General features: G+C 44.6%; 1 protein-coding gene across 1 annotated transcript; it reads left to right on the forward strand.

Moving 5' to 3' along the window:
• Nucleotides 1-10,602: 10,602 nt before the first annotated feature.
• CACHD1 (cache domain containing 1) lies at nucleotides 10,603-103,475 on the forward strand. Its single transcript, XM_057409383.1, has 16 exons — nucleotides 10,603-11,048; nucleotides 47,326-47,388; nucleotides 57,177-57,325; nucleotides 70,047-70,153; nucleotides 81,582-81,708; nucleotides 83,868-84,012; nucleotides 85,642-85,858; nucleotides 90,767-90,916; nucleotides 92,168-92,401; nucleotides 95,098-95,247; nucleotides 95,783-95,906; nucleotides 96,405-96,522; nucleotides 98,202-98,370; nucleotides 100,571-100,713; nucleotides 101,278-101,459; nucleotides 103,328-103,475. Exons 1-16 carry the CDS (start codon nucleotides 10,845-10,847, stop codon nucleotides 103,440-103,442), a joined length of 2,397 nt encoding a protein of 798 aa, XP_057265366.1. The 5' UTR covers nucleotides 10,603-10,844; the 3' UTR covers nucleotides 103,443-103,475.
• Nucleotides 103,476-104,682: the final 1,207 nt, after the last annotated feature.

The raw sequence follows: 104,682 nt of genomic DNA on the forward strand, positions 1-104,682 counted from the left end.
ACAGTTTGTACATAATTTCAATCTATTCCTAGATGTTTTCTCTTAAAAGCCTATCTTTAATAGCATAACGAAGGCTTCAAGCCTATAATGACTTCTGTATGCGTCTAACCAGGTTAGAAGAGAATTTCAGATGTGTATCTGTGCACTCTAAATATAGTAAAGTAGCAGCAGGATTGGAGTTTTCTGTTGGTACTCGACATAACAAAGAAGAAATAGCAATGGACAAAGAGCCAAAATAAAGCCTGTGGAGGCATGGAGTAATATATCATGTTAATTGGATAGTGTGAAGAGTCCCTGCCCATGACAGGGGCTTGGAACTGAGTTATCTTAAGATTCTTTCCAACCCAAACCATTCTATGATTCCGTGATATGCAGAGATCGCTCCTCTCTGCTTCTCTGTTAGCTGCAGTACTTAAATCAACACCTCATCTAATCAGAAGTCACATTTTGGAGGAGCGTGTCTGTAGGTACGGTCGGTCTTCATCAACTGACAGTGACATTTACTGGTTTGTTTATTCCAGAAAAGTCTTTTAAGAGCAGGTATGTGGCTGGATCCTCTCATTCATACCAGAGCTGCATGTTTTGACTGCTCTTTAACTAGCCTATAAATGAGCTGTTTAATTAGCAGGTAGACTTGAGTAGCTTAGAACATACAGTTATATTCCAAATGCAGACTTAAAACCCACTCCTTATGTGGCTTTAAAATATGTTAAATCTAAAATGAGCGTGTGTCATAATCTGCTATTTTCCATCAAACTGGAAAATCTCTCCAAGACTCTTTTTTTTCTCTTTGTTTTAATCTTGTAGCATTACAAAAACTATAGATTCTGGTGCATCCCAACCTTTCTATTGGCAGACTTGTATGTATGTCACTGTTACTGGCAGCAAAATTAATTACTACGCTTAAATGGGATGCTGACTCTGCAGTTTACAATCCTGTCCGCAGGAAACCTGCAGTTTGCAGTGATCAAGCAAGGCTAACATTTTGGAGGAATAAATCCTACTAGGAAAAGTAGATGTCATACATAGCCACAGTGATGAGATGAGATTGGAGGGGGTTAAAGAAAAAGGATAGATCACAACAATGTAGGAAATCTGTAACCAAACAAAAGATGGCAATGTACTCTGAAAAAATACTGGCCAAAAAAAAGACAGCTATATCAATTTTCTTACCTTTGGTGCTTCTTTTACAGTCTGACACTGATTCACTCTGCTGGCATTCCTCAGAAGAAAGCAAATTCTACCTTTACATTCATATCTCCCAAGATAGCAACATTCAAGTCAGTATTTTTTGGCTATTAGAATACACATTTCCTTTACTTCCATACGACCTAATGAGTGGCCAAATTCCAAACCACTGAGCTGGATACCCTGAAAACATAACTACCTGCAGATGGTGTCATTTAAGCATTTATTTAGGTGCACATTAGGTATTCCTAAAATGTAATAAAAGAAAATTCCACTTATTGACTGCCTAATTTCAGAGACCATAACCAGCTCAAGGTGTTCCCAGAGCACAGGCTATGGTGGGGATCCCATTGCAGCCTGGCTGCTAAAGGCTAAAGAATTCCAGATGCGCTGGGGCAGAGGAGGGGGACAGGGAGTGTGTGACTCCAGACACAGAGGAGGGTGTTCATTAGGCAGGAAAGAGCCCTGGATTTTGGCCTTAGTTCTTGGGATTATATCTTAATCAATGGTTGTTGAATGTGAAATGCAGAAGAGAGGAGCAGAGCCCGGTGGCCAGGCTCGGAAACTTGGCTGCTGAGTGATGTATGCAGCGCGGTAGGCAAGCTGTTGATCCAGGTGGACACCATTGGGCTGTCTCCTGAGAAGGTGGTGACACACCGTGGAGATGACTATCACCCAGCATGGTGGGTGGAGATCCACCCTGCCATAGCTTCAGAAAGGACTTCCCAGAACAGCAGGAGATGGAGAAAGAGGGACCTGGGTCCTTCTGAATACACAAGCCCAAATCACTGATGTGCTCCTTAGCGACCTCCTCCATGACTGGCTGCATCCCTCACCCAGATGGTCTGGTGAAACCTGTTGGACAGCACGTTCTCCTTACCCCGCTCTCCTCCTGCTCGCTCACAACCCTTCTCAAGCCTTGTTTGTGTGCTGGAAGTGGGAGATTTGAATTCCATGTGCTTTGGAATGGCCGTGTTTGCAGGAGCACCCTGCATCTTTTGCCTAATTAGAGAGCATCCTCTCGGAGGCAAAGATCTTGTCAGCCTGTTTACCAAGTGATCCACAAGCCATAGCAGGAGATCTAGAAGTTATTACTTCACCCTGCAAGCCTTGCCTTGCTCACGGCCGGGCCCTAGGTGACAGTGATATTAATAGCAGTGCAATACTGTGTTTAAAGTGTCTGCTCAGCATTTAGAGGGAGATTCAGATCAGGGACCTCAAGGAATCCCCATGACAGGGACAGCTGAGATATATACTGTTTCCCAAGAAGCAGGAGAAAGACGGGCGGCTGTCACCACTGCAAATACTTCCATCCAATCGATCTCACTGTGACAAAGTGACACACTTTTGCTTTGGGTGATCATCCTCTTATGCCCTTAAAAAGTGCTTGCTGCTATTTTTATGTTCAATCCTGTGGCAAGACATGGTCCCCCAGCCGAGATAACCGCCCCTTGTCACAAGATGGGATTCCAGGAGTGCATGGAAGGTACACCAGAACCTTTTCTGTTTTCAAATGCTAGAAATGAGGCTATTTTAATTTTAAGAGTGAAGCCAAAAGGAAAAGGAAAGGGCAACAAAACTATGGTGCCATGAATTCCATGGCATCAACATGAAGATAAAGGAAGAGATGCAGAAGGAAGATAAAGAGATTAGAGTATCAGAATTATTACAAGCAGTGCCTCTAGCAGTGCCTGTTCCCAAGGCTGCCTGCCATTTCTCAGTGATAAGATCCAGGTTTTCAGGTTGTTTTTTGCCCTCTTCTATTTGTGCTGGGAAGCTCCTAGCTATTTTTTGCTTTAGACTCCAAGGTATTCATGCTGAAGGGCTCAGCCATTTCTACAAATAGGGTTATAGGAAACTATAAACAAAGCTGTTTTGTTGAGGAAAGAGAAAAGCTGAAGTTGGTTGAGTTTTGCCACACTGGCCTAGCGTGTGCCCTTTGATACACCTAGGAAAATCCAGCCAAATTTAGCCAAATTATAAGTCTCAGAACAAACTATGGCTTGCATATAATCAGTGAGTCTTTGCTATGTTCTGGCAGCTCCAAGGGTGGAACATAGTGTAAAAAGGCAGTGATTCTCATAACTGAGGTAGAGGTATGTGGTTTTTATGTGATCTGTAAAAGTTTGATACCGAATGTAATGGGGGGGTCAAAACCTGGAGAGGGGCTTTGGACAAGGGCCTGTAGGGACAGGCCAAGGGGAATGGCTTTAAGCTGCCAGAGGGGAGACTGAGATGAGCTCTTAGGCAGAAGCTCTTCCCTGGGAGGGTGCTGAGGCGCTGGCACAGGGTGCCCAGAGAAGCTGTGGCTGCCCCATCCCTGGCAGTGTTCAAGGGCAGGCTGGACACAGGGGCTTGGAGCAAGCTGCTCTAGTAGAAGGTGTCCCTGCCCGTGGAAGGGGTTGGAACTGGATGAGCTTTAAGCTCCTTTCCAACCCAAACCAGTCTGGGATTCTATGGATCTGGTGGGCCTAATCTGTTATCTGCTGCTGAAGCAAATATGTGGACTCACTCCAATGCAGGGTACTGCTGATGAAAGATGATACTGAAACTGGAAACAAGTTTAACAAAAATACAAGAGCAGACATCTGATGTTATTTTTAGAAACATTTTCCAGATTACTTTAAAATTATAGGAAAAATGCAAGGAACACATTCAGATTTTAGCAGTAATCTCACAAATAGTGTCTTCTAATCATGTTTGCTCTTCCTATTTGCTCTGTGTATTTAAAATATAACACAGATGAGAAGAATCATAGAATAATTAAGAGATCAAGAAATGTGAATTGGAATCCTTTGTTTCACAGCATGGACATGTCCTTTTATCCTTACGTATGAAAAATGCTTAATAATCCATATGTCTGCCCTTGATTCAAGAGAGAACCATGGGTATTCAAAGAATTCCTTAAACATGTTTCAAACGTAGGTTGTGTCTCATTCATGATTTTCTTGGGTTACCATCTGGAGAACCAGGTCAGTCCTTAATGGGGGCCCCCCTGAAGTGGGTACCAAAAGAGGTTATCCAAGGTATCACAGAGCTAAAGGAGACCTCCTGAAGGCATCAGATTGCTGGAGTAAGGAAAGCCTAGAGCTAGGATGAGGTTGTGAGCCTGTGGGACCTCAGGTTTTAGAAGAGGCTCCAGCACACTTGCCTGATGCTCAGGATCAGTCAGTATGGGAAAGCACACCAGAAACCTTGGGAATGTTCAGGTGTGGTACAGTAAGGACAGGATGAACAATCTGATGTCTGCTGTGGCTGGTGAACTACTAACTCCCTAACAGGCTGGTCCTCTCACAGGTATGTGATTCTATAAAGGTCATGATTCATCAATTACCATGGACTGTTGGACAAGTATTAACACACACACACCCCCCAAACATGCCATTTTCTTTTATGGTTATATGAATCTCCAACTTTTTGACTGCAGCTTTCCCCCACTGTCTAATCATCAGTCTCTTCTATGTTGCGATAAGTTGTGTCTGTCATTTTTCCCATATCATGAACTTCTGTTGTAACATCACGCTCCCCCAGTGCTTTTGTTTCAGGAGAAAGAAGATGCTCTGAGGTGTCTTATACCCAGAGCCCAATTATCTCTGTCTAGTGAAGGGTAAGAAACTGCTGGAGTCCCAGATAGCTCTGCAGGGGGGATTTCTGGCTTTGTCTCCCATTTTCTCTCCTTGGGGCCCCTCCACCAGCTTGCAGTGCTCAACCCACCCCTTCCTATGGCTGTCCCTTCCAGTGTCTGGGCCTCTCCGCCTGTTTAGCAATGCAGTGATGACAGCTTGAAGCCTACGGGTTTGGTTTTTATCTCACATCATCTTTTATTTAGAATGTAGTATGGAATTAGCTGACCTGAAAGGAGACCACACCAATAGTGCTGTGATTTAGCTACGCTGCTAGCATCAGGCTTTTTGAAGGCCGAGCTGTACAGCTGGGCACAATGCTCACTTTGAAATCCCACACCACGCACGTGATGGCTTTCATTAAGAATATTGTCTGGTGATGATGGTGCTATGGAAAGAACGTTCTCATAGGCACACTTGGACCCGGGCTGGGGAGGGAGGAGACTGAGGCATTTTTTCCATTTTCATTACTGATGGTAATCTATAGGGGATGGCTGATTAAATGGGCAGATGTTGTGCTGACTGTGAGATAAAGGTTGGAATTTAGAGTTCTACAGGCCCTCCATGTGACACATGTCAAAATGGGCACATAGTAGGAGTACAGACTTAAAGACAGGGTTATATAAATGCCTTCCCAATCGGGAATTAATGGAGAATGTTCAAAGAACAAGTATTTGCAGTGTATGACATGATTTGTTATCTGCATACAAAGAAACGAGGGTTAGAGAAGCAGTTTCCAGATGCATTAATCAATTGCTACTTGAAATGTTCCATACCAAATTAAATCGTAAGAGATGTAACCCTTGGCTTAGTCCGAACATGTCAGGGTGTTCAACATTTGACTCTCAAGAGTGAGCAATGATGAAACTGATGGAGAAAGCAAGAACTGTAGCCAAAACTGAGACAAAGTTGCAACTTCCAGAGAAAACATTTAAAGGTATAATGAGAGCGATGGGAAACTGAAGGTGAAAATGAGCATGGGGAAAGGAAGCCCCTCGGATTTAGCCTGTGAACACCTTACTGATGATCATGATCAAAACGAAGGCAAAATGAAAAGGAATCAGATGAGAAAGTAAAACAAGGCACATAAACTGGGAGATGCAAGAGGGAGACTGCAGCAAAGCAAAAAGTAGCAGCCTTGTGCAAACTTTCATTTTCCCTATTTCAAATCTGGATTTATACCAAAGAGAGTAAATTTAGGTTTTGCTTTGAGGTTAGAAACGAGAGCCACAAAGTTTCTCAGTTCCTTTCTTGGTGAGTGGCTGACTGTCACTCTGCCTCTATGGGGTTACTGGATGTACGCTTTGCACGCAACCGGTTAGCAACAGGGCTACAGACAGGTAGAGAGGATCAGGCAGAAAGTATGAGGCTGCCAAACAAGCATTCTGTCTACCCTATGATTTTTCAGAGCATATATTGTGTTGCTTGCAGGCATGAAGATCAGTGTCATGAAAGTAGTGCCACTTTCAAGGAGATTTTCCATAGGCCAGACCAGGTCTTTTCAGCATATGGTGTTCCTGGTTCGCTAGCAGAGTGCTACAAAGCGAAGCAAGCACAACAGCAATGGGTGCACTAAAAGGACCCCTATATTCATATGGCTCTGTGCCATATGAATACAGTTAGATCCCAGTTTTTAAGGTATAAGTTAGTTATTTATCTGTAAAGGAACTTTAGAAGATGTATCAATAACGTCATGATCTCTACACAGTGTTATACACCCTGGGGTGAATTGGATGACTTGGTGTAACCCGTGGTTAATAAACCACATTGAATCATGTGCTACAGAAATAAATAGTGCTTTTCTTCAGCGTTGTCACATGAAGCAGCTCTTCTGGAGACATCTCACTTGTTCTGATTCCCAGCGTTGCCATATACTGACCTATTCGGCATCTGCGTGTGCTGCTGTCAAAAGCATATTTACTCCCACCATGGGGCTGGGATTTATATCTGACATATGTTCCTTTTCTTCCCGTGCTCCAGCACTTAAATTCCAGATTGATTCTTTTCATGCTCTTTAAAAAAAAGAAGGGACATATTTCTAGTGTGGCCTCATTTTTGCAAATCTGCTGCATTATTGATGCCTGAAGGCTGTTAGCACAGCAGAGGCTTTATCTCTTCTTTGCGTCTTGCTGGTCCTTTCCCTCTCCAGCCTGCAGCACATATATACACTTCTGGGGATGCCACCACCCTAAAGCATCAAGCAAGGGCAGCCCACCTCTTCTGCAAGGCTTATTCTAACACAAGAGGAGCCAGATTTAATCCACAGCTTGTCAGCCTGACTGTCTAAGCCTAAGAAAGCCCAGCCCGGTTTGAAAGCGCAATAAACATCAGGTTGCCTGAATTGGCAGGTTTGACTGGTGTCCTGTGATGTCAAACATCATATAGCGTGACCAGCAGGCCAAAGGAGGTGATCTTGCCCCTCTGCTCTGCTCTCGTGAGACCTCACCTGGAGCATTGTGTGCAGTTCTGGGGTCCTCAACATAAAAAGGACATGGAACTGTTGGAACAAGTCCAGAGGAGGCCACAAGGATGATCAGGGCTGGAGCACCTCCTGTATGAAGACAGGCTGAGGAAGTTGGAGCTGTTCAGCCTGGAGAAGAGAAGCTGCGGGGAGACCTCATAGCAGCTTCTGGTATCTGAAGGGGGCCTATAGGAATGCTGGGGAGGGACTCTTCATTAGGGACTGTAGTGACAGGACAAGGGGTAACGGGTTCAAACTGAAACAGGGGAAGTTAAGATTGGATCTAAGGAAGAAGTTCTTTCCTGTGAGGGTGGTGAGGCACTGGAATGGGTTGCCCAGGGAGGTTGTGAATGCTCCATCCCCGGAAGTGTTCAAGGCCAGGTTGGACGAGGCCTTGGGTGACGTGGTTTAGTGTGAGGTGTCCCTGTCCATGGCAGGGGGGTTGGAATTGGATGATATTAACGTCCTTTCCAACCCTAATGATTCTATAATCTGAATTTGGGTTTTTTTTTAAGATATCCTATTCTTTTTTTTTTTTTTTTTCCTTTCATGGCATTTTGGAGGAGGTGTTTCCTATTTTTCTGTAAATATTCTCACACGTTAAAGCACGCATGTGTACAACCGATTTAGAAACGCAACCACTGGTGGTTAACTCAGTGGCAATTCTGCACCAGGTCCCCTTTCTGCAACCATGGACCAGCTCCACCACAAATACAGGGGCACTGGGGCTGCGGGGTCCAAGGAGGGGTTGCTAACGGCTGCTGTGCTAGAGGGTGGAAGCACAAAGTGTATGGGAACTCCAGGAGGAGTCTGGATTTGCCTCCAGGGCTATAGAGTGCATGAATTGAGATTGTACAGGAAAATGTTAAACCTGTTCAGTGGGTTCCCTCACCATGAGCAGGATCCCAGGGCTTTGGAACCAGAAGGACAATTGCTTCATTCATTTCCTGAAGCTAGCTTGTTAAAAAAGAAAGAAGACAGACTATTTGTAGCATTAACCTTGTGATTTCATGATCGGGTGCATAAATTGCATGACTTGGATAGCTGGGAATTCAGTGGTGGTGCTAATGCAGCTGGCTACTGACTTAGCTCCAGCTGTGGCCTTGGTTTGATGGTATTTTATATGACAGAGTTTACAGAAGTGGAGTTTTCTTGTCAAACATGCAGTTAAGGTCAGAAATAAAGTAAAAACCCCGAGCAGTTTAGCCAGGATGTTTGAAAACCACTCAGCTTTTCACTATAATTTAAAACCCTTGCGTCCTACACTGGTGACTCTAATAAGAAATACATACAATGTAATAGGAAAATGACTAGTGCTAAGAGCAAATTTGGCTCAGTTTTGCTTCTCTGTCTCTTGGGCCCAGGGAAAATATTCCAACAGAAGTCCAAGGGCTTGAGCATGATGGAAAGAAAATTCCTTGCCTTTCAGGTAGCAAATGCTGCTTCAGCAGTGGAAATACAGGAAACCAATCACGGCAGCTTTGAGAGGCACTGGGTTTGGTTTAGATTGCTTGTGCTAAACCTGCAAAGTTTAGTGCTGCTGAGGAAAAGCTGAAGAAGTATATTATGTTAGAACCATAAATCACCTAAAGAACAAAAGCCAAGGATAGGCTGATACAGCTTTTGCATTGGAAGTATTAAATTGCATTTATTAAAACCAAATTAAATAGAGTTGGAAAGAATGTCCCTTACAACAAGAGAGGTGGGTAAAGCCTGACCCTGAGCAGTGCCAGCAGATGCTGCCCGGCAGCAGCCCTCTCTGTCTGCAGAAGGGATTTGGGTCTGACCCAGTTCCCACTTCTTTGCAGAGAAGGATGGGGAATGGCTGCTGGCACCCAGCACCTGGGAGAAGTCAAGAAATCAGCCATTAAAACAGATAGAAACCACATTTTAAGCCAGAAGAATATTGCCATACAATTATATGTGTTATGTTGTTGTTATGTTGCATTAGTTCTTGGATGAATCATTAACTCATGGAGTTAATGACACCAGTTGAGGACACCAGTGGCTCTGGCAGGATGTAATTAACCAATGAAGTGGGGATCAAAGCTATCTTTTGTCATTACAGGTAGGATTTCTTTAAGAATTATATACCCCTGCAGGGTCATGACGTATCTGAAAGTGCTAATTAGTGAAGAGCAAATCTAGAGGGTATGTGTTTTGTATGGGCCAAGTGTTTGGCTTCTTGGGCTGGCTGATTGCTGGGCAGACCTCTGCCAGGTGCAGCACAAAGGGACCCCTGCTTTCATGCAGCAAATTTTATTCCCCTGGACCTGTTTTCCTAATACAACCCAGTGGTCATGCAAGGCTTTCGGTGTGTTCCTAATGAGGAGCATGATGAGGAGGGAAGGTGTAAAGTGTGAGGAAGACGATGGGTTGAGGAAAATGGGTGGCACAGGGTGCCCAGAGAAGCTGTGGCTGCCCCATCCCTGGCGGTGCTCAAAGCCGGGCTGGACACAGGGGCTTGGAGCAAGCTGCTCTAGGGGAAGGTGTCCCTGCCCGTGGCAGGGGTTGGAGCTGGATGAGCTTTAAGGTCCCTTTCAATCCAAACCATTCTGTGGTTCTAAGGTGCCGCTACATATCACTGGATGCAGGAGCTGGCATGTGCTTGTCCCTACCCCAGTGCTCCCTCACTCAGAGGGGGTGTTTCTCCAGGGGTCTCAGCTTGTTCTATTACCCTGTTACACCATCATATTATCCTGCTCTTCCTGGGAGGACAGCTGTGGTTTGTGTACCGTCGAGCAGATTAGGCTCTGCGTCCCTTCTCTCCGTGTTATCTGTTTCCCACCTCTGTTGCGCCGTGAACGCTTTGTTGCTTGACTCCAGCCTGCACAAGGACCCTCAGGGCTGGGTGGCTTCGTGAATGGTTGGCCTCCATGGTCTTAAAGGTCTTTTCCAACCTAGCTGATTCTATGATTCTATGCTCTGGGTTGAGGGAGGGGACAGGGATTTAAAAGAAAAGAAAAGAGGATTTTAAAAAGTAATAATAAAAAGATTTAAAAAAAAAGAAGTTAAAATAAGTTAAAAGTCAGAATAAGAGGTTAAAATAAACCGACAAGAGGCACATTTTAGGAACGTTTTGCTGACTTTTCAGGGGCACTCTTAGGGCTGTTCGCACCCCACTTGCGGCTCCCGCAGCCTCCGCTCCGCGCCCGGGGCCGGTGCGGGCTCCCCTCCGGCAGCGGCCGGGGCGGGGCGGTAGCGGAGGGAGGGGGGTAACTCCCGTCCCGTCCCGTCTCGGAGCTGCCCCCGCCCGCAGCGCGGCGGCACCAGACGCCTCCCTCTCCCCGCGGCGCCTCCGCTCCCGATCCCGGCCCCGCCGCTCCCGCTCCTCCTCCGCTCCGCAGTTTGCGTCTCTCCGGTCGCCTCCGCTCTTCAGTGAGCGGCGGGGCCGCGGCGCGCAGTGTGCCCCGGAGCCGGGCTCCCAGCCCGCCGAGCCGTCGTCGTCCCCCTGCATGGCGGCCGCGCCGCAGCCCTGAACCGGGGCCCGGGGGGGAGGCGGTGCGGGAGTCGCCGGGGGCGGGTTGGAAGTGGCCCGGAGGCGGTGCCCGCGGCTCTCCCGCCGCGGCAGCATGGCGCGGGGCGGTGGGCGGCTGGAGGCCGCTGCCCGGGGCCGCCGCCCGCGGGGTCGGGGTGCGCTCGGCCTGCTCTGCCTGGCGCTGCTCTGCGCGCTGGGGGCCGCCGAGGCCGAGTTCTCCATCCTGGACGAGGCGCAAGTTCTGGCCGCGCAGATGAGGACGCTCGCCACCGAGGAGCTGGGGGTCGTCACCATGCAGGTACGGCCTCGCCTGGTTTTCCCTCCTCCCCTCCCTCCTCCACACGCTCTTCCCGGTTCCTGTTTTGCCCTTTCTTCCCTCATTCCTCTCCTTTTCCCCCCTTACAACTCGCCCTCTCTCCCGGTTCTTTTCTTCTTTGCGAACTTTCCCTCCCCCTGGTGAGGGGTCGCCGCTCCCCGGCCCCGCTCCCCTCAGCACCCCGCGGCTCCGCTGAGGAGAAGGAGTCTGGCGGGAGGGAAGCCGCCGGACTCCCGTTTTGTTTGTAATTTACACAATAGAAACGGGCAGAAAACGCCTCCCCCCGAAGTCCTGAGGGTTGGTTTTTAGCGAAGGGGTCCGATCCCGGCCTTGGGGGTGACTGCGGCGTCGTGGCTTGGTGCTAAACCTGCCCCCAGCCCGAGCATCCATCCCTGTGCCTGCTGGCCAGGAGCTGCGATGAGTCCAGTCTTGTCCCAGACCGCTCCGATCGGGATGAAGAAACGCTTCCCGGCCCGAGAGTGCGTTAGAACAAGTATAGTCAGATGCTGTAGTGCGTTTCGGTGTTGGGGTGAAGGTGGGGATGGGGAATTGTTTGCCTCTCAGCCTTAGAAGTGCGATCTTAATGGGGTGTTCGTGTGTGGACTGGTGCTTCTTGCAGAGTGAGCTGGTACCTGCGTTACAGCCATCGGCTCTCTTGGAGGGGGGGGGAAGTGAAATCAGATCCCAAGCGGCTTCCCGGGGAAGGTACGGTCAGTAGCAAATGCAGTTTTAAAAGCTGCCACAACTGAAAAGGAGACACTTTCATAGGAGCAGCAGGGGTCTCTACCCAAATGGCCTTTTATCTTCTCTAAACTGGCTTCATTCTCTCACCTCTGAAGCATCATTGTGTTAGCCGGCCTCCTAGGGCTGCGTTTTGTCCGGGGAAACACTGAGCTGTCTCTTGTCCCTCATGCTAAGAAGACGTGGATTTAAATGACTTCACTTAACAAGGTAGATTATTGATGTACCGAATTCAGGGAAGTCACTTTTTTTCCCTGGCGCTGTGCATATGCATGCATGTATTTCCCTCAAAAAGATATGAGCATAATCCTGTAACTGGTGGAGTCCCTGGTTAATGCAAATTAAGTCAGTCTAATTGCCTTGCTAAATCTGTTGCTGTTGTTAAAAAAGCCCTAATTCGATCAGCTCAGCGCATACTGTCTTTAAAATAGCAACTCAGAAATACACGTTACCTTGCTGTGTTACACTAGCTAACCATGGGGTGAGCCAGGCTTTCTGCCCCAGAATTGCATCAGTGACACAAACTCGTGCACAGTCTGGATGCCAGTGCTCAGGGATGCAGATAATGTTCAAACTGAGTTTACTATTACCTGGATATTTAAGGCCCCAAAGTAATTTCATGCGGCGAAACCAGTAGTTAAACTCTGAAAACCCTTTTCATAACCGAGCTCTATTTTTATATGCTTAATATTTTGGCTGTCTTAACTCCCATCAAGCTAATGCACAGCCTGTCCTTTGCTCCCCCCTGTAACATTATTACAGCTGTTTAAGATTAAAACCCGGTGGGAACAAACCTCCCCTGATTTTAGAAGCTTCTTTGCCGACTTCCTACAGTAGAACAAAAAAATGTTATGACATATGTCACTGCAGCCCGTGATTCTCGTTTGATTTTAGGGTAAGAATTCCCCAACCCTGCTCAGGCAGGGCCGGGTGTAGCTGGCACAGAATTAAATGCCCTTTTCTCTGTGCATGAGGCTGTTGGTGCTGTGTGGTGGGTTGCTTGTGCTGCAGGACTATTGGTGCAGTGGGGATATTTGGGCTGATGCGGGCAGATGCCATGGTGGGGCTGTGCCTGGGCAGAAAGGATGAGAAAGAAGAAGAGCGAGAATGATTTGGGGGTTTAATTGGGTTTAAATCAAGGGGTGTTGGGTTTACTGTAGTGACAGGCCCCAAATCAGGACCTGGTGAGAGGAAGTTGCGGTAGCAAGAGGAAGGATTAATACCCGACCATTTGGGAGCTGCGGTTTTATTTAGCTTCATAAACTGTAGAGGAGGAAGAGGCAGGATTTAACACTTCCCTTGCATGCTCTCTTCATGCTTTGGTCCTTGCCAATTGTCTGCACATCCTGGTAATAGGCAGGAGGAGGTGTCACCAGCCACCGGAGCGGGACGCGTCTGTGGGAGAGGGCTTTGGAGGAAGGGTAGGTCTGGGCTGGAGGAAGCATCCAATGAGTGAACGAGCAGGTGGAAACACTTCAGTAGAGTGAAGGTAAGAGGTTGGTTTGGGTGTGTTTCCAGTCTGGAAAAAGAGGGAATTGTAGACAGAGCCTCCATAAATGCAGGAAGGGAGGATGAAGTGGAGCCTCCAGAGCGGGCACTAGAGGAGCAAGTGGAAGAGGTAAGAGGAGAACCATGGTGTTTGTGAGCCTTAAATGCTTGTGGAAAAGGGCAGACAGTAACACATATGGAAGCTGGGAGATAGAAAAGGCATTAGATTTCTGTTGGAGCAGCCATCAGTGCTATCAATGAGATTTGTCTCCTCCGCTCGGCATCTGCTTCCTGCGATACATTCTTCCACCAGTGTTTCATGTCGTTAGTCCAACAGCAAGAAGGACTTTGTGGTTTTAATCAAATCATGTTGTTTTGCATTCTTGAGAGGAATGAGGTGCGTGTTAATCCACTTTGTAATATGTAGGCTGAAGGTACAAGAAGAGCAAGGATGAGAGATTTGTGATGCCAGCATCAGCCTGACAGTTGTTTTTGGCACTCGCACCACAGCTTTCTGTTTAAAGGCACTTGCATGAGCGCATTATCTGACTATTACCTGAAGTAATGCTTTTTCTCGCCTAAGTGCTCTGATTTCATACATACTTTTATTCCTTGAATGGTACTGCACAGAGCAGCTGGGGATAGTGTAATGTACGTGACAACACCATTTGCAGAACGCATTGGACTGTGGTTTAACAGTTTCTTATTTAAGTTTCAAATTAGAATATCCACGTTTGTATCATAAGAAGTATTCACTCCATGAGAACATGTTTTGGGTGCTGCAGGCAGAAGGTTCCTGTGTGTTACTGTCCTCAGTGTCATTTGCTCCTGTGGGTTACTGTTACCTGTGTGTCTGTGTGTTACTATCCTGGGTGTTACGTCTCCAGGAGTGGTGACATATAGAAAGTTCATTGATTGTTTGACTTCTTCTATTGCACCAATCAATTATTGTTCCCACCTCCAAGGAGAAGCTGCTGTTTTGTGGTGGGTGCTGGTCCTGTAGTAGGACACAGGTACAGTACCTACAGGCACTCATCACCGTTACTTTCCCTTTTTGTTTGCTAGAGCACGTGTTGACAGCACTCGTATCATTACAGGGAGCAGCTTTTGGCAGCAGGCTGCATCCTTGGAAGACCGAGTGCAATCACATCTCCACTTGCCAGTCTGAGCAGCTGTAATACTTGTCGTTGCTCAGTAGACTGTACCTTAAATAGCCTGATATCATTTGCAGAGGAGCTGGAGCTTGGTCAGTGAGTAGCTTGTGTGACAGTCCTGCAATATATTCTCCTGTGCAGAGCTGGTACTCAGCAGCAATTAAAAGCTTATCATCCGTTTTTACTAAAATCAAAACTAAATTGGTGGTTGTGGCATGACCTGCTAGTTTCACCATCCCTGTTACCTGGCTCTTCTGATCCTGGCTTCTGTGACCTGGTTGAAATTACAGAGTAGGTTGTTGGTTCAGACAACTGAAGTTCTTGGTTTTGACCAGCTTTAACCTTTTAAAGCTGCAGGGGGTATCCATGGTGAGGGCTATTTTTTGATAGTGTGGGGCAAGGTAACATTTCCACCTCCAAAACAGAGGGATAACGCATCCAGAGTTGAAAGGATTAAGCAGTGCTTTGAAGATGAAAAGCATTAAGTGCTTCTATAACTTTCAAAATGCATGTTGATGTTTCTAGCCAGATAGTAACAAAAGTTACAGGCCCAGAGGGCCTTGGATGTTTTCGAAGGCAGCTCTGCCATCTTAATCCTTTACACTGACTCCATGAAGGAAGCACAGTCCTTTGTCATTTTCTGCTACTGCTCTTGAAGCTTGGAAGGAAAAAATCAGGCATGTTGGATCTGAAAACAGGAGTTTGCTGGTTGTTTTTTTTCCTGTTTGGGTTGGTGGTTGTGTTTTTTAATTATATTAATACTTGTTCAGGTGATGTTCTGATGTGTAAAATAGCAAACAGCACAGTACAAGCTTCTCCAGGTTGATTGCAAAGCATACTATTTACTTATTTTACTAGTAGCTTCTTTGGCCGTATGTTTCTGAAGAAGCACAGATTGTGCACAGACCACAGTGACACAGAGATGGGGAGATGTCCAGGGAGGAATAGGGGATAGGGAGGAATCCCTGATGCCATTGTTCTGGAAAATCCACATTGCTTGAAGATTTCTGGGTGATGGCAGAGAGTTGCAGTCATCAGAACTGTCCATTTATTTAATCTCTTTGAAAATAGACACTGATAGACTGCAGTATTTTTTCCCTAATGGGATGGTCTTTTGGCTAATGGCTGGAATTAGGTCTTAGAAGAGAGAAATCCCATTTTGAGCTGCTCTGCACACCATTTGAGATGCCGGAACTGGGGGTTTCCCACATTTCCCTGCTGCTTTCCGTGGGTATTTACAAACAGACCTGTTGGTGACTGTACGGTGCTTTCTCGATGTACAGCGCGGGGTCTGAAGCCTGGACCTCTGTTTATCCTCAACTACAGGGCAGCAGAGAAAACTGCTTCCTTTTTCTTGTTTTTCCTTTTATTTTCAGGTTGCTTCCAGCTTGTGAAGCTGAAATACAATAGAGAACTGTAAGTAAGGAAGGCTGATAAATATTTGACTCTATCTTTTTTTTCTTTTAATTATTATTTGGCAGTAGTGTGCACTTCAGTGATAATTACAGAGCAGAAACCAGTGGAGTAAACCCTCATCTGTTTTACATGATTAAATCTTGGTTTGAATCCAGCTGCAGCAGCCTTGTTCAAGGCGCTCTGAAAGCCCAACTCTGCAGCAATTTCTCATCCTGTTCCACTTGGATTCTTAGGGCTTTTTTTTTTCTCCTGGCATGAAACACTTCAGAAAGACAGGAGAGATCCTGGTGGAAGGGCAGGGAAATGGCTGCACGTAGGAGACAGAATGTGAATTTTTAATTAGGCTTTGAGTTGTTTCTTCAAAGCACGAGGACATCGTTAGGATGTAAGTCATGTTGCATTAGCACAGACTGACATTTCACTTCAAACAGGAGGAAGGCAGCTGTCCTGTGCAGATAAAAGTTGCTGAGCGTGGTGCAGCAAGGTGGAATGGCAGATAATTACTTGTCCCCTGCACTGCTGTGACCAAGGACCCTGCCAGTCATGGCGGGGACAGGAAGGGTTATTAGCAGCAAGAAATCCAGGTACGCTGTGAAGCGATTGGGAATCTCTTGGCTGTGGCAGGGCTGATAACACATGTGTTAAGAAGGTGCAAAAGTAAATGTAGCGTGTGTTAGCCCTCCTTTTTCTTGGCTTAATTCAGCTGAGGAGGAATGGTTCAGTGCCTGACAGCTGAACGTAGCAGAGAGGCTGCTCTGCTGCCTGCAGCTTGGCCAGGGAGCAGAGAGGGAAAAAGGGAGTGCTTATTGCCAACTAACATCGAGTGCTTCGCCTTCCTTCAGACAGAAAGGCACGGTGTGTTTGAGAATGGAAGGAAATGTGAAGTATTAAAAGGAACTGGATGATCTTAAGGTGCTTTCCAACCCTATCTATTCTATGATTCGTGTGTGTGTGTGTGTTTACCAGTTATTCTTTTATGTCTGTGGATAAAAGGAAGGGTTAGCAGATTAGTCTGTGTTTGTCAGAGAGGTTTGGGTTGGGAGGGACCTTAAAGCTCATCCGGTTCCGAGCCCGTGCCACAGGCAGGGACACCTTCCACTAGAGCAGCTTGCTCCAAGCCCCATCCAAACTTACTGTTAAACAGCATTAGTATTTGTGCTTGTTTAACTGATTGTTTTCAGTTCATCAGTTATTGGTGAAAAACTGGCAAAGAAACTATTGGAGCCTTGTCAGCTCAGTACCCTCATGTGTGGAAGTGCCCAGCAATGAGGAGGTACCCAGACTGCTCCATGGTTCGAATTGCTCACGGTTGGGATATAGGGCTGCTCAAGTGTGAATCTGGCTGTTGGTGAAGCCAAGCCTGGGAATGGCAATGCTTTGTGGATCAGAGCTTATGGGAGCTTTGTTGGGGACTTAAAGGATTGGCTAATGTCCCAGGAGTGATATTTTTTGTATGTAGTTGAATAGGAAAATACCAACTTCTGGTCTTTTTTCCTGTTTTCTTGTACATGGATAATTACTTACACTTAATTTTTGAAGCTGTACTTGTTTGATTGTATCAGCCTTTGTTTTGTATATCAGAAATTCTGCTAGGTTTTGGCTAACAGCTCTACTACCTCTCGTGTCACAGGCTTAATGCAGAATAAAGTGTAAAATGATAAAGTATGAGGGACTGCATTCTGCAGTCATTGTTTTCCTGTAGTATATTGTTGCTCAATAACATGCAATGTTAATGAAATCTGGACAGATTTCCTTGTGCTCTCTTTCCCATGGAAAACAGAGTTTAACACCATCGATACTGACCCAGCGTCTGTTGTGAAGACATGCCTTTTCTGATATAAACCAGAGTACATATGAAGTCATGGCTTGAGTCTTGCATTATGTGTACTCTTCCCCAGTACAGACTTCTGTATGTGTGTAATTTAGCAGAGAAAATCTGAGTTGAGTTTGAAATGATGATGGTGCCCCAAGTCAATGCTACCTATTTCCAACCCCATGAAAAGTTTTAGCGGACCCACTTTGTCAACTGCCTGTAAAACCTCTGTAGTCTCCCATGTGATTGGGCAAAAGTATATTTGCACAACTACAATCATTAGTAAAACCAACCTGTTACATCTCCCTTTACCAGCTCCTCGGCCACAAGCTGATAAACCCAGCTTCTCACTAGTGCTGCTTCCCTTCAGGCACACGGTTTTACTCAACTTTGACAACGTGATTTGAAGCTGCAACCACTCCATTAGAACAGAAAAGCCCTGACACCTCTGAGGAAAGCTGTAATTTCACTTCCAGCATTTCTGTGGAGCTGTCTGGCCAGTGCTCTCCGTCTGGTTTTGGCCATCTTTTGCACGTACTTCTGCGATGCAGAAGGAGTTTTTGGCTATGCTTCTGATCGTCGCAGGTGGGAATGAGGCCAGGGGGAAAGGCTTCAAAATAGACACATCTGGCAGTTGCCATAAAGTTTCTAGAAGCTGGGATGACTTAAGCAGAAGTCCCTGTGCAGGATTATGTGAGTAGTTTTGTGCTGCTTTCTGTGCATTTCAGACCAGATTGCACGTGAAAGTAAGTTCTGCTTAATGGTGATAATATGATGGTACCACACCAAAGGGATTAGGTACCCCCATGACCACGTTGTCTCTGGTTCAGTCCCTGCTTCTCTTGCTTTCAGCACAGGAAGTATTAGAAGTATTTCCTCTTGGGCCGTACTTTCACCTCAGGAGTAATAGCAAACAAAACCTGGGAGGTGTTTGTGGTGATGGGGTGGAGGGGAGAAGGGACAGACCCAAAAATAGCTATATTGGGAGCCTGCTTGCCTGGAGCAAGTGCAGGCTCTGAGCCAAGGCTGAAAAGAGCTTCCCAGCCCTTGGGAACTTGTTGGAAAATAAAGGACCCCCAAATTGTGCAGTTCAGGAGCATAAGATTTTATCACAGCAAACCCTCTTTTGGTGTGATGCTAGCGTTTGATACTGAAATGAATGGCACGTTAGCAAAGCCTCTTGGTTTTAACCAAATAAGCAGCAATCTTCACCACTTCTTCCCTAGAAGCCACATTAGCACAAGGAAGATCAGCTATGGGATCCCTGCAGGCTTGTGGTCGTTTTCCCGTACCACATGACAGTGGATGGGGATGAAAACTGGTGGAATAGTGCTACACCTGCAGGGAGAGGTGTTCAGCAGCATCCAGATGACAGCGTGGCCAGTGCCGACAGCAGAGCTGTTCCTGGCTGAGGACCATTCTGTGTCTGCTGTGTATCAGGTAATGTGTGACAGGGTGGGATGATTCAGCTCATCAATGCATCCCAAACCTGGCTGCTGCTTCGGGAATGGGAGAAAGCCCAAGTCCTTGGCAGAGACCAGTCATGTTTGACTTGCACTGGTACTGTTTTACCTCCAAGCAGTAAGGAAGAGGAACAACAAATTGTGTGCTGCTTTTTGGGCTGCAGTGGATGCTGAGATGTTGTATGTGTTGGCAAGCATCAGGTGAGGAATGATTTTTGGGAATCTTTTACAACAGGCACCTTGGTTTGGCTACAGAGGTGTGCACTGTGGGAGCAATTTGAAGTTTGCCTGAAGTGTTTGTTTTCAGTGGTAGCCTAACCAGTGCAAATCAACCCATGGGCAAATGCTGATGGAAGATTGGTACAGAAGAAGATCATTTTTGGGATATTTTTCAGGTTTTGTTCATGGTCAGTGAACTGGCGGGTTCTTTTCCCTTGCTTTTCCCAATATGGAATTAATTTGGGGTTTGTGACTTGGATTTTGGAGATCTAAACACCATTTGTGGAGGAAAAGAAAGCAGCAGGGTCTCTCATCATTGCAAGGAGTGTAAAACAGAGGAGGAAGGACCGCCACAACTCAGTGGATCCTAAATTGCAGCTCAGTGTTTTGTTAGGAAGCGGGTGCACTGGCTGCAGGTGCTACTTCAGCTGACAGCAGCTAGCACGGTCAAGCAGGAGACACAAAGAATTGTGTGCAATGGGAATTTCTTCCTTGTCTTTCATTTCTTTTGTCAGTGGCTATTCAGGACTGCCAGGTGTCATGTGGGATTTATTCCCTTGGTCTGGCTTGGTGGAGGAAACAGTTTACAGGGAAAACTGCACTTTGGTGCAGGTAGGAGGACAGGAATAAGGACTGGGGAGGGCTCGTGTGTCACCATATCCAGCAGTGCTCAGGAGGCTGTTTTAAACTGTGTATTTCAGAGATCCTTGCTCTGTTAGATTAAACTTAGAAGTGTTATTCCTGGATGCTCAGTCTCTGGTGCCTGCTTGTCATGACTTAAAAAAAGACAAAGGTTAATATTCAAATACATTGCAGGAAAGTTGCATTGCATTGAAACTTCAGTCCTTTTTAGGTTTAGCATCCCCCCCCCCCCATGGCAGAAGGTTGGAACTGGATGATCTCAAGGTCCTTTCCAACTCAAACCATTCTATGATTCTATGCTTATGTTGAAAATACAAAGCTAACATCACTTATGTAGCCTGCCTTATCCTGTGAGTTCCTGCCCAGTAGTGTGATTTGGGGAAAAATGAAGTCTAGTTTTCATTTTGGGTTGAAATGAAGCTATAATTTAAGATGATACCGTTCTGTCTCTTTTGAATCCTCCTGGTGTTGTGTTTTCAGTAGCTGCTCTGAGGGACATGCTTGATAGGAATGACTAACTGTTTATATCTGTTTGGTAAGAAACTGAATCTAATGATTTTCAAAGTCCTGATCCACCATGATGTCAGATAAAAGTGAATTTGCCTCTCCCTTCATATTTATGCATTTATTCAGGAAGTTGTTGACTGTAAGGCTAGAAATACATTTAAAAAAGTAGGTGCTGGTAATTGCCAGCTCAGTCTTTGAAACGCTGCTTTTTCATAGGAATCCAAGAATAGAAAACCTCCAAAAATAAATGAAACCCAACAAACATTGCCATGGGTTTTGGTGCTTGGAATGGAGGATTTCTCTTTGAGGAGCAGAGGTGCAGTGGCTATTTTGAGAAGGAAAGACTTGGAGTCAGGATGAAAAGAGTGCAGACCTGCTATGTGAAGACTCATTTGAAAAGCAAGACCTGCTGTGTGTGCTCTCTGCTTTGAGTGTGTCTTCTGGATGCTTTAATAGGGCCTGAAAATTCTTGCTAAAGGAGAAAAAGAAGCAGCTGGAAAAGGATGATATATTTATAATTAAAAATGACTGTAGAGAAATGCAATTTTTTTTGATTTTGAGCAAGCTGCTCTAGTAGAAGGTGTTCCTGCCCGTGGCAGGGGGTTGGAACTGGATGAGCTTTAAGGTCCCTCCAACCCAAACCAGTCTGGGATTCTATGAGTCTTTGGAAAGCCAACCGTATCCTGGGCTGCATCCAAAGGAGTGTGACCAGCAGGTCGAAGGAGGTGATCCTGCCCCTCTACTCTGCTCTCGTGAGGCCTCACCTGGAGCATTGTGTGCAGTTCTGGTGTCCTCAACGTAAAAAGGACATGGAACTGTTGGAACAAGTCCAGAGGAGGCCACAAGGATGATCAGGGGCTGGAGCACCTCCTGTATGAAGACAGGCTGAGGAAGTTGGGGCTGTTCAGCCTGGAGAAGAGAAGGCTGCGTGGAGACCTCAGAGCAGCTTCCAGTATCTGAAGGGGGCCTATAGGGATGCTGGGGAGGGACTCTTCATTAGGGACTGTAGTGACAGGACAAGGGGTAACGGGTTCAAACTGAAACAGGGGAAGTTTAGATTGGATCTAAGGAGGAAGTTCTTTCCTGTGAGGGTGGTGAGGCACTGGAATGGGTTGCCCAGGGAGGTTGTGAATGCTCCATCCCTGGCAGTGCTCAAGGCCAGGTTGGACAAAGCCTTGGGTGACGTGGTTTAGTGTGAGGTGTCCCTGCCCATGGCAGGGGGGCTGGAACTGGATGATCTTAAGGTTCTTTCCAGCCCTGACTATTCCATGAGTCTATGAAAAAGTAATGTAGGCTATTGCCCCCTTTGAGCCAAGTCAGATAAGAACTGCTTTGCTAGATGTATGTACAGGTCAGGATTATTCCAGGCTTTTACCTGTTTTTTATGAATCCACATCTTGGTGCAGCTGCTTGCATACAAAATAATGTTATTGTGTGTTCAAGGCCTTTGACACTGAACCTTGACTCATTGGGAAGTGCAGGGGGTTCCCATGAAGTTGTACTTTGGGCTCTCTTGTGCAGACCAGAGGTGGAGCAGAGCTGGCTTCCAGCATCTCTCCACCGCTTCCTGAGCTCTATTTTGCTTGTTCTGTGTTGGTTTTGCTGTTCTGTCTCGTGTTTTCCAGCACTATCAGTGTCAGCATCAGGAGAGCACTTTGCCCTCCTCTGCGTGATGTATGTGGTGCTGAGGTGGTTGGTTCTCAGCTCTGGTGTGGCAGATGGATCAGCACAAGAAATAAGACGATTGTAACAGGCCCCAGATATTTTGTGCTTGGTGGAAGGTATCCCTGTGGGACTGGCAGTGAGCTTGATGGATGCCTAAGGGCTGCGAATGGGGAGAGCTGATGTCCAGAGCACTGTCTGCATGACAAAACCCAGTGGTGTTGCAACCACCCGCTCTTCCTCTGGGTCTGCAGTGAGGAGCTGGATGGGGGTTTGCCGCTGCTGCCAGGGGATGACATTTCCTTTCCATACTGACATCAGATTCACAGCCTTTTTGGGATTCTTGCTCTGCATGAAGGTTAGAACTAACGTTAGCATCAGGCCCTAAGTCTGATCATCTGCTTGCCCAGAAATGTGTTTAAACTGTTAAAACCTCGCTGTGGAAGCTGGGCTGGCAGCGTGGCTTGCTGCAGGTCCTGCAAATGCTGGTATGTGAAGCTGGCTTTTAGCCATACCCATGCTGGTGAAGATTGTCAACTTGTGGCCTTGCTTTGATGCAGAAAGGAAAAAAGGTTCTTTTTTTCCCCTTACCTCTCGATGGACAGAGGCTAACTTGCTTTCTCCCAAGGCTGTCAGGAATGTATATCTACCTGACTTAGTCATTCAAAATCTTGGTTGATGCTGAGCCTCATGGCAAAGGGAAGGGAAGAAAAAGATGTAGAAAAGGGTGTAATGGAGAAAGTGGATGAAGTGGCTGTTTACCGCTTTGGTTTTGATGACAGCAGGAGCAAATGCTCAGGGGTTGCCCCCCCAGTTCCTCCTGATGCCATGAGGAAAGAGCACGTTCCAGTCAAATTTTATCTTATTTATTCTTTTTAACTACCTGTTTGTCCTCATGCAGGTCAGGGCTTGGACCATCCTTTCTGTTTTACCCCTGAGCAGTACCAAAGGCAGAGTGGTCATAGTCTGAGGTCCCTCTGTGTCACCAAATAGAGAAATGAAAGCACTGAAACATATTAAATAGAGCTTTGGCTGGCATTGCGGCTACCAGACCTGTTTGAGTGTTACTGCAGAGGAGCTGTGAAGCATTCCCAGCTACTCATTTTAAACCCCTTGCCCAGTAATAGACTTGAAAATCTTATTGTGCAGTTGAGTAAGTGACTGAGTCTTCACTTTATAATCTCTTTCTAAAAATGTATGCACATTAACAGGACGTATTTAATAGACACAGTGCCTAGATGAAAGGGCGCTTTGTGGAAGGAGGCTTTTGTGTCCTTTCTGGATCTCTCAGCAATTCCTGCCGAGCTTCCCAAGTCTGGCTGACACCGAGCGGCACAGGAAAAGACCTTCTCGCTTTCAGCTTGAATGGAGAATAATGGGGAGTGGGGTGGGGTGGGGGAGGGAACCCCCTTCCTGACGCAGGGGGATTGGTACAGGCACTCACCAGCCAAGCATTTAACACGTTCACTTCTTCCTACCCCCAGCTGGGGCTTTGCATTTGCAATGAGCTCTGTGCTACCCTGGCAGCACAAGTGGGGCTGCGTCAAACAATAGCTGCTTCCCAGCCTGGTGACATTGAGACGGCTTTTCTCAGCCCAGGTAGTCCCTTTAGTTCTGGTTTGGGCCACAGATGGGGTTTGTCTGTAATGGCCACTTACCACAACAGCGTTTGATTACTTATTATTTTTAAATTGAGATCTGATGTTCGTTTTCATTGTCTGTTCAACTTCTCAGCTGGATTTTGGGTATTACTTTTTTGTATGTGGTTCGCCACAGATTCTTGGCGAGGAAGTGATTTTCTTTCTCAAAAGATAAGCTGCAGGGTCGTGTGTGTGTTTGGTTTGACCTGGCAAATGTCTTCGTGAGAACAAGAATCTCGTGAATCTTTATTCTCCTGGGCATCTCATTCTCATTCCTGTGGGCTTCGAATTAAGTTTCCACTAGCAAAAAGACCTAAACTTTAACAAAACAATTCTGAAGTTCTCTAAATGAAGTCATCTCCTTTTGCAGTCGCTGCTGATCCACGTGCTCTGTGTGGGTACATGCAGAGGTTGTGTCACCCTTAGGCCTGTTGCAAGGACCGCAGAAAGTGTGTTGCAGTTTGGAAACGTCCGAGTGTGGATTCACAGAGAACATTAATAACAAATAAAAGGGGAGGCAAAGCAAGCCACATGCTTTTCATTAGGATGGTAGAGCTGGAGGGATGTGATTGGTGTACTTTGGAGTAGGGCTTCTAATTTGCTTGGATGGTCTGTCCCTGGTGGGAAAGGTAGATGTGCTCTGTGGGTTTAGTTCTTGCTGGTTGCTGTGCAATTGCTGCTCATGTATTTCTAAGATGAGGAGCTGGGGCTGCTGGGTGCCTCCAAACGGAGGTGTGTTGATAGCAGTAGCTCTTGCAGGGTACTTCACCTCTGCTTCTTGCCTTGGAGCCCAGCTGCCCATCTTCACCCTATTCCTTCTGTTTGCTGTGGTCACAGCTGGAGACTCCATCACTTCATGAAAGAGCATAAGTTGGTCTGTGTCTGGTTTGAGTTGAATGTCTGCAGGTTCCCCCAAAGGGTAAAGCACTGGCTTGTGCTGTGGCTGAGAGCGAAAGCTGAGGTTTACACCCAAGTACCTTCAAAGAGGATTGAAGGTATTAAACTGGAGGATGTTGCAAGAGGAACATGCATTGCCAAAGTGAATCAGGGGTGAAAGGCAGTGGGCTGGGCTCTCCCTGTGTTCCTGCGAGACTTGAAGACACTTCTTGCCTTAGGAGAAACCAAGATATTACGCATTGATGTCTTTGTTCTAATTGAGAACTGAAAAAGCTTTTAGAGACAAATCACTCAACACCTTTTTGCCAGCAGCCCCAGCAGGAGCACGTAGGATTTCTCTGTATCAAACCAAATAAAGAGCCAACCTGCTTATTTTTGAATAAAGGCTTAATCCCTTTCTAGGTGTGCTTGTAAATGGGTGCGTTCCAGGTACTGTGCACTTTGCTCAACCTCCTCTTGCCGAAGAAAAGCTCTCACATAGGCGATCCCCTTGATTTACTTCCTTCCCTAGGAGAACTGTCTTTCCCTGTTAGTCTCTACATTTAACTCTGTGTTTAATGAAGTGCATTATGTGAGGTATATGTGCAATCTTATGGTATCTTTCCCTCTGGCAAAGGACTAAGTTGTTCTTAAGTCTTTATCTTTATTTACCACCCATCTTAAAGATAAAAGCTCCCTGCTTTGTGAGCTTTCCCTTACTATTTCTTTTTTAGCTTTGAGTACGACCCTTGCTTCCTTAGAGAGAATGAACCTGGAATTTCTAAGAGCCTGTGGTTGTGGTGTGTTAATTTACAGAAGAAACAGAGTTGTGTCTGCAGGGTTCAGAAACTGTTGATGGCAACACTGGCTGCTGGAATCAGAAACTGGTAGTTTCCCCCATAATGTGGATATGCATATATTGACGGTTTTCTAACCCAGAGTGTTCCTGCTCCAAATTTCCTCTGCTTAGAGTTCCTCAAAAACATGCCACTATCAAAATGCTCACTTGGATTGTGACTTGTGTAGTAAATAACTGTGTGTTGGAAGGTGGAGCTGAGGGTTTACATTCAGAACTTGTGGGAAAAATCCTTCCCTGTGAGGGTGCTCAGGTGCTGGCACAGGGTGCCCAGAGAAGCTGTGGCTGCCCCATCCCTGGCAGTGTTCAAGGGGCTTGGAGCAAGCTGCTCTAGTGGAAGATGTCCCTGCCTGTGGCAGGGGTTGGAGCTGGATGAGCTTTAAGGTCCCTTCCAACACAAACCAGGCTGGGATTCTGTGAATTAAGTAATTTCAGATTAAGATTAGCAGGAACTTCATCAGAAGCATGGAGCAGGGACTTCTCAGACATCACCTTGCATGTGGCATCATGATAAACGTTCATGTGGGTAACATTGTGCTAGTTTCAGCTGAATATTATACGAACACGTCCCCTTGCACTGGCCCTTCCATATGCATGGGCTTCTTACACAGATGTGATGTTACCTGTAGCCTGAAGGAGCTGGTTGAAATTCATCACGTTTGTGAATTTGGGGTCTTTTGTAAGGCTTTTTCACCAGTCAAGTGCATCTCTTTTCTAATACCGATATTCAGCGAGCTTGAGCTGCTTCTGCATAAGTTAGAGGTATTTGAGGTTATTAGTTTCTAAAAGGAGGTAAAGTGCCTGAAACTTCTGTGGGTTGATTGCAATCCCCTATGCAATTACCTCACACTTTCTACCCTACTTGATAGTGAAGTATGTGGAGAAACTCAGTGTCTGCTGTGCAGCAGTTCTGTGAACTATAAAAAGCCTCCATGTTCTGAAAGCTAGATGGATTCTCTTAAATTTTTCATTATTTCATTGCATATTTGCTGCAGGTTTTGTGTTCTTCACGTTTGATCTCTGCTTTCTTTAGGGGAGAGTTGCACGTTGAATTGAAAATCAGGTTTTGGGTTTGTCAGATGAAGGTTTCTCATGAAGAATGGTATTTGTTCCTTCTGTAATAGCCCCCGCGTGCTTTGCAGCCTGGGATAACAAGTCTTTTATTTTGTTTTCATCACAAACCCCCCACTATTGTTGTTATTACTATTTTATTTTTGGTGACTAAAACCCGAAACAGGAAATGACCCGAGACACAGTTTCCATGACACCCTCTCGCTTGAATCCAGTTTTCCAGAAGATGAAAGGCCCCAGCAGCCTTTTGATAGTGAGCAGCTAATTGGGTGGCTGATAGAGGCAGGTTTTTCTGTGTGGAAAAAAGAAAGGAGGAAAGAAGTGGAACAGCTGTGTTTGGTACATATGGATAATCCCAGATAAAACTCTCCAAGGACAAGGCAATACAGCAATGCCTCGGTGAAAGGGAAATTAGGAATCTCTGAAAGCATAAATCTGGCTTTTTTTTGGGGGGGGGGGAGGAGCTTGTATTTAAAATCTAAATCTACTGGAATGAATGTGTTGCTAAACAATGGATTTGTCAAATCGGACCAGAACCTCTTGCTGTGTGTGAAATGGGGTGGTGGGGTTTGTTTCCAGGCAAATCCCAAGGCAAAGGCAACGTGCTCAGGTTTCTTTGCCGTTTCCTTTGCTCAGGATGTCAGAGACATTTGTCGTTTTGGAATACACATTTAAATCAGAGAAGTCTCTCCTGCTGATACTGGGATGCTGATGAGTGCGTTAACATGTGTAATCTCTGCCTTCCAAAATGTAAATATTTGAAATAGATGAAACGCTGAACACAAGGACTCTTCTGATAAATGGTTTGCATCCTAGGTACTATAGCAGATTAAACACTGGGTATTCAGACAGTTTTAAATGAAGTTTATTTTACTTTCTGAGACTTGACATGATACAAAGTGCAGGTTCCCTATATGCATATAGCTGGATACAAAAATTGAGTGCAGAGCATGCAGTTCTCCCTTGTTCATTTTGCCCTTTGCCATCCCACTTAGTTTGGGATCTCCAGATGCCTGAACAAATTGTTTCTCCTCCCAGTGGGTGTTTCAAGTTGCTAAACCTGTGAGGCTGTTACTGATTGGTGTCTGGCATCTAGTTTTGATGTGAGAGGCAAGTTCTGAAGGAATCCAAATGAGTTGGGCTGTCGAACAAGATGTGCCCGATGATGGTGCAGTTTCTATGTGATAGCGTTGGCTTCTCCTACAACATACAGTAGGTGTTTCAGTGCTGCTGTATTTTATATCTCATAAAACAATTGCTACAATTGATGGCTTTTTGCTCATTAACTGTCAGTAACATTGTCCCATCCAGATACTGAAGCTCTTCCCTGTGAGGGCGCTGAGGCACTGGCACAGGGTGCCCAGAGAAGCTGTGGCTGCCCCATCCCTGGCAGTGTTCAAGGCCAGGTTGGACACAGGGGCTTGGAGCAAGCTGCTCTAGTGGAAGGTGTCCGTGCCCGTGGCAGGGGTTGGAGCTGGAGGAGCTTTAAGGTCCCTTCCAATCCAAGCCATTCCATCAAACTAGGTTTTAAAAGTTCTTGGTTTAATTTCCTGACAACAGGAGGTATGGACAGGTTCACTTGCAATCCTATTGAGCACAGTTTCAGATTTACTCCTGTGGCGTTGGAGGAAGTGGCTTTGAGCTGTGAATTCAGATTGTGGTTATATGTGTTGGCAGATGATGGCACATCCAACCCTGCAGCTGGGTACTGCGCACAGAGGAGGTTGTTCTCTGGGCATATCCTCCTGCTCTGTCAGGCCTGGGGTTGCAGAACAAGCTCAGGAGAGCCTGCTTTGTTTTCAGCCAGGATCTATCAAACTGACTCATCCTACAGCCTTGTGGGTTAGTCCTGATAGCAAACCAGGTCAGGTATTCAGGAGGGTTACAAAAGTTGTTGTGCTGATCCTGCCTTCTATGAGGGTCTTGCTTGCCCATCCAGTGCCACCAGGCCTTTGATCCATGCCTTGGGCTCTCTGAGCTGGCTGCACCCACCTGTGCAATAAAACCTGACTCCTTTCCCCCACCCTGAGATTATCCTGGGCTTTCAGGAGCGGTTGGATGGATTTTCAGAGTTTCCTCCTTCTTCAGTAGGTGTTTTTCTGTCCAGATGGAGAAGATAATTGCTTTATCCAATGTGTTTCTTGCCACTGTGTTGGGAACACGTGTTTTCCTGTGAAGTTTTGAATACCTGGAAGGGAAAGCTGTTGTAGGAATGGTTTCAGGTCACTGTTGGCTAGGGACCTTGTATGCTCTCCGTGGCCATTTGGTACCCTGTTGGTCCTGGAAGCTTGTTTTCTCCTTCTGAACTTTTAATGCAGAATATGCCACCTAGGTTGGCATACTTCAAATTAAGTGAAATAGTAATGGTAATAGTAATGGTTTTATCTTCTGAATATCAAAGCAATCCTTTCTTCTGAATGCAGGAGACTATCTTCTCCCCACTGAAAGCTATCTAAGCCAACAGTTGTTAGTCGTTCACAAAGACTTCAGTGCCTCCTGAACCTAAAAATCCACTGCAAGCAACCAACAGGAGATGGGTCTGGAGGAATTTAGCCCAGCGCTGGCTGATTCATGCAAGACCTTTCCACACCATCATGCACTACTAACTTTTGCAGTTGTAAGGAAGCAGTTCACTGTCTGAAAGGGCTGCTTCAACGTGATTGAAGGAACCCCTCTAAACCAGCTTGAGTGCTTGTGTCGGGCACTCCTTCTGTCTTCTCCAATGAAGATCCTGTTAGGCCACATCTGCAGTCGCACTGCCGGTTTCCCTCTGCAGCCCAAGCCTGAGGACTGCTCATTAGCTCCCTGCCTGCCTGTGAGAGAGGAGCATGTAAAATGAATCCAGGAAGAAAGGGCCCTGGTGACACTGTGGGAATGCAGGTGGGCTGGAATGACACTAATGTGCTAATGGTGCTCCTCGCAGGAGGCCGGCTGCTCTCTGCAATTCCAGGGCTTGTTGCTGTCATAATCCCAGGGGGGTTTCACCAGCTCTTCCCAGCTCTCTCTAATAATATTAGAGTCTCTAATACTGGGGTGTATGTGAGGATTTGGTGAGTGTTTTGTGAGGATTTTGAGAAATAGGTGCTCCCTGCTTCAGGAATTGGGAAGTACTTCTTTATTGATGAGCAAAGCGTGGTGTTTTTACATGGGAGGCAGAGGGTTGTGTGTTCCTGTGCAGCTCTGACAGTCCTGCCACCCCACGGATCATCCTTCTTTTCCTGTCCCTGTCTTGTAACAAACCTGCTCTGAGATTAAATAAAATCAACCTGCAAATAATTGTGAAATTCAATGCTAAAGAAAACAAGTACTTCATAGAGATGCTGGTGCCAGAGCGCTGCTAAAACAGATTTATTCTCAGGAGGACTTTATATGTTTAGCAGGCAGGAAATATGTACCTTTTTTAGCATTTATCTTCAGACCAAGTGGAACAGTAACTGCTTAATAAAGGTGTTTGTCTTAAATGCGGCTATTCAGGGCCCTGTAGAACAAATAAATTGGAGACTAAGCAAAATGCAGTTTAGCTACAGGAAAGATAAAGTTGAGGAGGAAAAAGGGGAACCGAGGGCTCATTTTTCACTAGTACTGGTCTACATCACTGTAATGGTTTAAGTGCCTCGAGGGGGTTGCAAATGTGATTTATTTACATTGGAAGGGTCTTGTATACTTCCAGCAAAGCACAAAGCAATGAGTAAATGAGTGTTAGGCTTAAAAACTGCCTGATGGACTTTATATTTCATCAGCGGTACCACTTGGTGAGTATTGTTGTAGCAGTCATCTCCCTTGCAGTATTGCTGTGTGATGATTTTGGAGTCTCTGCACGTCCAGCTGCATTATGCTGGTTTCTGGAAGTCGGGTTGCAGTGTGCGACCCCTGTTGCATACCAGCTCATCTCTTTGTGTAGTGAGTTTGGGTAGAACCCACCACTTTCCACACTGCTGTCAGCTCAGTGATAGTGACTTAGAGATTCCTACTGAATATTCGAGGTCCATCAGGCACTGGACATCCCTCAGGCACTAGCAGTGTTGGTACATACAGCGTGGGCTTGGTGGTGCAGCTGTAGAACTTCAGAGGTTCCTCCCTTGGCTTACTATTTGAGGTAAGGAATAATTGGGGTTTAAGCTTGCCAGTTTTAAATTAAGTGATGATTCTCTGCCAGTCTTCAAGAACTTGTCCTTCAGAGGCTTGTTCTCATTTGTTTTGGTATGAAAAGTGCATTGTGGTGGGTAGTGATGGCCAAAGAAGAGGCAGGTTCCTTCAGAAGAGAGAGCTTCCACACATCCGATATTTCTGTAGCTGAAAGCTGTGTTTCAAGCAGCTGGAAGATCCTCCTCAAACTCGTGTTTGTTGCGAAACCCTGCCGTGCCTGAGGTTAGTGCAGGCCTTCTCGGGGAGATGGAATAAAGCTCAGAACACTTTGGCCTCGTTTTTAACCAAGACATATGCTTACATTAGGGCTTTGTCAGCCGTTGAATCTTGCATGGTGGGGTTTTTTGGTGGCTGGTTTGGCTTGCTTTCCACCATACACGTTTCAGGTCTGTTTTGGTGCTGGGATGGGACATGCCAAACTCTTAAAGCAACCTTAAGTTTGCAAACTGTAAACTCAAGAGAAGCAGTTTCTATGGTTTAAATGCCATTTTACTTTGTGCACTCTTTCAGCAAGGAACATGTCACAAACTAGTTCATGAGCCTCCTTTCCCACAGTTACTTCTACACTTTATGCATTTGATGGTTTTATTGTGCTGGTCTCCTACTCTTTTTGGTTATCTATTTTAATTGAGAGGAGCACTGATATTTCCCCTATAAAATAACAGATCAGACTAGGAGGTGTTACAGCTGAAATTACGTTTTGATTACCCATATTAAAGACACTGTGAGGGCTGGAGCAGCTCTGCTCTGGAGCCAGGCTGAGAGAGCTGGGCTGGGTCAGCCTGGAGAAGAGAAGGCTCCTGAAGGGGAGACCTGAGAGCAGCTCCAGTGCCTGAAGGGGCTGCAGGAAAGCTGGAGAGGGGCTTGGGACAAGGGCCTGTAGGGACAGGCCAAGGGGAATGGCTTTAAGCTGCCAGAGGGGAGACTGAGATGAGCTCTTAGGCAGAAGCTCTTCCCTGGGAGGGTGCTGAGGCGCTGGCACCGGGTGCCCAGAGAAGCTGTGGCTGCCCCATCCCTGGCAGTGTTCAAGGCCAGGTTGGACACAGGGGCTTGGAGCAAGCTGCTCTAGTGGAAGGTGTCCCTGCCCGTGGCAGGGGTTGGAGCTGGATGGGCTGTAAGGTCCCTTCCAACACAAACCAGGCTGGGATTCAAGGACTGTTTGCAAATAAAACCCAAGGACACAACAGGTCATTTGTTTTATGGCTGCTTTTTTGTTGTTTGCAGGGAGCTGCATGTTGTACGTGAAAAACTAAACCAGAAAGGTTCCTGATAACTTTTGGGGGGTTGAGCAAGGAGGGGTGCTTAGAGTGACGTGGTACCAAGGTTAGGGAGGGTATGAGGAAGGTACTTAATTTTGGTTTGGAAAAGAGAGTCTCTGAATTGTCAGCACTCCAGGATCAAGCAACTAAACCTTCCAAAACCCTGTAGAGCTGCCACACCAAACCAACGCAAACCAGGACACCATCTGCAAATGATTCCTGCTTCATTCTCTGTATGGGTCGTGTAATGAAATAAGAAAAATTCCAACTTCTTCTAATTGTAGATTTTATCATGCAGAAGTGTTCTAGGCTTTAAAGCACTGTGGAGGCTTTGCTGTGACTTTCATCCTTTGAAGAAAACCTTTGTGTCCTCCCTGCTTTGTTTGAACGGAGACATCAGCTTTTCTAATCACTTTTATGTGAATAATAGCTCATGGTTGTGAATAGGTGGAAGTTGAATGCAAATACATGAAGAAATCTTGGATTAACATAAGCAGCTAGTGATTGCTGTGTTTATCCCATGGAATACCTTCCTAAACTGTTTTAAGGTTGTGTAATTCTTCATCTTGAGCTGATAGACTTGGATATTTCCTGGCTGGCTGCTGCACGCTCGGGGAGGATTGTGTTAGCATTCCACTTTCCTGTAGCTTGATGCAAAGGTCACCGCCTCGTAATTCCTACCATGTGGAACAGAGCACATACAGCACTGTGTATTCTGTCTGGATTATTTATGTTTTTATTAGATAACGCTCGTACTGGAAACTTCCCTTTGTGGATGGGAGTGGAAGCGCAGTGGAGAAGGGGGCAGGTGGGAGCCAAGTGTGGCACATGGGGAAGAGGGACACTGTAAAGGCAGGGATGTTGCCTTGAGGTGCGGAATACACAGGTGGGAATTGGTGGCCTTTACTTCGTATTTAGTATGAAGTAAGCACACTTCAATGCTGATAATTGTTATAATTGTCTTATCATGATTTTTACTTATAAAATACATATATAGTATGGAAGTGTAAATCCTCCACCATAAGATACAGCTGCTTTATGTTGCTACTTACTATTCCATCATTTGCAGTGTAGGAAGAAGCAGGAGCGCACCATAGAATCACAGAGTGGCTTTGGCTGGGAGGAACCTTAAAGCTCATCCAGCTCCAACCCCTGCTACGGGCAGGGACACCTTCCACTAGAGCAGCTTGCTCCAAGCCCCTGTGTCCAACCTGGCCTTGAACACTGCCAGGGATGGGGCAGCCACAGCTTCTCTGGGCACCCTGTGCCAGCGTCTTAGCACCCTCACAGGGAAGAGCTTCTGCCTTCTATAAGCACCATATTGTTTAAACCCCTGATTTAATGTGTCATGGGACACTAGAGAAAGGTCTTTGCCTTGCATGCAGATGGGGCTTTCAGAATCTTCAGAAGATTTGATTTTTCTTTATATGAAATACATTATTCTCTGACTTCTTCCTGACCCTGAAATTCGTGACGTTACTGCATCTTTATCATATCTATTTTAGGATGGACATTCCCTTTTGGAATCTTTTGAATATTGCCTGCTGCTTTTGATTTTGTAACGTTAGTCTTCTGTTTGTATCCTTGTTGTATTTAAGAATGAAAAGACATATAAAGAATTAAAGTCAAGCTGGGGAGGTGAGACAAGCGCTAGGGTGCATTCAGTTTAAGTCTATTGGTTTCCAGTGTCTTTGCGCAGTAAAAACTGTGTTGTGAAAACAGACATTTAAATTGTGCCATGGAGATGATCTGATTCCATGCTGAAACAGGGAGGTGAAGCTAATTTGTAGGTATTAGCAAGTTTTTGGTTTATTACAGTTAAAATTTATTAAGTCATTTAAGATAAAGCACCATAGCAGCGTGATGAAAAATCTCCTATCCAATCCATCCCCTCCCCCCCCCCCCCCCCCGACAGTTACACACTGACATCAGTGTAGCATTAACTGTGTTTGACAACAGGAATATCTATTCCGAGAGCACCATTAATGTACTTCAATTCTGTCTACATCCAAAGTAGATGTAGCCAAAGTAGCATTAATGCCTTTATTTCTCCTCAGTGTCTGAACTCGCTAATCCCAGTACCAAAGTGGATTCCAGTGTCACTTCCACATGTTCAGACAGATGTGCAACACACAGATAATTGCACTTAAAAGCAAAGGGAAGGAATTTATATAGGTTGCTGAGCTGGAGGTGGTCTATGTACAGCCTTAAATCCTTAATTCAGTTTCAGGTTTGCAGGCAGTCCTGTTGGGCTTGTGCGGCCTCGCTTCATGCACAGTTTAACATTGGATGCTCTGCTTCCACCAGAGTAGTATTTTTCTGCCTATTCAGCACAAGTCATCATGTATTCATCAAGATAGTAACTATTATCCTTAAATGCTTTAAAAGAATTCCATGTTTTACTAGGTTACTGTTTGCTGTAATGCAGCAGCATGGAGCAAGTATCTGCTTTCCATTGACATCTCGTATTGCTGAACTTGATGAAATTCAACAAATGAAAGCTTGGCTGAGTTACTGAAAATGAAATGAAAGCTATTTTGAGGAAGAAGATGATATTAAACATTCTAATTTGAACCCCCCTTTGACTGATACATATTATATGTGCGCTAAGCATCCTCAAAAATGTAATATGAATGAACAGTAGGAAACCTTGCAGTACTATGAATCATTGAGATTTTATAATATCAAGTCCAAATGTCTGCCAAGGGATTCTTGATTAATGGAGATGGCACTATGCACACGATCAGCATGAGTGCTTCTTAAAGAAGAGAGTTCATATAAGTAGTATCTTCTATAGGAAACCACAGCAGAGATGCATTTTGAATGAAGGAGCAGCTTTTTCTCCAGAGGTTCCAAAATCTGTTAGTTAGACAAAGCTAAACATGAATTGAAATGAAAGGAAAAGGTCCAATAGTTCTCTGCTGGTTTGAAACAGAAATGGTTTTAATTGTGTTTATTTACCAGGAGCAGTGGTGATTGCTTCATACTTTGTAGATGTTTAATGAAAAAGCAGCTTGTAATAATATTTAGAGAAAGAATGAAAAATAGCAGTTGCTTCTGCCATTGTTTCAACGTTCACAACGTGCGTGTGCACGAGTCCTCTTTGACCTTTTTGGTAGGTACAACCCACCTGGCAATGGCATCGTGTCAGGAAAGGAATTAATACTCCCATTATAAATTTCCCGGCTTGTTGTTTTCTGGAAGGCTGGTTCCCTCCAGTTCAAGTTCCTTTTTCCCAGTGGAAACCTACTCCCAAATTCTGTTGTCGGCTCTGTTTCTCCTGTCCTCATGTTGTGCTGTGCTGACTATAAATCACAAGGTTGTGTGGACGTGCAGGGTCCAGAAAGGTGCATGTAGGTGTGTAGCACCTATCTTGTGTGGTTTAGGTGGCAAAACATGAATCTGATGTCAGTCAATTGGAGATTTTCATTCTGTCCTCTATAGCTGGGCTCAGTCATAGAACCATAGAATGGTTTGGGTTGGAAGGGACCTTAGAGCTCATCTAGTTCCAAGCCCCTGTATGGGCAAGAACACCTTCCACTAAAGCAGGTAAGCGCCATCAAACCTGGCCTTGCAAAGGCTTCTTAAACACGTGCTCCTGCCTACGGCAGGAGGGTTGAGCTAGATGATCTTGAGGCCCTTTCTGACACTAACTGTTCCATAACTATTCTATAGCAGCTTACAGAAGCTCATGGTAGTGCAGGTCTGCTGGAGCTGGAGTAGTGTGTATTGAATATTCCAGGGCAAACAGTGGCAGATCTGGGACAGCCCCAGCTGAAAACACCTCCTGCTGTGACTCTGAGGATGTTGGGCTTTCATGTGAAACCACAGGAATCTGACCACATGGGCAAGAGTAGCCCATACACTGAAATAGCTGCAAAAAGCCTTTCCACTGACTAAGGGAAAGGTGCCTATGCGGGACTAACAAAATCCTGCATTGTAATCTGATGTGTCATCTTCAGACAGGTGAAAATGCCTTGAGAGATGGTTTTGGGGTGGAATTCTTACAAACTTCAACTTGTAATTCCTAGCATCCATTTTCAAACACAGGAATCATTCAGATGTTGCTCATCTCAGTCCTGTTAATCAGCATCTCATCCAAAGAGTGTCTACTCTGATTTTTAAGCTGAGATTCAGCCTCATTTCTTTCTGCTAACTGTTTGTATGTTAGTTATGAGAATTTCAGCAAACCTAACTTTTAGAAGGCTGAAACCATTATTCTTAGTTAGGAAATACTCTAGGCTGGTCATTCAGCAATAGTGAATGACACTTGTTTGCATGGTGTGTGTTTATTATATCTAAGATGATAAAAGCTGGTTTGCTAATATTCAAATAATTGGTCAAATTCTGGTCTGGGTTCTGATTTCTTTTTTTCATCAGCTTTTTATGTTACTTTTTGCAATATGATTTATGTTAAAGTTGCTGTTGTGGCAAGGGAAGCAAGCAGAGCTGAGGCTGGTTTTATGTTATAAAGCCATGGTTGAATGACTCCCTGAATAATGACAGTGTCAGGGGGTCTTGGAGACCAACATTGTCTCTACAAAAACTTGTATTTACACATCAAATCATAATCAGCCAGGTTGGAAAAGCCCTTTAAGCTCATCCAGTCCAACCATTGACCACCACTGCCAAGGCCACCCCTAACCCATGACACTGAGGCCTCATCTCCACAGTGTGTGAACACTTGCAGGGACAGTGACTGCAGCCCTGCCCTGGGCAGCCTGTTCCAATACCTGAGCACCCTCTGGGGCAGGAATTGTTCCTCAGCTCCATCTAAACCTGCCCTGGGGCAGCTTGAGGCCGTTTCCTCTTGTTCTATCAAGACTTCTTGATACCTCTTGTCCTGTTTAGCTTGAACAGTTGTACTTACCCGAATAGCCCCCACCTGACCACTGCTGATTGTAAGTGAATTTGAAGTGTGTGGTGTTCTTCATGTGGAGAAACGAACATGGTAGTTGAACTGTGGGCTGTCTATGTTGGGGATACCCAGTTTAGACATGGAAAAGAGAGGTATGCCAAAGAGCCACCTCTCTCCTTTTTGATGGGGATGACTTTCTTTGTAAAGAGAAAGTGAGACCGCTAGAAAGTGAAATATGAAAAAGCTCTTTTGCTTGGTGTCCTGCACAGCTTGGTCTTCTGCAGCGGGTCCCTCTGGCCTGAGCCCTCTCCATCTCAGCAGCTGCTTCCATGGAACCATCCCATCCTCTGGGACCCACAGGCAGCACCTTGGAGGCCCACCCTTGTCTTGCAGCCTCCTCAGTTTGTAGAACAATGAGGGGCAAAACGAAGGGCTCTTTGCAAAAAAGCTGATAATTCATTGCTCCCAAAGGCTGGATGTAGAAATCCTCATGGGATGGATGGATCGCTTGGCAGGAGTGCTACAGAAAACTGAGGCCAGCTTTGCTTTTCTTCAGCGCCTTCCCTCATTAAATCTGGAGCTTTCTTTCCACTTTCTGGGTTGGAATCCACTCTGCTCTTGATTAACACTGGAGGTTTTGTTTGAGTTTAGTTGTTGGTTGGGTTTTGTTTTTTCTTTCCTCCCCTCACTTTCATGTAAATGATGTCTTGCTATTTTGCTTGCTTTTTTTCTTTTTTAATTAGAAGAATAAATGCTTGCATTCATGCACAAATTGCTTTGATGTGCTGCAGGAATTCGATTCATGAGCTTCCCCTTAGTCTCAATCTTTAATTTACTCTTTTTTTGTGCATGATAACATCTAATGGCTCTGCTCTTTCCAGAAGATTCCATTGGTTTTCCGCGGGTTGCTCTACCTCCTTCTGTGTCCAGAGATAACAAGTTAAACATGAGGAAGAATGATCAGCCAGCTCCCATTGAGCCTTGCTGGAGGGTTTGTGTCACTAGGGGTGACTCGTGCTGGACCACAGCTCTCTGAAACAGGAGGGGAAAAATAGTCCTTGGGACTAACTGACCTCTGTTGAGCAAGAGGTGGGATGCTGGATGCCATGGGCCAGCCCTGCTCCTCTGGCTGTTGTCCTGCAGAGCATGGGGGCTATCACTGACCCTGGATGAGCACTAACAATGCACTTGGAAAAGTGGTTTAGCAGTTTCTCATGGATATTACCTTGTTTTCTTTACTGACCTAGCAGTTATTTGCTACTTTGCATCTGTACGTTGTTTTGGGGGGTTCAGGATGCAGTTTACTTCTGTTGTAGGTGTGTTTATGCTGGTTGGAAGTGTCAGGTGGTCGTTTGGCTTTTGAAACAGTGGGGAAAAGTTGTCAGATAATTAGAATCATAGAATCCCAGCCTGGTTTGTGTTGGAAGAGACCTTAAAGCTCATCCAGCTCCAACCCCTGCCACTAGAGCATCTTGCTCCAAGCCCCTGTGTCCAACCTGGCCTTGAACACTGCCAGGGATGGGGCAGCCACAGCTTCTCTGGGCACCCTGTGCCAGCGCCTCAGCACCCTCACAGGAAGAGCTTCTGCCTAAGAGCTCATCTCAGTCTCCCCTCTGGCAGGTTAAAGCCATTCCCCTTGGCCTGTCCCTACAGGCCCTTGTCCCAAGCCCCTCTCCAGGTTTCCTGCAGCCCCTTCAGGCACTGGAGCTGCTCTGACTTCTGGAAGACTCTGGGTGCAGACTAAATGAGTTACTATTAGGAAGCACCGCAGCAGCACTGGTAGGGGAAGGCTGTGATGGTATTTATCATGTGTATGTTGATGGTTCCTGCTGAGAGATCCTGAAAAATGATACTCTTGGACATTTAAAGAAAACAATTCTGTAATTACATTAACATCAGCCCATTCATTGAATGCACAGAAGTTTCGTGTTGTGATTTATGATCCATAAATTCCTGTGTTTAAGCTTGTCATTCTTGGATATCTTTTGCTCTGATTCAAGTCGATCTCTTTAATAGTTCAACTCCAGTGTTCTTTGGCTGCAGCATTTCTCCAAGCAAAACTCAACAGCTTCTGCCTTGACTGTGTTAAATAGATCAGGAAACAATATTGTGTCCTCTCGGTGCGTGTGTGTCTGTATGTCCCTTTGGCTTTTTGTGTTGTTTGTTTTTGCTCTAGAATTACATGGCCCTAGCTGGAATGTTACATAAATTGATCCATGTTTCTTCTGCATACTTGCTCTATATTAAATCCACGATCAAATTGGACAAGCACAGTAATTACGCTAAAATGATACCAAGCTCTCCTGGCTATAGGATTGCATCTATTTACATGGATTGTTCTGCTGCTTAAATGTTTCCTTATTTATAGTAAGTCATTTTGACTTGAAATGAGCATGAAAACGAACCGGAAAAGTGAAACCCAGGGTTGTCCCAATAGAATTAAGTTGATTTTTCTCCTGATAAATGCTCAGGACCAGCAAAATGCAGCAAGTTGAAAAGTAATCAAAAAGTTCTCAACCTGAAAAAAACCTCCATGTAAATATTTGAGGTTTCACATCCTAGAGGCTGGAATGAGGAATAAATGTAGGGGGGAAAAATGCAATCCTCTGGAGAGGACCATCTGCTTTGTATTTTAAGGTTTAAGGGTAGCATGACTTTTCTCTTACTGAAAAACTGCCATATACGTTGTCATGAGTATAACCTTAGTCAAGTTACATTGGCCAAATGAATAATCGTGTTAACATGTGGAACTAATTTTCTAAGGGTATTTTTCCCCTCTCTTTTTTTCCTCTCTCTTCTCTGGTCCCTTGAAAAAGAAGACAAAAAATTCTGCCAGTCCTTGATTGCATTTTTGGCAGTTACTCAGTTTTCCATAGTTTTCTCTCCTTGCAAATGCCTGAAGTTTTCCAAGGAAACACAGTTATAAGAATTGTGCTCCACTCTGACTCTTTCCAAGCAATGTCGTGCCTACTTCACCATCTCCCCTTCCCACTCTTGAAACGATCCCAAAGGCCTATCACAGTCTAAGGGTAGTAGGTAAACTATAAAAACTGACTGTGATGCTTTCTACCTTCAAAGTTAAGGTCAAACTTGAATTCCAGTTCTTCTGTTGTCCACTGTGTTGCACAAAACACTTTGCCTCAGTGCTGGCTGCAGAGTGGGGAGCAGAGGTGCGATGAGCCGCTAAACACATGGCAAATGGTGATGGTGGCTTGGTTTGTAAATGGTGAATTCATGGAGATAAAAATTGGGAAGAGAAGTGATGCTTTCCTGCATGAAACCCTCTCAATATTGAGGAATGCAGGCACCCATGGAGGTGTGTGTAGGAGCATGTGGAGATCCACATCTCCAAATACACTCCTGGTGTGAGTGCCAGGAGGTTTACGGTTCACTTTGCTTATGGAAAAGCTATATCTGACAGTCTCAGCTTTGTCTCACAATTGATGCTTTTTTCCCCCACAAATGCCTCCTAATTGCAAGTAATCTTATGTAAATTTTGTATGGAGAATAAGCAAAATGATTTAAATGAAGCTGCCAAAGGAGTCTTGCAAATGGTGATGTGGTTTAAGAGCACTCCAGCACAGAGCAGCTTTACCCACTAGTAACAGAGAGCTTCTCTGAGCGAAATGCTGATGGTAGGAGGTGAGCTGGGCCAGGACAGCGGAACCAGGAGCTGTATGAGTCTTTACTTTAGCTCATTTCTTAATTGAAAATGCAGGATTTGCTGCCTGCTCTCAAAGGAGAGGCTGCCTTTGCTCTGACCCCCATGAAGACACTGATCTGAGCTCAGTGTGTGAGCCCTGCATCACGTTTCTCTTTGTCTACCTGTCTGATAAAGATACCTCCTGCTGCTTGACGAATAATATAATGAAAAAAAGCATTAATTAGTTAAATCCTTACTGAAAACTTGCTGTTTTCTGTAACCCACAGCACAAGAAAGGTGTTTGCAGTGCGATGTTGAGATATTCCTTTTAGTCCATAGCTGTGGTGTCTGTCCCTGAACTGAGCAGGGTCTGTAACGCCGAGCTGCTGCCGTCATTCATCTCATCTGACCAAGTTTGCCTTGCACTGTGTTTTCATCCAGTTTCCTTTAGCTTCTTATATGTATATTGTAAGTTCTTAGAGGAAAAACACAAATCATGTCCTTGATCTTATGGGAACCCACTATTTAATGTTTCTTGGGCTTAGAAAATGGTAACAAAACATAATGTGATATGGCTTCAGACACTGCAAAAATAAACCCCAGACAGAAGCCACAGGTTTTCCTCCAAACAATCTCACTTGGAAAGTTTCATCCCCAAAAGGATTTGTTCTCTATTTTTTGCTCACCACTCTTTAAAACATTAACCTTTACAATAAGAAACAGACCCTGCTTGGTAGCTACTTGAAGTTTAAGAGCTATTACAGCCCCGCTGAGCTAATGTGGCATATATTCGACACATGTACATTGTGCTACTGCTGTTTTGTATACGTCTTTAATAGCGTTGGGGTTTTTCCTCCTGTCATTACTCAAATATGATGGGTAACAGCACTATGTACCCTCAATCCGCTGAAAGGTTATTTATTTGGGGGTTGGGGGGTTCCTAAGCCTGTGTTTGTTTTTCCCTAGTCTCTTTTGCCTCTGAAAATGTTATTTTTATCGGTAGGGAGATAGATTTGTATCTCCTCTGGCGAATAAAGTGATGTGCAAATGGTTGAGTGCTCTGCAGAGCAGTTGGCGCTTGTGTTTGGCTGGGGACTTTGGAGGTTTGGGGGTGGTGGCTCTTTCTGTTTATCTTGATGCAGTGCTGACAGTCAGACCGGGCTTTTGAAGTGTTGGCTCACTGCAGTGCATTGTTGCGGGGTTTCTTTCCATCTCAAGGAACTGAAGGAACAAGCCGGTTAATATCTCACTTTTTATGCTGAGCTCGGGCTACAGTCAGTGCCCAGATTTAAAACTGAGTTGCCTTTGGCTTTGCATTATGAAGAAAAGTCTCCTAAGCTTTGTTCTGGCACATAACAGAGCTAAATCTGAGCTGCCCCTTATCTCTGACTTGCTGGGAAACCTGACTCCATCCTACCCGGAGGTGCTGTGCCCATCCATCACTGTCAGACCCCACCGGTGGGAGGCATTAGATGGTGGTGGCCTCAATCTTCCCCATCCCAACCCCAAGGACCTCTTGGATCCTCTCATTGCTTCCTAACTTATCTCACACACCAAATATTTGTCCTGTCACTCGAAGCTAAGAGTGAGGCAGGCTGGTGGCACCAGGAAGCACTTGGTTGTTAACCAAAGTCAGTAAAGGAGGTATCTAGATCCATGGAAGAATATTTTCTAGGAAGTTGCAAGTGCTTTGACCCAGACACGTAATTAAAGAGCTTAGGAAAACAAGAGTTTAATGTGTTGAAAGTGTGTATTTGTAAAGCAAACCCCAGCTTTCTCAGGAATCCTTCCATGCGGTCATCCTCTGGAAGCTCATAGGGACACATCACTGCTCTCCTGAAGCCTGTGTGTCTCAGAGCTGTCACAGACCACCAGAAATCCTGTAGTGATCCCTGCAAACACCATGATTTTCTCGCTCTGGACTTCTGTTTGTATAGCTAAAGGCAAGCGCTGTGTTGGAGAGGGGAAGGGGAGGATTAAGAATGCGGGTGATGTGCCAAGCAGAGTGCTGCAGGATTCAGGGGTTTCCAGAGACTCAGGGACCCCAGGGATGGTGCAGGGCTTTGTGCTCAGCCCCTGCCTGCCCCAGAGTTTAATGGGAATATGAAGCATCAGGTGGTGGATACAGCCAGCCAGACAAGTGTTAGTTCTTTCTCAGCATCTCCAATGTTGGAGTGATTTGTAGGAAAATTACACTTTCACACTGACTTTCTAAGTTAGACCTGCCTAAAACTGGAATTAATGTCATTTCTGAAGTTTGCTTTTGGAAGTATGGACATCAGATATGCTTCAAGACTCACGAGTTTTGATGAAGTCTTCCACTGTGCTTACTTCTGAATTTTGTGTTTTGTGGTGGAACTGCCTGACCTGAATGAAGCAAAGTCCTCTTGCTGAGCTGGGTAAGCCATGGCAGCACAAAATGCTGTTTTCTACCCCAAATCTTGACATTTAATTCAGAGTTTGGATTGAAAAACAAAGTTGCTTTTATTTCTGATAATTTTTTAAAGTCAGAAACCTTGGTAGAAATCTGCTTGATGAAACCAAGGCATTGCAGTAGTTGTGTGCTCTGTGTGCGGGTATATCGGAACACGACTGTGAGCAACTGTTGTCAGCCCAGCACCTAAGGTAGGTAGTGGGTAGTGTAGAGGGTGGAGCTGTCCTCTGCCGTGTGCCACAAGAACAAAGATGTTGACTTGGAAAGATGTCAGGTTTAAAGGAATTAGAGAATTCCTGAGAAAACGAATCTCTTTTGCATACTTGACTGATGTTCAGCAGGAGCCTGGATATTTATAAGCATTATTATACACTTAAAAGAAGGTGGCCAAATGGAGAAAGCCACAATAAAATGCTGTTTTAGGGCTTGAGGTGGTGTTGGGAGGGGTGATGGGGATGCAGATAGCAGTGTCTGGTACAGCACCAGCTCGGCAGGGAAAGGCTGGATGCTGAACCAGTGCAGTGGTTGCAGCCTTCGTGCATTGTGCTTATGGGCTCTGGCAAATGATCCCAGGAGAGCATCTCATTAAGCACGTGTGTAATTGCTCCTGTTGGAGTGAACTTTGCCTGCTGCCATCTGCTCAGCAGATTCAAATGAACATAAAGGGGTGGGAAGAATAAAGTACAGATGCTAATGTGCTGTGTAAACCAGGAGGGGCAAGTGCCCCTAAATGTTTGGGCTATTATTGTGAGTTTGAGGAGCTGACTTACTCTTGGGTCTGTGAAGTTCCCTGAGCTTCATTTCATAGAATCCCAGACTGGCTTTGATTGGAAAGGACCTTAAAGCTCCTCCAGCTCCAACCCCTGCCACGGGCAGGGACACCTTCCACTAGAGCAGCTTGCTCCAAGCCCCTGTGTCCAACCTGGCCTTGAACACTGCCAGGGATGGGGCAGCCACAGCTTCTCTGGGCACCCTGTGCCAGCGCCTCAGCACCCTCACAGGGAAGAGCTTCTGCCTAAGAGCTCATCTCAGTCTCCCCTCTGGCAGCTTAAAGCCATTCCCCTTGGCCTGTCCCTACATCCCTTGTCCCAAGCCCCTCTCCAGCTTTCCTGCAGCCCCTTCAGGCACTGGGGCTGCTCTCAGGTCTCCCCTTCAGGAGCCTTCTCTTCTCCAGGCTGCCCCAGCCCAGCTCTCTCAGCCTGGCTCCAGAGCAGAGCTGCTCCAGCCCCTCTGGTTTGGAGGTTGCCACTTAGCTCTGGTTTTCTACTCAAAGTTAAATCACTTTTTAAGTTAATGAAATTAGCTTAAATACAACAGGGAGATGTTTCTGTCTGCAGTGTAATTCCATATAGGAGTCCTTGAACAGGGAGCAGGTACCCATAGTATCTCCTGCTACCTCCTCACTGACATGCACGGTGCTTTTTGTTAAGATAGCAATGTTCTATGGACCTTGGTTAAATTATCAATCATTAAAAATAGGTTCAAAACCCAGCCCAGTGCCAAAGAAACCCCTGCTGCACGGTGACTCTCCCATAGCCGTGTGTGATGTTCCCTGGCATCAGTTTGGTAGTCCCTAAACACGGCTCCGTGTTAAAGGGGGAGGAAGGGGTCAGCTTTGTGCTGAGGACAGAAAGCTGCAGTCTCGGTAGCTGACAGTTTGTTTCCTTCTTGTTCCTTTTGATGTCTGAAGACTAAATGCTGCAGAGAGAAAAACTCAATTCACTTAAGACATTTTGCATCAAAATGACGTGCTTTAATGTAGGTTCTTCTGATGTTTAAATTATCTTTTCATCTCATGGGGTTGGGGAGGGGGAAAGCCAACGTGTTTGTAGTTAGTGCCCAAGCAGAACTTTAAACAAAGGTCTGGAAGGAGAGGAAGTCGCAATGTATGGGCGCCTTTTAAGAGTAGATGCTTTCCCTTCCCCCCTCTTCTTGTCTCTCTGAGACTTGTAAACTGAGGAGATTTATTGCTGCCCTTCCAAATGCTGCTTTAGAATGAAGAGTTCAAATTTTTGACATTCCTGAAGTCCTCAGGAGGGAGAGGGATGAGGGAAAGTGTTGATCCTAAATGGAGCAGAGCACACCAAAGGGGTTTCCAGGCTGGTTTGGCCAGTTGTAGCTGTGTGTAGCCTTACTAGGAGGAAATCGGCTAAACCTGCATCAAGAAAACTCTTGGAGTCACGGATGGATGATTAAACTGGATTTGGATGAAATTTAAACCTATTTAATAATTGCAGTTGTTAATAATTTAGAGAGCTGATTCCAGCTTGTCCTAGCGCTGTATTCATGAGTCTTGCTAATTTCACAACTCTCGCATCAAGGGAGGGACTCAACAGGGTCTTCATTAATCACTGCCCTTCACCAGATGTGGCTGTGCCTACAGATGTGTTGTCATGGGTTTGGCTTACCACTGGTACAGAATCCACTCCATCAGTGACATTCCAGCTCCCCCTGAGGCTGGCAGAGAAAAATCGTGTTGACTTCTTAAGTTTTATATCTCCTCCACAACCTCGGAAGGATTTCACCATCTGTGTTCTTTCTGCTTGTATTACTTAAGATTGTATTTTGGTATATGTGAGGCTGTAGGATGTATTTCCCAGTAGTGCAGTTGTTTTTCTCTGTCACTTCAGGTTTGGGCTGCGTGCAGGGTGCTGCAAACCCCTGTGTTTGCAAGGAAGGGTCAGCATTTTAATATGGATCTGCCTGGAAAATTATTTCAGCTTTTATACTGGATATCTTGCTTATGGAGAAGGTGTTTGATATACAGATGGAGCTGTCTTATTTTCATGTGGAACCTGCGAACACTCCCTGCCCTTTGGTTACCCCAAAGAGTGCACCTGAGCAGAAGGATGGGAGGAATTTAGAAGATCCTCCATAACATAATGGGCTTGCTTTTTTTGTTTTGTTTTTCAATGTATAATGACATAAATAACCTCAACATATTAATATTATGTTTCTTGATAATGAATAACCAGCACTATTCTTGTTCTGGCTGATACTATTGTCTCAAATCTCCGTGTGCTATGCAGCCACTGTTGCTGTTAAGACAGCAAAAGAATGGAAAGGAATTGAAAACCCTTGTGTGATTCTATGAATATTTTGGGACACCTGTATATTTTCTAGTGGGGATGGCCCCACTGTTCTGGAACCCCAGCCTGGTTTGTGTTGGAAGGGACCTTAAAGCTCCTCCAGCTCCAACCCCTGCCACGGGCAGGGACCCCTTCCACTAGAGCAGCTTGCTCCAAGCCCCTGTGTCCAACCTGGCCTTGAGCACTGCCAGGGATGGGGCAGCCACAGCTTCTCTGGGCACCCTGTGCCAGCGCCTCAGCACCCTCACAGGGAAGAGCTTCTGCCTAAGAGCTCATCTCAGTCTCCCCTCTGGCAGCTTAAAGCCATTCCCCTTGGCCTGTCCCTACAGGCCCTTGTCCCAAGCCCCTCTCCAGCTTTCCTGCAGCCCCTTCAGGCACTGGAGCTGCTCTCAGGTCTCCCCTTCAGGAGCCTTCTCTTCTCCAGGCTGCCCCAGCCCAGCTCTCTCAGCCTGGCTCCAGAGCAGAGCTGCTCCAGCCCTCACAGCATCTCCATGGCCTCCTCTGTCCCAGAGGGGAAAGCTGCCCTTGGAAATGAGAAATCCTGAAAGCGAAACTTTGGTGTATCAGGCAAACTTTTCAGGAATGCCATCAGTGTAAGCCCAAATCCTTCCAATCTTATCTTTCAGTCTGGAAGCAGAATATTAACAAGTGTTGAGTGGTTTTCCCCTCCATGTAACCACTGTAAATAAGCAGTGCTGGCAGTGTGGCTGTCACCTGTGGAGGCACTCCTGTCCCTCTGGGAACAGATGGGAAGCTCTCCCAGGGGAGGACACAGCTCCTACTTCCACCTTCTGATACAGCCTTTTTCTGCCAGTAGTGAGCTCAGTCTGGTTGTGTTCAAAAGCGGCTCTCATTTTTCTCTTTCCCAGGTACCAAATATGTCTACATTTGGCTCACAGCCTCTCGTGTGTTGGCTGGAAACAAGCACTCTTATAGTGATGCTGGGTTTAGCGCTAGAACAGTCTCGGTTTGCACAGCAGTAGATTTCTAATGTGAAACACTTCTCTTAGCACCTTATGTCAGTTTGGTAACTAACAGATGTTTTGAGAAAAAACCCTTCTTATGTCTTCGCCTTCAAATCCCAAAGCAGCCTCTTCATGCAGATCCACACACAGTATAGAGGAATGCGATTCCCCTGGGGTAACCGTGGCATTAGAGACTCCCAGGTGAAATGGTCCTTTTCTGACACCAATTTCCTTGTCGTGGGGCCATTTGGGGTTGTTTTAATGGGACATTTTCTGGCAAAACCCCTCTTACACATCCTTTCTGGTTTGTCTTGCAGAGGATATTCAACTCCTTTGTGTACACAGAGAAGATATCCAATGGAGAAAGTGAAGTTCAACAGGTGAGTCCAAAAGCCCATTCCCATCTCCTGCTGCTCACCAGCAATGCAACAGAGTCAGCTTAGAAATGACAGTTCTGTCTGGATTTATTGTGGCCACTTTCCTCGTGTCCAGCACATCAGAGAACAATAAATGGGATAGGATATAAATAGAGATGGCGTATATGGGCTGATTCTGTATCTGAGAGTTCTGCATTGCTATGAAAAGGCTTTCCATCTGCTTTGTGTGGGTCTGTCCCTCAGAAACAAAAGAACAGAGGCAGAGCTGGGGCCCTCATGTAGTATCTTACATTAATTGCCTGGTTTTCATGTTGGAAGTGGCTCTTTTAAAATGGATTTAATTCAAAGCAAACCCGCTAATACTGTTTATGAATGTGGAAATGGTATCAATTGCTTTGTGTAAATATGAGACAGGCTCATGCATAACAGTTGTGGTTGAGGGTTCTTTGTAATTTTGTGGGGGCTTTTCTTATGGCAACACATTTGAACATTTAACTCTTCAGTTTAACACTGAGATAATAGATCTCAGTATGAGGGCTGTTTGCATTTAATACATGCATACATTTGGAAAATCCATTCTGGATCAGTTTTAAAACGGATCAAATCAGCCATGTTTTCTTCTTTAAGATATTAAGGTACCAATTCTGTATGCTCACAACAGCACCTTCATGCTACAAACATGATGGGTTCTGGGTAGAAGAGTCAGCCACTGCCCTGCATGGGCAGCACAGGCATCTGGACAAAGAACCAGCTTTTCCTTCCAGTTTAAGCCTGGGCTCCTTTGGCACAACCTTCAGCAGGTAACCTGGCCTTCCTAGACCCCTATCAAACCAGGTTTAATGTGCACGAGAAACAAAAGTGCCTCAGAGCAGGGCTGTCCCTAGGGAAAAGGGAATTGCTCTTCAGCATTGCAGGTAGCCTGCTTTGTGCATGAGCTGTCGCTGCTGGTTTCCAAGAGTGTATCAGTATATAGCATGCCTGTGTGCATTAAAAACTGGTCATGTAACAGAAACAAAGAATACCCTGAGTTGTGTTTACTGTAAATGCTTAAATTTCCCCATGGAAAAAGTCAAAGCAGAGCTGGATCAAATGCAGTTGTGAATCATAGAGTCATGGAATCATTTAGGTTGGAAAAGACCCTTAAGATCATCAAGTCCAACCATTTTATGATTCCCCCAGCACTGCCAAATCCACCACTGGCCCTTGTCTCAAAGTGCCATGTCTCCATGCCTTTTGAATCCCAGCAGGGACGGTGACTGCAGCCCTGCCCTGGGCAGCCTGTTCCAATGCCTGAGCACCCTCTGGGGCAGGAATTGTTCCTCAGCTCCATCTAAACCTGCCCTGGGGCAGCTTGAGGCCGTTTCCTCTTGTCCCATCCCTTGTTCTTGGGAGCAGAGCCCAGCCCCTCCTGGCTCCATCCTCCTGTCAGGCACTTGTAGGGAGCCATCAGGTCCCCCCTGAGCCTTCTCTTCTCCACAGTGAACCCCCCAGCTCCCTCAGCCCTTCCCCATCACCCTTGTGCTCCAGGCCCTGCTCCAGCTCCGCTGCCCTTCTCTGGCCCCGCTCCAGCACCTCAATGTCTCTCTTGCAGTGAGGGGCCCAGAGCTGAACACAGGATCCGAGGTGCAGCCTCCCCAGTGCAGGGGCACAATCCCTGCCCTGGTCCTTCTGGAGAGTTTGCATTAGAAAGCAGCAGTCACCTCCTCTAATATTTCAGAAGAAATACGGTGGCTTTTGATGGAATTATGGTCAATGTAAGAGCTAAATTAATTTGCAGAAAGTGGAATAGTTCAGGAAAAGTTCCACTAATGCTGGGTTTCTGTAAAAGTGAAACCAAGTTTTTGGTGTAGAAACCTTGTCCCATACTAGCATTAAATTGAAGTGTGCAATGTTAACAGAAAAATTGGGTAAATATAAGAGAATATATTAATGGTATAGGACTTATATGAGACTCAGATTGACATCATACATTTAACATTCACAATTTAACATTGACGTGACATTTTAAGGTGAATCTCTTATGTGTGTTACTGTAAAAATGATAAGGTTGGTGTTTAGATAAAGCCAGCAAAGTTCACCTTTGTCTGTGCTAGGTGTCTGTTTGGTCAGGTTCAGATGCATGTGGCAAACATTAGAAGGAACTGGAGCAATGCATTAATCCTGATAAATTACCCTAATTTTGGTATTAACAATTGACCCTGTGGGTAATAATAGATGTGATAGATGTTAGGTTTTACAGGAGGTTCTCTCTAGCTCTGCTTAGTTGGAAGTTATCTGATGCAGGTTTCGGATAAAACTGGAATGTCTTATGGATGTCTGTCCTACACACTCCATTTAGCTGTAGAAACATTTCTGATCTTCAGTCATCACAGTTGAGATCATCACCTGTAATACAATAGTAAAAAGAATATTTGGAGGGCTAAATAAGCCAGGAGGACATTTCCTCTTCTTTTTTCAGTTTCACTGCCTGTCTTTGTTATGCCACATTTCCCACTTGGCTTCTCAAATGAATTGTGCAGAAGCAGCTCTGCTCTGGAACCAGGCTGAGAGAGCTGGGCTCCAGGGAGACCTGAGAGCAGCTCCAGTGCCTAAAGGGGCTCCAGGAAACCTGGAGAGGGGCTTGGGACAAGGGATGTAGGGACAGGCCAAGGGGAATGGCTTTAACCTGCCAGAGGGGAGACTGAGATGAGCTCTTAGGCAGAAGCTCTTCCCTGTGAGGGTGCTGAGGCGCTGGCACAGGGTGCCCAGAGAAGCTGTGGCTGCCCCATCCCTGGCAGTGTTCAAGGCCAGGTTGGACACAGGGGCTTGGAGCAAGCTGCTCTAGTGGAAGGTGTCCCTGCCTGTGGCAGGGGTTGGAGCTGGAGGAGCTTTATGGTCCCTTCCAACCCAAACCAGTCTGGGATTCTAAGAAGACTTCCCATGCCTTTAATAATTATTCTTATGGTTTCCTGGGTTTGTTTGGCTTCCCCTTTTTCCTGTTTCTGTATCACCACTATGAATGTCATATAGGGACAGCAGATGTGTCGTTAATGTTGCATTAGAACCCTTTTGTTGCTGTTTAAATCTCCTTTCTTCCAAAAACTTTCCCAAATTATTTTGTGTTTGGACAACCTCTAAATGGAGAACACATAATGAAGAAGGGCTTATATGGAACTGAGTCTAACAACATCCTGTTTTCTTCACTTAAGTGGTACGTTTTTCCCCTGGAGGTCCACATACTATGGTTGTGTATTTGAGTGGTTCATTTATATCATTGTTACTGAGTTACACAATTCTGATGTGTGTTCTGCTACTATTTTGGGTCTGTGTTGGGTTTTGAGGTTTTTTTTTGATGTATCAGTGAAATATTGTAAATAAAATAAAACCCCTAATATGGGATGCCCAAATTATGGTTCCTTAGAAAAAACTTCCTGCTTGGAAAGGTATCATGCAATTGGTGATCCTGGGTGATTGATTTATGTGGTGCCCAAGGTTGGATCTGCATGAGTGGAAGTGAAGGAGATGGGTGCTGGAGCCCACCATGCACCCTTGGGTGGCTTCTGCTTCCCTGTAAGCATGCACAGGTGGGTGCTGGCTTGCAAAGGGACCATGAAGGGGTCATTGTCACCCAGCGTCTAAAGGTTTAAATCTGAAACCGTCCCAACATCTTAGAAACAGGGTTTGTTGGCTTTGACATTGCACCAGGGTAGCGTTTTCCTCCAGTGTTTCTGGGTGGTCTGCACACCGTGAAAGGGCCATGTGGGCTACATTATACGTATCAGATGGCCTTTGGAAAGGCAAAAGTGTTTTGGGGAAACAAGAAACTGGATTAAAACGTCTTTGAAGTCTTAACTATTGATTCTCCACTTAGGAAAAGACTCTGCTTGTTCCCCAGATGTACCTATTCACTCTGAGTAGGTCTAAATAACTGTCTAAACACTGTAGGTAGTGTGATGAATTCGGAGCTGTCAGAGGAGAAAAACGAGGCCCCGGTGAAGCATAATTGCTGTGGTTAAAAGCTCAACAGTGAAGTGGATAGAAGAATAATTGAGTACTTCTGTTTCATTAATAACCAGCTCTTTTAGCCCTAATGAATCACAAGCAATATAACCAGAGTTTTATGAGTAAGAGTAGTGCCTCCAACAGCATCGTCGTGAGCAAATGCAAACAAATGTAAGCAAATTAAATCCCCTGTCGCTCCTGGCTTTGTCATTCATTAACATTTTCTTAGCAACTGATACCCAAAGGCAATTAATTCCCATTCTGTGTCAGGTGGGATTTTGTTCTGGCAGACCACTGGGTTGTTGGAGGGGTGCTTTTTATGTATCCCAAACTGTGTAAATAGGGACTTTCAGTTTGTTGAGAAAGTGGAAAAACTACAGCTGTTGGCCTTCAGGCCCATTTAATAGACTTGGCTCCCTTTATGCCACACAAAGAGTGGTTTGCCTTTTGACATTAAACTGCTTACACTTTAAGGTCTCTAGTTATAGAATTGCTATTGTACGCAGCAGATAAAACCTTTTCTCGCACTGAATAGGTTATTAAAGATTGGAAGGTGTTTGCCAAAAAGAACTTGGATTCCTTTCCTGGAAGTGATTTCAATATCAGAGAGCTCACAATATGAAAATGCAGTGGTGTGAACTAGGGATGTAAATAAAGGGGAAGGTGCTTAGTTTTATTAGGGGGAAATCTAGATTAGCTGTTTTCAAGGAAGCCAGTGTGTGTTCAGCATCCTGCCAGACATCTGGTGTCTGCAGCACAGAGAATGTGAAACTGGGCTCCAAGGAGGAGACAGGACGGTGGTAAAGACTCAAGCAGGAGCAGACTGACCAGAATAGTTTTGATATATTGAACTCTGGCAGAGAAGCTGGAGCACAGCAACCACAACATCTCTAAGCTAAGAGAGCTGGGCTGGTTCAGCCTGGAGAAGAGAAGACTCCTTAAGGGGAGACCTTAGAGCAGCTCCAGTGCCTAAAGGGGCTGCAGGAAAGCTGGAGAGGGCCTTTGGACAAGGGCCTGTAGGGCCAGGCCAAGGGGAATGGCTTTAACCTGCCCGAGGGGAGACTGAGATGAGCTCTTAGGCAGAAGCTCTTCCCTGTGAGGGTGCTGAGGCACTGGCACAGGGTGCCCAGAGAAGCTGTGGCTGCCCCATCCCTGGCAGTGTTCAAGGCCAGGTTGGACACAGGGGCTTGGAGCAAGCTGCTCTAGTGGAAGGGGTCCCTGCCCGTGGCAGGGGTTGGAGCTGGATGAGCTTTAAGGTCCCTTCCAACCCAAACCTTTCTATGATTCTACTAACTGAACTCTTCAGTGAGTAAGCCGTACTTTTGGAGGAGCTTGGCAGTGTTAAATCCCTGTCTGTGAGTCCATTATGACATCCATGCCTGTCAGCCTCACTGATGCATAATTTATATCCAGTCTTGAAAGCATTAAAAGTACCTTGGCTTTCCAGCTGCAACCAGAAAGAAAACCTAACCTTGGAGCTCTGCTTTCTCTCAGTGCTCCCTGGAAAGGGAAGACTTTAGAGGTGTGGAGCTTTGAGGGGAATGAAGCTTTATAAGAAGAAAAAGCTCAAGGGAACTATGCAAACGAGGAAAAGCTCTGGGAAAATTAGAGCAAGTCACTGATGTTGTGATGAAAGGTTGTCAATGGAGATGGTGACAACTGAAGTGCATTACCCATGGGTGCTGCTGTAGTAGAAACAGGTGTTGCCGTCCAACCTGTCTGCAGACTGGAACGCTCTGGCTGCAGTCCAGCTGCCGCAGAAATACATTAGGATTGGAGCTCAGGGCTGCATTGTTTGCTCCAAACACTCATTTCTTGTTATTCAGGTCCTGAAAGTTAAGGAGAAAGCTGAAAAAGGACAAGAGGAATGCTGGGCAAGGCTTCCCCCTCTCCCTTGGTTTGAAAATGGGGTCAAGAGCGTCTTGAGAAGTGACCTGAGGATAGCAACATTTGATGTCAATCTCAAGCTATCCGGATGTATTTTAGTCTCCATTAAAATGGGTGAATTTCTGTGGGAGCAGGAGATGTCTGTCACACCTGGTACCTACCCAAGGGTATACCTGAGTGTGGGATGTGGCTGCCTTTTATGTGCCCAATTTGGGACACAACTTTCCATTTTGCCTTAACAATGTTTTAAACAATGACACTGGGATGGTTTCACAGTCAATGCTCTGTCCTTTCATTATTTGTTGTCTCTTTCTTTCTGAACCTTTGAGGTTTTATAACCACTGTGGTGCAGGTCTTATATCCGTCAGTATGCAACGGCTGCTCATCTCTGGGCAGGTGAGGAAAAGCAGGATAGATTCTGGGAACAAATAGGAATCTTTTGGGCAGAGGGTTTAGGTTTTAGTTTAGAAAGATGAGGAGCTGCTTTAAGCCTGCAGCTTTTACTCTGGCAACTGAGTGCATCACTTTGCAAACTGAGCAACGTTTCTGAGCTAATGGTGTGAGTGTGCATGCATGCATGGGCACACGGGCATTGAAGAGGAGCTAGGAAGCATGTAGTGTTTTCTGCCTGTTGTTTTAATCGCTGAGAGTTGGAATGCCTGCTCGCTGTCATGGATTTTTGTGCTCCAGTGAAGCCCAACTATGGAAGAAAAATTAAGTTAAGGGTTTTATTTAGGCTTCATCTGGATTCTACTTCTCAATTTGGTGAATTAGAACCAGTTGTTTTTATTAACTTTGAACTGGATGGTGTGTTACCCTTTGGTTCATAACATGGTTTAGTCATTGTAATCAATTTTCAATGGAAAATGGCTTTTGAATCATCTTGCCATCCAGCTTTTCTGAGTTAGCTGTTTTTAAAGTGGTTTTGATTGTTAGAAGTGTTCTGTTGCTATCAGAAGGCAGTATTTTTGGGGTTCTTCAGATTAGGTACTTCTAGCCATGGCAGGGAGTAGGTGTCTGTGTGGCTTTGGGAGGCTTCAAGTGCCTTGTTGCTGGCATGCATTTGACTAACTGCCCCAGCTGAGGTGTTGGATCCCATTTACTCAGAGTAATGTAGTGGCTTTGAGCTGTTCAGAGGTTTTTCAATGGGAGATGCAGTTTTGGTACTGAACATTTGCTTTTCATCAGTTTTGTCAGATCTTCAGGCTCTGCACAGTAGGATAAAATTCAAAGGCTGTGGGGTGCTTTTGTTGGTGAACCTGGAAGGGGAAAACTCTTTAACACCAAAACATCATCATTATCAAATCATGGAATGGTTTGAATTGGAAGGGAGCTTAAAGCTCATCCAGTTCCAACCCCTGCCACGGGCAGGGACACCTTCCACTAGAGCAGCTTGCTCCAAGCCCCTGTGTCCAACCTGGCCTTGAACACTGCCAGGGATGGGGCAGCCACAGCTTCCTGTACAGCATTCATTTATCAGGAAAAAGTGTGATTCCAAATGTATGTTCTTTTGCTCTGATGCTCCATGTTAGTTCTGTTACTGCGTGTTTGTTTGTGTGGTCCTTCTTTCAGCAAACTCCAGTTCCCATTTTTGTGATTTCAGGTAGTGAAACCACAAAAGAAGTGAATAGGCTCAAGTATCTGGTTTACATAGTGCTTAAGCACAGGTATTTCATTTGCCCTCGCTGAAAGGGGAACTTGGTAACCATGCAACTTAAATGCTTTGATTTAGGAAATTTGGCTTGAAACCCTCCAGAAGAATCCACTTCTCAAGGACACCTTTGAGCAGTACAATCAGACAAAGAGAAAGTTTACCGGGAAATAGAAAAGGAACAACCCAGCAGCTTATGATCTAACAACTGGGAGTAATTTAATTGTGTTGGATGCCTAACATGGAGGAGACCATTAGTAGTCCTCTGGTGCCTTGGCAATAAATCATTCTGCAAAACTAATTAGGTATAATTCTGCAAGTCATTTGAGCAAGGTCCTATTAAAACCTGTGCTCCTAGGAGACCTGTTGTTAAGCTGCAGCATTTGTGGGAACAATGGAGGCAAAGGCAGTGCTGTTATCAGCGTGGGCCTTGTTATTCGCATAACAAAGTAAATCATGATGAAATGTCCTGTTAATAATAGTTAGGAAAGACATTTGTCAGTGCAGGGGATCTGGAACAACCGAGTGCGCTTCTCAGTGCACAAATGTAGCGGTGCCGTTAAATCATCCCCATAGAGCCTGGGGTGTCCAGGGAGCAGGAGAGATGAGTGCTGTGAATTAATGAGCTGACTTCAGCCCTGGAGAAGGTCTGCAGAAATGCAAAATGCCTATTTCTGTGTATTCAACGCCAGGCTATATTGTTTAGAGATCGTTCTGTTTCATTTAGGAGGCATCTGGCCAACGATTAATTATAACAAATATGTTGGTGTGAACAGGGCACTGAATGTGCCAGAGCAAATTTCTTATGTACCTGATTTGTTTTGTTAATTTCTAACTTTGAATAAAAGACCAGGAGCAAAAGTCTTAGTAAATGGCTCTTGTAAAATCTGATGCTTCTACCCTTGATAACACCGTGTGCCTTCAGACTGCTTCCAATCTGCCTGGTACCGAGAAACATTTAAAGGGCTGAAATGCCCAATTTGCCCTTTCTAGTTAGGCACTCTTAATTGTTTTCAAGGCCTGAGAATTGCTAGGGAGGGATAACAGTCTGTTAGGTTTCACTTTCTGAAAGGAGAGAAATACGATCATCTGCTTTTAATAATGTAACTTGTAAACCTAGTCCTGATTTATAAGTGGCTGCCTTCATCATAGAGTCATAGAATCCCAGCCTGGTTTGTGTTTGAATGGACCTTAAAGCTCATCCAGCTCGAACCCCTGCCACGGGCAGGGACACCTTACATTAGAGCAGCTTGCTCCAAGCCCCTGTGTCCAACCTGGCCTTGAGCACTGCCAGGGATGGGGCAGCCACAGCTTCTCTGGGCAACCTATTCATCAGGCCTCTGGCAACAAAAGGCTTGTGGAAGAATTTCACCTGTGCAAGACAGTTGCCATTATTTCTTTTTGTTACAACGTAATATCAATTACATGTTTTTCATATTGCTCTTGAAGTCTGTAATTACAACTGCTGTAGCTTATAACTAGCCACAGAAAGCTGCTAGGCTGGGGAAGAAAATCACTTGAAAGATGCTCAGTTAAGAGCTTGTGGTGACCCTAGAAAAGTAGCAGAGGATACACAGAAAAAAGCAAGGGAGGGGAAGGCTTTTTTTGTCCAAATCACAATCAGAACTACATGAAAGGAGACATGAAATGCTTCTGCACAGATCTACCTGGCTGAGGAGGCTGTTGATGACCAGAGAACATTCATGGTGGTAATTGGGGCTGTCTGGATCCTGAGCTTATTCTCTTGAATACATTCAGCGCACTGCACATGTGCTGTTAGTTGATTGCTCCTGAAGCAGTAAAAAGATTGCTCTCTAGGTGAGGTCTTTTGTAATACTATTATTTGGGCTTCTTATAGAGCTTTTTTAAATTGACTTTTTATTTTAGTCTCCATCACGCCCTTGCCAGGCCTTGCAAGAGCATCATATCAAAACGTTTCAGTTGTAAGCCAGTAGCATAGGGAGAGTCACATCCAGGTCTCAATGCTTAATTATAAGAAAGCCTGATGTAATGGAAATTTCACTTTTCATACATGCAAAATTCTGTGTTCAGGTTGTGAGATGGTAAATGTATTTTATCTCTTTGTATAGACTGCTTTCTGTGGTTGATATCATTAACTACTTGACTTCATCAAAATAGAAGCACAATGAGCAAAGCATTTAACTGTTATCTTTAACATATGCAGTTTTTACTTTCCATTTAAGTTGGTTAATAAGGAATGGGGGATGCAGACAAACGGCTTGATTTTAATCAATCTTCTAATTTTTTTCAGTTGGCCAAAAAAATCCGGGAGAAATTTAACCGTTACTTGGATGTTGTGAATCGGAACAAGCAAGTGGTGGAAGCATCATACACTGCTCACCTCACGTCGCCCTTGACTGCAATCCAGGACTGCTGTACTATTCCCCCATCTATGATGGAGTAAGTATTGAATTCTGGAATTGTTAATATGTGAAGAAAACAGACTATTTCTTTGCAGAATAGCCTGTATTTTCTGACCAATCTTGGTAACTCTGAAAGGGGTAAGACAGTAGTCCAAAGATGCTTCTTATCTTGTCCTTGTGTTCTTTCCCATTTTTACTATGTACATGTTTAATGACGAGCTCTAAACCAGAACGGGGTTTCTGCTGTGATGGGTTGTAAAATGAAACAAAAAGGATAAAAGTTTGTTCAACCCTTAATTGCATGGAATACAAAATGAGTCTGTCCAAGATACTGTCTTTGCACTGAGAGACTGAATAACTGAATAACTCTTCTGAAGCTAGTCATGGGACTCCTTTTCTACCCCCTCCCTTTGAAGTGCATTAACCAAAATCACAAGCTGGTCAGTACATCACATGCTGAAACTATTGCATTGCAGTTTAATCAAGTTGACCTGGTGCTGTTTGATGCCGAAGTTAACCCAAATTGAGTACATTGCTTAGGAACAGAATTTGTCCATTTAAAGTTTGTTTTGCTTTAAATACAGGAGTTTTCAATAGCCTAAATCTAGGCAGTTGGTTGTCTTTAATCATGTTTTATTATGCTGAATATTTGCAGAGGCTTCTTTGGGCTTCCTAATTGTAGGAAAGTGTGATGGACGGTCTGATTTTTGCAATAATTTCTTCTAAATGCTCAACATTTTAAACATTTACTTCCATATGTGCTAGAAAAGTAACTTTCACTTGATGCAAACCTTGATTACAGAGTGTGTTTTCATGGTTCATATCTGCCTGATTTAAAAGCATTTTGGGGAGAGGAAGGTAAATTGGGTAATAAATATTAAAAGCACTTTCTGCAACGTGGCTCTATGGGACAGCTTTTCTGCTAGTGACACTGTGCTTTCATCGTTCCTGAAGTATAGCATTAACCTTTTTTTCTATAAGGATTTAAAATATTCACTGCATTCAAATATGTGGTGTGAATCTGTGCCTGGAGAGGAAGGCCACTCGCTTGTTTTGTGTGCAGGTTGACTGACACAGAGGCAAGATATCTCAATAGGATTAAGCCTCAGGTGACTCCAAAGAAACGAGTACCTTGCCGTTGTGTTGTGTGTAGATGTCGTGGTCTTTGTGCAGTTCCTACTCACAAATGGCCTACATAAAATGCTGGCACATCTGGTGATCAACGGCCAGATATTTGGCAGTGTTAGTAGAAAGGTCAAGATTTAGTTGAGAATGAAAACCTTCCTGCCCTCTGATCTCTGCATGCAGGAACAGCAAGCTTCCCGCATAGGCTTCCAAGCAAGGGCTGAAGAGAAGGAGGAATGAGGAGATTTATCACCCCCCTGTCAGTATTGCATAATTCTTCATTAAAAAGTAAAAAGAAAGGTTTGCTCTGGAAACATTCCTGAGTTTCCTTTTGCTTTGTGCTCCAAAATTACTTAGTTTCAAGGTCCTGTAGAAATTCTCTTTCCCCAGGATGGACTTGCATAAGGGTCCTTCACAGGAAGTGGCTTAAAAAACAAACTGGGGTCACAGCTGGCTAAGTAAAGAGGTGAATTTTCTATTTGCAGAGCTCCTCGTTGAGGCATTACAATATAGAATCATAGAATAGTTTGGGTTGGAAGGGACCTTAAGATCATCAAGTTCCAACCCCCCTGCCATGGGCAGGGACACCTCGCACTAAACCATGGCACCCAAGGCTCTGTCCAACCTGGCCTTGCATACCACCAGGGATGAAGCATTCACAACCTCCCTGGGCAACCCATTCCAGTGCCTCACCACCCTCACAGGAAAGAATTTCTTCCTTAGATCCAATCTAAACTTCCCCTGTTTAAGTTTGAACCCGTTACCCCTTGTCCTGTCACTGCAGTCCCTGATGAAGAGAATATAAATAATATTAACATAATATAATAATACAATATATTATTATATATTATATCATACTATATCATCCATTATTAGAATATAATATGGTATTATTATATATGGATATAATATAGTAATATATATTAATATGATATGATAATGTAAATACTGAGAATTTTATTCTTATTATTTAGTTGCTTGGATTGATAATACTAAATCTGGTTAAGTGGTTACCAGACCAGTCTGTCAGTCTGCAGGATCTTTTGGGCAGCACTTTGGCAATGCCTGGTTGAGTACCTGTGCTTGAGAAAGGTGGCTTATCTGACCACTGGGAATATATCCACTCCTGTCTTCAGGAAATTGTCTGCAAGTCATGCAAAGAATGTAAAACCATGTTTTCCTTTAGAAACTTCACTTCCAGGGTTCTAGCACCATGTTTTGTTAATTGCCTGATTTGTCTAAGTGCTTCTGCCATCATTTGTTGTTTCTTCCCCTTCTGCTGTTCTTCCTTTTATTTTCCTTCTCTGTAGCATCTCCCTTCTGGGAGAATCTCCATTTTGGTTAAAATGTCAGGGGTAAAAAGCCAGTGTTGATACCCAACGTGGTGTTGTTGGGTCTTATGTCTGATACAGGCCTGCTAAAGGGGAAAGTAAAGTAAAACAGTTCACACTGGCAGAAAGTGGCTGCTCCTGAAAAGCCAGTTCTGCTGTTAGGGCTACCTCAAAACCTGTCCTTGTCTCCCTGTCTCTCCAGAAGAGGGATTAGTTTTTAATAGAAATCTCAAAATGCCATAACCTTCTTCTTAAGCAGAAGCTTTCCATTGACATTAAAAGCTTACATGCTCCTCAGGATCCCCCTTGGGCACCTCAAAACCTGATTGAAAGGGAAAGATATGGCCAGCAGTCAGATTTTGGAGACTGGAATACACATGTGAGTGTTCGAACATGGATTGAGGAATCATTTTGGAAACAACAACTGTCTCCCACCTGCATATTTTGAAGGCTACTGATTTATTTGAACTCTTCCACCTTTAATTTTTGGCCTCACTTGATCTGGCTTTGAGGAGTCCTGCACTGGTGAGAAGTTGAGTTAAATGTGCTGCTGTTGGTGACAGCTTATCTTTGGTGCTTAAAAGATGTGTGTTAGTGCTGGGCAGGAGAGTACTGGTGTTAGAGCAACAATAATTATAATAGTTTGGTTTAGAGCCTGTGTTAGCTGCTGCTATAAAACAGGGCACATTAAAAAGGCATGGATTTGTCTGTGCTATTTGCCATATCCAGGAGATACTTTGCTTTAGGTTGTACCTTAAAAATGCACGTGTCCTTAGGGCTCTGGCTTTTCTTTCAGGAGGCTTGTGAAATATCTGTGTTACAGCTCCTTCATTCTGTGTATTCTCTTTGTGCAGGGAGGTGTTTCGTCATGGGGCCTCTTTACTTGAGTAAACATTTGGTGCAAGAACAGTATCAGATGCATCTTATCTTCAGGGTATATTTTTAACGTAGATACGAAGGCCAGTCCCACAACATTTAAGGCTGCTTATGGTGATCGGCATCTAAATGCATGGTGATGTTTGAAAATCTGAGGGCATTTCATACTCTGAGGTGATTCTTCCATCAGCCTTTTACATTGTGTTGGGAATGCAGCAAGTTTGGATTGGCTTTGGAAAAATGACTTTGGAAGGAGATGATGAACTATTGTGTAGAGAAAGGTTTATTGAGGGTTGGTTTAGTGGTTTGGTATCTTTAGATTACATTTGTTGTTGCTGTTAAAATTACCCATATGTTGCCTTGTGTTTGCTTGCATTTACCTTGAAAATCTGAGCATTGGCTTTGAAGATACTTTGCCATGTTGCTTGAGATAAACCACACCGGGGCACTATAAATCAATGATACAAAATAAAACAAAGCACAAACTGGGATATAAAGTAAACCTGGCACTTGAATTGCTCGTTTAGTTGAGTAGTGAGACATGACAGGGAAAGCAGTGTTTATTGCATTGCCTTTATGTGGTGAAGAGCCCAAATGAGTGAGATTCCCTGTGACTGGGAAAAAACCTTCCCTGTGAGAGGAGCTGTGGCTGCCCCATCCCTGGCAGTGTTCAAGGCCAGGGGCTTGGAGCAAGCTGCTCTAGTGGAAGGTGTCCCTGCCCGTGGCAGGGCTCGGAGCTGGATGAGCTCTAAGATCCCTTCCAACCCAGACCGTTCTAGGATTCTATGACTGTGGTTCCAGTCTGTAGTGACTAGTTCTGAATTAAAATTAACAGCCTGTGCTTTTGGTTCTTTGTTGTACCCAGCATATACTGACCTAAGCTGGTTGAAGTACTAACAGTCATGTATTTGTTCTCCCCACTGAGGTAGGTTTGTGCAACGGAACTCCCTTGGTTTGGAAAGTAGTGAGAATAACTAAATCGGAGCATGCAAACACAACTTGAGGAGGCAGTGCAGTTGGTGGCTGTTGAGTGGTTTTGGCAAGGGACTTTTCCATAGGCCTTAATTCAACAAGCACGTCATCATATGCTTCTGCTCATCTGGTTTGCCAAAGCATTCAAATATGTGCTCGTGTGAATGGAAATTAATCATATGCATAAGTATACATGCAAGTACTGCTAAGTAGAGGTGGACTGCTAAAGTGGAGCAGGGCTATGTGGTTTTCTTTAGTTTTTTCTGTTCCTTTCTTCAAATACAGCATTTTGCATTTTCAGTTCTGCTTAGCCAAGGGTTGGGAATGGAAAAACCATGATGGTAATGAAGAGGCAACAGTTGATAAGAGTCATCAGAGAGGATAGCTCTCAGGCAAGCTCGGAAGTGGATGGTACAAGGATCTGGTATCTGTCCTATGATCCAGGCTTTATTTGTGTCCATGGGGTCAGAGCCTGAAGACTTGCTCCTTTCCTCAGGGCTGTGTGCTGCATTGAGGAAGTGCCCACAGCAGTTGAGAAGATGGATTGCTCCAATGTGACAGAGTTAATATGGATAAAGTGCTCTGGGCTCTTAGCAAAATGGATGGATAAACTGATGGGAGATAAGGAAAATGGATGTCAAGTGATTCTAATCCTTAAAGAAATCCCTGCTGGAAAAATAAGGCTTTGTGTTTTCCTCACTAATAATGGCTGATGAAGAAGCCATGAGAAACAGATCTCATGCTGTCTCCAGACATTCCCTATCAGGAGTGAATTGTGTGGTTATTTACAGGACAATGTTTTAATTAATGTATCTTCCTTCTTAAGAGGATAAGTACCTTTGTGCACAGGAGGGTGTCTCCTGCTTGTCATGCCTGAGATGCTTCATTCCCAGAAAGTAGGTCTTTAGGAAGTCTTGGAACTGAAATGGCCTGATGTGTGTGGGGTGGAAATGGGGCTATAGAAGAGTGTCAGCAAGAGGGTAGGGAAAGCATAATCGGTGTTTAGTTATCAGAAGTACTGAGCACCTGCAGCTTCCCTGCATCTCCAGCAGGAATTTATGGAATACCTGTTAGTTGTCAGAAGTGTCTAAAGACTAAAGGCATGAGTTTTGGGACAGATTTGGAAGCATTAGCTTTGGTGGGGTTGTAACTTTGCAGGCCTGTGTGGTCTGACTTGTGAATGACAGCTGAGATAGCTTTCTCGACAAAGATGATGTTGAACTAGATGGCAACATGTTGATCAAATAGATAGCTTATACTGAGTATTTGCAGATGAAAGAAAATCACAAAAATCAAACTCTGCACAAAAAAGAGTTTATAACCTCTTACTGAGGTGCATTTATGAGGAAACGCACAGCTGCCTGTGCAGCTTTTCCAGCAAAAAACCCGGAGATGATGCTTTTAAGGGAAGATAAAAAATTCTTCCCTAACCCATTCTTGATTCTTTTCCATTTCTGTCCAGTTTTAAAACCCATCATGCTCTGATGTGCTACAGCATTTCACGTCCTTGGGTGTCTCTAAAAGAAGGTAGGAAATGGTTTCCTTGAGTTGCCAGCTACTGGGACCTAGGCAGGGAGAGAAAGGGCAGAGCTGGAAGCTGCCCTATGTGCCTTGCTGCTGCAAGGAGTAGCATGGTGTGACCAACCATGGTCCCCTGATAATGCTGTACCTGCACATGGGGCATGGATACACGTGTGTGCTGGTGGAAGCATCCCCTTCTCTTTGCCTCGACCCTGGAGAATGGAAATGAATTTCACTGCTGGTTTTCATGAGAAGTTGACACGGGTCTCCAAAAAACCACGCGTATTGCCATTCATCAGTGCTATTGCTTCTGCTGCTGACACGTATGTTTGAGAGGAAAATCATAACATCTCCAGAATGCAGGAAATCATAGAATCCTAGAATTGGAAGGGAGCTTAAAGCTCCTCCAGCTCCAACCCCTGCCACGGGCAGGACATCTTCCACTAGAGCAGCTTGCTCCAAGCCCCTGTGTCCAACCTGGCCTTGAACACTGCCAGGGATGGGGCAGCCACAGCTTCTCTGGGCACCCTGGGCCAGCGCCTCAGCACCCTCCCAGGGAAGAGCTTCTGCCTAAGAGCTCATCTCAGTCTCCCCTCTGGCAGCTTAAAGCCATTCCCCTTGGCCTGTCCCTACAGGCCCTTGTCCAAAGCCCCTCTCCAGGTTTCTTGCTCCCCATTCAGGTGCTGGAGCTGCTTGAAGGTCTCCCCTTCAGGAGCCTTCTCTTCTCCAGACTGAAATCTATTCTTGTTCTTTATTTAACAGTGCTGATAAGAGCTTAGGGAATGCATTTATCTAAATTTGTGAAAGGAGATGGAATGGAGAAATATTTGTTGGTAAAACATACTTCTTGGCAGTGTTGTGTTACAAACATTAATAGAGCTGTTTGACTAAGTGAGTTTACAAACCTATATTTGAAAATCATTTACTCCCTGCCTGCAATATCGCCTTCAGAAGTCCTCTGCTTTTCCCCTTTTTTAAACAGATGGTTAAATATTTGCTAATGCAGTTTCAGTTTTATCGCTGCTCTTTCTGTGTTTATCTTTCCTCTCTGGAGCAGTTAAGTGGGAGATAACGGGAATCCCATTCAGTCCCTTCAGTTGCCGCAATATCTGAAGAGCTGCACTTCCAAAGGAGAAGTGGGTGGGCTGCACTAGGTGAAATTTAAGATGTATTTGCTGTTCTTGCAGAGTATCAGGCTACAGTAATGCATGTGGGTCGCTAGAAAATGTGTGTGTAAGTGCTGGTCTTGGCATGACCTTCTTCTGTCCATAAACTGCAGCAGGTATGTAGGAAATTGCTCTCTTGGACTGTTGCTTTTACATCGTAAATGTGTCCAAATTCCTCATGAAATAGTGGGGTTTGGAACAGTTTGTGTTACTGGGTTGCAGCCCTCCTTCCAATAATACACTTTCTTTATGTCTAAGTATACTTGGACTGTTTCAAGCAGTAGTTGAAATAATTGGAGCAACTTCTATGCCTTGCCAGAAGAAACCGGTGAGCTGAATCACCAGTGGCTTTTTGATTGTTGAATCTATGCCTAAAAGCATTGCTTTCCCGCATTCTGTTTAGATGCAGTGGGAATATTTCAGTGTTTATGTAAAATAGGAGTGGAAGTCTTGGATTTCAAAGGAAATCCTGAATTTCCAATGAACTTACGTAATTTCATTTGCATATTAAATCAGCTTTAAATTTGTATGGACGGAAAGGGAGTGAAAGGAATGAACGTTAAAACGACGAGAGCCCCTCAGTAGCTGCTCAAGTGTCATTTTTATATGCAACTCCTTCATTTTTCCCCCTAACTAAAACTGTGCAAAAGAGGTTGATTTACACTGTAAATTCAGGCCGAACAAAATCCAATTGGAGCTCACTTGAGCCCTGTTTTGATGTCAGATTCAAAGCTTCTGCAAATGTATTTTATCTTCTACGCTCGCTGATCTCCTGCTTGTAAATCCCGTTGAAGGAGAATAAAAATGAGTGCAGCCTGATGGGAATTTAATGTCTGAAGTTCAAAGCAGTTTGCACATCAGAGCAAACGTCAATCAAATGAACATCTTGCGAGCTAGGCAGGGAGCGCGTTTCTCCATGGGGAAGAGATCAAAGTGGGAGTCGCAGCTCTGTTTGCTCCCTCGGGATGCAGTTTCGATCGGTTCTTCATTAAAGTGAATCCAGAAGGAAGGGCGTTTTAGAGAGAGGCAGGGAAATGGGGATGGGGCGAGGGGGCCTGTCTTGACACTGAATTTCAGCCAATGTTGGTTTTTTCCTCCCATTTAAGTAAGTACCAAACCTAATTAATATCAAAATACGGGGTTTGGTGTGATTTTGTGGTCAGGATTCTGGAGGACTTCCTAAGGGTTGGCTGTGGTGTTACCACGTAAAACATTTTGGGCCTAATCCCCGTGGAGATCTCAGTCAGCCACTGCTGTTATCATCTGCCTCATAGTCTTGCTGCTGGCAAAAGTGGGAGCTCTAGTAAAAAATCCGTCTCCTTTGTGCAGAGGAAGGATGGTGATCAATGGTTGTCTGCTAAATCTTTATATATTGAAGTTTTGGGCTTTTTAACCTCTTCCAACGAAAGCCATGGGGAGATCTGTGTGGGTAAAACTTGTGTGGAAAGCAGGCAAGGTATAAATACATCATAGGGAAGGTAAAACCAGTAGTCACAGCCAGGGATGTGAGCGTTGACTGGTAACGCCGCATGGCACTGTTGAGACTTTAGTTCCAGGTGTTTTAATGGTGAAGATTGCCAAACAGGTTAATAGCACATTGTTAACTGGAACAACTCGGGGGCACCCAAAAGAAGCACATGGAAAATTCTACAGTGTGATTAAAAGGATGCAAATATTGCAATGTTAGTTTGCCACAGTGCTGCCTTTGCCCAGTTTCTGGTCTTGGTTTTCTGAGGACATACAGTTGCAATGGGAGCTGGTCTCTTCCCAAAGTCCTTGTGCCATGGAACCAGTCACACTTTAAAAATACACCCCACTGCAAGGTGTAAAAGTCAGCTTTAAGCAAACTGCGCCCAAAAAGAGATTCGATGTGGAGGTCCCCCCTAGCTCAGCCTGGAGCAGTCCTTGCTCTAGGCTGACAGGTCTGTCTGAGGGATGTTCTTTAATCTATGGGGTTTAGAAGAATTCTTCTGCATATTTTATTTAGATCATTTTCCCTTTCACTGTATTCTCCCTTTGCTACTTGTGTGCTATAGGAAGAGAAAGGAAGGCTGGGCTGGGCTGCTGTAATTTTTTGCTTTCCTTCTCCAGCTCTGCTGCAAATTATTTGGGCATCAATGTCTTCATTTACCTGCTGGGTAATGTAATATTTGCTTAGGGAGAAAGACTGGCGGACTTCGTGGAGTTTTGTATTAAAATACTTTGATATGCTCCAGTAAAACCTGCATTGTAAACAGGGAGTTTATAGCTGGAACACAGATGCCCTTGGCCTGTGGCAATCAGTTTGGGACTGCACGAGTGCCCGTAGTGGGGTAGTTGAGGGTGTCAGCTTTATTTTTGCCTTTCTAGAAGGCATGCCAGAGTTGGACCTGGTATTCATCTGCTTGAAACCCCAGGTTAGTATCGGTCATGGCTGAGAGACCTGAAATTCCATTTGGCAGCTTAGGAAGAAGTGGTGTAGCAATGCACTCATCGTTTTAAATCAAGATACATACAACTCCTCTGCCAGGTAAGGGAAAGCAAGTAGTTTTGGCGGTGTGGGAACTGCATGTCAGGATGTGCATGTCACTGACTGAGTGTGAGCAGCAACTCTTGGCACAAGATAAAATCAAAGGAGAGGAAGATTCCAGATGATTTTGAATTAAATCTCATCATTTACTGCCTGTGTTCTGAGACACGAATAACGTTAGTGGCTAGCAAGGTATGTTGTTGGCATCACTAATAGATTTGGATGGGAGTACTGGGATGGTTAGCTAACATCCTGAAAAGTCATTATTTTTCCCGAAGAGTTAGTTCTTTAGCATTGCTTGGAATCTTTCTTTAGCATGGAGATGTTTAATTTGCAGACTATAGCTCTTCTCCATCTGGTTTCGCCCAAGGATAAACATGGTTTTGGTGAAACCCATCCTTTATCAATCAGTCTTAGTCTGGAGATTCCTTAGCCAACAAAAACTCAACAACATTTTTGCTTGCTTGGTAGGAGCTGTAAGTTTTTGAAGTGGTTGCATTTTAATGGGGACAGGAAAAGCCATAGCCTTGATCCGAGAACTGTGTGCAAGTGAAAAGTTAAGGCTTTTCCTCAATGGAGACAACTTCGGGGAGGTCTCAGAGAGCAGGTTGCCAATGATTTCATTAAGCAACTCCTGACAGACTGGATGAGCCCACAACACCAGGGTTTGGCTGCTTTTGGTGTCTGACACAGCATCCCTTCCTCATCATACAACCTGATGGTGGTAGAGTCTGATCAAGAGGACGGGAGACCTTTATAGCTGTCTGTCCACCCATTTTCTCCCTTTTCCTTGCCATGAAGAGTGATGATAATGCACAGGGTGCCCAGAGAAGCTGTGGCTGCCCCATCCCTGGCAGTGCTCAAGGCCAGGTTGGACACAGGGGCTTGGAGCAAGCTGCTCTAGTGGAAGGTGTCCCTGCCCGTGGCAGGGGGTTGGAATTGGATGAGCTTTAAGGTCCCTTCTAAACCATTCGATGACTCTATGAAATGACTTGCATCCTTAAAGGGCATATTCCTAAACCTGTGAGCAGGCTGTGCTGTGTTCTTCACTTTATAGTAGAAGTTAAACCTCTGCTTTCAGCAGAATTAACATCAGCCCAACCTAGAATATGGTTATATTGGCAGGAATCATGAACAAAAGGTGAACTTGTGGCCTATGGATGTGCCAGCAGTGCTGCTCACTGTGAACTCCAGTGTTCCTCTCAGGAGCATGCGTGGTACCAGAATGCTAGTATTTCTGGAAGTGGGTGCAGTCACTTACAGAGGTGGTGATCTTAAGCCTACTTAACAAAGAGGTTTTCCTACATCCCATGTGAGGGGACCCCATGAACCGAGAGATGGAGGCCCTCGGCAAGTCCTGCATCTGGGCTGGGGCTGCTGCAGCTATGTCCCTATAGAAGGAAATTGTTTTGTATTTGGCTTAGGAAAATAAACTGGATTAGGAGCACTTCAGTTTGCTTAAAAAGGCTTGTTTCCTGTGGTCATAACTTGAAATTTCCCTGTGTAACCCGTTCCATCTGTCTGTGGTTTTTGTTTCTGCTAATTGTTGTTATAAGGGGATGATTTAGAAGTGCTTTGTTTTATTGTCCGCTCATGTCTACAAACCCCAGCCCTTACAGCAAGCACTCTGTATGGAAGAAACCAAACCAGTCAGTGTTTTTCCATCCTTATTGGGCACCATATTTGTTGCAGTGATTGCAGTTTACTGGTTTCTGTTTCTTAATCAAAATCTTCATCCAAAGGAACGGTTCTTGTTTTTCATATGCTTTTGCTTGCAATATTTTGGGGCTTCACTATGTGATAGCCTATATATGTGGGTGAGGGTCAACTTAGATCAGCTCTTAGGCAGAAGCTCTCCCCTGTGAGGGTGCTGAGGCACTGGCACAGGGTGCCCAGAGAAGCTGTGGCTGCCCCATCCCTGGCAGTGCTCAAGGCCAGGTTGGACACAGGGGCTTGGAGCAAGCTGCTCTAGTGGAAGGTGTCCCTGCCCGTGGCAGGGGTTGGAGCTGGAGGAGCTTTAAGCTCCCTTCTAACCCAAACCAGTCTGGGATTCTATGAAATAAAGAACCTTAGGCACAAATATAATGTACATGGAGCAAAATAGCATTGGAATGGCACTGGGTGAGTGGCACATTAAGCTTGTGATGGATGTGCTGTCATTTTGAAGTAATTTTGTCGATATCTTTTGATGCAGCTGGGTTTTTTTTTTGTGTAATTTATTGTTTTAGTGCTGACAGTATTAAACAAACCCGTACTCCTCTCAGTTTCTTTCCAACAGTCATTTCCTATCAGCTTTCATGCCAGAAAGGTTCCTCATCCAGAATGGGATGTTATGCAGACCTCGCTTGTGGTTTGTTGTCATTGCTGAGGAGTAGGTTGATAGCAGAAAGTTTCTTTGATAGGAAGTAAGTAGTTTTTCTAAGTACTAGAATACTCATGCCAGAAGTCAAATATCAAAATGTTCAAGGTCAGAAAAATATTAACAATTAAAATTGGCCTAAATAATACAAAACTGCATTTGAGTCCTTGAAAGCTTCAGAAGTGTTTCCAGTTATTTATAACTCTTTAAACCTCTTTTTATTTCTGTTCTGCTAAGGCATTGGTTTAATTATATTTTATTGTCAGCAGAACCATTGTGCTGTAATAATTTTTTCATTGGAGTTATGAAAGTATTTGAATTATTTAACCAAACCAAAATGTAACAACACTTCAGGCTGTCAAGTTCTTTCTGCTGTTTGGAATGTAAACCCTCAAGTTTTGGGCTAGAAAACAGGTTAAAAATTGCTCTGTTAGATCTTTGTTGTAAAGACACAAAGAGGAAATCCTCTTCATGCAAGACACTGGGAATACAGCTTTTAAAAGTGGAAGATGAAATGATGGTGCTTGTGAGAGGGTCTCTATCAAGCAGTTTGGTTCAACAGCAGGAGGAAACACTCCTTCATGGCAGGCCTGGGTGCTGTGCACATTTCCCAAGCTGGAACCTAAATCCAGATGAAAGACCACCACTCCCTTATGATCCTGGCTTTCAGAGAATATGGTGGAGGAAAATGCAACATTACCATTGTATAGAGCAAATACAGCCAAGATGAGCTTATCCCCCATAGTTTTGGTCTTCACAGTTTTTCCTGGACCCTTTAAATATATATAATGTTGGAGTTTCCAAAGTCACTGTTTGTCATTGAAGTTCCAGATGATGCATTTCTATCTGTAGGTTGACTAGATAATGTTAGATTGCTAATCCTGGCATTGTCATTTCAGATTTGATGGGAATTTTAACACCAACGTTTCTCGAACTATCAGCTGTGATAGACTGTCTACCACTGTCAACAGCAGGGCCTTCAATCCTGGACGTGACTTAAATTCTGGTAAGTTGTAGAGCTCTGCTTTTTTCCTCTGGTGTAGGGGTCTTTTTTTCCAGCACACTTGAACATTTCCTTGGCATAGGGAATTAGCATTGGTTGCCATGGCAACAAGCTTTTCTTTCTCCTTCAAACTGTCACACTGCTCTTAATTTGAGATTTCATGATGGAAAGATGATACCTAAAGTACTGCCCTTAGTCTAAGTACTTTATGAAAATGTCACGAAGATTTTATTCCAGCCTACCATGGATAATTTTGTTGTGGTTTATGCACTTTTTATTTCTTCTCCTTTCTTTTATTCCAAGGCGCTTTCTTTCCTCGGCCTGTCTGCTTTGGCAACTGTAGTGTCAGCTGCTGAAGGGGCTGTGCAGAGAAGTTGCTCTGATCTTCTTAGCTCAGTTCAGCTAATGTGAGGCTGTGTTTGCAGCGATATGCAAAAGCTACAAAATATAAGGACATCCTGAAATACTTCCTTTGTTTGTCTTGTCAGGGCATTTCCATCTTGACACTCAGTGCATTTGCATAACACGCTTAAAGAGCTAGAAATATGGAGCAAAATACATGACTTGTCCCTGAAGAACTCAGCTTTTGGTCCTCCGGTGCAGCCAGGTTTTGTTTTTGTTTGAATTAATACATGGATTGAGAATTTAGATTCATGGAATGGTTTGGGTTGAAGGGACCTTAAAACTCACCCAGTTCCAGCCCCTGCCATGGGCAGGGACACCTTCCACTGGAGCAGCTTGCTCAATTATTTTAATTATTGCTTTAATTTTGGTGCATCTTTTGGAATAGAATCCTGATTTATTGTTTTGAACATACCCAATGAAGGGGCAGAGCTGCCATTCCACCTGCACCCTGCACACAGCATTTGCGTACCTTGCAACAGATAAGATGGAAGAAGCCCAGGTTCCTCTCAAGCCTCCCTTTCTGTGTCCCTTCTTGCAGCTTTGCTTTCTGGATATTTATGAAATCTAAAAAATTACAAACAAAAAGCAAAATGAACAGTCCCTGGAGGTTCCTTTCCATCCCATCCACTGTATACCACATCTTGAATGCAGGTGCTGGCCAGACAAGCTGACTTCCTGACATACACCTCATCGCTATAACTTGTGTAGTTTTTCCATCCTAAAGCTAGGCAGACTTTGTTCACTTCCTCGGGTTTGCTGGGCTTTGTTTTACTCATAAGCTACATTTCTATTAAAAAACCTCAAGAAAACAACTTCTTTTTGTTAAAATAATGCTTAAAATCACATCCAGCTGTTGTTTAATCAGAATAATTTTTGAAAGCAAGTTTTCAGACACTGACAAAAGCAAAGCATTGAATGAATCAATGGGTTTTATTTCATTAAAACTCACTATATTTCTTCTGCAGAAGATGGATGTAAAAAAGGATTACAGAAATAATCTTTCTTGAGTGGTGGGAAACAAATAAACTGCAGCTTCCTTTAAACATTTCGTACATTTCTGGTTTGAATTCTCACAGAAGCATGTTCAAGCTTCGTGTTGTCCTGGCTCCACAGTGAGACTTGAGTCGCCTCCTCTTCCCTTGCCTCTGGCTGGAAAGCTTCCTGATGAAAGGAGTGTCTTCAGCAAATGGCATTGGCAGAACAGAGCAGCAGAGAACAGGGAATTGGACTGATAGTAGCAACAGGGAAGTGCTTCAGGATATATTGACAGCAGAGTCTCCTTCAGCTTTCCTGTTAGCAGCTCTCAGAAACACAGCCTTTGGGGGAGGTTTTTTGTTAGCGAGGAAACGCCTGTAACAGAGAAAGGCAATAGAAGGAGTGGATTGTTGCAGAAAAATGAGATGGAAGCAGGTTTATTTGAGAAACAAAAGTTGATACTTGTTACTCATCTAGTGAAATGAGTTTTCTACAGCGAATAACATTACTCCTGGAGGTGCTGGGTGAGAAGCTCCCCATGACCCCGCTTCAGCATGTGCTTGAGCCCAGAACCCCCCTGTGTGCTGGGCTGCACCCCCAGAGCGTGAGCAGCAGCTCAGGGAGGGGATCCTGCCCCTCTGCTGTGCTCTGGGGAGACCCCCCCTGCAGCCCTGATCCAGCTCTGGGGCAGCAGCACAAGAGGGACGTGGAGCTGTTGGAGCGAGGCCAGAGGAGGCCATGGAGATGCTGCAAGGGCTGGAGCAGCTCTGCTCTGGAGCCAGGCTGAGAGAGCTGGGCTGGGGCAGCCTGGAGAAGAGAAGGCTCCTGAAGGGGAGACCTGAGAGCAGCTCCAGTGCCTGAAGGGGCTGCAGGAAAGCTGGAGAGGGGCTTGGGACAAGGGCCTGTAGGGACAGGCCAAGGGGAATGGCTTTAAGCTGCCAGAGGGGAGATTGAGATGAGCTCTTAGGCAGAAGCTCTTCCCTGTGAGGGTGCTGAGACTGTTCTATGATTCCTTTCATCCTTGTGTGAAGGTGCTTGAAAGTCTGCAAGATGACAGTTCCGTGGTCCTCAGCTGAGAGCATCTAAGCTACGTGATCTTCACCACTCCAGCTGCAGAAACAGGAGACTGGTGTGGCTTCAGGGAAAGGCTGCTGCAGGAAGGGTTGAGCAGAGTAACACTGGTGTGGAGCTGGCCATTGCCCATGTCCAAAGCAGTGTCCCTGTATCACTGCAGGAGTGTTTGGGTTTTGGAATAAACTGGGCAGGGGCAGGAGGCTGGGTGTTTGTGTTGTGGGTGGAGGTATTGCGTTGGTGGTATCTGTAGTGGTTGCTTATGTAGTCATGGGCCATGACCTGTTGTGCCAGAACAGCAGTCTATACCCAAAGGAATTCGTGGGCTGAGACAATAGTTGGCTTGAGACAGATTGATCTGTTTATAGATTGAGGAGCAGTTTTGGTTAGAAGGACAGTGCTGTCAGTGCAGCAGCATCCTTACAGCCCTGAAGATGGCTGTCAGGTTAGAAATGGTTTTAAAGAGCACTTAATGTCGTCTGTCTCTCCAAAATCTTTATGTTTCTTAGTTCTGCAGTGACCTGGTTTTGTGAATCACTCTCCTACAAGGATACACGTGGGACAGAGCACTCTCTCTGCACAGAACCTGTTTCTCAATGAATTCACATGTGTGTATTCATTGCTCTTAACTAAAACCTCCTCTGAAAGAGGATAAAGACCAAAGAATAAAAAATTTCCTCAAGTCTCATATATTTATTACTTCTCTTGTAAGTGCCCTCACATAGACCTAGTGAGAAATACCTGTTGCACGTTGGATTCACACTCTACCTCAGCCTGTATTTTCTGCTTTAAAAAGCCTGAGAGTTCTTGGTAAATCTGAGTATTCTGATGGTGTTTTTTCTCTCCTGCCTTGCTTTCCTTGTTTAGACTTAGAGGCAGGATGGGAAGCCAGAGTTTCCCAAAAATCGTGTTATGCTGTCTTTCGCATTGAATGCAGAGTGCTGGGGAGGACCCAACAGAGGTTTTGAAAGACCTCTGCTCCTCCAGCCCAGAAACAGGAGCTCCCTTGGTTTTTCCAGTTTCAAAAAACAGCCTGGACTGTCCATAGAATCCCAGAATCCCAGACTGCTTCAGTTGGAAGGGACCTTAAAGCTCCTCCAGTTCCAACCCCTGCCACGGGCAGGGACACCTTCCACTAGAGCAGCTTGCTCCAAGCCCCTGTGTCCAACCTGGCCTTGAGCACTGCCAGGGATGGGGCAGCAGCATCTTCCCTGTGCACAGATTGTCTTTCCAGATGAGTTGATCATTTCATTCTTGCTGTTAAGAAAACCCCTAATTCCCATGAGTATCTCTTTTCCCACATGAGTTTTGCAGTTTACATAGTCCGGCCTATAAAAAGCTCTCAGCAAAACACAAATTTAAACTCTGCTCAGTTTGCCCTCGATCTCAATCCTTTCAGTGTTACTCTTGGCCCAGAGTAAGAAAGTGGGATCAGAGTGGGGAGCTTGGAGGTGTTGGAAGGGAATGGAATTCACACCGCAGACTCCAGCCAAGCCACAGGAGCAGGGCTGGGGAGAGCCCTCGGTGTAGACACCAACCTCAGCTTCTGGGCTGAACAATGTGTTAGGAAGAGTTACACTTACCCTTGAAACTCATGAAAGCTCATGAAACTTTCCATAATAAAGAGTTTGAGGGGGTTCTTTGCAGTTTTCTAATGGATTTTTTATAACATAAAAAGACAATAAACATTAACCTCGGGGAAGGGAGGAAGAAGAAAGAAATAGATGCATATGTCTCTTCTCTCAACCCTTAAAAAGTGATGCTTTGCCACTTTCTTTTCTTGATATCAGGTGACTTTTTAATGTCTTAAAAAGGGTTTGTTTCATCTTGGCTTGAGTTTTCCATTTGGATTCCTTTTAGCCATTACTACAAACTAGTTAAGGAGAGTCTTTACTGTTCAGATGGAATCACAGGCTTTGGTTAGTTAGACTAAGAGATCTGTCCTCACTGGGATGAATAGTCCTTTATTTATTAGATGACAAAATCTTACCTAGAGCCAGTGCATTATGTTATCAGATTCCTTCAGGTTTTTTTTTCCTTTTAAATAAATAAGGGACCAGTAAATCTTTCTCCTTCTCATCCTTCAAAGCACTGAAATGCCTGTTTCAAGCCACGCAGCTTTAGCAGATGCCCTTCTTCAGGGATATGCAGAGATTCTACCAAGTTGCTCAATAAATTCTCTCTGTGCCTTATTTGAGGTGTTGATCACTTAAAATGTGGAGTGCTTTGGTCATGTTCCTTATAGTGCTGTATTTTATACTGCTAGTTTGAGTGTGTTACTAGAGTTGGGAGGTATTTGAGCAAAGGAGTTAATGCCTCCCTTCCAAATCCTTTTAATCAAGAAAGCTGGGCTCATTCCTTAAATTGAAAGGGTGTTTTTCTTCTTTCCCCTTCAGAGTCAAAAGAAGTCCCAGGGAGGGAGCTGGGCTCCATCCTGGCTCGTGCCATCAGCAGAATTTTAATTGGGTTTGAGCTACAAACCCTTTTATTCCTGGTGAAAATGCACGAGCCAGTTTGATTCAGGAAAGCCTGGACCGCATTTGGAGGTCTGGAGAGGTAGGGAATGTATTTACTTGTAGAATGAACACATTTGCTTTCTGCAAGTATCTCCATGATGGTTGTCTTTAACGGAGGTACTTTTCAGAGAAGAGCTGCAGTATGTGTATGGCACAGGAAATGACACTTCTCCTTTTTTGCAGGCTCAGACATGGGGTCTGCAGCTCCATAAATGTAATGCTAAAGGAGAGAACTGTAAGAAACACTTTTATAATGAGCAATTATGTTCAGTAGTTCCCTTTTTTATTCCCACTGACTGTGCTGTTCTTTGAAGATCAATTAGTTAATGATTTGAATATGCTTTGAAGATGGAAAGTGGTATCTAGAAGTGCTAAGTGTTATCATATCGCATTCCCTTTGAAGTTTATAAACTCTATCACATAGGGCTTTCTTTCTAAAAGTCCTTTTTGCCTTGTGAGATATTTATAATTAGAGAGAATGATCATGTCAGATGTTCTCATGTTAATACTTTCCAACTTCAGTCTGCAGCAGAATCTGGGGTCAGATGGTGCTGCATTGTAAGAGGGGACAGGGGTTTCGGAGTGACTTGGAAACAGCTCATGGGCAGCTCCCATTTGGCCATTTATATCCCCAGTTTGTGTCAGGAATTAAGGGATTCCACTAAGATGTATGAGTTTATAGGACTTGGGCTCCTGGCTTCCTCCAAGTAGTGTGATATCAAGGCTGGGTCTTTATTTAGTGGTGATGCTCATTTAGAAATGCAAAAGCATTGCACATACTCAGTAATACAAAATACTTTGCCATTTGTATTAGAACAGGGAGATGGGAACCACCTTGTACTGGCAAAATCACTGAACCTGATCATTCCTTTTGGGGTTAAAATGTGAATCACAGGTCAAGTATATGAGGCCTACAAGAAACATGGAGAGGGGCTTTGGACAAGGGCCTGCAGGGACAGGACAAGAGGAATGGCTTTAAGCTGCCAGAGGGGAGACTGAGATGAGCTCTTAGGCAGAAGCTCTTCCCTGTGAGGGTGCTGAGGCGCTGGCACAGGGTGCCCAGAGAAGCTGTGGCTGCCCCATCCCTGGCAGTGCTCAAGGCCAGGTTGGACACAGGGGCTTGGAGCAAGCTGCTCTAGTGGAAGGGGTCCCTGCCTGTGGCAGGGGTTGGAGCTGGATGAGCTTTGAGGTCCCTTCCAACTCAAATCACTCTGTGATTCCATGATTCTATCTGGATACTGAAGGTGAGGGCCAGTGAGATGCCCTGCAAACATTTCTGCTGGTGCTGCCAAGGGTGTAATTGACAGACTTAGCCCTTAGCTATATGCGAGGCAGGCAACTCATCTTGCAGTAGGGTTTTTGGGGGGTCTTTTCCAGAGGCTGGCTTTGCTGGAAGGAGGAGGTGGGAATCAAACACAGACAAGCGACTGAGGGAGTGGAAAGTCTGGGCTAAGTGAGGTGAGGCTAAAAAAAAAGCATCTGCTGGGTGTCCTGGCAGGAAATATCTGCAGGACATTCTTACAGCTTTAGTGATGGAAAATAAGAGTGCGCTTAGAGAAGAAGTATGTATTTCTTAGCCATGGCTTATCTGCTGGGAGGTTGTCTACTGTGCTCATAGGAAAGGGAAAAAAGGGAAGGGAAAAGCCAAGAGTTCTGATAAAACTGGTAGTCTCTGGGGAGGGCGTTAATGAACTAACACACTGGCTGAAGGCAAACATGAGCAGAACTCTTTAAGAAGGAGGAACAGCAGAGAGAGGCGCCGAGGCTGTAAGGAGGGAGTTTGAAGTTCAAAACCTGTTGTTTTATGGGGAAAACGAGCACTTCTAAAATCCAGATAGTCTCCTGGGAAAATAAGTACAAACTGTGTCCTTGTGGGAATGAGAAGTTTATCTTTAATTTCACCAACAGCATTAAAACAAAGGAGTTTAGTTAAAAGTTGTGGGGGTTTAATCATTACTATATTAAACTGGACAAGTTTTTTCATCCAGGCTTTAACTGAATGTTCATGTGTCTGATTAGAAAATACATTTTTCAAGTTCTGTAACCAATAAAAAAAACCTTCAATAGCAGAAATTCAACCTCTTTATACAAAACAACTGCCACACTTCAACCCCAGCACTATGAAATCCTGGTGGCTACACATAAAAAGCAGGATTTAAATGTTTGTTAGAACCATAGAATAATAGTATCATAGAATGGTTTGAGTTGGAAAGGACCTTAGGATCGGTCATTCCAACGCCTCTGCCATGGGCAGGGACGCCTCACACTAGACCATGTCACCCAAGGCTCTGTGGCATTGCCTAACTGGCAGCGTCAAGCAGCAGAGATGTAAAGGCATCTACTGCCCACCAGAACCCCTTTGGCCGTGGGGTCTCTCTCAGCTGTGTCTCTAGACCTCCTGCATCAGCAAGGTATCAAAGGAGACATCCAAACCCAGACTGCTTTGTGTTGAAAGGGACCTTAAAACTCGTCCAGTCCCATCCCTGGCCATGGGCAGCGACACCTTCCACTAGAGCAGCTTGCTCCAAGCCCCATCTGATGTCTCAGTGTCTCCCTGAAAAGCCCAGTGTCCAGAAGAAGCACTCAGAGCCCATGCTGGACTGTCTGTCAGTGCTCCATGCCTGCACCTAAATGAATAATCAAAACACTTGAGTGATTTGCTCACTCACTTCATTGTGCCCATCGCATGATAGAGCTGTGCAGCTCTCCTGTGACATCTGGGCCAGGAATAACCTCCACATCCCGAGTGCTTTGCGTTAGCTTTTGCCAGTTATTGGTGTTGTAGTAGAATGGATAATGCTGTTTGTCACACACTGCTGAAACACAGTGTTTAAAAAAGCATTTGTAAATAGTTATGATTTTCCTTTTTTGATTGTTTCCAAGATCTTGATACTGTTAAAGGATTTTTTCCCCCCCACATTTCTCTTTCCAGCTCAAAATGTTATCAGATGCTTTCCTGGATTCCCACAGCTGTAGCTGTGCCATGTGCTCCCATGCAGGAGAGCTTGCTTGGGCTGTGAGCACCAGTGCTGCACATTCTCCAAAGGCTCAGGCTGCCAAACCCTCAGTGAGTTCAGAAATCAATCTGGGTTTTCCCAAGCAGATTTCGGAAAGGAAAAGTGGATGGATGGGTGCTTGGGAGGGAGGAATTTCTGGCAGTCCTGGCTATAAAAGCTGGAAACTCTGGGTTAGTTTTGGTTTGGTTTTAATTAAAACTAATTTTTGATGGTGTTTTCCATGATACCTAAATTTGGCCATGTTCAAACGTGAGATTTTTGTGCCCCTGCTACACAGAAACCATTGTCTATGACCAGAGAAACCTGCTCTTTGTCCAATCACAAATGGTGCTGCTGAACTGGTATCACATCAGCTGTGAAAACACAAGGAAGAGAGAAATTTAGGGGGAATTTGAGTGAAACAAACAGTAGTCACAAGCTGTGGCTGCCCCATCCCTGGCAGTGTTCAAGGCCAGGTTGGACACAGGGGCTTGGAGCAAGCTGCTCTAGTGAAAGGTGTCCATGCTCATGGCAGGGGTTGGAACTGGGTGAGCTTTAAGGTCCCTTCCAACCCAAACCATTCCATGGTTCTATGAAATTTGTTTGACATTTTCTTACAGATCATGTGTGCTTTCTTTGAAGGTGTCAAAGTTGATGAGACAAAAGGTTCTTGCTCCCAAGAGCATCTCCAAGCTGGTTTTACCTGTGCACAGGAAAGGGGGAGATACAAGCTTTGGCATCACTGTTGGAGTTGAATTGGTATTTTTGGGAGAAGGATGAGAAAGTGAGAGGTGTGAGCAGAGTGTGGTTCTGATTCCCAACTGAGTCATCAATGCACTGGGAAAACCTTCATCAACCATTTCAGTATCGTGTTCTTCTTTCTTCTTCAGTCCATTGAGGCACCAAGTTCTCCAAAGCCACAACTGTGCAAAGCTGCATCTTTGTACAGAGTCCAGCAGGGATCAACCAGGACTTCCAGTGGGACTTTGAGGCATTATGGAAATACAAAAAACTGTGGCAAAAAAGCAAGGGGAAAAACCCCAAGATAGAGGTTTCTGCAGGGTAATTATGCTGAACTGAATGTGGAGAAAACATCATGGCCACAGCCAGACAGGGAAACTTGAGTAAGTGCTAAACTGTTGAGGATGTTGAACTTAGACTATACTCCATGTGGATGTTTTGTTGTAAATGTCTGGCTGTGGTTTGAAATGTGCCCTGTGATGATTTCCAACCCAAATATTGGCATATTTGATAATGAATGAGATCCAGGAGATGAAACTCTGGCCTATTTTCAGGGTCAGTCCTAAGGGAAATGCCTGCAGTTAATGCTCAGCAAAAGGTGAAGTACTGTAAATCTGTGAATCAGAGTTCCCTTTGGTTCTGGCTACTTTTGTAATCAAACCTGAAAGGAGAAATGGCAAGGAAGTGCCCTTTACTTAATGCATTTTAGGCTGATATGATCCATCTTAGATAATGCTAAAGAATTCAAGTTTTATTTTCAGTTTGTTTCAAGCAGGCATGATGATTGGCCCCAAAATAGCATATAATCCTATTACTGCTATGATGGTGAGAGGGTTTGTGCTTCCCATGCTAATGTCTTTCTGTTCCCTCTCTCCTGGGAGCAATTTTCCTCTTGCTTTAAGAGCCTCAGCAAGCCTATGGCTGCCTTTAGTCACTGGCATGGCAAAGCTGGTGTTTGCATGGGATGAGTTCCGATCCCTTCATCTCGCCAGCTTGCAGGGAGAGCAGTCGAAGTGCATGCTCCAGTGGCAGTGAGGACACTTCATTTAAGGAAGTTCTTCCCTGTGAGGGTGCTGAGGCGCTGGCACAGGGTGCCCAGAGAAGCTGTGGCTGCCCCATCCCTGGCAGTGCTCAAGGCCAGGTTGGACACAGGGGCTTGGAGCAAGCTGCTCTAGTGGAAGGTGTCCCTGCCCGTGGCAGGGGTTGGAACTGGGTGAGCTTTAAGGTCCCTTCCAACCCAAACCAGTCTGGGATCCTGTGAGGCAGAAATCCCAATACCACCTCTGCCTCAGGTGATTCCAACTCCATCTTTGTCCTCACTTGGGCTCAGAATGCTTGGGATACCCACAGTATCTGTACACTCTGTGTTGGCTGGGTGTATTAAATATCTTTATAAGTTTTTAGTGCAGATGGTCTCGGCCCTGCTTTATTTTTGTTGTTGGTTTTGGTGGTATTTTGTGGTTTTACTAATGTAATCAGTTGTGTTCATATCACTAAGCTGTAGCTTTTAAATTGCTTTTATTGTTGGTGTTAAGAAGTCCTTAGGGATTCTAAGCACATTTTAAAGAGAATGAATGTAGCCTATGAATGACAGAAAGGTTTGAGACTGGTACCCTGCGGTTATGTTCTGAGCTCCATTCCCGCTTAACTGCAACACTTGGGAACACGTCATTTATCTTCTTTGTTCTTCACTTTTTGTCCATGCAATGACTAACTAATGATCACCTGCCACAGAGTCTGAGAGGCTTGGAGGGAAGTTGCAATATAGCTGCTGAGAACTGTCGCTATCACTCTCTCTGTATTTTATGATCTTGAAGTGGGAACTTGGTGGAGACGCTCATGGTGAGGATGGGTGGAACCAGCACAGAGCCACCACCCACCAGCTGGTACATGGAAAGTGTGGCTGTTGCGTAACTCTTTGAGGGAAGATGCTGTGTTTTCCCTGAAGAGTGGCTATTTCCCCTAACAAGACAGCCTTGAGGGGTCCCCAGCCTCGTTAAATTAATCATGGCACAGGGATAATGAGAAACGTGGAGAAATTCTGGAGTCCCAAGCGTGGGCGCTGTGCCTTTCTCCCCCTGCACTAATAGGAGAGCGCAAGGGACAAAGAGGAAAGAGTCTCCCTTTTATTAACCTTTTCAACTGTTTCTGTACAGTGAGGTTTTCCTTGACCCACATTTGCGTGTAAAACTCTCTGCTAAATGCTCATGTGGACATTTTATACAGATGTTAGAAGAGGGGAGGCTAACAGATTTGGTTACTGAGCTGTAAGCAGCAAACTTAGTGAATATTTTGGTGTTATTTCACCATAAAGAACACATGTTTATTATTTTTTTAATATTATGGGGGTTTTCTTTATGAAAACTGCATGGACAATATGTTTATCATTACATGTAATATCTGTATATGTGCATATTATATATAACTGCCTTAATCTCTTCCTTTCTTGCTCCTTCTTTGGCTTCCTGGGATCCAGTTATACTTCAGAGATTCAGGAACTGTCACCATATATTAAACAAAACATGTCAAATGCAGTTTTAAGTTTCCAAAAGACTTTAACTTTGTGAAGCTCTATCAGTCCTCATATAGAATTACTTGTATTTTGTGTTGGGACCCTGGTTATTCTTCTCCAAGCATATATGAGAGAGGCCTCTAATAAACATACCTCCAGTTTGACCTCCCTTTGTAACTCTACTTCATCTTTCATTTTCCTTCTCCAACCTCCAGTTCTTGCTGATAACCTGAAGTCTAACCCAGGAATTAAGTGGCAGTATTTCAGCTCAGAAGAAGGCATTTTCACTGTCTTCCCAGCCCACAAGTTCCGGTGCAAAGGCAGCTATGAACATCGCAGCAGGTAGGATTTGTCTCCTTACAATTCACTGTATTCCTTAAGCACTGATTTCTTTTCAGCGTTATGCTTTGCCAAGATGACAGCATCCATGAGTAACTTTTAGTGCAGTCCCTTGGGTTTTCTCAGGTTTGGTTTCTAAAGCACTAATATTCCCTTTTAAGAAACTTTGAAGTGAAATGAAGTTACATACAGGTTTCTCACTTCTCCCAAATGGAGAAGTTGCAAATAGCAGCAACCTGTAATTGTAGGTCAGCCCATAGGTGAAATTTAACTTATATTTGAGTCATACTTGACCCCTGTTAATAAAGTAGTGAACATGGTTTCTACTGGTTTGGCAGGTCCATTGCTTTGGGGAGAGGGGTAGAAGGATGAGAGACTGGAAAGGGCATTGGTTGGAGCTTTTTCCCAGTCTCCACCCCAGGTTCAGTTGGCACACCATGGATAGTAGGGAAGCAGCAACAGTGGAAACTTTCTAGTGAAAAAGCACAGTAGAAAAAAGGATCAAATGGTGACAGGGTTTTCCTGCACAAGGGAGTGTTTCTACTTGGTGGGCATGAAGCAAAGCAGTTGCAGGGTAGTCCTTTTTTCCCTGCCTTTTGCTGTCAGTACTGTGGGACTGATAAAAGACTCAAGGGTGGAATCGTCTAAGAAAGTGCAGTGGCTTTAGTATCTCTGGTCACACAACAGCAAATTGTACCAGCTAATCAATGTGTGTGGAGGAGGTATCAGCACATCAGGTACGTTTCCAAGTAGCTGAGTGCCCAGAGAGTAAGCAGCACTTTGATTAGCCATCAGTGTTGAGCAATCAGATGTTTACAGATGTTATCTTCTCTGTGTCATCAAAGCATGAAGTGTCTGGGCTTGATTAAGTTTTCTGTGGTCGCAGAAAGGTGCGGTCTGAAGACATGAGAACTGGAGGTACCCCAGTCTTGATCAGAGTTTTGACACTAAAACCATGGGTGATTTCATCCAAAGCATTTACTCTGGGTTACTGTTTCTCCATGGCTACATAAGGGATATCTTCTTGTTAATATCTACTTCAAAGGATAGTTGACGTGGATTAATTAGTTAATACTTAAGTGCTTTGAAGATCAAAGGACCTATATAAGTTCTAGGTACTAATACCAGTATAGAGCTGCAGGCTGTTTTACAATTAAGAACTTATTTGTGACAGTTGTTTATTGCTGTGCCTTGTCTAAAGTCTTCTGCATTTCCTTTACACTTAAAAAGATTTCTGTGGCTGCCTTTGATATAATAAAACTTAGATCCCCAAACTCACATTTGCCTCTTAACTAGTTTTTGGTCTGGACTAAAGAGGGAAGAGTCTCGTCGTCTTCTTAATCCTTCCTCCTCGCTGAGGCTCTTCCTAATTTGTTCCAGGTTGAAACCTTGGCACAAGAGCTTGTGAAATCTCTCACACATCTCTCACAATATTGAACTGGATCTGAGCACTGCTTTGCTGGAAGTACAGGGTTTGATGTTAGCACAGACAGACACATGGCAGCACTGAGAACCTTCACCAGACTTAACTCAGACAGGCCATGCAGTTTAAAACTGTGCAGACCTAAGGGATTGTGGAGCATGACCCATGTGAAATGCATTCCAGGGCTCCAAGAGAAAACTGTTTCTTGGCCAGAAGCCTTCCCTTCTTACCATAAACCCAACAGCCTATGCTAATGCAACCCTGCACACACAGGTTTTTACTTGTCCTGTAACCAGCAAATACCCACTATTGCACTTACTTTGCATGTGAGTAAGGTTCCCGGCACCCAACATCTACCATGAGGCTTGTCTTGCTTGCCAACTCTTAATCCAAAACTTGATGTGAGCTGATGCAAACAGTAATCCCAAACACTGCTGCTCCATCAGCAAAATTGCTTATTCCTGGCTTAAAGTGATTGCTGTGACAGGAAGAAGGATTCAACACCTGATTTGGGTTAAAATGTTAGAGATTGAAAGCAAAGGCCTTTTCTCTATGTTCAGATTCTCAATTGGTCTTTCCTACTGGAAGCTTTCCTAAAGGCAAAATTCCCTTCTATAACTGATGGATTGTCTCTTTGTGGGGTGTGTTTTTTCCTTTTTAATTCTTGACTTCTTTCACTTGTTTCGGTGGAAATGACAAGATGACTCATGATGGGGCTTTGGGTTTTGTTCCCCTTCAGGCCTGTCTATGTTTCCACCGTTCGACCTCAGTCCAAGCACATTGTTGTCATTGTGGACCATGGGGCTTCGGTCACGGAGACGCAGCTTCAGATTGCCAAAGATGCAGCTCAGGTTATCCTGAGCTCCATAGATGAACACGATAAGGTATGATTTCTCCAAGTATTGAGCAGATTTTCGTTGATCTCAACCATGCTCAGTGTTTTCAGTTCTCATCCAAAGCTGTGTTTTAAACTTGTGGTCCATGGACTCACAGGGATCTGTGGTCTGCTTCTAATGGGTGATGAAGACCTGAACTCGCTTTTGGAAGTCTGTGTTACAGCAGAAGAAACATCTGGGGATCCACAGGCTTTAAAAAAAGTGAAATCCACTGATCTAAGGCAAAATCTTGTTTCTGAGTAGTCTTCAGAGGCTCCTTCATCTTGGCAGAGACTTTAGGTGATGGTCAGCAGTGTGATACAGTGTGCAGTTAGGAGAACCATGCTCCAAGCCTCACGACTTCAGAAGTCTTAGATTGCTTTAAGCAACTCATTTTAGCTCTTTTTTTCCTTGTGAAAATGGAAATGATTTATTCTGCTGCTATATTATATTCTGCTGCTACACTATATTCTGTTGAAACATAATTAGTGTTTGGAAGATTCCCAGACAACTGTGATACCGGTAAGGTAAGGATAAAGCTAAGGACCAAGAGCCTGGATTTTGTTTCTTGCTCTGCCACAGACAATGAGGAAATCACTTAACCTCTAATTTTAAGTATGGATTACACCCAGGGGCCCATCTGGTGCTTCTGTAGAACCACAAACAGTCTTCCAGTTTGGTCTTTACTTTTAGTAATTCACTGCTAGTGGGACCTTGACCAGTGTTTCAGCTTGGTTTTCCCTTTTCTTTGAGTAGGAATTGAGTTTCAGTCAAATCAAATCAAAGAACAACTGTTTGTATCCTTTGCCTTAAGTCTTCTCAATAATAGCACAGGAAAAACCCTTCTAACTTCTGCACTACTGGAGTGTTTTGATACTGTAAAATAATACTTATAGTTTAGCAGAATTAATCGAACTGAAAGTGTCAGAAGTGTCTGTCTTAATAGAACTCTAATGAAGAAAAGACATTTAAGACATTTATTACTTGGTCAGTAGCTCAGTGGTTATGAAACCTGTTATACGGGTGTATAATTACAGCTTTGTTCTGACGCTGTCTTGCATCAGTCCTAATTCCTAATAAAGTATGCCACTCATTTAATAAGGCTGCTATGTTATGTGTATATTAATGCAAGTGTTACCACTACATGCCTTAACTCATTTATAGGCTGAAAATTGATGGTAGATTTGGCTTGCTTTGTCTGAGACGTTAAAGCAACGGAATGCTTTGCCTGTGAAAAGCTCTCAGAGCTTATTTCCTTATTTGATTTGGTTTTCTGTAGCACTCCACTTCTCTATAGGCACTCAAGGCTTTCCTGCAAATGCTCTCTGCTGATTTTGTTCCCAGTTATCTCTAGTTCACTCAGGCTTCTGCCCGGAACAGTGTATTAACTATTATGTACGAGCAGAGCGAAGCTGACTTCATCTGAGGAACAAAGCCTGAAGTCTCTTTTCCTTGAATACACCAGGAGTCTAATCCTTTTCAGATTTGATGGATTTATGCCTCCAGCATTTAGGTTTTTAACAATTGAATTTTAAACCCACGGAATCTCTTCAGTTGGCTTAGCATTGTGTTTTCTGTATCGGTGCATAAAGCACTCTAAATAGGAAGGTAATCCAATATAGTTTCTTCTCTTTCAAGATCTCCGTGTTAACCGTGGCAGACACAGTAAGAACCTGCTCGCTGGATCAGTGCTATAAGACCTTCCTGTCTCCTGCCACTAGCGAGACAAAAAGGAAGATGTCCACCTTCGTTAGCAGTATAAAGTCATCTGACAGCTCCACGCAGCATGCGGTGGGATTTCAAAAGGCTTTCCAGTTGATACGCAATACAAACAATGGCACAAAACTCCAAGGAAGTAAGTCTCTTGTTGGGCAATCCTCAGCATTTCTCAGGCTTCCAAATGTATTTTTATTTGGGATTTTCACTTGGGCAGAGGCCAAAGGAATGCAGTGTCTTGAATATTAAAAAGGAAGGGGGGTGGGAAGCACTTGCATGTATTAAGTAGCATTTACTTGACCTGGAATCTGCATGAGTGACTTGAATGTGGCCATTCTCTTTTAATTCATATCACTTGCTGCCCTATCTTTCCATTGAACTGTAATATAACACTAGAGGATTCTATTGCCCGATAGGTGATTTCTTTCCCGAAGGTGTGACTGGGTGTGGGGTCCTTTCAATGAAAATTGCAGTTCCTGCAGGTTCCTTAGTGCTAATATCTATATGGGTAATGTGCCTAACTGGAATCCTGCCTATGGAAGTGGGCCTTGATTCTCAGGGAAAAGGTTTTTTTTAAGAGTGCCAATTATGGGTCATATTTTATGGAACACGGGGTTGGCCTGGCTAAATTTTTCTTCGTCTAAGAATATCCTGCTGGATTTTGGTGCATATATTATGGGCTTTCTCCTTTCCCATTGCCAAGACTGGGGTTTTCTGTAATGAGGATGTGGTGAAAGATGTGGAAAAGATGGATGTGAAACTGAGTGGCACGTCTGCTTGCCAGGAAGCTGTGGAAGGCAAATTCTTGAACCTGTGCTCTGAGTGCTTGTTGAGCAACATGGCCAAAGCTGTGACAGGGTGGAGAAAGCAGATTGATCTCTATCAGTTTAGGCATTTTATGTAACAGATCCTATAGCTTGGTCCTCTGTCTGCTCCAATGAATGCAAATCCTTTAGTGTCCTGAAGGGCACCAGTGTTGTACGGAACGGAAGAAAGTGAAAAAGAAAAGTCCAGGAATGCTTTGGAAAGACTGAGAAAATGTGCTCCTACTTCATGTGGCTTTCCTTCAGTTTATAAAATGCTGGTTTTCATCGAATCCCAGAACCCCAGACTGGTTTGGGTTGAAGGGATCTTAGAGCTCCTCCAGTCCCAACTCCTGCCACAGGCAGCGACACCTTCCACTGGAGCAGCTTGCTCCAAGCCCCTGTGTCCAACCTGGCCTTGAACACTGCCAGGGATGGGGCAGCCACAGCTTCTCTGGGCACCCTGTGCCAGCGCCTCAGCACCCTCCCAGGGAAGAGCTTCTGCCTAAGAGCTCATCTCAGTCTCCCCTCTGGCAGCTTAAAGCCATTCCCCTTGGCCTGTCCCTACAGGCCCTTGTCCCAAGCCCCTCTCCAGCTTTCCTGGAGCCCCTTCAGGCACTGGAGCTGCTCTCAGGTCTCCCCTTAAGGAGCCTTCTCTTCTCCAGGCTGCCCCAGCCCAGCTCTCTCAGCCTGGCTCCAGAGCAGAGCTGTTCCAGCCCTCGCAGCATCTCCGTGGCCTCCTCTGGCCTCACTTGAGCAGGTCCGTATCTCTCAAGAAGTTACGTGCTGCAGCTAGGCATGATTCTGCAGTCTAAGAGGTTTGCTAGCAGGAGTAACACAAGATGGTCCTAAATCTGCATTGGAGGCCAGTCTAAACATGTCATTTATAATTCAGTAACAGATCATCCTGTGCTATCTGATACACTACCTTTCTGATAGCTAGAAAAGGCCCTTAAGTTTAGATTATACTGCATTTATCTATAGCATGTGTTTATATTGATATATATATCTGCATTGCAATTTTACACATGTGTATAGATATAAACACACACAGACACACACACACCCCCGCTCCCTATTTACCTACAGCTTTCAGGGAGTGCTGGTACTCAGTGGCAGTGTTTTCTTACACTTTGGGGTGAGGTCCTGCTCAGCAAGGCTGCAAAAGGCACCAGCACAAGGCAGGAAATTCAGACGTGGTGAACAGCACAGTTCTTCTGCCTCACACCAACAGTCCCCTTCTAACTTTTCCACCGTGCATTCAGGAGTGAGGCTGTATCTCAACAGCTTCCCCAACACACCCACACATTGTTCCCTGGGAACAGGATGTTGGAAAATTAACAGTGAAATGAGTGATTTTTTTTTTCTGGGTTTATTTTTCTTTATTTTTCTTTTTAAAGATGAAAAGATTATTTACAAAAAGTGAGGCACTTTATAAACATCCTCTTCTCGACCCTATTGTGTTTCACCCCATGAATTCTGGTATTTGCTTTGTACACATTAGGGCTTCCAAACCTTTCATTCTTAGAGAAATCCTAAATCCAAAGCATTTGCCTTTCCTTTTACTTTTTCATACTTGTGCCCCACCATAGCTGTTTGCTATGAAGCCTAGTAAACGTCTGTGATTTCACATTAATGAAAGTGTGCCAAAACCTCCTAATCCTAATACACAAACAGTGACAAACAAAAAGGCTGTGTAGGAGGATTCTGCAAGACTCTACAGCTGATGTTCTTGGAGTAACTCCTGATGACTCATGCATCTCCTCCCAGCCAGCACCAGCAGCACTGCAGTATTTTTGTTCTTATTTTCTTATTTTCAAGAAAGTTGCCCCCCTTTCATCTTATTGCACGAGGATGGTAAAAACCTCCTCTTGACAGCCCTATCCAGCAACTGAGCAGGGTACAGTCAGATGAACGTGGTGTTGTACCTGTGGCCTAAAGGTCAGAAGTTGGCTGAAACTTTACTGCTAGATGCTGTTTGCCCCCAGGACAAGAGGGACGTGGAGCTGTTGGAGCGAGGCCAGAGGAGGCCATGGAGATGCTGCGAGGGCTGGAGCAGCTCTTAGGCAGAAGCTCTTCCCTGTGAGGGTGCTGAGGCACTGGCACAGGGTGCCCAGAGAAGCTGTGGCTGCCCCATCCCTGGCAGTGTTCAAGGCCAGGTTGGACACAGGGGCTTGGAGCAAGCTGCTCTAGTGGAAGGTGTCCCTGCCCGTGGCAGGGGTTGGAACTGGGTGAGCTTTAAGGCCCCTTCCAACACAGACCATTCCAGGATCCTATGCCATAGCAGAGGAAACATACACAATTTTCCTAAAGCTGCAGCCAAAGCTTCATTAATGCCTGGCTTTGCTTTTTTCCTTATTTTAGCCTCTAAACCAAGGATGGAGCGGGGGGAGGGTAAGGCAGAAATTCCCCCCACATTAACAGCTTTTACTTCATTCTGGCTGAAATTCTTTTCAAGCCACGATGACAAAATGTACAAGTCAAAGCCTTCATACCTATTAAAAAGAAACCCACAGAAAAAGAAAAGCCAGATGAGACAACAAAGTCAGTACATAACCAACTAACCTCATGTGCTTCAGATCACCTGGTGATGTATGATCCCTACAAGTGCTGTAATTGCATGCATAAACCACTGAGATAGAATATGATGAAACAGGTTGGTGTGTGAGGATATGAATGTACGTGTTCCAAGGCTCTGAGGCAGGCCTTTGGCCAAGAACATACTCGGCTTGAAAAACGTGTTCGTCTTCAAGCCCAACGAGACCTGTGATGATGGACGGCTGTGTGCCGTGTCGTGTTTCTCAAGCCTTACACTCTACAGCATCATTAGGGTTGGAAGGGACCTCTGGAGCTCATCCAGTCCAACCCCCTGCCAAGGCAGGGCCACCCAGAGCACGTTACACAGGAACACATCCAGGTTGGTTTTGAATGTCTCTTTTGAGTCTCCACAAGGCCCCTGGGCAGCCTGTGCCAGGGCTCTGCCACTCTCACGGTACAGAAGCTCTTCCTTGTGTTGAGGTGAAACTTACTGGGTGTTAGTTTATGGCCGTTGCTCCTCGTCCTGTCACTGGGCACCACTGGGAAGAGGCTGGCACCATCCTCCTGGCACCTGCCCTGGAGCTGTTGATGTGCATTGACGAGATCCCCTCTCAGGCTGCTCTTCTCTGCACTAAAGAGCCCCAGCTCCTGCAATCTCTCCTCACAAGAGAGGTGCTCCAGACTCCTGAGCATCCCTGTAGCCTCCGCTGGACCCTGTCCAGCAGTTGCTTGTCACTTGTGCTGAGGAGCCCAGAACTGGACACAGCACTCCAAATGTGGTCTCACCAGGTTCACTAGAGGGGCAGCATCATTGACCTGTTGGCCACACTCCTCCCCATGCACCCCAGGTTACTATTGGTCCTCCTGACTGCAAGGGCACACTGCAAGGTTCATAGTCAACTTATCATCCAACTTGTCATCAACTTGTCTGTCCTACACCATGGGAAAGTGTCAGGTGCCTTTCATCCTGTAGTGTCCTCCAGCTACCACACTGCAAGGCATGGACTAAGTTGCACCCATGCTAATGTGGGTGTGAAAGAGTAGTGGTGTATGAAAAGGTCTTTCACAGAGTTTTGGGGTTTCTCATGTACAACTCTTGGGTGCCCTGGCACCAGGGGCTGATGAACTTTCCCAAAGGGAGGATGAGGAGGGCCCCATGATCAGCACCAACAGTGATGCTGAACTCCCCGCACAGGTCTTGCAGCAGCAACACTGGGAAAGTACCATTCACTTTCCATGTGGGAAGTACAATCAGATGCTCCCCTGTGATGCGGCACATCTTAACTCTTCTATAGAATTGCAGGATGGGAGAAGAACAGTGGGGGAGGAGATGAAACTTGCAGGTTTTTGGCTTTTGTTAAGCTCTCTTCATGGAACTGGAGCAGTTTCTGCAGCATGCAGCATGCTGGTCTCACATGCTCCTGCCTGGTTGGAGCCAGGCCAGTGATGTCTGCTCAGGAGAAACAAGCCACAGTGCTTCTGAGTGGCTGGTAGGCACCAAATCAAACCATGTTTGTAAAATGCTATCAATGGAGTTTAATAACAAATCATGTAATTCATAAGACTGCAATGTGTTTAGCCACTGTCCCTCTCACAAATGAACCCACTGGCAATACACAGGTGCAAGCAGATGTCAGGGCTCTGCATGACTTCCCTGAATTCAAGTTCTAATGCACTTTCTGCACTCTCTATATAACTCTTTTCAGATACTGATATGGTCATAATTTATCTCTCGGCTGGGATTACATCAAAAGATTCCTCAGAAGATGATAAAAAAGCTACTCTCCGGGTCATCAATGAAGAGAACAGTTTCCTCAACAACTCAGTTATGATTCTTACTTACGCACTTATGAATGGTGAGAAATGATTTTGTGTTTCCAGTGGATGAAAATTCCCTTTCATTGTACAACTACTGTATTAGCTCTTTCAAGTGTCATTCCATGCCTTAATGGGAGCAGTTTGTTAATGGATTTTGGCCTTAGTTATCCAGAGGCTGCCCCCAGATGTTAAATACTTTGGTATAAAAACCTCAGTGCCACTCTATGCTTCTATATCACAGTGCAGCTGCTCAGGATACAAAGTTTTGTTGCTGGAATTGTCTAGTGGCAACCAGACTGAATTAAATGTGATAACCATTGCAACTGTAAACCTTCCTGACACTGCCCATGTTTCCTGGTGCAGCAAAATGAGAGTATACTTGACTTCTGTATCAGTCATCAGCCAGGAGCGTGAATGTAACATCAAACGTAATCCGAAATGCTTTGGTAACTTAAGACCCAACTTAAGAGTGAAGGTAAAGGTGAAGATCATGGATGTAGTAGTCTGGCATCCTGTTCTTTTTTCCAACAAAGCATTTTCAGTAAGCAGCATGTATGATGTACTACTAAGAGCTGCACACTGACTCTAGCCAAGGAAACCATGCTTAAGCTAATGTATTGTTTGACTGTAAATTTAAATACTCAATGCAGACCTAATATATACAAAAGTCTTTGATTTGTCTGCAGGAATTGAGCCTGGCACTTGTGTAAAGTATGAAACTCTGATGTTTAAGCTAAAGAACAAAGCCTCTTATCTCCAAGAACGTGTAATGTGCTCCTGGTCATTTATGTGGACCAGCCACGGGTGGAGAACAAAGAGCTGTCCTGTGGATTTATAGGTCACATAAGTCTTTGGTGAAAGATCTTTGCTTAAAGTGGTGATGTGAACAGCATGTTCATTTTTTTGTGCTGTGCAACAGTATGTGAGAGGCAAGCTTATTGAATTTTGTGCTAGCTAATTACTTTTTCTATACTCCTACTAGTTTTTTCAGCACTTTACCTTATTGCTTAAATAAGCCTATAGTGTGTGCAGTGCTACAGTTTAGTGTATGTATCATTTTGCTTTTATTTCATAGAATCCTAGAATGGTTTGGGTTGGAAAGGACCTTAAAGCTCCTCCAGCTCCAACCCCCTGCCACAGGCAGGCACACCTCCCACTAGAGCAGCTTGCTCCAAGCCCTGTCCAACCTGGCCTTGAATTTATAGTACTTTGGAGTAAGGTACAGAAGTCTTGATGAAAATCAAGCTGCTTTCATCTCCTTCCTTCCACTTCTTGCATCCCTGTTTCAGAGGGAGTGACAGGTTTGAAGGAACTGGCCTTTCTGCGGGACCTGGCAGAGCAGAACTCGGTGAAGTACGGGGTGCCCGACCGAACGGTCCTGCCTGTGATCAAGGGGAGCATGATGGTCCTCAACCAGCTGAGTAACCTGGAAACAACAGTTGGCAGATTCTATACGAACCTCCCCAACCGAATGATCGATGAGGCAGTCTTTAGTCTGCCTTTCTCAGATGAAATGGGAGATGGTGAGTGCTTCCATTGAATTTAGCTATAAAAGCATAAGAGATTAGGTTCTGTTTGCTGACATTCCCAAATTCACTGTAGTCTTATAAGATGATGCTTTTAGGTGTGTTCTCAAGGCAAATATTATATTAGCCTTTCATGCCAGTAGGTTGTTTTATCTGCAGGAGGTCTAGTTATGAAAAAAGTGGTAATAAGACACAGAATAGAGAGATTTAGGATGGATTCTTATGGGTGAAATTTGTTCTTGTGTACTTGTACATATACAGCATCCATCATTTCATTTGTGGAGAGAAATTCTTTGTACTTGGGGGAAACGATCTTGTCACATTGAGATGACAGCCATCACCATGCTGCATTTCAGTACTTCTGTATGTCTTGAGGCCTTACAGGTAAACTCAGTGGATTGCAAGGAGGGGAAAGCAACCACCTTAGCAAATAGCAGAGAGTATTAGTTACTGTACAAAATTCACTCTCCTTAGCTCTTCTTTTAGCTTCTGCACACTTGGTCTGCCTCCAGCACTGGGCAGAAGAGGAAGCCTGAGCTTGCTGGTGACTGCCTGGCCAATCTGCAGTGAGTGAAATGCTGAATTCAGTGGAAGCCTAGTGACAGTTTCTCCACAGATTGTTCTTAATCTTCTTCTAAGATATTATTACTGTTATTCTTCTATCCTGAAGAATATCTAAATGCAGCAGGCGTCTAGCAGTCTGATTCTCCTATCAGTATGTAATTTATGCTGACATGATGAGAAGGTACACGGATCTTCCCTTTTCCCTTAAAATTAGATACCATGTTAACAAAAACTCTGGGTTTGACTAGGTCTGATCTCACACTACATCCAGTAATGGAGAGACTGAAGGTGTAGAGATCCATAGAGATTTTTAGGAGCATAGCATCGTGCCTGTGAGATGACATGTAAGGAATGCAGAAACCAGTTTCATTTGTGCTCAGGATAAGCATGCACTGTGGGGTGATCCTTTTTGGGTTCTTGCTGGGGGCAGGTTAAAGAGGTAGGGAGCGCTCTTGGGCAGCTCCCATGGTCCTGACAGAGCTCCCCTGGCTGGACACACACCCAGCCTTTGGTCACAGGATCACAGAATCACAGGATGGTTTGTGTTGGAAGGGACCTTAAAGCTCATCCAGCTCCAACTCCCTGCCATGGGCAGGGGCACCTTCAGCTAGACCAGGTTGCTCCAAGCCCCATCCAACCTGAGCTAATACTTATTCAAGCATCAGCAGCTTAAGTCCTGCTGTTCTTACCTTTGGGATCTGATGCCCTTCCTAAAGCTCAGAGTACACGTTTGGAAGGTTGGAGTTGCTGGCTTTACCCCTTGTAGTTCTTGAGCAACTCATGTAACATTTCTCTAGCACTGCCATCTGTAGAGATGTGACCATCACAGTGGTGTTAGGAAATATATTTAATATTATTTTGTATTGCTTTAGCAATTGAGCAAGTTCTGTATTTCTTCATTCAGGACTTTGCCTATTCTCAGTCTTGGCAGAGGAGTAGTTGAGAGTTCTGCTGAGTTTAGGTTGCACATTTACTGTGTCTGTGTTGAGTCCCAAAACAAACTTAGGACTATTTCTGAGCACATCTCTTCTGAGTCAGAATGCTGCTTTCTGTGTTTCATAACCCTGGTAATTAAGCTGTATTATTACTCTCTCACAAAGCCATATCCAAGCATAATGGAAACTTTGAGCAACAGAAGGATTAGAAATGGTGCAATCGAGAACATTGGTCTTACCTAAATTTCAAAGTGTACTTAAAAGCTTATGCAGGCAAATGAATTTTATATTGGTTTGAAGTAAAAGAGTCATTGAGTTTCCAAGTAGCAGTGATGTAGAAGGGAAAGAAATAAGACATTACTGAGAGTTCTTACCTCAGGCACAAGATGCATCCCAAACTGTTGCGTAATTATGGGTATGAGTCCCGGTACAGTGGCCATACTGGGATTTAGTGAAGCAGAGAAGGTTTAATATTCTGAATATGCAATTAGATGAGAAAGAATTCATCCCTCTTGTTGCTTTACAAGTTCAAATTCTCTTCCTCCCTTCTCCCTCTATTTTTCAATTGCCTTAAAGGAGGTTAAAAGAGCAAAACACTACCTTGGCTTTTGAGGCAAATGCATTGCTGATCTGTAAGGCATCACTTGGAGAATCATAGAATGGTTTGGGTTGGAAAGGACCTCAAGATCATCCAGTTCCAACCCCCTGCCATGGGCAGGGATGTCTCACACTAGACCATGTCGCCCAAGGCCCTGTCCAACCTGGCCTTGAACACTGCCAGGGATGGGGCAGCCACAGCTTCTCTGGGCACCCTGTGCCAGTGCCTCAGCACCCTCACAGGGAAGAACTTCTGCCTTGTAGACTGACATCAGCCTTAAAACATCAGTTGTGGTGTATTTTAATAAATGGATCAAATATACCTCAGGTTGCTATCAGGAACATAGACATTAACTAACTTGGGTGAGTTAATGAGTTAGCAGCCAGACATGGCAGATGACCAGCTCAGACATGACAAATAACCTGCTCAGCTTCCCTGCAGGCATGCCAATTTTTGTCTGTATTCCTGCAGGGAATGCTGTATAACAATTTAACTGCATAACATGTTGAAATGATGAAGCACATGCTCTGTTTCCTCTAAGAAGAATTAACTAGATGTTATTGTTGATGGTTTTATGTTATTTCTCTCATTCTAAGGCCTGATAATGACTGTGAGTAAACCGTGTTACTTTGGCAACATGCTGCTGGGGATTGTTGGAGTAGATGTTAATCTTGCTTACATCTTGGAAGATGTCACCTACTACCAAGACTCCTTGGGTTCTTACACTTTCCTCATTGATAATAAAGGTAACTTTTGGCTCAGATAATCTCTTCTACTCCCACTGAGGCCAGTAACCATCAAAAGGAAACTCAATTCTCATTTCTCTCAATAGTTGATAAGTAATGAAAGATACTACCCATTAAAAGATGTTGTTGGGTTAGTTTTGCCTGAGAGTTGCTGGAGACTGTAGTGGATTCATGACTTAAAACTCCTGAGCCAAAGTTTTGTTGAGAAAAGACTTACTCCCTGTGGAGATTTCCTAAATGTGTAACAGCTGAGGTTTTCTGTGTGCATTGGGACAAAAGGCAAAACTGATGTACATGTGTGTGCAGCTCTTCTGATCCAACCTCTCTTTGTTGCTTGGGTCTTCAAGCTGTCTTTCATTTACACCTTACCTAGTTCTTCATTTGCAGCTTCTTTGATGATACTATTTGCTTGTTCACTGTTAAGCCTTTGCACAACCTGTCCATAGTCACTGTATTCCTTTCCCCTATAAATACTCATTCTGGGCTCAGTTGTTACACTGCACTCAATGTATGGGTTTGGGTCTTTCTTTTTCAGGATACACGCTTATGCACCCATCCCTTACCAGGCCTTACCTGCTGTCTGAACCACCACTCCACACAGATATCATCCATTATGAGAACATTCCTAAATTCGAGCTGGTGCGCCAGAACATCCTTAGGTAAGGAACTGGGGTGCAAGGCCAAACATTAGCAGTCCTTAGGGCAATACAGGTATTTCCAGAGGAGTTTTAAGAGAATATAAACTTTCCTTTCCTACAATATCTGGACACTTCGATGGAATCTTCCCCCTCCCAACAGTTCTGGTTTGTTTTTATCACCAACTTTCTTCATTTTATCATTTGGTGTGCTAATCACTGGTTTCCATAACTGAGCCAGAAGATACTCCTTCTAATCTCTCTTCCATGTCAGGAAGATTTCCCACTGTTTGGCCTAGGTTTTTCTTTATCCTTTGCCTAATCCGAGTACGTGTTTTAACTCAAAATGTGGTGGTACATGAGTGTGTTTTCAGCATACATGCACCTTTTCTTCACCCAAAACAGATAACAGTAAATCTCACCATATCTTTGGGTATTTTTATAAATGCACAATACATGGATATTTCTTAAGCACTTACTCAGTGTTTAATACAATGTTGGATGTCTTATCTGCCATTGTAGCATTCCCTTGGGCAGCCAGATCATTACAGTTCCTGTGAACTCCTCACTCTCTTGGCATGTGAACAAACTGAGGGAAATTGGCAAAGAAGCCTACAATGTCAGCTATGCCTGGAAAATGGTAAGGAATAAAAGCAACCCCGCTACAGGATGGCATAGCCTAAATTCATATATTGAAGTACGTTAATATACTGAAGTAGTATGATCCATGCATTAATACAGTGGGGTAATATATAGGGATGTACAGGGATGCTGGGGAGGGACTCTTCATTAGGGACTGTAGTGATAGGACAAGGGGTAACGGGTTAAAACTGAAACAGGGGAAGTTTAGATTGGATACAAGGAAGAAATTCTTTCCTGTGAGGGTGGTGAGGCACTGGAATGGGTTGCCCAGGGAGGTTGTGAATGCTCCATCCCTGGTGGTGTTCAGGGCCAGGTTGGACGAGGCCTTGGGTGAGATGGTTTGGTGTGAGGTGTCCCTGCCCGTGGCAGGGGGGTTGGAACTGGATGATCTTAAGGTTCTTTCCAACCCCAACTATTCTATGATTCTATGTAAATGTCAGCTCATTCTGACACTATCTTGTTGCAGAACTCTCAGTAACCAGTGATGCTGTTTGCTGTAATTTAATGCTTTTCTTACAAACATTAATGATATTGAAGCTTTCATTGAAACTGGGCATGATGTGTATGCAACAAGCTGTATCATCTGTTGTAAGAGCTTTAGGAGAGCTTCTAGCAGCTGCCTTCCTTTCTTCAGTTTTGAACATATCTGAACACTAGTCTTGACCCAGACAATAAAATGGAATCTAAGGTTAAATACAATCCTTAAATATAATCAGTGAGAAATATAAGTATTTGTCACTGATGCCAGAAATAATTGGCTCCTTCTTTGTGCCAACAAACTCAAGAGGGTACTTGTGGGTCATTTCCACAGTATTAAGTTAAATCTAACCTAAACTATTAAGCTGAGCAGTTTTAAGAGATTACATCTGTAGTTGTGTAACAGAAATTCATATAGGAGGGTGTCTGGAGCTAATTTTCTAATGTTGTGATGCTAAATTAAATATCAAACACCCTTGCAGAGCAGCTGGGCAACTCCAGGTATTACTAGCCTAATGTACTATACAGGATATTTAACGTATGCAGACCAGTAAAGCATGTGACACGTGCAGTACCCAGTTAAGAGTGGTGATGCTAAAATCTTACTTTGGAGAGTTTATTTGTCTGTATTCTTCATAAAGGGAATACCAGTGTGTTTTTATCAAGTGTGAACCTGAAGCCTCTCCTCCGTTAACGACACTTTAGAAAGTACTCACAGAACACTATTAGAAGTTATTGCTAATTGAACAACAGAATGAAGGTCTTAGTGTAATAGTTTTTCCTGAAGACTAAATATTTTCTCCATAGACTATGGAGAAGATTGGGATATTTTTACAGTTTAGTGGCTCTGATCCGTACCAGGTGATCACAGACTGGAAGGTGGCTGTACGGGAGTGAGTTGCGGTCATCAGACCACTGGAGACAAGTGTCCCCATTGTGCGTGTTGACCTGTGTGGCTTGAGCACAGGACTTCTCACTGTTTTCTATAGGATTAAGTCCGTATTAGCTTCTTTGAAAGGAGTTGTCTGTTTTCCGAGAGTGGGAACTGTGATCCTTGAGAGTGTGGCCAAGTGTGGTGCTGCCTTCCAGAACTGGACGAGATGAGCAGTTAAAGAGAAGAGTGAATGTTAAACACAATGTAAGTTCTGTAACTCCTCCACCTTTCTGTTTCTGTTTGATGACTCGCCCGATGTTTTTCAGGTCCAGGACACATCCTTTATTCTCTGTGTGGTGGTAATACAGCCAGAAATACCTGTTAAGCAGCTGAAGAATCTCAACACAGTCCCCAGCAGCAAGCTCCTGTATCATCGACTGGATCTGCTGGGCCAGCCAAACGCCTGCCTGCACTTCAAGCAGCTGGCTACCTTAGGTATAAGCCTCCTCACAATTCATCTGGACCACCTCGTGTGTGTTTCTGTAGAGTGTGGCAGTAGAGAGCTTCTCACAAAACCCTGGAAATACTCTTGAGAGGCTTTTACTTCCAAGGCTGATTCTTTAATCAGCTGTTACCTTTCATTGATCATAGCTCCCCTGCTCAATGGCCAGCACTTGCACGGATGAACGCAGTGGGACTGCTCATCAGAGTACAAGATAAATGCAGCTTGAGTGCATTTATCTAACTTGATCTGGGAACTCCATCAAGTTCCCAGAAACTGGAGTAGATGCCTCACCAAGCTTAAAACTCAGTTCTCTGCTCTCAGCTGTAAAGCAGCTTATTGACAAATAACCTAAGTAAGATGAAGTCACAGCCAGTTGTGCAGGGCTCCTATTCTTTCGACTTTGGATTTGTGCAGGTTTCTCATTGCCATAATCATTTAATACCATCAATCCATGTGAAGCCAGAAGTTAAGCCTGTTGGCGGAAACTGAACTTCAGTGGTGTGATGGTTTCCAGCCCCTCCTTACCTGCTTCAGTTGTTGGGTTACTGACATATTCCTGCTTTTAAGCTTAACCAATTCTGCTCTGCCTAAGTTCAGTAGTTGCTCAAACATAACAGGAAAGAGGGAGAGTCTCCATGGCAGTATAAATTCTAGTGTCTGGAAAGAATAGGGAGCTTAAAATATATCCTAAGAACATAGAAGGTTTTTATCTAATCATAGTAAGTTGCAAATTTTCATATCTGAGTATTAACCTTTGGGGATTTGCTAAAATCTGTGCTATATTATGAGAAGTTCTCAAGTGCTTTTGTTTGTAGCAAGGTTTGAAGGTCTCATGGTGGATTTTCTTAGTTATATTGCAGTGCCACAAATAGCTAAGTGAGATTAGACTGGAGGGGTTATGGGGGAACTTAACAAACCTATGGAAATTGCTTTGCCAATTGTTTAAAATACAGGATTTTTCTTTCTTTAATGTGCTGCCTAGGCTTGATTATTTTCTATCCAGAAAGACAAGATATAAATGGAAAATATCCAAAAACCCCAGTAGTAAGCTGACAAGTGGAAAAACTTCATGCAAAGCAAAAATGCCATCACATCAGAGTATTTGGTCTGGGAAGCAGATGAAGGACTGTAATAGAAGTTTGTAAGCGATGACTGCAGTACATCTGGTTGCTGGCTGTATGGTGATGTGTTTTAGAGGAATGTGAATAAAAGCAGAACACTCCACATAAGTCCAGCGAAATTTTTCCCCTGGAGACCATTACACATGGGGAAATTGGGTTCCATGGGTCAACTACTCAGAAAAGGAGTTCTCAGCCTTCAGCACTGCATCATCGCCATCATTTTTCTTTTAAAAAGAAAAAGCTCTCTGGTACTGCAGTTTCTGCACAATGAAAGTTCATTTTCTAGTCTGTTCTGAAAATCACCCAGACAGCTACACTGCTGTTGGTAACCTCCCTCTTCTGGGCTTGTAATTCTCCATTTGGTCATTATCTGTTGCTGAAATATCAACTGAAATGAATTTGTTTGTTACCTGTAACTTTGGACAAGGCCTGTAGGGACAGGCCAAGGGGAATGGCTTTAAGCTGCCAGAGGGGAGACTGAGATGAGCTCTTAGGCAGAAGCTCTTCCCTGTGAGGGTGCTGAGGCGCTGGCACAGGGTGCCCAGAGAAGCTGTGGCTGCCCCATCCCTGGCAGTGTTCAAGGCCAGGTTGGACACAGGGGCTTGGAGCAAGCTGCTCTAGTGGAAGGTGTCCCTGCCCGTGGCAGGGGTTGGAGCTGGAGGAGATTTAAGCTCCCTTCCAACACAAACGAGGCTGGGATTCCATGGTTCTAAGTGGACTGACTTTGTGACTCCTGCCTTTTGAAGCAAGGAAGGTTGTTCACATGCAACCTGAGTTTTGTCTGTGCCTGGGGAGCCAAGTGGTGCTGGTGAATGCTCTGGTTTGGGTGGAAAACCTCAAGTTTCCTGCCCATGCTCACAGCCCACCCATGGCCTGAAGGAGCTGTGTGCTTTGCGTTCCAAAGTGTGGGAGAATGGAGGAGCCGACCGAGGCGCGAACAGTGCATCAGTGTAATTCCCTCCATGTGTCCTCAGCCAGGACATCACACCAGATACCCTTCACAGTACAGTTGTGTTTGCTGTGCACTGTGTGCAGTTCATTGGCCTTTCTCACATTTTGCTCTTTTCAGAAAGCCCCACAGTAATGCTCTCTGCGGGCAGCTTCTCTTCTCCTTACGAACACCTCAGCCAGCCCGAGACCAAGCGGATGGTGGAGCATTACACGGCGTACCTCAGTGACAACACGCGCCTCATTGCCAATCCTGGCCTGAAGGTATGCCCTGGTGATGGAGGACATGGTTCCCTCTTGTCCCATACCTTCATTCGGGAGGAACACTCACCTTCTGATGCTCAAAGGGTTATGGAGAGGTGGTTTGGAATGTTGTTCCCATGCCTGGGGAAATGGCTGTGGGCTTCAAGGCCTGGAAGAGTGGAAAGAAGAGGGAGAAGGCTTCCTCCCCAGGAGGGGGGAAGGAAGCTGATAAGCAGCTGTTGAAATAAATACTAGAGAAACTAAAGTTGCAGTTAATTCTTAGCCGAAAAACCTTTGTTTTCTTAAGCACACAAATGAGAAATGTGTTTTGCATGCAAGCCAAGCAGTGTTTATATTTACATGAAGTAAAAAGGCAAAGCCTCAGAGATAATGACAACATTATTTCATTATAATAAGCTTTCCCTTTGCTTGGAATGTGCCAGATCCGTCTGGTGTGAGAAGACTTGAGACAAGTAATTGAGTTTAGATGATCTCCGATCGCTCTGTAGGAAACCCCACGAGCAGCTCATTATCTTTTCCTGCAAGTCTTAGAGGAACCCTGCCAGGTCTGCCTTTGTTTTGCAGTTCTCTGTCAGAAATGAAGTAATGGCTACCAGTCACGTCACAGATGAATGGATGACACAAATGGAAATCAGCATCCTCAACAGTTACATTGTGCGCCGTTACATAGCAACCCCCAATGGGGTGCTCCGAATTTACCCCGGTTCCCTCATGGACAAAGCATTTGATCCCACCAGGAGACAATGGTGAGTTTTTAGGGTCCCGTTATCAAAGCTTTGGATAATCCCAAAGGGCAATAAGGGAAATAGTTGGGATCCATTTCATAGCCTGGGTTTTTTCATGGCCAGCTCATAAAATACTTAACTAGAAATGTTTTCATCCTTGGTGCTTAAATACAGCTTGTTAAAACCTTCCTTGGTTCTAATTTCAATCCTTCTTATTTCAAGTGATAGCTTCTGTTTCACATCCCTGCCATGGCAGATGGGACTATAAATACGCAGGAAATGAGCATCCCCTTCAGGATTAGCCAATTCAGGAGCATTTTCAGGTCCTTGTGCCATCTTTGGTTGCGAATATTTCAGTCTTTCTGTTTGTTTACAGTGGGTTTCCTTGCTCATTTACAGCAGGAATTTGCTGGCTCGATGCTCTATTAATTATGCAGCAGCATCTGATTTGGGAAAATATTTGTATCCATTACAAACGAGAGCTGGAGCCATGAGAGCGCTCTGGAGCGTGTGTGGATGTGTGCTTGGTTGAAAGGAGCCAGCCAGGTACTTCCACACCATGACGCTGGGAAAGGCCTGAGCCAGCGGCTCCGGCTGCAGAGGGAAGGCTCTGAAATGCTCCTGGCAGTGGCCATGCTGTCGTTCTTTGATACAGGTTTTCCCTGAAAATACCATTACCATGGCTACTGGTTAGGTTTTCCTCAGGATTTTGTTCTTTTTGTGATGGAATTTTGCTGTTTTTTTGGTATTAAGATAAATGGGGTGCGTTCATATAGATCATATACATATATATATTTTAATATACATCATACGTACCATAGTGAAAAATTTCTTCCCTGTGAGGGTGCTGAGGCGCTGGCACAGGGTGCCCAGAGAAGCTGTGGCTGCCCCATCCCTGGCAGTGTTGGGGGTTTGGAGCAAGCTGCTCTAGTGGAAGGTGTCCCTGCCCGTGGCAGGGGTTGGAACTGAGTGAGCTTTAAGGTCCCTTCCAACCCAAACCATTCTGTGGTTCTATGAATCTGTGATTTTGCAAATGAACTGAGTGCACATTTACAATCCCGTGTCTTCATTTTAAAAGCTCCCGTATTATTTTCATTTTTGGCTTTGGGTGGGATTTTTTTCTTATCTTTCACATTTCCCTGATTTTCTAGATCCATGATTTTGGAAACGCCTCCATGTGCAGCATGCAATAGTGCCCTGGTTTTTATGTAAAGCCAACGGGCAGTGTTGGGGAAAGAAGATGCAAGTAAAACACTAGAAATAAAGTAGAAGTCAGTTGAGCTCCTTGCACAGCCCAGTCCAGGCTCATAGGTTAATGCACTGTGGTAGAGAAAAGCAAAGCTTTTTCATACAGAAAAGTGTTTCCAACACCTGGAATGTTTTATAATCTATTATAGTACGATAAGAAGATAAATGACATGGTTGTGGCTTATTTTGTGTTGAAAGTAAGTTTATAAAGAGATTGTAGTCACTTTCTGGCCTATTTCTGAATTCTCTTGCCTGAATTCTATGTACAGGATGTCATTCCTTCTCCATTTGCAGCATATCAATTTTGGCAGCATTTACTTTGTGTTTCGGACTGCTGGCACTAAGTCATAGGATGTTTTAGGGGGAAAATGTGTAAAATTACATTAAATATGTTCTGTGTAGAATAAATTAAGCTTTTAATGCAGTTGGATGCAACGAGGAACATTTATTTAGCTAGTCTGTTTTAGGTCTGGGTCCTAATCGTGCTTGGGTATCTGTTTACTATGAAGAAACATCAATTTGGTAGCACATCGTGCAGAATTCAGTGTCTGTCTGTATTCCTGCAAGGGCAAGGATGCTGCCTTAAAGGTTAAGGTAACCATTTGTCACTAATTCTGATCATTTCCTTTGTCTTCCCTTAGGTACTTGCATGCAGTGGCTAACCCAGGACTCATTACCTTAACTGGTCCCTACTTGGATGTTGGAGGGGCTGGCTACGTTGTGACAATCAGTCATACAGTCCATTCCTCCAGGTAAATGGTGTTCTGAGGTTTGTGCCAAGAAAATATACTCTCAAAGATCAAGAGTCGTTTTGGGTGGGAGAGAAAAATGCAGGGTGACTCCTATGTGTTCAAGAACTGAAAACCAAACCTGGTTTTAAAGTGCTTTTGGTGACCTTAGAGCAGCTCCAGTGCCTAAAGGGGCTCCAGGAAAGCTGGAGAGGGGCTTGGGACAAGGGCCTGTAGGGACAGGCCAAGGGGAATGGCTTTAACCTCCCAGAGGGGAGACTGAGATGATCTCTTAGGCAGAAGCTCTTCCCTGTGAGGGTGCTGAGGCGCTGGCACAGGGTGCCCAGAGAAGCTGTGGCTGCCCCATCCCTGGCAGTGTTCAAGGCCAGGTTGGACACAGGGGCTTGGAGCAAGCTGCTCTAGTGGAAGGTGTCCCTGCCCATGGCAGGGGTTGGAGCTGGAGGAGCTTTAAGGTCCCTTCTAAGCCAAACCAGTCTGGATTCTATATTTAAAGAAGGACAGTTTATAGGGTATGTACTTTAACTGAGCATGTGGCTTCTGCCCTAGCAGCTTCTGCTCGTACAAGGCTAACTTCTACCATGCTGGTGAATACGGATCACAAAGCCAGCAGAGCCCAAGTCACTGCTTTTCTACTCTGCTCAGACATCTCGGCTCTGTTTGGGATTTCCCACCACGGGACATCTGCCTGTCTCTTTTGGCAGGAGCATTATGAGGCCGAACGCCTGATGGTGCTTCTCCCAGAGGAATTTACTTAAAGGGAAGGAGCACTTTTGTAAGAAGAGAAGTGCAATTAATCAGAAATGTGATTTTTATCTAGTGCGAGATGGTTTACTTAGTTTTAAGAACTTAGAGCTGATGTGGGTTATTAGAACATGATTAAAGAACGGTTAAACAAAGTTTGGCAGATGTGAGTGTGATTCCTGGGTAAATATGACCCCTAAAGCTTAGTGGTTATAATCCCCAAAGAGGTCTTAGTTTAAAAAGAAGAGGGCTGGGGGGGGGCGGAATCAGGGCAGTTAAGAGGCATAGTGCATTAGAAACTGCTCTCTGAGTTCAAAGAATACTATTAGCTTCTCTGGAACTGAAGCTTCCCTCTCATTCCCAGTTTATGTACAACTTACTTCTCTTTTGGAGGCAGGGAACAGAAGGTTTATGCAAGATGTTATTTAATACAGCTTGCGTCAGTAAAGCAGAAAGATTTAATGCTTAAAGATGAAGCTAAACATATTTACAGCATTCCTAATGGC

The sequence above is a fragment of the Pezoporus wallicus genome, unplaced genomic scaffold (genome assembly GCF_028554395.1).
Source record: "Pezoporus wallicus isolate ANWC-B61680 ecotype Strahan unplaced genomic scaffold, APGP_CSIRO_Pwel_v1 contig_8108, whole genome shotgun sequence".
NCBI lineage: Eukaryota > Metazoa > Chordata > Aves > Psittaciformes > Psittacidae > Pezoporus > Pezoporus wallicus.

Coding starts and splice junctions, on each gene's coding strand:
- CACHD1 (XM_057409383.1), top strand. CDS start 10,845: ATGGCGCGGGGCGGTGGGCGGCTGGAGGCCGCTGCCCGGGGCCGCCGC. Junction 92,402..95,097: donor CTCAGATGAAATGGGAGATG/GTGAGTGCTTCC, acceptor TCTCATTCTAAG/GCCTGATAATGACTGTGAGT. Junction 96,523..98,201: donor TCAGCTATGCCTGGAAAATG/GTAAGGAATAAA, acceptor GATGTTTTTCAG/GTCCAGGACACATCCTTTAT.